We start from the raw sequence: 139,021 nt of genomic DNA, 5'->3' as shown, positions 1-139,021 counted from the left end.
GACCCTAAGGCCTGTGTTCTTTTCTCACATATCATGTTGCCTTGTTGTAGAAGGAGGACCCTGCTTTAGTCCAGCTCTTCCATTTTATAGCGAAAGGAGAAATTAAAACCCAGGAAACGGAAACCCTCGTCTATGGCCAAAATGCAAGTTGGTGGAGTAGAAGCCAAGTCTCCCTTCCCTGAGCCGACCCCCTTCCACAGGTGCACATTAGAACGCCCCCCCAGTGGTGGTGGTGGCGGGGCTTTCCCAACACAGGTGCCCGGGCCCCACCCCAGATCCAGGCAATCAGAATCCCTGGGTTGGGCCCTATGGCTCATCCCAGGACGGTGTGCAAGCTTTCTTCCTGCTGTGAACTTCCATAGCACATGGTGCCTGGACCACCATTTCTTCCTCTCTGTTTCATAATTGCAATGCATTACAAATTCCCACTGATAACTGGAAAGGCGCCAAGTGTTTGGATGGAGAACCATACGCAAAAAAACAAACACAAATCCTTATTCATAGGTCCATTAGTGGTAATAAACTAGAACTAATTTGCAAACATCCCATTGAAATTGCAGGAGAGGGAGGCCTTTGCAGGCTGCTCTCTAGTAAGGGAAGGTTAATGGACAATTATTGTTCAGTAAGCAGTTACCAATCTAAGTTTGGAAAATTGATAATCTCTTTATGAGTTTATTTTAGTAAAAATAAAGAATACTTTTTTTTTTTTTTTTTTGCTGAGGAAGATTTGCCCTGAGCTAACATCTGTGCCAGTCCTTCCTCTATTTTGTATGCGGGTCACCGCCACAGCATGGCTGACAAGTGGTGTAGGTCCGTGCCCGGGATCAGAACCTGTGAACCTGGGCTGCTGAAGTGGAGCACGCCGAACTTAACCACTATGCACCATGAGGCCAGCCCCAAAGAATACTTTTTAAACATAAAAAACTTAAAAAAATTTTTTTTAATTGTGGTAAAAACACATATAATTTATCATCTTAACCATTTTTTTTAAAAAAATTTTATTTATTTATTTTTTCACCCAAAGCCCCAGTAGATAGCTGTATGTCATAGCTGCACATCCTTCTAGTTGCTGTATGTGGGACGCAGCCTCAGCATGGCCGGAGAAGCGGTGTGTTGGTGCACGCCTGGGATCCGAACCCAGGCCACCAGTAGCAGAGCGCGCACACTTAACCGCTAAGCCACAGGGCCGGCCCATAACCATTATTAACTGTACAGTTCAGTAAGTACATTCACACTGTTGTGCAGCCAATCTCCAGAACTCTTTTCATCTTGTAAAACTGAAACTCCGTACCTATTAACAACAATCCCCCATTCTCCCTTCCCTCAGACCCCTGCAACTACCATTCTACTTTCTGTTTCTACAAATTTGACTACCTCATATAAGTGTAGTCTTACAGTATTTGTCTTTTTGTGGCTGGCTTATTTCCCTTAGCATGATATCCTTAAGGTTCATCCATGTTGCAGCAAGTGTTAGAATTTCCTTTCTTTTTCTTTTTTGAGGAAGATTGGCCCTGTGCTAACATTTGTTGCCAATCTTCCTTTTTTTTTTTTCTTTTTTCTCCCTAAAGCCCCAGTACATAGTTGTTATCGTAGTTGCAGAGTTGTAGTTCTTCTATGTGGGATGCTGCCTCAGCATGGCTTGATGTGCGGTGAGTAGGTCGGTGCCCAGGATGTGAATCCGCAAACTCCGGGCCGCCAAAGCAGAACGTGCAAATTTAACCACTATGCCACTGGGCCGGCCGCTAGAATTTCCTTTCTTTTTAAGGCTGAATAATATTCCATTGTATGTATGTACCACATTTTGTTTATTCATTCATCCATCGATGGATGCTTGGGTTGCTTCCACGTTTTGGCTATTGTGAATAATGCTGCTCTGATGATGGGTGTATAAAGATCTCTTCGAGATTCTGCTTTCAATTATTATTTTTTTTTCTTTTTCTTTTTTTTTTTTTTGTGAGGAAGATCAGCCCTGAGCTAACATCCATGCTAATCCTCCTCTTTTTGCTGAGGAAGGCCAGCTCTGAGCTAACATCTATTGCCAATCCTCCTCCTTTTTTTTCCCCCCCAAAGCCTCAGTAGATAGTTGTATGTCATAGTTGCACATACTTCTAGTTGCTGTATGTGGGACGCGGGCTCAGCATGGCCGGACAAGCGGTGTGTCGGTGTACGCCCGGGATCTGAACCCTGGGCCACCAGTAGCAGAGTGCGCACACTTAACAGCTAAGCCATGGGGCCGACCCTCTGCTTTCAATTGTTTTGGGTATATACCCGGAAGTGGAATTGCTGAATCATAAGACAGTTGTATTTTTCATTTCTTGAGGAATGACTGCATTGTCTTCCATAGTGGCTCTACCACTTTATAGTCCCACCAACAGTGCACAAGTGTTCTAATTTCTCCACATCCTCACCAACACTTGTTATTTTCTGTTTTGATAGTAGCCATTCTAATGGGTGTGAGGTGAAACATAGGTTTACTAAAGATTTTGATCTCTCCTACCCATAACTTTTTATGAAGTTCTAAGTTCCTTAATCACAATGTTTTCATTCAAGGAGATTTTTAGGAACATGATCCCCATGGGTAGAGAAGGAATACTTGATTGTCATTTTAACAGTCTTTACCAACCAGAAAGGTAAAAATTAAATTTTATTTAATTTTCTTTCATTATTAGTGAAGTTGAATTTTTCACTATACTCATTAATTAGTTATGGCTTCTCTGTTGTGAATTGTTTGTGTCTGAATTTCTCACACAGTATAACATAAAATAGAAATAGCTATTGATTGCTTTCTGTGTGAAGGTTACTGTTCTAAGGGCTTTATATGTAGTAACTCAGCTAATCCTGGCCCACCGTGAGGCAAGTGCAATTATTAGTCTTGTTTTGTGGAGGAAACAGAAGCATGGAGAGGTCAAGATAAGATCATACCCAGAAAGTCTGGATTCAGAGCCTGTGCCCTTAACTACAAAATGGCCGATATTTTCCTGATTTATTTGTGTTTTATTTTTTTGTCTACTAACTATAAAAGTTAAAAATTTTTTTTTGCGGTTAAATCTATCAGTCTACTCCTTTCTTTTGTTGGCTCATTTTTTCTTTTAGCCAGCTTAGAACATCCTTTCTTTTCAGAGATTAGGAAATATTTGGATTTTTGGGTTTTTTTTGTATATTAGATGTTTTACATGTATAAGTATTTCCCAAATAATCAGTCATTTGTCCCAAATCATTTATCAAATTATATTTTTTGTTCCACGGTTTTGTAATGGCACTTTTCTGCTGGTTTTTATTTCATAATCACTTGTTTTTTTCATGAACATTAAATCATCTCTTTGAGGATCCTGAAGTCTCTGTCTGGTTGTTCTATTCTTTTCCCTTCATCTGGCAAGAATCTATCTCTAGAGCATTGATGTTCTGGCTGTCTTTCTTGGTGTTTGTTTTTGTGTATTTTGGAACTTTAGTCTCCAGGTTCATTTCCCAGTTTTTTCCCCTTCTCTGGTTCGTCACTCCTCCCTGTCCAATGACAGAGCAGTTACCTTCCCCAGGGCCCTGTCCAGGGTAAGATATTATACAACAGCCAGGGCTTCTGCCCTGGTGTGGCCCTGGGGATGACTCAGATCCAGCCCTGTGGCAGTAAGAGGCTGGGTCAAGTCCATGTGCAGACCTGTTTTGGTATCCACGGGTATCCCCAGGCCACAGTCCCAGGCAAAGTCAGTAGCAACTTATTTCGGTCTATTTTTTTGAAGAGGGTGTGGAGAGGCCAATTGCAGCTCTCGGGTTTTTGAGTAGTGAACGTAGCTCTGGTCCCCCACCTCCTGCGGGCAATTTAATTCTTTTTCATCATTCGACAGGACTTGAATTCCCAGCTGCCCTTGACTGTATCCAGACTCAGCCCAACAGGCCACAGCTTCAGCCCTGTTCATCGTTTGCATTTATATTCCATTTCCGGGAATATTCATGGGGACGGTCTCGCCTTGTTGAACACAGATGTTTGATTTTCTCTAATATATTACCCATCATTGTTCTGCATTGGAAGCCCCTGGGCTCTCTCTTCTGTTGCACTCACATGTATGTGTCTTTTTGTTCAAGCATTCATGGTAGCTTTCTACTACAAGGTAGGGGACCACTCTAAGAAGTTTCTCCAATCATGGTCTGATAGCTTTCTCAAGGCTGGATCAGGTAGGAGTCTCTATAGAAGTTACCTGAGATGAGAATGGATGAAGTAGTACTGTCCCCCACCCAATGTGGGGACTCATGAGAGGAGCCCTAGGGTGGCAGCTCTAGGACAGGAGGAAGGTTTCTGCTTGGGAGTTCCATGCTAACATTTCATCAGAAGTCTTAAGCCAGGCGAGATCCAGCACCAGGGAGTATGTGAGAGCAAACACTAGAAGCTTAATGTAGTCCCTAGATGGGCAACCAGAAGTTTCATTTGTCATGAAATCCCCCCAGAAAATGATGGTGTATATGACAGCCAGGATGTATGTGGGGTACAGCTGACTTCTTAGGACCCAGTGAGTAAATGGTCCAATATTCCAAATCCACCCTACCTGGGTCAGCAGGGGATTCCCAGTTGCTTCCAGATGGAGGCAGGGCACACCCATGGCCCCAGCTCCTTCCCAGTCTCCTGCTGCACTAGGATATTTCTCATTGGCACAGACAAGGGGATCTAAACAGGGACCTTCATATAAAGTGGTGCCTCCTTTGCAATATAAACAGAACCAGCCCTCCTGCTCTAGTGCCCGCTTGGCTGTGAATTCAGGGGCAGTGAGAAGTCTCTGCCCCACCCAGAGGCCCTGGCTTTCCTTGCCATGGGCATGGCCTGTGATCAGGCCCAGTGGGGCTGAGGAGCAGACGTGGGCATGCTTCCCTAGCACCAGACACACTGGGCTACCCCCTTGGCCAGACTGTCTCCTGGGGCGCCTGTGCAAGTTTGTCCCAGAAGCCAGTTCTTCCTGGAACTGGGTGTCATCTCAGGACAGAGAATGCCAGGAGGCATAACTTGGCCCTGTAGCCCATGAAAGTCTTCCAGTCCTGCCTGAGATGGCAGATTGTTTTGCTTAGGCTGTTGGCCTGAGCTGGGCCTTGCAGTTCCACGGGGAAACCTCTGGTAGTCCCACCAGGGGGAGCCCTTTCCACATCTTGCGTGTATGGGTTTCCATTCAGCTTCCCAGAGTGTTTGTGTGTGCTTAGTTTTTATACGATTACTGACTTAGTTTTAATATGATTTAGTTTTTATATGATTGCAGTATTGAACCATGTCTCCATTTTCCTAATTTATGTATTCAACTTAATCTATCACCATAATTCAGGTTCTATGGTGCTTCAGTTATGGTTAGGACTGTAGATATGCGACGTTGTGGTAAAACATTACAGTTTGAGTTGGAGAGAAATAAACGTGGTGTGTCTTCATTCCCCAAATGCTGCTCTGTCTGCCTCATCTGGGAATCAAGGTCATGAGATTGTCCTGAAGCTTTAGAGACCCAAGTAGTGGGGGCAGAGGGGGATGGGAGGTGGATTCAATGTATCGGGTGTCTAGATTGGCTACACTGCTCTCCAGCAGGCACCTCCACTAGGATAGAGAGCCCTGGCTGCCAGTAAATCCTTCCTGCTCTTACCAGGTGTTCTAGAGACCAAGGTGGGGGGGCTGCAGGTGCTACACTGTTCAAAGAGTGCTCAGGGAAGACAATGCCTGGGTGAGGAGAGAGTGCGGCCACATCTGAGGAAGGGAGGTGACTCACCTGGCTTCAGGTGTGCAGGAGAGGAATTGGGGGCAGAGAGCAGGGTGGGGGCTAGCAGAGAGGCTGAGCAGGGCAAGGTAGGGTCAAGGGCACCTTTCCAGTTTGAGCTCCACAAACACTACCATACTCTGGCTCCCTGTAAAGCCCCGCCAGCTCCCTGCCTGGGTCAAAACACTGGGGGTGAAGCTGTTAGAGGCAACTGAGTAAATGTGAAGGAATTTCAGGGTCATAGGGGTTTGTTATTCTTTGGTGCAGGCTGAGAAAATGCCAAGCTCTTCTAGAAAAAGTACCCTGTTCAACATAGTGTTGCCCATGTTGTAGGTAAGAGATGGGAGGATGAAGGGATATAAGTGGAGAGAGAGGGCGGGAGGTAGGTCCTGCTAATCCTTCAATGGTTCCTAAATTTCAAACGTTAGACCCTTGAAGGAAATGAAAGGATTCACGGCATAAGCCCAGTATTTAGGAGAAGCGGAGACTAGGAGCAACCTCTCCACTCCCAAGAGAAAGGGGTTCCCTTGGACCAGAGGGGCAGAGGGGATGTGATGTGGCTGTAGATATTTGTGGGTCCTAGAGAAAGGGGTCCTTGGGCTAAGCTCTGGGAGGAGGCAGAAATGGCAGAAAGGTTTGTGGGGTCGGAGGGAGACCTCTGTCTTGCTTCTTTGAGCCCCGACGGCTGGAGCCCCTGAGAAGGAAGCGCCATGTGGTGCTGCCAGCCTGGCCAGGCCTCAGACGGCCTCACAGCCATGCCCTGTGACTTAGCGAGAGGCAAGAGGAGCAGAGCTGCTCCCGACAGAGATGCACCTAGCCCACCAGGAACATGCCGCGGCCTAAACCGGAAACCACCCAAATATTCTTCCACAGAGAATGGGAAGAGAAATGGTGGCAGATTCATGCAGTGGAATACTTCTCAGTGATGAGGATGAATCATCTTACAGCTACATGTGACAGCGCAGGTGAGTCTGTAGGTATAAGATCAAGTGAAAGAAGCACATATTGTATGATTCCATTTATATAAAGCTCAAGTCCAGGCAAAACTGTAGAAATCAGGAGAGTGGTTGCCCTTCAGGAAGGGTAGCGACTAAAAGGGACATGATTGAGGCCCCTGGCATCCTAGGAATGTTCTATTCCTTAGTCTAGGCACTGGTTGCATGGATGCGCTCAGCATGTGCAAGTTCATTGTGCTGAACTTTCGATTCATGTGCTTTTCTATATGTTATATTTATATAAAACATTTAAAAAACATTTAAGTGTGAAAAATGAGACTGCAGAATGGAGTTAGGAGGTGGGGATGGTCTTTTATCATCTCAGTGCCCACCATGCTCTGTGCCCTCCTCTTGGGATCTTTGCTCTTGTCTCGTCAAGAGGAGGGGAGGCAGGGCAGAATTTAAATCATTGAGGATTTTCGGCTCATTCATTCCTGAATCTTCCTTGAATCAATCTTCTTTTTGATCACCTTTTTATGGCTTCCTGAATTGATCTCATGCATTTTTCAGCTCCTGCAAAAACTGAAATGAATTAGATGAGTTTGTGGGGTCAAGAGAGGTGGCTCACATGCTGAGCCAGTTTCCAGGCGTAGGCAACTTCCACTTCCTGTCTCTTAAAACACTCTCTGGGAGCCCTTCACTGCCATGCAAGAAGTCCAAGGAGACTCAGGGAATCTGAGTCTGCATGCTGGAGCAGCCATGTGTAGCGCTCTGGTCAACCATCAGCAGAGCTCAGCTGTTCCCACCAAGGAGACAGAAATCTGAGGGAAGCTGTCTGGGACACTCTAGACCAGCACATCTGCCAAGTGATGGCACCGAGTCACCTTTGTCGACATCAAGAAGAGTAGAAGAATTGCCAAACTGATGGCTAAAATCATGAGATACGAGGCCATGGTTGTTGTTTTAAGCCACTAGCTTTGGAGTAATTGTTACGCAGCAATAGGTAACTGGAACAGTTGAATCTTTACCTGGACCAGAGCCTCCATCCTGTGATGAACAGCATCTTGGGGCTCTGTAAGAATCCATGTCCTTAACTCATTTTACCAAATTGTGGCTACAGTATTTGCCAGCTCTTCATTCCATTAGAATTCATCTAAGCTGCCAGGCTTATGGCAGGATAATTTATTGTGGAATTCTCTTTTGTTTGTTTTTTTTGCTCTATGTATATTTTCCTGATTGAGGAAGTTATAAAGCTTTTTGTTCTCAATTCTGAGCTTCTTTTTTGGGTATGGAGAGGGTGGGTGGGTGTTGGCATTTGGATTATGTGCAAATACCTAGGCTGAGAGAGACACAAGTGGGCTGGGGGTGTGTGCTGAGCAGAGGTTGAGATTCTCCGGATCTGGAAATTTGGTGCTTTCTTCACATGAGTGGTGGAGACCCAGGCCCCTAATTTTGCCCAGAGCACGCCCAGGCTGAGGGATTGTTGGAGAATGCCCGGAGACGCTGGGCACAGTTTCTCCCAGTAGGGGCACATAGGCCAGCGTCCCCCAGGGAGACTCTGCTGTCAGTTACATGGACTTGTGTGAGGGGCAGTGCTAGGCCTGACTCAGAGGACTCTAGGGCTCAACAGCAGCCTCTGAAAGCAGAGGGAGCAAGAGAAACAATGGCTACAGCTGTGGAGAGAATGTTCGTGTCACCCTAAAATTCCTATGTCGAATCCCTAATCCCTAGTTCAATAGTATTTGGAGGTGGGCCTTTGGGAGATAATTAGGTTTAGATGAGGTCATGAGTGTGGAGTCCCTATGATAGAAATAGTGCTCTTGTAAGAAGAGGGAGAGACCGGAGCCCCCCTCTCTCTCCACCATGTGAGGATACAGTGAGAAGATGGCTATCTGCAAACCGGGCAGAGAGCTCTCACCAGACTCTGAATCTGCTAGCACCTTGATCTTGGACTTCCAGCCTCCAGTACTGTGAGAGAAATGTTTGTTGTTTAAGCCACCTAGTCTATGATATTTTGCCATAGCAGCCCGAGATGACTAAGACAGCTACCCCTAGTTACTAAGGACCTGGCCTTGCTCTCAGGTTTCCTGGCACTGCATAAGCCCTTGATATTTTGTAATCTCACGGAGGGAGGAGGGAGAACCCCTAATGACTAGGGTTGAATTTCCTCCCAGTTTGGCAGGTTGGGGCACAGAGCAGATTCCATTTGATTGAGAAAAAATAAGGAATATGACATTTCATGAACATTTTATAACCGAAAATAATAAACACAACATGATTCTCAAGTCATGTGGAACATTTTATGGCTTTCTCTTTTTTGCATTGTGGGCGCCTCTGTCCACTGAATTCTAGGCATGTTCCTTGGCAGGATTTTCCTGAAATGTCTCCAGGTTTGGAATTGTTTTGTTTTGTTTTTTACAAAAAGAAGGGCATGGAAACAGAGGAAGGGCTTGCTCAGAAAAATAAAACCCAACTATTTTTCATGCATGTCCTTTATTTCTTGCTTACTGAATCTCTGCTCTCTGTATTTCTTTGATGTTAATAAATCATATGGATTTTTTAAAAATTCTAATCTTTTTTCCCAACAAAATTTTCCTCGATTTTTCATTTTTTTCTCTCTGTTTCTGTTCAGAAATTGCTCTGTCTTCCAGTTCACCAATTGTGTTTTCTGCTATTTCTAACCTGTTGTTAACCCATCTGTTGAGTTTTTAATAGGTTTACTTTTTTATTACAGAATTTCCATTTGATTATTTTATAGAATTCAATTTTGTGGTGAAAATCTCCATTTTAATATAGTTTCTCCATCTTTTCCTCTCATTCCATGAACCTATTAATCATAGTTCTTTTAAAGCCTTGTATACTAAAGCAATATTTGGATCACTCGTGTGTCTGTTTTTATTGTCTGTTTTTCTCTTGTTTTTTTTTTTTTTTGTGAGGAAGATCAGCCCTGAGCTAACATCCATGCCAATCCTCCTCTTTTTGCTGAGGAAGACTGGCCCTGGGCTAACATCTGTGCCCATCTTCCTCCACTTTATATGGGACGCCGCCACAGCGTGGCCTGACAAGCAGTGCCTCGATGCACGCCCGGGATCTGAACCCTGGGCCACCAGCAGCAGAGCGTGCGCAATTAACCGCTATGCCACGGGGCCAGCCCCTGTCTCTTGGTTTTCATTCTTATGGTAGTATCTCTTGCCACGCCGCCTGATTTTGATTTACTATTAAACTTTGTTTATAAAAGCTGCGGCTTATCCAGATGACGATGTCTTGCACCACAGAGTGCTCACCTTTTTTTCTGCTAGGCAGACAGTGTGGAAGCTGACTGCATTGTCCCATTGGCGACCTAATTGTGTGAAGGCTGATTTGCAGTTATTCATTTGTTTATTTATTTAGTTTTGAAGGCTGTAATCTATCTTCTATTTGTTCTTGTTCCTGGGGTACAGATCTACAAGGCTTTGAACAAAGAGCCTGGTGTATTCACTGAGAATCCTTCCCCTGGTGGGTCCCTTCACTCTAATCTGTAGTGTTCAAAGCTTTGAAAGACCCTGGAAAACATTTTTTTCAGATGTTTCTACCTCCAACCCCATGTGCCTTCAAAATTTGGCAAACGTTTTGAGGGCACACTGTGGTTTTGAGACGTCTTATCTCTCTAGTTTTGTCAGGCTAACGCCATGGCACTCTGCCTGAGTCAAGTTCAGATTCTCAGCCTTTTTTGCCTGAGCCCAGAGTCGGCAAATGCCCCCAGGAAGAAAGCAGCTTCAGATCATTAGCCCACTTTTCATAGGTTCTCCCTTCTTTAGAATTTTAACTTCCATAGGAGGAATTGCTTCCTCAGATCTCTGGTGATTATAAACATTGTTTCATTTGGCTTTTCTAGTAGTTTTTACTTTAGTTTGCCACAAACTACTCTAGCCTACCCAATTTGGAAATCTTCATAAGTTTTTTAACAATCTTTCAAAGCAGCATTTTTAAAAAATTTATTTTGTAAAAACTATTTATTTATTTTATTGAGATGTAATTGACATGTAACATTATATTAGTTTCAGGAAATCTTTTTAATAGAGATTACATTTATGTAGTTCAAAGTGAAAATGATATCCACAGGTACCTGAGAAATATCACTCCCATCCCATCGCCATCCTTTTTGTTCCCCCTCACTTTGCCCACGTAAGTAACCATTTTTATTATAATAGTGCCTTATTTATTCTTCCAATATTTCTTTACGCAAATATACTTTTATTTCCTCCTTTCTTACACAAAAAACCTTATTTTATACATTCTGCTCTTCCCTTTTAAATTTTGACTGAATATTCCTGATATCCTTCCATATCAGAGCGCATAAAGCTCTTCCTCACGTCTTTTCTTTCTTTTTGATAGCTGGATAGTATTCCATTGGTAGATATAGCTGAGTTGTGTGTTCAATCAGTCCCCTATTGCTGGACTCTTGGGCAATATTACAATATAATAAGTTGTTATTACAAATAATGCCACAACGACTAACCTTATACCTAAGCAAGTTTGCGTTTGTGTGGGCAGAGCTATAGGATGGATTCCCAGAAGGGAGATTTCTGGGTCAAAGGGTAAATGCATTTTTAATATTGGTAGATACTGCAGGTTGTGCTCCACAAGATTGTGCCATTTGCACTACTGCCAGCAATGTGTGGGACACTCTGTTTCCTCTCAGCCTCGCTCACACACTGTGATATCAAACTTTTGAATTTTTGCCAACCAATGAAAGATTTATACAAGTTTAAGATGGATGCACTTAGGCTATTTCTTCTTCCTGCATTTCCCTATGAACATCCTCAGATTTTTCTTTCATGTCACACACCTTAATTAGTTCCATCTTTTCATCCCAGACATTGGCCATTTTTATATTTCCTTCACCATCATCACAGTTATGAAAGATTTCTGCCAGAGTTGGTAGGTTAAGTAACTGTGGTCTGTGTTGGTTATTGCAATAAAACCACCAGCTACAGGTGACTTGAATTGTTTTAGATGGAATTGGCCTCAGGTTAAAAAAAAGTTGTTTTGTTACTCTTTGTATCATTATTTGCTAAGTTTATATATCTTTTATAAATATTTCTTTGTATTCATTTAATAAAATAAAAATTAAGAGAATTATTTTGTCCACAGAAAGCCCAAACCTTCCTGAATAGAACCTGAAATATTAAAAGAAAAAGAAAAGGCCTCCATCACAGCCATGTCTTTGGCAGTCGTCCCCCCCACTCCCTGGCAGGCTCTCTGTTGCACTGTTTATGATACAAATGACCCCCTATTATGCTGGAGGACCTCTTAGCCATGGCAGGGGCAGTAGAAACGCTGCTTCCTTTCTTATTTTGCTTACTCCTCCAGCTGGCCACAAGGCTTGTTCAACTCTTTCCTATGGATGGTTTTGTAGAATATATAGAAGTAAGAAATGGAGAAGAGTTTCCATAAATTCCAGCCCACCAATTATGTCTGGGACCTTTACAGGAAGGCTGCATGAAACAGAAAGCTGACAAGAAAATGGCTTAAACAAAGTAGATATTTATTTATCTCTTTTGTCCATGAGGTCTGAGATGGAAGGTCCAGGGAAGGTGTGGGGGCTCCCTGAGCATCATGGACCCAGGTTCCTATCCTTCTGCCCCATCATCTTAGTGTGCTTGCTTCCATCCTCAGGGTTGCTGTGTGGTCCAAGATGGCTTCAGGATCTCCCCGCCACTCCAGTCCATTTGGAGTCCATGATGTTCCATTGTCGAGGTCCTGAGGTCTCCTGAAGGCAAGGGTTCCTCTGTTTGCCTACAGGTTTGGGTACGGAGATTTTTGTGGTGCCAGGGCATAGCTTCCCGAGGTGCCTCAGGCAGCTATTCTCTTCTGAGGCCTGGCCAGCTCTCCAGTGCCCAGGACTGTGGAGCTGGTAAGAGTCTCAGCCCCATGAGGGATCCCCCCACCTCAGCTCTTTTCCAGGCCAGAGACACTCTTTCTCCTGGCTGTCCCCAAAGGCACTGGACTTTTCTTTTCTTTTCTTTTTTAAATTTTATTTATTTTTTCCCCCAAAGCCCCAGTAGATAGTTGTATGTCATAGCTGCACTTCCTTCTAGTTGCTGTATGCGGGACGCGGCCTCAGCATGGCCGGAGAAGCAGTGCGTCGGTGCGCGCCTGGGACCCGAACTCGGGCCAACAGCAGTGGGGCGCGCGCACCTAACCACTAAGCCATGGGGCCGGCCCACACCGGACTTTTCTAAACACACCCCACCATGCCATTAATCCTTTCAAGGATCTCTAGTTTCCAGCAAATAAAAGCCTGGTAGGAAACTTGTATACAAGGAACTTCTGAGTTCAGGCTTCCCTAGGCGAGGGGGTCCAAAGTCCTTTCTCCTGGCTTGAAAGAGGGTGGTGATGAGTGGAGGGGAGGGAGGTAGGGTTAAGTGAGGAAAAATTAGAGAAAACAAAACACAAATCAGTTTCATAGTAAATTATCCCGCCACTATCTCTCAGTCCAAGTCTTTGTGTTCTCCCCTCAAATTGACTCCCCCTGTTGGTGGGGGTGTTAAGGTGGCAGGTTCACACATCAGCTGGGTGCCAGGAGGGCCATGGGCTGAGGCCAGGAACAGCCAGGTCAAGGTGAGAAAGCCTGGGGTTGTTCCTGTTAATAAACTGAGGTTGAAAGGGAACTAGCAGGAATAAGTTGTTGGTAAGAGTTGAAACTGGGAAATCCACTGGAGACACTGAAGGGGAGGCAGAGGCAGAGTAACTGGGAGTGGGAATGAAGGATTGAGCAAAGTCACTCCTACGAAAGGGCGGCTGTGCAGCCTTTAGTCTACAGGCCTTGCAATCAAGGCCATTTGTGCCCTACGCATGTCTTCTCGAGGGACGCTGGCCATTCAGGTGGTGCCTCCTGCAAGCAGAGACTCTGCTGGAGGGCTTGCTCTGACCCAGGAGCACTGCCCATGGGTAGGGTAGCCTCAAAATGCTGGGGTATCATTGCCCTGGGGGTGGCCCTCACTACAGTGGGATTTGTTGGATAAACACCCAGCCTCCTGTGGGTGGGTGATTCTGAGGTGTGCTCTATACAGCTCTTGGGGGTTTCCTGTGGATTGAGCCCCAGTTGCCCACAGGGTATGCATTCATGTATCCCATATTGGCTTCCATCCTTTCTCTGTCTCTACTCCATTCCTCTATCGATGATTCCTGGGATCTCCTCCCAAACAACCTTCTCACTCTCAAATCTTTGTCTCCGGATCTGCTTCTGGAGGATCCCAACCAAAGACAGACCCCTTTGGTGATGTGCGAAAGCCTCTGGACTCATTGGAATAACTTTGAAATGTATAAAAAAAGATACATAGGATTACCAGGAAATCAGTTATATTGAAATGTGATTCTAAGCATGGACTACTTGGGGGGTCTTTGAACCGCAGATCATACATCACTGCTAAGGGTCTCACCCATAGGCTTAGTGGACATGTCTAGGACTCCAGAGAGGGACAAACTGGAGGCAGGAAGAGGAGACCTCAGCTTTCAGCCAGAGGCCCACTGTGCAGGGTCACAAGGAAACTCTATCCAAACCTAGCAAAACCAAAGGCGGACCCAGAGAGGGAAAGAAGAGACAGAGAGATAGGAAAGAAGATGGAAGTGGGGCGATTGGAGTGAGAAGAGAAAGCAGAGCGGGAGGAGGAGTGCTTTGAGAACATAAAAAGCTGAAGAGGGTGGTAAGACACATGGGAGAGTGTCTCTGAGCTTCAGTTTGGGGAAGGCAGGTTTTCTGGTGCCTCAGGCTGGGCCCAGGCAGGTTACCTTCCTACCTAGTTACCTTCCTAGCTGTTCTTCCAAGTGAGCTCCTTCTACTAGTCTCCTGTCTCCTTCCCCTTCTCGCTTACATGCTTGGATTGTGTGGAATGCTGCTCACCACCCCAGGGCAGCTGGGGACTGAGATAACTCCCTCCCTGGAATGTAGAAAATCTGGGGGACTGGAGAGAGAGAGGCAGAGTCAGTGTCCCTTGGAGCTGAACATCTGGGGTCTGGACAGGCTCCATCTCTGAAAGGGAGGGTTGTGGGGGGGTTGCGGGTCTTAGTGAAGGGTCCCTGAGGCACTAGCATGTCCCATATCCCTGCCCAGATTTGCAGTGACCGCTTCCCAGAAGACTCAGCTCATGGAAGAAAAGGTGCGGAAGCCACAGCCCACCAGCCATGTTGTGGAGCTGGGACCCTAGGGGCAGGACAATCAGAGGTCTGCCCAAGGGCCTCCAGAGATGCGCTCCCATTCCTCAGTCTCTCAGCTTTGGTTGGGGACATCACTTTCCTCCTTATCCTTCAATGGAGAGATTCAGGAGCAACATCGTGGAGCCCAAGGAACCCCAAGCTCACCTCCTCCTTCCACCTCCCATCTTCTACACTCCCCATCAGCAGTGTCTGGCGTGTGGGAGGTGGGAACAGTTTCCCTGGCCCAGCCTGCGGAGCCTAGCCCCTATTCCTTCTGACAAGAACTTCTTTCAAGTACCTCAATTTTTTGATCTTCCTCAGCTGTTACTCAAGCTGTTGACTTGTAAGTTGAGAACATGAATGTTGGTTATAAGAAATATTTGATGACCTTTTTTTTTTTAAAATAAAAAAGATGTTTGTCCACTTAAAGTTTAAACCATGTTTTTCACAGGAGGTTGATGGTTGATTTTACCCACCAACCTGGTGATAATTAACCAGCTGTCTATGACCTTGCTGATCTAGTTCAACCGATTATGTAAGAATGACTGTACTGATCTCTTACATAAGGATATCTGGTTAACAAAAAGGAGATATTAAATGAATTCCTCATTGTAAAAAAAAAGTTGTTTTACATATCATTTAAAGAAAAGACTTTAAGAAACTAACTTTATTTATTTATTTTTTATTTCTTTTTTTTGTGAGGAAGATCAGCCCTGAGCTAACATCCATGCTAATCCTCCTTGTTTTTTTTTTTGCTGAGGAAGACCGGCTCTGAGCTAACATCTATTGCCAATCCTCCTGCTTTTTTTTTTCCCCCAAAGCCCCAGTGGATAGTTGTATGTCACAGTTGCACATCCTTCTAGTTGCCGTATGTGGGACGCGGCCTCAGCATGGCGGGAGAAGCCGTGTGTCGGTGCGCGCTTGGGATCCGAACCCGGGCCGCCAGTAGCAGAGCGTGCGCACTTAACTGCTAAGCCACGGGGCAGGCCCCAACACTTGATTTTAATTATTGGGACTTTCCAATATATTTCAACCTCTAGTAGATCTGATACCTCTTCATTATTCTTATTTTTGAAAAACTTATTGAAAATTTATTACATTAAAAATTCTATTATTATTGTAGTTACTCTATATTCATAGATAACTTGAGGGAAAATTGGTGTATTTACAATATTGAGGATTCACATTCGAGAACCTGGGATATTTGCATTAATGTTCATGGGCCTTCAAAAACGTTTGCCCATCTTCTTTCCATGGATGTGAATGTTTCTTTTGAGTATGTTTCTAAGTATTTTATGTATTGGTATTGTGAAATTTTTAAATTATATTTTTCAACAGGCTATTGTTGATAAAGAGAAAATCTATTGCTTTTATATATTATTTTGCAATTGTCCACATTTCTGAACTTACTTGTTTTTCAATTGATACTCTTTGATTTTCTAGAAATATAATCAAGTCTGCAAATAAGAGTACTTTGATCTCTTCCTCCTGTATTTCCAGTATTTATTTAGGCTCTTTAATTTTATATTATCTTATTGTATTGGATATGGCTGTCTAGGAAATGTAAATAATAGTTAACAATAGTGGTTATAGTGGGGAATTTCCCTAATTCTTGATATCCTAGGAATATTTCAGTAAGTATTATGTTGATTTGAAATAGACATTCTTTAGCATGATAAGGAAGTATATTTCTATTCCTAGGTTCTAAGAATTTTATATATCTATCTATCTATCTAAGAATTTTATATATATATACACACACAGGATTGATTGTTCAATTTTATCAAATGTCAATAGTTAAAATGATCATATGGTTTATCTCCTTCAGCCTATAGATGTGACAAATTTAAATATATTTTAAAATAATAACCTATCTTTGCACTCTTGGTTGGTCATGGTGTATTATTTATTTATTTTTTTTGTGAGGAAGATCAGCCCTGAGCTAACATCCGTGCTAATCCTCCTCTTTTTGCTGAGGAAGACTGGCCCTGGGCTAACATCTGTGCCCATCTTCCTCCACTTTATATGGGACGCCGCCACAGCATGGCTTGACAAGCGGTGCCTTGGTGCATGCCTGGGATCCGAACCCAGGCCGCCAGCAGCGGAGCTCGAGCACTTAACCGCTACACCATGGGGCTGGCCCCCCACCCTTTTTTTGGGTGAGGAAGATTGGCCCTGGGCCAACATCCATGCCCATCCTCCTCCACCTTATATGGGACGCCGCCACAGCATGGCCTGCCAAGTGGTGCGTCGGTGCACGCCTGGGATCCGAACCGGCAAACCCTGGGCCACTGCAGCGGAGTGCGCACACCTAACCGCTTGTGCCACGGGACCGGCCAAGATGGTGTATTATTCTTTTAAAATTTTATACTAAATTTTTACTTTCTGTATTGAGACTCTGGAAATCTAAAAACTTCTTTTAGAAACTCTTCCTATATTCAGTATGCTCCTACAACTAACCTCTCAGAAGGAAGCCATTTTTTCCTTTGTTCTTTTTCCGATAGCAAAGGAAACCTCCAAGTTCTGAGTAGGTCAGGCTGCTAATACCCACAAATCAATTCTGAGGAAATCATTATACAAAAAACAACTGTTGGTTATTATGTGATTACTCTGTGCTAGACATTGGATTAAGATAAATATTATTTTATTTAAGCCTTAAAATTACCCCTAGTTTCTCATCAAAAGTATACTGTGATGATAAGTGAACAAAATGTTAAACAATATCCCTACAATAAAGACAGTAGTGATTTTTTACAGCTGCTTTGAAAAAACTCTGCTTATGATGATAATCTTCAAACTTCATAAGAGTAGTGAAAAGAGTATAGTGAATCTTCCGGTGTCCATCACAAAGATTTAACAACTGCCAAAATGTGGCCATACTCAATCTATCCATGTCACTTTTTTTTGATGGAGATCTTTTAAAACAAATTCCAGACATTACACCATTTCATCTATAAATTCTTCAGCATCATACCCAATTCTTACTGAGTCCTTGCAAGCTGAGAGCATAATGCCAAAGCACAGTTCATTATAAAAGACTCTATAAAGGTTTAAAACAATGCAATCCAAATTCACAGTGCTGTGCATGTCTGTAATTACGTAATCCACAGAACTGGAGGGACTGCATATTCTTCAAGGAATCCTACGTGAACTTGATTTCACTTAACTGAGTTTTGGATAAGAATTAGGAGGGAGGGAGCGATGTTCAAGGTCATATATTTGGCAAAAACTTAAAAGTGCAAATTATTCTCGTTGCTGATTAAGAGAGATCCATTAAGCAGAAAGTAGATTTGGCATCTTCGTAGAGAAATTATATAGCCTAACCAGAATTCATGAGACCTAATTGCTGCACAGGCAAGCAGTGTGAGCTCTTGGCAGGATCCCCTGAGCTAAATTGTCTTTCGTCGGAATGGGTCTCTGAAAAGTGGACAGCCAGAATGAAAGAAGCCAGACAAAAAAGAGTACATCCTGTGTGATTTCATTTATATAAAAGTCTAGAAAATGCAAATTAATCTACAGTGACAGTAAGCAGATCAGAGCTTGCCTGGGAATGGCGGAGGGGAGGGGCAGGAGGGAAGGAATTACAAAAGGCATGAGAAACTTTTTAGGGATCTTCACTATCTTGATTGTGATGATGGTTTCACAGGTATATACATCTGACAAGACTTACCAAAGTGCACTCTTTAAATCTATGCGGTTTATTGCATGTCAATTATACCTTCATAAATACGTTTTTAAAAAAAGACTAGCCAAAGGGCAGAGTAGTGGAAAACCTGCAGATGCCCTTCCAGAGGTGTGTGCCCAGAGGTCCAGCCCCAGGTCACAAGTATAACTCGCAATAAGAAGAGACAGGAGTTTGAGAGCTGACAACTATGAGCCCACATGTTAAGGAAACCACCCTCTGGGTGCACAAATCACTCTTTGGGTGTGGAGTCCTAACCCGCCAGTTGATTGAGTCAAAGGTGGAGACATTATTCCTGTGGGCTCAAAAGACTGCCCTGGAGATATAGTCCTTGCCTCCATGGCTTTCCTGGGTGGTCTTCAGGCAGCCTGATAAAGCTCCCAGCTTCTTAATGCAACAGGACATTTTTTGGGCACCTGGACCTTGTCATGCTCAGATGAAGCTGAGAATATGGTGTGTTTGTTTCTGGTCTTCTGTCTAAATATGGAAGCTAAAAAGAAACAAAAATGGGCATGGGAATTATTTGGTACATACATCCCCAAGAATTGTGTTGGGTGTCTAGTAGAATTTAGCCATCAGGCAGGATAAGATGCCAATCAGTCACTATGATCTAGAATTTTGCCTGTGAGCTTAGGACTCCAACCTGGACAACTGAAATTTCAGGAAGTATCAATCAATCTTTATATGACAAATTTGTCCAAGTGGTGGCTTAATGCACGTGGGTAGAGGGAAGGCTGCTCTTGCTGGTTTCTACCTGCTTACCTAACAGGCTGCTTCAGAGGAAGCACACCCCACAGATAAGGCCAGGTGTGTCCATTACCGGGGAACAGCTTTACTTATACCAGCAGAGTCTTGCCCCTTCATGCTTTGGAGTCCCATCTCAAGTCCGTTGTTTCTCCCACGGGGAAACATGGAGGTTGCTCCAGGGTTGGCATGGGAAACCATCTAAGCCCAATTATACCTTTTTTGAGCTTTTCCCTCATGCCTGAGGGTCTTTTGGCTGCCCTGAGAAATGCAGGAGACAGGTGCCTGAATCCTCCCCCTTTGGAGGATGGTTGAGGTACCAGTCTAGATTTGAACCAGTCCTGAGGGGCTGACTAGACTGGAGCATCTTACCAAGACAACTGAAGTTGGAAGAGTTGTGAGGGTGGGCCCAAGATAAGGCCTGGAGAGAGAGCTGAGCACCAAGCCACGGAGTGTGAATTCCCAGGCAAGCTAGGAGAGGAGAGGGAGCTCAGTCAGGAGCAACCAGGAATGGGAACAGGCTGGGAACAAAATGGAAGATGGGAGACAGTTGCTCTAAACAGACTCCAAGAGTCTGTGGCTCATGCCACTATCTCTACAGGGCATGGGAGCATTCTTCATGAGGGTGACAAGCTGGTGAGGTGCTACAGAGGCAGGGCAAGTACCCACTCACACTCCTGATGCAGGTTGGTGGCTCCCTTTGAGTCACCAGTGGAAGGCTCTGAAGTGTTCTGGGGCAGTTGGGGTGGGAGGCTATTTCACAAAGCAGTATTGATGGGTCATACCTTCCCATGGCCCCAGTTTGGAAATGGCCACAAGGCTTGATTCTAAAAACATCCTGGGGGCTCATGCCCGTGGCTGCCTGTTATTTCCTGGCACCTCTCAGCAGATCATATTTTTTCAGTCACTAAGAGTTGTTCTGGGCATTGTTATACTTTGCCAGGAAAAGGTCATCCTGACCACAGCAGTAATTAGACAGTGGAGCCAAAAGTGCTCCCCTTGTGGGGCTGGCTCCCCATAAGTCTTGGCAGCCTTTAAAGTCACTGTCTGGATGCTGCTCTCAGGTGCTGGGTCCCCAGCCTTACTGAGCACTACACCTCTGGCCTGAGTTCTTGATCATTCTTGCAAATGTTTTAGGCTTCTTTTTTTTTTGGTTATCTCTTCCCATATTGGTGTCACTAATCGTGGGAGATGGGTGGGCTGCTCCTGCCCACCACTATTGACTTGATGAGGTGAGCCAGAACTGCCCTCTCTTGTGTGGGGGCCCCTTTCTTTTCCACTTTCTGTGAAGAGGTTTCTAACAGCTACACATGGAGATTCTCCTTTGCATTCTAACACTTGCTATGAAATTTAAGGGCATGGTCCTGTAGCTCTCCACAATTCTAAACCCTGTGTGAGTGCCAACCCAAGCATCCTGCCTCAGAGCCCAGTCTGCACTGACGTCAGGGATATTTCTGGTACAGGACCCATAAGCTTTGTACCAGCCTCCCTTTCTTTCCCTCTTTGTGACTCTGTTACTCCTCTAGTGTCTTAGAGGAAAGTTCCAGCCAGTGTATTAAATGGCTCATTCTCTAGACCTGGCACAATACTACCAGAAATCATCTTTGGCCTAAAGGCTTTGGATTTTTGGTAACTCATTGTTATAATCATTATACTAGGTAAGCAAAAATCATGGGGCATAATGGTGGAAACTGCCCGCTACATATCAAAATCCCCTCTCTTCTTGGGGCACACAGACTACATCTCCCAGCCTCCCTTGCAAACAGGTGTGGTCACATGACCAATTCTCCCCAATGGAATGCAAGCAGAAGTGTAGTGCCAGTCTCCAGGCCTGGTCTTTAAAAACCTCCCACATTCCTCCTCCTTTCTCTTTCCGCCTTCTGGCTGACTGAGAGCTTGACACCCAAAGTGACCTTGGAAGCCATGAGTTGAAACAGCAGAGCCGTTATCAGTCCAAGTTCCTGACTGACCATGAGGAGAAGGGCTGCCCTTGGAATCCAAGCCTGCTCAGGAACGTTATATAAGAAATAAACTTGTACTATGTTAGGAACTGAAACTTTAAGGTCTTTTTGTTACCACAGCCTAGCCTACCCTAATAGAGGGTGGGATCAGGAAGCAACTTTATTTTCATTTCTCTCTGTCCCTTTAAACCCATTTTGTGGGCTGGCCCTGTGGCTTAGCGGTTGGGTGTGCGCACTCCGCTGCTGGCGGCCTGGGTTCGGATCCCGGGCACGCACTGATGCACCGCTTCTCCAGCCATGCTGAGGCTGTGTCCCACATACAGTAGCTGGAGGGATGTGCAACTATGACATACAACTATCCACTGGGGTTTTGGGGGAAAGAGGGAGGAGGATTGGCAGTGGATGTTGGCTTGGAGCTGGTCTTCCTCACACACAGACAAAAAAAAAAACAAAAACACCCCATTTTGTGGGATCCATTCAATTCCTTCTGCCCCTAGATGAAATTTAAAGCAGGTTCCATGACCTTTCTGGTCATTTGTAGGTAGTCAAAGGTCATCTGGTCTCTCGAAATCCCCAAATAGTTCAGTAATTAAAGGTTCCAGTCTCAAGTAATAGTAAAAACTTCAAACTTTATTAAATTTGAGGCTTCTTCCTTTCTTTGTGCTATTTAGAGACCAGCTGCCCTCAGTGGGAATTGAGGTGTGTGGTGATCTCTCATTTCCCACTTCGCACTTTGTGACAGAAACTGCTATCGTCCCCCAATATCCATTCTCCTCTTCTTCCATCTTAATAGGACTCTCAAATTTTTGCTGGACTTGTGGCTGCCTTGAATAAAGACTACATTTCCCATCATCCCTTGAAGCTAGGTGTGGCCACATGACTAACTTCTGGCCAATAAGATCTGTTGCAAACTGATGTGAGCAGAGGAATTAAGATGCCCAGAAGCTCTTTCAGGATGTCCTTCACATTCTCTTTCTGTTTGAACTTCCAGCCAGCCTCACACCGAAGGCCACATGCAGCAGGACTCCACCCAAGGCCACATGCAGTTCCACTGCCACTGCCACTATCCCCAACAGATCAGGGGGCTCTCATCCCAGTGGTAGTAATTAGTCTGTGGTGCAAGTAATATTCCAAGATTGAGTTTCAAAAAGGTAACTTGAGTTTCCTTGGATCTTACTAGCCTACAAGGATGTGCAAATGGGGCCACCTTGAGGTAATAACCTGAATTTCAGTGTCTCTTCCCAAACCCTGCAAAGTCCCGTCCTCTGCCCAAGTATTTCTAGGGGTCCGATTGAAGGCTCCTGTGTGCTCATAAATCCAGTCATCCAGGCATGGTCACTCTGTCTCCATTCCCTGCTGAGCATCACCTCCATTGAATTGGAGCTTTTAAGGCACCAAATCTGCCTGGGTAGGGGGGGTTTCTATGCCCAGGGGGGCAATGCCTTCCCTCTCTTTCATGTTCCACTTCATTAGAGGGTGCACAAGCCATGCCTGTGTGCTCCAGGGTCTTGTGGAGCATGGCTTCCCTGTTGACATTAGGCCTCCTTTTCGCCTGGGGTGGAGGCAGGACTGGACTAAGGGTGGTGACAAACAACATCCACTTACTCTCTTAGTCAACAAATATCTCCTGAATTCCTCTTCCATGGTAGCCACATGGTGAACATGATAACTGTGGTCTCTGCACCATGGAGTTTACAGCCTCAAAAAACAAACAAAACACACACATACAAACAAAACAAGGCACTTGAAATTTAATGTTCAAGACTTTGTTATTGGGTCAAGTTCGTTGTGCTTGGCTGCTGCTTCTGCTCGAGTGAGTTTTGTGCATGAAGCCTGTCAACTCTCAGGCAAATAGACGCTGACAGCTTGTCAAACCAGATGGAGTGCTAACCCCCCTCACCCTGCTGCTACACTGATCTACTGGGGCCTAGTGCAGGAGATTAACCCTTGCTGTGCTAAAAGTGTCTGGGTTTTTTGACACTCAGTGACAACCAAAGAAAAAGGTGAGGGGCTTTCTTCCTCCCCCATTCCACACCATGGTTTCTAAACTCTTTATTCCCTGCAGCAAAACTGGATGGTGAAGAGACTGGCCAGGTGGCTGTGATAACTTCAAAAATATAAGAGGAGGCCAGGGATTTGTTAATGCTGGGGGAATGGGGGCCAGGCCACTGCAGACACGGGGAGGTGGGAAACTTTGAGAGAAGGTAAAAGGAAGGAGGGTTTGTGGAGGGGGAAGGGGAAGGTCGAAGAAGGAGGTATGGGAGGAACAGGGGAAGTTTTGGAGGCACATTCTCTTTGGTCTAGGGAACACCATGCAGAGAGAGCTGGAAGGCCTGGGCAGCGGGAGCATGGCAGGGGGCGTCTGGTGTATCCCCAGAGACTCTGTACTATTTGCATTTTGGCATAGGAGTCCCTGAGAACCAGCCTTTTTTGGGGTTTTCTGTGGAGGTGGAAAGTCTCCCCAGCTCCCATATCGTACCTAAAGGAGATGCGTTTTTGCCTCACTTGCTACAGGTGAAGAAAGGATCTCGTGCAGAACGTCTTGGTGATCAAACAAGAATGAGCCCCCTCACCTCCCTCTCCTCCCATCTCCCCCACTGCACATCCCCCTCCAGCTCTGTAGTCCAGAGAAATCTGCTGAGGCTCCAGCTCAGTCTGACGGTCATCAAGGGTTGAACACCAGCCTGGAATTTTGGCTTCTTGTCCAGGAAAAACCAGATATATAAATTGTTTTTATTATTTTTTTTCGCATTAGAATTTCAGAGTTCCTTTTTTATTTGCTTACTTTCTAATTGATTCTGTGGCTTGGAATACAGAAACTTTCAGTCCCTCCTCTGTTAAGTGTTTATTGATCTGAAAACACACACCATGAAAATATTGACAGAAGTTGCGACTTAATGGGATCATATGATTCCTTTATCAAGCGAGATATCCTTCCATAATTTGAAAAATTTCACTTTGCAAGTGGAATGTTCCCGAACTGATGTTATAAAGTCAGTTCAATAACTTAAAAGGGCAATCCCATTATGGGGAGGATAAATCTCTGTAGAAGAGTTTCCTCCTCTACCTCCCACCTCCAATCCCCCTCTTCAGTCCAGGGTTTTCACGGAGCACATCGGTCAAGCCTCACTCAAGGTGGGAACTCTGCTAAGACTGGAGGAATGCTTCCAGAAGGTGACTAATATACTGCACCCAGCCCCTAGTTGTGGGCAGTGGCAAGCAGACAGGCAACTACTCCAGTGGAGAAATTTAAATGCTATTTTCCAGAGAGCCAGCCCTGGTGGTCTAGTGGTTAAGATTTGGTGCTCTCACCACCACAGCCTGGGTTCGTTTCCTGGTCAAGGAACCACATAACCCATCTGTTGGTTGTCATACTGTGGTGGCTGCATGTTGCTGTGATGCTAAAAGCTATGCCACTGGTATTTCAAATACCAGCAGGGTCACCCATGGTGGACAGGTTTCAGTGGAGCTTCCAGACTAGGTTGTCACTTTTAGTGCCTTGAATGGGACATGGTGGTCTATTTGGGGAGCATAGCGGCAGAATTTAGCAATTGCGTGAACCTTCTTTGATTGGAACATTATCAGCCTCCTCCCATCCTGACCTCTGAATCTTTAGGACGCCCCCCCCCACCCCAATTCAGGTAGCTCTGGATCCTAGTCAGGCACTAAGAGTCTGCTATTTGTACTTAGATTGGCTCCACCATGGCTAAACAGCTGTGAAGTTCATGGTGGAAGAAGATCTCCAAGATGGTCAATTTTTGCTGCCCCTGCGATCTAGCAGGCATGCTAGGTTATCCATCCACCTGCCAGTTCTGGTTTCTTGGGATGTATATGATTTAGAGTTAGAACTATGTAAAAAATAGCCTTATGACTGCACCCCTGCCTCTAATCTCACTTCCCCTTCACATCATCCTTTATGGTATTATGCAAATCTGATCATGCCCAGGCTCAATTTTTTAAAAGGCTTTCCAGAGCTTACTGGATAAGATCTAAACTCTTTGGCATGGCAGGCAAATTCCTTCAAGAAAGCTTGTCCAATCTCATGAAAGCCTTTTGTAGAAGGTACTTTCGGCATTCACAAAACAGCCACCCCTACTTCCTTGCTGGCAAAGCTTTTACAAATTTTGTTTCTTTATTGTTTCAGTGCTGCCCTCCCATATATTTGGAGAAGGAGGTCTCCTCACAGCCCAAGGCGATGTATTACTAGGATTGGTCTAAGCCAGCCATGCCACTGCCATTCCTCTTGCCCTGATGGATTTAGCAGGAGGGCTCTGGGCCCAGTGAGACGTGGGGGAAAGTCAGCTGGGGCACTTCTGGGGAAGGTCTCTCTGCCTCTGGACATGGTTGTTGAGGATGTGGTGTCTGCATCTGTAGCAGCCAACCAAGGGGTATTAGAATGAATCCTAGCACACTGAGGATGAGAGAGCAGAAAGAAAGAAGCTGGGTCCTTGACAACATCACCAAACCACCAAATTAACCTGGGACCTTCCAGGGTTTTTTTTTTTTTGTGAGCAAGATTAGCCCTGAGCTAACATCTGTCTCCAATCCTCCTCTTTTTGCTGAGGAAGACTGGCCCTGAGCTAACATCCGTGCCCATCTTCCTCTACTTTATATGGGACGCTGCCACAGCATGGCTTGACAAGCCCTGCGTTGGTACACGCCTGGGATCAGATCCTGGGCCGCTGTAGCGGAGCGCATGCACTTAACCACTATGTCACCGGGCTGGCCCCTCTTTCAGAGTTTTTGTTTAAGTTTCTTCTGCTACTTGCAGACACAAGCATTCTGACTGATAAATCTGCCCAAAATCATGTTTTACAATTTACCTTTTCTTTCCTTCTACTTAAAGCCTGTAGTGGTCTCTCTCACACCTCCACGCTCTTGCGCGTGACAGTTCCCTCTGTCTGGAATGTTCTCTCCCTGCTTCTCTGCCTGGAGACTCTATTCACCCTTCCTGTCTAGCTCAGGGGTGACCTCCTCTGTGAGGTCTTTGCAGCCCCCCTGGTAGACTCAGTGGAAGACATCTCTGTGTCCCACTGCGCCCATCTGTGGAATGGATAAGAACTTCCCCACCTTCTCTTACCAAAATCATTTTATGAGCAAAAATATCTCCAAACCTTCTTTTACTGAGCTATTTAATGGGCAAATTCAAGCATCTCATAGGGACCCATTATTTTAAGGGCAAATATATGTTTGTAAAACATTTAAAATTTTAAATTAAACAACCCTTTTTATTATGGAAAATCTCAAACATATTTAAAAGGAGAGACAATGCTACAATAGACTCCATTGTACCCTTGCCTGGCTGTGGTGTGACCAATCTTGGTTCATCCACTGCCAACCCCACCTGCCCGATTGTTTTGAGGCAGTCTCAAACATGATGTCATTTCACTCATTAATATTGTACCCTGATCTCTAAGAGTAATAGCCCTCTTTGTTAAAAAACAACATAACCCCAATATCATTATCACACCTCAAAATATCAACATTAATTCCTTCATAAAAGCACTAAATATCCACTCAGGATTAAAGGATTAATTTTCTCTGATTGTTCTGATTACTTTACACACACACACAGATACACAGTTTCTTGGAAAATCAGGATCCAAATAAGAACCATACGTTTCAATTTATTGATATGCGTCGTCTCTTTAAAAAATCATTTAAATTTGATTTATCCCCATGTTCTAGTTTATACCATGATTTTCTAATTTAGCCAGGTTTTTTTTTCTTCTCAGCATTCCTAATAGAACTAGAGTTTGAAGGGCAGGACCCCACACTTGCCAAACAAGGGGACAGAGGACAGGCTTTGGTGGTCAGTAATGCGTGGGTTGCAATAAGCAAAAGCCTCTCTAAGGAGAAAGCAGAAAGGAGCTTCAAAATCTCTTCTCAACACAAAAGAGGTGTTTTCTGTTGTCTTTTTGTTTTTTAATTACAGTGCCTCTAACTAGATTGCAGTTTCCTCAACTTCTTAGTTTTGCCAGTTCATTTATAGGGGCAAATGCTCTCTATCAAAAGCTATGATAAGAAGACCCTCCTACCTTTGTGGCGTGGGTGTAAACTGGTTCAATTTCTATGAAAGGCAATTGGCCAAGTCTATCAAAATCACAAATTCCCTTTACTCAGCAAGTTCACATGTATGAACTTTCCTACCAAAACACTTACTTGTGAACAACATGACTCCTGTAGGGGGTTTGCTGCAGCATTGTTTGTGCAAAAGGTTGGAAATAACTCAAATGGCCGTGAATAGGAGGCTGGTTTTAAAAAATGATGATATTTCCATATGAGGGAATGCTATGCAGCTGTAAAAAAGATATGCAAGCTTTTTGTATACTGATATCAAACAATGCCCAAGTTATACTAAGAGGAAAAAGCAGGGAACAGAATAGTATATATATATATATATATATATGGCATGCTTCCTTTGGTTTAAAAAGAGAAAAAAGATGTGTGTTTGTGTGTATATGTTGAGTTTGCTTGCATATGTATGGAAGGATATATAGAATATAAGTGGAAGGATATAAAGAGCCCATTGGGGGGCCGGCCCCGTGGCTTAGCGGTTGGGTGCGCGCGCTCCGCTGCTGGCGGCCCGGGTTCGGATCCCAGGCGCGCACCGACCCACTGCTTCTCCGGCCATGCTGGGGCGGTGTCCCGCATGCAGCAGCTGGAAGGGTGTGCAATTATGACATACAACTGTCTACTGGGGCTTTAGGGGAAAAAAGGAGGAGGATTGGCAATAGATGTTAGCTCAGAGCCGGTCTTCCTCAGCAAAAAGAGGAGGATTAGCGTGGATGTTAGCTCAGGGCTGATCTTTCTCACAAAAGAAAAAAAAAAAAAAAAAGAGCCCATTGGCATCACTGTCTCTGGGGAAGGGACCAGGAGGGCCTGGGAGTTGGGTGGGAGGAAAGCTTCAATGTATGTACTTTGAGACCTTTCAAATTTTGAACTGTGAGAACGGACTACCTATTGAAAATAAATTAAAATGATCTAAATATAAAACTAAATACTTAAAAGGCTCAACCAAGGGATCAGGAGTGACACTCTTCAGAACTCACATAGTCCCGCTGGCCACGACCTCCTTACACACTCCCTTCCCTTGGCCTCCGGGACCTTTGCTCCCCTGGCTCTCTCCTGCCTCACCGACCATTCCAGCTCACTCCTATGCTGGCAACCCTTCCTCTGCCCATCCCTAAACATGGGTGCTCCGCAGGGCTCAGCCTGAGCCCCTTCTCTTGTCACTTTAGTGGTTCTCTCGTTCCTCCCCTATGGGACCTCAGTTCACAGCACATCGACCTCATGTGTCCGTGCATGGCCCCTATTTTGTTTATTGATTTCTTCCATTTTGCTCCACTCCTAATTTCATTTCCCTCTTCATTGGGCAGTCATTCTAGCGTGTTCCATGTCTCTCCTTTTGCTTGAATGTGTTTTTGTAAACTGTGTATTGCTGTCTTGTGTGCATATACTCTTAAATAAATAGTATCGAAACAGTATCATGTTATAAATCTGATTCTATTTCTTACTTTTTCATTCAGTGCTATGTTTTTAAGGTCCGTCAGTATTGCTGTCTTAGAGAACTGAACCCAACTGTTGCATGATTTACCAGACCATTCATTAATTTATTCAATCAGCAAACTTCTATTGAGCACTTACTGTGTGCCAGGCCCTGTGCTAGGCCCTGGGGATACAGCTGGTGAGCAGAAGTGGACGAAGCTGATGGGGCAGAGAGAAAACAGTGGAGGGATCATGACAGCAGATGAGGCTGTAGGGGTGAGCAGGGGCTCCGTAGGTCATGTTGGGGAATTTTATCTTCATTCTGGGAGAACAAAGGGAATCATTAAAGAATTGTAGTCAGGGGATAACATGATCAGAGGTTCATTTTGAAAAGGTTCTTCTGACTGTAGTGTGAAGGATTGATTGGAGGAGACCAGGGTGGAGGCCAGTGGGCCAGGGAATATTCCAGGCAAGGCAGCATATGAATTAGGAGGGCTGATGAGGGGATAGAAAAACATTGCCAGATTTGAGAAATATTTAGGGAGTAAAATCCACAGGACCTGGTGATGGATTGGATGTGGGTATAAAAGACAGAAAAGAGTGTCCAGGTGGACTCTAAGAAACTGGGCTTGTTCAGTTGGACGGTGGGTGGTGGGCCATTTTCTGAAAGAAGGAACACCAGAAGAGGTCCAGTTTGAGTGGCAAGGAAAGAAGGTAGGTTTTTGATGTGCAAATTATTTTTGAAAACTTCAACCTTAACAAATTATTACTTTTGTGTGTGTGAGTGTGCGAGAGAGAAAGAATAATTGTTTACTGTTGTTTTAAGCTACTAACTTTTGGGGTAATTTGTTATACAGCAATAGATTAATACAATGGATTTTCACCAAATTTGAAGGTTTTGTTTGATAAAGTATGACTTAAAATATATACTATGTGGCATACACTGTATCTTATTTAGTGGGCCTGTGGGATCACCTCAAAGAAACTGGCAGTCACTCACCAGAGTAGATTAAACTTATGTACAAAGAGAGGCCTGGAAAGACATTCCAAGCTAAGATGCTGTGGATGAAGAAAACAAACAGTAGTTACAAGATGTATATGGATATATCACTCTATATCAGATGATATAGAAATATCATCAACTGGCCTCCATAAATCATAGGGCTTTGTGAAGGTCAAAGGAAATAATGTGGAAAAGGTTTTGGGAGCACAAAAGGACTATGCAAATGCATCAGGGATTATATATCAGTCAGGAAAGGTTATTGTGACAAAAACTGCAAACTCTTAAGGGCACACAACACCCAAGGTTTATTTTTGGCTCATGCTGTATGTCCATTACGGGTTGGCTATGGCTCTGTCCCTGTCATCTCCCACCAGGACCCTGATGGCAGAGCAGCCTTTAGCTGGAGCAGTGACAGCTGTCGTGACAGAGGAGAAAGAGTCATGGAGAACCACAGAGTGGACTTTGAAGCTACTTCTTAGAAGTAACACATGGCACTTGTACTCACATTTCATTGGCTAGAGCAGGTCACATGGCCAAACCTGACATTAAAAGATGAGAAAGTATAATCCTCCTATATTTTCGCCTGTTCCATTGTTCTTTCTTCCTTCCCGATGTTCCAAGGTTCTTTCTTTTATCATCTCCTTTCTGTTTCAATAATTTATTTTAGTCATCCTTTTGGGTAGGAATGCTGATGACAAATTCTCTTAGCTTTCCTTCTGCTAAGAATGTCTTGATTTCCCCTTCATTCCTGAAGGATATTTTCAACGGATGTAGGATTCTGGGTTGACAGAGCTTTTCCTTCAGCACTTGAAAAATGTTGTGCCACTTCCTTCTGGCTTCCATGGTTCTGTCATTTGAACTGTTTCACCCCTACTGATAATGTGTCATTTCTTGCTGCATTCAAGATTTTTTGTCTTTGGTTTTCGGGAGTTTCATTATGTGTCTTGAAGGGGATTTCTTTGAGTTTATTCTGTTTGTGGGTTGCTCAGCTTCTTGGATCTGCTTATGTCTTTTGCCAAATTTAGGAAATTTTCAGCCATTATTTTTTCAAATTCTTTTTTAGTTCCACCCTGGTTTTCCTCTCTTTCTGAGACCCCAATGACACAAATGTTAGATCTTTTGTTATAGCCACACAGGTCCTCTTCTGTTGAGCCCATTCAGTGAATTTGGGAGGGGGGGTATGGTATTTTTTCAGTTCTAAAAAAAGATCCCTGGAGTGGGGGGCTCTTTACTATTGGGCTGGGATGAAAGTTTGAGATCGTCACTTAGTCTTCTCTGATACCACCCCAGGAAGGGAGAAGAGGCACTCAAGATGCATCCTGTTACCAGGGATCAGATGAAGTTTAGGCTCCTCACTCAGCCTCTGCTGATTGGAGTGGGGATGGAGTGGGGATGGAGCTGCATTTTTTCCATGGTGTTTGGTTGGGATAGGGCCATTACTGTCTTGGTTTTCTGTCTTGCTAGGTCCAAATTATGACTTTTTAAAATATAAAATTAGTTAAGCTCATTATAAAAAATTAAAATATACAGAAAAGTACAAAGCAAAACTTCCTTTCCTCCCCTATCCATAGACTTCTGTGTTTCCTTCCAGATACCATTTTATAGCACTCCCATAGGTCTACCCGCTCATATGCATGTGCACACAATGCACATATATATACATTTATGGACGTATATACACTACTCAAGTGCCCCAGTCTCTCTGCTTCTCTGCTCTGTGGCTTTCTCTAGTGCCACGAGAGCTTGCCCAGTCATTGAAGGCAGCCTAGAAGTCCAGGAAATTAATATCTCCAAGGGCAACCCCCCACCAATGAGGAACAGGAGTAGGTGGGAGCTATGGACTGAATGTTTGTGTCTCCCCCAAATTCATATGTTGAAGCCCTAATCCCAAATGCGATGGTATTTGGAGGTGGGGCCTTTGGGAGGTGATCAGGTTTAGGATGATGTCATGAGGGTGGAGCCCCCTTGATGGGATTAGTGTCTTTATAAGAAGAAGAGAAAGAAGGAAGGAAGAGAAAGAAAAGGAAAAGGAAAGAAGACAGTTAAATGCTCATTAATAGGGGTGAATAGCCATGAAAATTATGGTTGTTTTAGTTTAGGCTTCTCCAATAGCATACCCTGAGACAAGGACTTGGATAGAAGTAGTTTATTTGGGAGGGGAGCCCAGGAGGCACAAGTGAAGGGCTGGGAGGAGTGAGACAGGGAAGGAAAAGAGCCAATAAAGGGTGGGCTAACTTGTGGGCTAACTGTTGAGGATCCTCTAAGGAACTATACAGAATGCTCCTCAGATTTGTCCTCCTATGGAATGGAGAAGTATTTATCCACTGTCTCAGTTTGGGCTGCTATAACAAAACACCACGGACATTTCCTTTTCACAGTTCATGATCAAGGTGCCGGCAGATTTGCCATCTGGTGAGAACTCTCTTTCTGATTTGCAAATGGCTGCCTCCTTGCTATATCCTCACATCGAGGAGAGAGAGAGCAGAGCTCTGGTCTCTTCCTCTTCTTATAAGGATACTAATCCATCTTCCTTCCTTCCTTCCTTCCTTCCTTCCTTCCTTCCTTCCTTCCTTCCTCCCTCCCTCCCTCCCTTCTTCCCTCCCTTCCTCCCTTCCTTCCTTCTTTCTCTCTTACAAGGTAATGGAAATGCTGTATACATCTTTGCACACCTGTACAAACATATCCATCTGTAGGATAAATTCCTAGGGGTAGAATTGCTGGGTAAAATTATTATGCACATATAACGTTTTCCTAGACACTGCCATTTCCTTCAAAAATTTGTGTATACTTATTTGGGAAAAATTCTCACCTCCGTTCTTAGTTCTGTCATGTAAATTCTCCTTGGACTTTTCCCCAGGTTCCTGCCCTATGATCTTCTCACTTTTTGAACCACTCCTCCCCTCCTGCAGTCTCAGTAGCCCAGAAGTCCCAGGTTCTAACTTGCTTGCACTGGATCTCGATGGTGGGGAGATTTTTGGCTTTTAACAGAGATTGCATCACCACAGATTTCCTTCGGAGACTCCTGCAGGCCCAGGTTTAGGTAGCCCTTCTCTGAGGGCTAGAATTTGAGTAATTTATGGATCTTTTTGGAAGAAATACAATTCTCATGGACTTGACTTAAATGTGTGCAAACCATGTGTGCAAACACAGCTAACCATGAACTCTTTATGCTTCAGTGCTTAAGCAGTTATAAAACCAAAACAAAGTAGCCATAAACACAAACAAAAAAGAAAGGCAATTTAAACTAACAGTAATTTGGTGTGATGAATAGTGTTTTTCTGAAATGAAGTTGTTGGCAACATGAACACCTACTGCCTAAATGCAGGTTCTTTCGAAATTGACACAGTATTCCACCGTGTACCTGGTGATGACTCAATTATCTCCCTACCTGTGTCTATTCAAATTGCTAAGAAATCTCTGTCAGTACATGTCCCCTGGACTCCACTTGGTACAAATGCAACCCAGACAGTTAAAAAAGAGCTAACTTGAAGAAGAAGGTAAACGTGGACGAATGCAGGCACTCACATGCAGAGCCGGGATCAATTACATATGATCAGAACACACTTATAATATTTCTAAGAAAATTCCCAATGAAACAAAAACATGGAATTTAATAAGTTTCACGGGGCATTTATGAGTCCCCAGGAGGCCAGGGACCTCAGTTTGAAAAACACTATCTTAGCACCGACCTTGACTTCCAGCGTGACCTTGAGCAAATCTTTTGCCGCTGTTGGATCTCTGTACATTCTTCGTACACAAACAAGAATGACTTGTAGTCATCTCCTAATACTGAATATTTGTATTCAGTATTAGGAGATGAAGGAAGTTAGAGGATCTTCAAGGACTATAAAGGAAGAGATAAGGATTTACTACAGACCCCTAGAGTTGGGAGAATAATGGTGGCTAAGATCCTCCAGCTAGCTTTGGCTTTGGAGTAAAAAAGACTCCGGTTTGAATTCCAGGATTTGCCAGTTGCTGTGTTTGTGTCTGTGGGCAAGTTACTTGACATCTCTGATCCTCAGTTTCTGCCTTAGGGCTGAATGAGGTGACACGGGAAAGTGCTGAGGGCAGAGCCTGGCACCTGGCAAGGCTCAGTAATCAGCAGCATTATCAGGAAGAGGCCAAAGTCTGCTGCGAATGCCACCGGCTTTGGCAAAGGACAACAGACAAGAGAAAGTGAAGGTTCTAAGATTCTGTCTATAAAGAACAATATTTCTGATCTATGGCTATCAGGATATTTCACCCTAATGAGCCCTGCATCTGCCCTAAGCTTCCATTCAGCTTTTCTCATTTCTCCCTCCCCGTCTACCCCTCCAGCGCTCTTCCCCGTCCAGCCTTGAGTCTCTTTCCCTCCAGGCTTTCATAGCTTTCCACAGTAATTAGTGTTGGTCACCTGTGCAGCGAGGGCCCTCCAGTGGCCTTCCTGTTCATTGCAGGGACCATGAGGCCCACAACAGACTGAGGGAAGGTGGGGTTTCCCAGGGGGGCGGGACTCCAGAGGCCCAGGCCAGAGTCTAGTCCAGTCCCACAGAGGCCTTCTGGATCCCGCTTGCACTTTTGGAAGAGTGAGGCAGAAGAATCTAGAAGTCCTGGGTGGGAAGTAGCAACTTGATACAGATCTAAGGCAAGTCTCAACGTCTCTGGGCCTGGTACCCTTTGTATAAAGAGCCCTGCCCCACCCACCTCAGAGGCCCTGAGGAGACAACCAAATGATAGATGAAAACACCAGGAAAATACCTGGCGTGTGCACTGCCTTCCTGCAGGATGTCACCATTTCCTCATGGCATTCCTGGCGGGGGGGCTGGCATGAAGCACCAGGCAGACGTGGACAGGATACAGGCAGAACTAACTCTTCCCTTCCCCTCAGCCGTTTGCATCCAACACACTGCTGCCAGAAACCACTTGGAAAATAACACGGATCTAATCATGCCATTTCCCAGCTCAACACCTGAAGGCCCTTCCTCCTCACCTTCAGGATAAGCCCAACTACCAATGAGATTACCTCACCTCACTCTGCCTCTCTGGGCTTACTCATGTGGGCAGACCCTGTCTTCCTGTCACAGCTGCATTTTCACATAACCATGGTCACGCCTCCTTGCTCTTCAGCTTCTTCAGCCAGGAATAGCCTTACCTCATCTCCGCAAATCTTTGTCTGACTTAAGGCCCAGTTCAAGCTCTAAGTCTTCCACACGAGGTCTTCCTGGATCTCCCTCCCGTCCCGCACCACCCCCACCGCCTCCTCCCCCGGCCCCCCTCAGGAGGACCTGGTCTACCCGTCCCCCAAATTTCCACAGCCCCTTCCAGCTCTGACTATAGCACGGGTCATGCTGTGTTCTGTGATTAGATATAGATATAGATATAGATATATAGATATAGATGTAGATATAGATAAACACATACATGTACATGCCTGGCTCCCCCTCTAGACTGTAATTGTCTGGAGGACAAGGAGTAGGTTGTGTTCCTCAATGTATCTTTCACAGCTCTTGCTGTCAGAGCTGTGCCATCCACAAACCCTTAATAACTGTGGAATGAATCAGGAGGTGGAACTCAGAGACCTGAGTGACACATGAGAAAGCCACAGAGGGAGATCATGTTGGTGGAATTTGGATGGTTACCTACATCAAAAGGGCCTGTACTTTACAGATGCCATCTCACATGATCATCCCAGCAGACTCCTGGGGCAGGTGTTATTATCTCCGTCTCACTGGTGAGGGAACTCGGATGTTGTAGGACGCAGCAAGAGAAGCTAGATGGTGAGTGGCAATGTCAATCCTCTCCTCTTAGAGGCAGAGCTTTGCTTTTTCCCCTCCCCATTTGATACTCTGCTTCCCCTCAGCGCTGTGAGAGGCATCACTATGACCTCCCTCCCTGCCCCACCCCCTCCAAGCCTAAGTGGTCACCTTTGGCTTTGGGGACCATATTTTCCAAATCAAGAATTGGAGTACCTTGTCTGACAAGGACATTTGTACTTCAGAGGTGACAGGTTGGAGTATGTTTGAAATGGGGGTTGTTCTTGAAAACTGAGGGTGCCTTCTGGCCTCAGGTACTTCCTATGGCTGCTGGTACAATTAGAGGGACTCCTTCCATATAATGCTTTGGGGGCAGCCAACTAAGAAGCTGGTATTCTGATTTTCCCTAGAGTGCAAAATCCTGAGAGAAGGAAGTGAATTGTTAGGGACCAGAAGGAGGTCTCCAAAGGACCGTCGTCAGTCAGTTCTAATCCTTCCTCACCTACCTCATGTCTGTCTGTCTCTCTTGCCTGGATTCTGCCCCCTCAGCAGGACCAAAAGCCCGCTGCCTAAGTTCTCAGCCACAGCTAGCCAAGGCTGCTTTCTCCCTACACTGCCTGCCTTCATCTCCTTTGTCTGGGGTCTCTTTGTCTGAGGTCTCCTTTTGGTTCAGTTTCACAGTCCTCTGCCTTCTCTCCCTTTCTCCCTGGCCAGGCTGCTCCCTCCCTCTCTGCGGGGGCCGGGAGGCTCGGCGAGGGGAGCGGGGCTGGGTTGCCATGGTCACGCTGAAGCCAGCCGCAGCTGGCCGGGGCAGCTGCTCCCGGCCCTGGATGAGCGGACAAAGCCAGGCAGCCTTGGCAGCCCCAGACCTGGAACCCTGAAGGCCTGAGACTGGGGGTACTGGGACCCGGGAGAACCCTGAGCTGGAGGTGAGAGGGAGGAAGCCAGAGCTGAACGAGGAGGGCAGGAGTGGGGACTGGAGCTGGGCCCTGCCCTCACAGGGAGGGACCGGGCGGTCCAGGCTGGAGGTGTGGTGGGAGGAGGGGAACACAGCGATTGCGGTGGCAGGAGGAGGGGAAGGATGGGGAATAGAGTTGCGGCAAATGGGCTGAGGGCCTAGGATGTCCCCAAGGGGAGGTCTGGGGCCTCTGTGTTCTGATGCCCAGAAACAGGTTTGATTCAGTCTTTGGCCTCTGTCTCCCCTGGTCTGTCCCTCAGTGGTCCCATTTCTCAGCCTCTTACTTTTCTCATCCCCCATGTTCCTTCCTTTCAACCCGGGGCCTCAGTCTCCCTCTTCTCCCCCTACTTTTCAGTTTCACTCCAGCCCCATCTCTCCCTTAACCCTGTTTCTTGTCCCTTTGGTGTGTCTGCTCACCTTTTAGGGCTCTTCACTTTCCTGCCCTCCCTGACTGTCCTCACCCTTTCCCCTCTGTCTCCACTCCTGTTCACTGGCTCCGTCCAGCCCATTTCTCCCCAAACCTCAATCTTCCCATCTTTTGCTGTGTGTGCCCTGGGTCTCCACCCTCTCTTTCCTCTCTCTGACCCCCAGGTCCCCTCAGCCTCGGCCTCAGTTTATCTCCAGTCTCTCTGAGTTCCATCACCATTGTCCCATCTTTCTCTACCCCCCAGACTATCCACAGCTGAGCTCAGTCTCATCTTTCTCCCAGTGCTACATCATCTCTTCCTCCTCCTTCCACGCCTGGGCCTCAGTTTCCCATTTGTACTTGGTGGTATCAAGGTCTGACTCATGCCCAGCGCCTTGTCCAGCCCCTCACCCTGCCCCCACCAGTGGATTCTCACTCCCCCCAGCTGCTGACCCAGTCTGTTTGCCCCGGAGGCAGCTGCATCTCCCGGGAAGGGGACTGCAGCTAGTGTGTGTGGGGCCCATCTGGTCCATCCTTCCTTTCACTGGTCCTGCTGGTCTTCCCTGCAGTGGCCGGGTGGTCTGCAGGCCTGAAGCTGCTCTCTCCTACGTGCCTCTCCTCACATTTTTTCAGCTGTTTTCCCTCCCCTCCTTCCTGGGCAGCAGGAGGCCATTGGCTTGAAGGGGAGGGAAGCCTGGATGGGAGGGCCTGGATGGGGGAGGGGAAGAGAGTCCTTTGGGGGCTCAGGAGGACATGGGGCCACTGGAGCTGGGAGAGATGCAGGAGATGTGGGATGCGCTCTGGGGGCCATGGATGGGTGCGTGGATGCTCTTGGTCTTTGGCACTGCTCTGGGGGCCCCATGATGGCTGGGATTTCCCTCTCTGGCCCCTGGGAATCTCTCTCGGCTCCGAGCCCCGCATTCCAGCCGGCTCCAGCCCCCTTTCTGCTGTCACTTGACTCCGCTGGGCCCCAGCCCTGCATCCCTCCCACTCCTCCAGCCCTGGGCTGGGGCGAGGTGGGCATCACCGGCTAGGAATTTCTCCTGGGGGAGACAAGGGGGCAACGGTTTCAGGATTTTATGGTTAACCCTACTCTCTGCAGTGGACCCCTCTGTCTGGCACTGCCATGCCACCTGGCCCGGATCAGCGTGGGCCTGGGGTGTGGAATGTCCCACCGGGGTGTGAAGGGCTGCAGCTCCTTTCCTGAGGCGTTGGGCTGCAGCACAGCCGGCCGCCTGCCGAGGGCTTCCCCGGAGCCTAGTCCCTGGAAGGAGGGGCCGAGAGTCCGCCCAGGTGAGGTTACTTGGGAAACCTTGGCCCCACCCCCGGCCCGGCTCCACCCCCTGCCCAGCCTCTTGGGGCCCAGATTCCCCAGCGGCCGTCTGTGAGGGGTAGGTACTTGAGGGGACCCCTGGGGGTTTGGTAGGAGGGGACGGTGGGAAGAGGCAGTTCTCCGAGCGACCACGGGACTGTCGCTTAGTGGGCCCCTGAGCAGGTGGGGCGTCCTTGGGTTTGTGTGCCGACCCGTGGGTTGGAGTTCGTGCCCATGTGTGCCTTGGCCTCTCCCAAGGGCCAGCCTCTTCCTGGTAGTGCTTTTGTGTCCTCGTCCGGTTGGGACGTCGTGTTTCTTTCTTGGGACTGCTGTCTGGAACGGCACGTAGGGTGTGAGTTTATAATCTGCTGTGAGGTGCAGAGGGGCGGAGAGTGCAATGAAGTGAGAGATCTTACTGTGCGGGTGATTGGCAGGTGTGGGGTGTGGAGAGAGGTGGTGGGGCCCAGGTAGTGCTGAGTTGGGTGGACCACCTCCCACCACAGCTCTTCTATCCGCCCACCTCACCCAACAGCTCTCTCTCTCCCACTGGGTTTGTTTGCCTAGCCTCCTTGTGCCCATCTTCTCTGGGTCTCTTGTCTGATTTTCTCTTTGCCTCTATCCTCCTCCTCCCCACCACTCACCGTGTCCCGGCCTATCCTTGCCAGTGGTCAGACCCTCCGACCCCCACCAGGGCCAGAGCTGGCTGGGCTTGAGAGAGGTCTGCCCTGAGGAGGACTCCTGGCCCTTGAGCAGGGACCCCAGGGGAACCACGGCCTGGGAGTCTGGACCCCAGGGTCCTTGAGAGGACTGGGGAGGGCCCTGGAGAGTTAGGGCAAGGTACTGGAAGGTGAAAGTAGAGAGAGGGAGGGGCTCGGAGAGAGTGGGCTGGCCTTCAGGCTCTGGGGCAATCTAGGTTGGGGTGTAGAGGATGGGAGGCCCAGACGGTGCCAGAGAGAAGCGAAGGTTGGTGGTCAAAAGAGTGGGTCTGAGGAGGCTGGTTGGACAGGTGAGCCCTGCTCCCTTCCCCCATCCCAACTCCTGCTGCTGGGCTGGGCACCAGGCCTGTGGGAACCTGCTCCTTTCGTGTGCCCTGGGGCTGGCCCCTTCACCTTCCTCTCCAGGAACTGAGCCTAGAAAGGGGGGAGTAGGGAGGGGGACCATCCCATCTGGGGGCCTGGATTTGTGGGAGGCCTTAATCCCCTGGGGCCTCAGCTTTGACGGTTCTCTTTTGTGGGGAACCTGGGGGGTGGGCTGTGGGTAGGTGGAGGGGGATGGGCACGTAGCGCCGAGCGGGCGGCGGTGACGGAGGGGACCGCGGGGTGGTTACCTGGGGGAGGCCGGGGCGCGCGGGGGAATGCGGGGTGGGCGTGGCGGGGCCTCGAGGAGCGCGGGGCCGGAGGGCGGCGCTGGGCGTGGGAGCGGCGGGCACAGCTCGGGCCAGAGGGGGAAGGGAGGGCAGCGGCCCGAGCGCCGCGAGCGGGCGGAGGGGGAGCGGAGAAAGGGAGGAGGAAGGGAGGGGGAGCCGGGCGCGGGGGAGGCGGCGCCTGGGCCCGAGCCGCCCCAGCCCTGGCTCCTCTCCCCGGAACAGGCCCCCGACAGCTGCTCTCGGGAGCCGCCTCCCGACACCCGAGCCCCGCCGGCGCCTCCCGCTCCCGGCTCCCGGCTCCCTCTGTCTCCCCCTTCCCTCGCCCAGCCGCCGCCGAGGCCCCGCTCCGGGTCCGGACTCCTGGGTCCGCCGGGAAGAGCAATGCGAGGTAGGGAGAGCGGCCGGAGGACCCCTGCGGGCGGAGGGGCGAGGGCGGCGGCCCGGGGCTCCAGGGGAGGCGCGGCGAGCGGAGGGTGAGGGCCCGGCGGCGGAGGCAGGACGTTCCGGGGCTGTACTTGCTTGTCCAGCTCCTCTAAGTCTGTCCCTGCCCGCCTCCCCAGCACTCTGGCTTACTGTCTGAAAACGGGGGGTACCTCCTGACCTCCGAGGCAGTGTGTTCCAGCCTGGACGAAGGACCCCCCCCCCAACCCCTTTACTCAGTATGGAAGACAGATGCTTCTGTGTGTCCCCACTGAAACATCTCCTCCGCCCCCTGGAGAAGTGGGCCTGCCCTCTCACCTGGCCAGTCCCTGCGGGCATCTACTGTTAAGCCTCCACCCATCCAGCTCCCAATTGGGCAGCCTGGCCACAGCCCAGCAGAGAGAGGAACTGACGCCCTAACCTACCAGTGACAGCCGCTCATCTGCGCTGGATGGTCAGTGGGTTCTGCCACAAGATAAGGAGCACCATCCTCGGTGTCCCTCTCCCCGCCCCCTCCCCCAGCCTTCACCCCACAGGTCCCCTGCTGGCTGGACATTCCTTTCCAGCACTTCCACCCCTAGCCCCAGTCAGGTGCTCAGACTCACTGCTGCTGAGAGCACACAGGTGTGCCCTCAACTCAGCAGGACTGTGGAGACAGGTGAAAGCTGAGTGTATGGGAAAGTGGAGAGATGGCTCTTTTTCTAATTGCCACTCCAGCTACTCAAGTTTCCTTCCGTTCCCCACCCCTGGACCTCCCTCTGCCTTGGTCATGGTGTATATTAGAGGTGGGCGCCAGTTCTCTTGGGGTCTTGGGCCTGAGGGCCTGAGTGTGTGTCTCACACTGTCCTCTGATCGTAGGCACAGGTGGTGTCTGTCATTCCATCTTCACAAGTGTCTGAGGATGGCTCTTCACTAAGTGATGGGATGGGAGGTGTGGATGGAGTTGTGTGTGTGCATGGCTGTGTTTGTCTTGGTTGGGAGTCTGTGTGTGTAATGGATTCATGTGGATGTCATATTCGAGTGTCTGTCTCTGAAAGTCTGTGAGACACAGAGGGGTGTGTGTGTATGCATGTGTGTGCGCGCGTGTGCATACTACAGCTAGCCTCACTGTTTACACCCAGCTCTGTAAGTTCGCCTGCCTTACCACGTGTATTTGTATGTGTGTGTGTGTGTGTGTGTATACACAGAGCTGTGTGGGTGTTGTTGTCTGGGGTCAGGGTGGGGGTTGGAGGAGGAGGGTGAAGGGCCTGGGGCAGTGTGTCCCTAGCCCCTGGCTTGTAATTGGCTGTAATGGGGTGGGGTGGGGTTGGGATAGGTCTTCTGGGCTTGTCAGACCCAGTGGAGAGAAATGGGGTGTTGGGATGTTGGAGAATGCATTTCCCCAGACGTCTGTGCATTTCTCTGTGTGGCTCTGTGCCCTGCGCTTGTGAGCTGCTCTGTTTACCTATTGCTTTGTGTTTCTCGCTTTGTCTTTCCCTGCGTCCTAGCCTCTGCCTTCTTTGTATCTCTCTGCCCGGGGCTCCTCTTGCTCCGTCTGGCTCTGATGACTCATCTGGCATAGGCATGAAGGTTACTTAGGGGAACAAGGGCCCCGCTGTTCCCGAGAGAGGTGGGGGTGGAGAGCGGCACCCAGGAATTTGAGGCCAGCCGCCTGGGACTCCGGCTGTCTGCTCCCCTGTGCAGGGCTCTGGACCCCCAAGGGACCAGGCATGATGCCTCTGGTTCCAGCTCTCTTCTGATACCTGGGTGCTCCCCACATTCAGTCATCCCCCTCAGCTGCTGCTTCGGGAGCTGTGGGGTCTCAGCTGCCTCTTACATTCCTGCCCTAGAGCATTATGGGAGCAGCTGGAGGAGGACAAAGGGATGGGGGAGTATCCCCCCACTCCTCCTACCTCCTGGGGTGACCTGGCTTCCCTGTCTTTAGACCCGCCCTCATCTCCAAGGCAACTCAGCCTTCTCCTCAGCCATGGGCTCTTCCTTCAGAGGCAGCCACCTGCAGAAAGTGGGAACTGGGGGGACACGATGTCTGGTCTTAGGAACGGAAGGCAGAGCAGGGAGAGCTAGGGACGGAATGCTTTGGACCTGATGGCAGGGGCAGGGTACGGGTGTGAGGGGTGGCGCTAGGGGTCCCTCAGTATTGCAGCGCCTGGGGAAGTCAGTGCAGAGCTCCGGGAAGACGACAGGTCAGGACAGCTTTTCCTGCCGCTGGGGCTGGGAGGGTAGATCTCTGGGTTCATAAGGAGATGCCAGTTGGAGTGGTTTAGGGGTGCCAAGCTGCCTGGGCCCCAGTAAAGAAGAGTGGAGGTTCTCAAACTTTAATGGGCACAGATCACCTGGGGATTGTGTTAAAATGCAGATTCTGATTCAGCAGGTCTAGGGTGGGGCCTGAGATTCTGCATTTCTCCCAAGCTCCCAGGTGTTGCTGAGGCTGCTGGTCCAGGGACCGGACCGGGCCTAGCAGGGCTACAGAGGACAGTGAGATTGGAAGGTGCTGGGGTCCCCCCTTCTCTTAGAATTCTGGGCTCCTGGCGGAGGGGAGGGAACCAGAGTTTAGCCAGTGTCTGGCACATGGGAAACATTCTAAAAATATAGCTGATGCTGCTAAACAGTGACCGTTGTTGTCATTTTACTGCTCTTATCCCCAGAGCAGCTCGTTCTGTCTGTCTATTGCTGTTGGCTGTGACCCATCTCCCTGATTGCCCTTTAACTTAGCCCACCACCCATTTTGTCCCCTGCAGAGATGCTGCCCCCACCCCCTTAGGCCTGAGGGATCAGGAGCTATGGGGCCAGGGGCCCTCTCATCTTTACTGCTGCTGCTGCTCTTGGTGGCAACTGGAGACGCTGACATGAAGGGACATTTCGACCCTGGTGAGGAGACTGGCTCTTGGGCCCCTGATGAAGGGGACTTGGAAGACAAAGAGGGGGACTTGACCCTCCGTATGCCTGTATTCACCCAGCCAAATGCCGCTATGCCCTGGGCATGCAGGACCGGACCATCCCAGATGGGGACATTTCTGCTTCCAGCTCCTGGTCGGACTCCACTGCTGCTCGCCACAGCAGGTACCTGGCCCACCTGGGGCTGCCCTGGAGGGAGCTCCTGGGGCCTCTCCTTGCCCTCCTAACCCCTTTGCCCAAGCTTCTGAGAGGACCAATGCCAGTGAAACCCTCACGGTCCTGGGTGGTGGGCTTAAAATACTGGAGACAGAGGCAGACCTCGGGTCAGATGTTTCCTGTGACCTCCTACCCCTTCCCAGGCTGGAGAGCAGTGACGGGGATGGGGCCTGGTGCCCCGCAGGGCCAGTGTTTCCCAAGGAGGAGGAATACCTGCAGGTGGATCTGCGGCGGCTGCACCTGGTGGCTCTGGTGGGCACCCAGGGGCGGCATGCCGGGGGCCTGGGCAAGGAGTTCTCCCCCAGCTACCGGCTGCGCTACTCCCGGGACGGCCACCGCTGGATGGACTGGAGGGACCGCTGGGGTCAGGAGGTGAGGCTGGCAGGGGTGGCGCCCAGGGAAGATTGGCGCTCCTCTCTCTTCCTGCTATGCTTTAAACACCACCCATCCACTAATACTCTCCAGTTTATGCCATTTCCAGCCTGGTCCTCCTCCCTCGGCTCTATCTAACCTGATCACCTTCCACCTGGATGTCTGATGGGCGTCTCAAACTTACCATAAGCTTCCTAGCTGAACTTGAGTCTCATTCCCACCCCAATCTGCTCCTCCTCCAGCATCCTCCAGCTCAGGAAATGGAACCATTTACCCAGGTGCTCAGGCCGTAGCTGAGGTGATATCCCTGATTCCTCTTGTGCTCGCACCTCCCACTTCCAAAGCATCAGCAAGGCCAGTCTGTTCTACCGCCATGATATTTCCTGAATCCGACCACTCTCACCACCTCCACCTCTACCAATCTAGGCCAGGCCCCCACCATCCCCAGCTTAGATGAACGCAGTAGTCTCTGAACCTTTCTCCCTGCTTCTGCCCTTTCCTGCCTGAAGACAAATTTCCACCTGGAGTCCATATGCAGGGTACCTTAGAAAATGCAAATCAGATGCATCACAACTGGCTCCCAGCCCTCCACTGGCTCTCAGCTCTGCCAGAACAAAAGCCACACTCGCGCCTGGGTGCAGGAGCTTAGCCTGCCCTGGCGCTTGCCTGCATTCCTTACTCCTCTCTCCTGTTCTCACTTCCCCGGGCCCACATTGGTTTTCTTGCTGTTCCTGGAGCAAGCTAGGGCTCGTCCCACACCTTAGGACATTTTCACTTGCTATTCTCTGGGCCTGGAAAACTCCTTCCTCAGATGGCCATACGTTCTCCCTCGCTCCATTCAATTCTCCCCCCAGATGTCACCTCCTCAGAGAGCCTTTTCTGATGGCCCAACTCCCCCTGCTCCAGCCCCACACGCCACTGCTTGTTCTTCACAGCTGTTTCTCCTACGGGAAACGTAGTCCTGCAGGAGGGACTGATGTTCACCAGCGAGAACGTGCCTGGCTGGCACAGAGTGGGCGCTCAGCCAACGCCTGCTGAACAGAGGGAATGGGGGGAAGGAAGAGGGGGAAGCCGAAGCGGGGGTACAGCGCTGTGAGGGACTGGGTAGAATCCGGGCACAATGGCATGAATGGCTTAGAGACAAAGGGATGGAGCCAGGCAAGGAGTGGGAGGGCTGACCCTGGAGGTTGAAGACAGACCACCAGGCTGAGAGGTGTTAGAAGTCTCTGCTGCAGCCCCTCGTTGCACAAACACCTGGCTGTACCCCATAGCCTGGTTTGCTCAGTGCCAACATTCATGGGTCTCTCTGTGGCCACTGTGGGGTGGGCCAGGGAGCAGCTGGTGATGGAAGTTGGATCTGACCTGGAGCCTTTCCCACCCATCCACCCCGTTTCCTGGCCCACAGGTGATCCTAGGTAACGAGGACCCTGGGGGAGTAGTGCTGAAGGACCTTGGGCCCCCCATGGTGGCCCGACTGGTTCGCTTCTACCCCCGGGCTGACCGGGTCATGAGCGTCTGTCTGCGAGTGGAGCTGTATGGCTGCCTCTGGAAGGGTGAGTCGTTCAGCCCCCTGAGAATTCGCTTCCTGGCCTGGGGCCTGGGGAGTGGGGCCTGGGAGAGGGGCATCCGGGATCCTCTTGCTCGTTTGGAAGCCCTCCCTCTGAGTGAGAGGGGGCTGGCCAACATTCCCTCCTCCACGCCAATGGGCCTGTGGAGGGATATGAGAAAGGGGCCTGAAGCCTGCCCAGGCCTGACACGGGTGGGGGACGGAGGCTTCGTGCCTCTAAAACTGTGTCTCCCACCCTGTCCCAGATGGACTCCTGTCTTACACAGCCCCTGTGGGGCAGACGATGTACCTATCTGAGGCCGTGTACCTCAATGACTCCACCTACGATGGACACACCACCCACACTGTTGGCGGGTAAAGAATCGGGCCCTACAGGACATGGAGCCTGGGATGGGAGGGAGGATGGAGTCGGGGGAGGAGGGAGGTGGGTAAGTCATCTGGGCAATGAGGTGGAATAACTGCCGAGAGGGATGGGTTAGGTGGGGCCTCAAGAGATAGGACCAGGCTTGAAGGATAGCAAGGTGACCACTAGCTCATACGACACTGTGGATTAGAAAAAGGCATCCCCTTTGCTAAGACACGTACATCTGTTGGACATTGAAACAATAAATACACACGTCGTAGATTGAATGGTGTCCCTTAGAGATGGTGCCTTTGTGCAGCATGCGACTGCAAAGTCCCCGTGATAGTCCTGGGGGTGGGGAAGAGAGAGCTGTGTGAGGATGGGGCAGGAGGTGAGGGCTGCCAGGCTGGCCAGGCCACTGGGGGCGGAGGCAGAGCACCTGGATAGGTGATACTTCCTTCTCTTCCAACCTCGTCTTCCTCGGCCCCCTTCCTCTCCAGGCTGCAGTATGGAGGTCTGGGTCAGCTGGCAGATGGCGTGGTGGGGCTGGATGACTTTAGGAAGAGCCAGGAGCTGCGGGTCTGGCCGGGCTATGACTATGTGGGATGGAGAAACCACAGCTTCCCCAGCGGTTACGTGGAGATGGAATTTGAGTTTGACCGTCTAAGGGCCTTCCAGGCCATGCAGGTGAGTGTATCCAGCCCCCAGGGAGGGCTCTGAGAGTAGGGTTCTCCTGGTCTTGACCCTGTGTCCCTCCCTTCTTCCCCCCAGGTCCACTGCAACAACATGCACACACTGGGGGCCCGCCTGCCTGGCGGGGTGGAGTGTTGCTTCAAGCGAGGCCCTGCCATGGCCTGGGAGGGGGAGCCTGTGCGCCACGCCCTCGGGGGCAGCCTGGGGGACCCCAGAGCCCGGGCTGTGTCAGTGCCCCTGGGCGGCCGGGTGGGCCGCTTTCTGCAGTGCCGCTTCCTCTTTGCTGGGCCTTGGTTACTCTTCAGTGAGATCTCCTTCATCTCTGGTAAGCCCCAGGTCTATGCCCAGTCCCCAGCCTCTGGGATTGCCAACCCTGCAGCGCCCCAAAACATCTACTCCGGGCACCACGTCTGCCCATCATCCCCAAGACTTCAAAAGCAGGGCTGCCCAAAATAATTTGAACCCCTCCCTCCCTCTTTCCCCCACCTATCTCTGTCTTTCCTTTATGAGTCCCTCACGCATGACCGATATTGAGCCAGTATGGCAGTGCTGGCTGATAAATATTAAAATACTCTGTGCTGGTTGAGAATTAGCCTCTTCTCTAAGCCTCCTGATACCCAGGAACCCCCACACTGAGCTCTCCCCAGGGGTCCTGCATCTCTCCACAATCCAGCAACTAAAACGTTAACATCCACCACACCAGGACCCTCCAGGACCCTGTTCCCGCCACCACTTCTGATTGGTTGGTGCATAAGCTGAATATCAGCCCTGCTCCTGCTCCCTCACCCCATAATTGAATTCCCTAGGTCTCATGCAGGTATGCCTCCCTTTGGGCTCCCCCTCCCTATCTGACTCCCTCCTTTCTTTTCTTCTTTCTCCCCAGATGTTGTGAATGACTCCTCTCCAGCACTGGGGGGCACCTTCCCACCAGCCCCCTGGTGGCCACCTGGCCCACCTCCCACCAACTTCAGCAGCTTGGGTGAGTAGCCCTGGGGCCTCCTCGGGGTTGGGGGTATGTTCCTGTTCCTCCCTGGGCCCCCGCCAGCTTGGGTGGGAAGGCTCCTGTGGTTCTGACCCTCCTGCCTCCCCCAGAGCTGGAGCCCCGGGGCCAGCAGCCTGTGGCCAAGGCCGAGGGGAGCCCGACTGCCATCCTCATCGGCTGCCTGGTGGCCATCATCCTGCTGCTGCTGCTCATCATCGCCCTCATGCTCTGGCGGCTGCACTGGCGCAGGCTCCTCAGCAAGGTGGGCAGAGTAGGGTGGGGGCATGGGGCAGCCTGGAGAGGGGCGGGCAAGATGTGGGTGTGGAGAGTGAGGCCAGGCCGAGGCCAACGTGTGTTGGGACTCCTGCATTAGTTAGGGTCCAGCAGGGACCACAGAGCACAGTCTAGTTAGAATAATTAGAGGAGGGCTTAGTAAAGAGACGACTTATGAAGGTGTGGGCAGGTGTGTGGAAATCACAAGAGTAGCTGTCCTCATCCCTGGGCCTGTGGGGTGAGGGCAGGCAGCAGGTACCGGAACCCAGGAGGAGTGAGTCTGTGGAGAGGATGCCCTGAGAGGGGCAGTGACTTTGATTCAGGGACACAGTAGCCTGAGTCCACCCCTCAGGGAGGGGCTGGGAGAATAATCACCTGACCTCACACTCTGCCTACCCTCCAAACTGCTCCTGGGGCTCCTCTTTGGCCAACCCAAACCAAGCCTGTTGATGCAATCCATACTGATCAACCTCTTGGGGCAGAAGCCAGGTGGAAAAAAAGTAGAGAGTGAAGCTAGAGAAGCAACCAGAAGCAGTCTGGCACACCCCACGCCTATGTCTTCTGGGCGAGAGTCCAGTGGTGGTGATGCACATTAAAGTTGATAATTCCATAATTATCTGGTCAGATTTCAGTTGGAATCCCATGGTAAGACATCAGGGAACTCACTTAAATGCTCTTGAGCCTCTGTTTCTTTACCTGTGAAATGGAGTTAATAATAGATACAACGATGGGATGATTACAGGGACTGAAGCAAGGAACACGGGTGTAGCATTTCACAAAGAGCTGGGAAGTGTGTGCTGAGTGGTAGCTGCAGTTAACCTTTCCCATTCCCCATGACAAGGCTGAGCGTCGGGTATTAGAAGAGGAGCTGACAGTTCATCTCTCTGTCCCTGGGGACACCATCCTCATCAACAACCGCCCGGGCCCTCGAGAGCCACCCCCTTATCAGGAGCCCCGGCCTCGTGGGAATCCACCCCACTCTGCTCCCAGTGTCCCAAACGGCTCTGGTAAGACCTGCCTGTTCCAGTCCCACCTCCATCCTCTCTGCCTGTTTTCTTAGTGTATCCTTTTCTTTCTTCTTTCCCGTTCCCTTTTTTTCCTGTCTTCCCCAGTTTCAACTTATTTTCTTATTTCTGTGCCCCTGGTCACCACCTTCTATATCACTCCATATCCCTACCATATAATCTCCCTCAAGAATTTCCCATGTATCACCCATGATCCCCAGTGGTCTCATCCTGTCTTTGTGTCCCATACACACCTCTCTCTCTTCTCTGTTGTGCCCTCTCATTTTGTCTTCCTGACTTCCTTTTTCCTAGACTCACCACGTTCATTCCATCCATCCATCCATCCATCCATCCATCCATCATCCATCCGTCTATCTACCCATCTGTATATATTCATACATCCATTCGTCCATCCATCATCCATCCATCCAACCACCCATCCATTCTCTATCTATCTATCCAACCGTCATTATCCATCCATCTATGTTCATATACCCATTCATCCATTCATCCATCTGTCCATCCATCCATCCACCATCCGACCATTCATCTATCATCCATCCATCCAACCATTTGTTTATCATCCATCCATCATCTATTTGTTCATCCATCATCTCTCTATCCATCTCTCCATCCATTCATTATCCATCCTGCTATCCAGCACTCTCCCGATCCTTGTTTTATCCTGTCTCTGTCTCTTAGTACATTTGTTCCCAATAGCCCTGGTCTCGCCCTATTCCGGGTCTCCCTGTCTGTCTAGCCTTGAGTCTCATCCCTTCCCCGTGTCTCCCCCCTCCTTCTCCCGACAGCGTTGCTGCTCTCCAATCCGGCCTACCGCCTCCTTCTGGCCACTTACGCCCGTCCCCCTCGAGGCCCGGGCCCCCCCACACCCGCCTGGGCCAAACCCACCAACACCCAGGGTAAGCCCCTCTGCCCCTGGGCTCTGCCAGGCTCCCCATACCTCTACTGGGGCAGGGAAAAGTCCTCACACCTTTGCACTCCCTCCTTTCCCCACTGTGGCCTCTTTTGCTCTCCTGAGCTCCCAAGGAGGAAGCTCTTGTGCCCTAAGCTCTCCTCTGCTGCTGCTTGCTCCTTTTTAAGGCCTCCCCTGGAGCTGAGGAGTAGAGAGCTCAGTGGTTCTCACCTCTGTCCCCTCCTCCTCTTCCACCCCATCTCTTCAGCTCTCCAGAGCCAGAGAGGAGGCTGCTGTGGCGGCCCCAGGTTCTCTTGTAACTCCTCTTTCATTCTCTCCTCTCTCTAGAGCTACGAGGAGGAGGGTCTCTCCCCCTGGGTGCTTGCCCTCTCCCCCCATGTGTCCCCTCTCTGCAGTCCCAGAGGTGAAGGCTCACGCCCTGCCCTTTCTGTCTGCTGCTCCTCTCCTTGCTGTTGCTCATTGTCGCCCCTTCCCCTGGGCTAAGAGGGGACAGCTCTGCTTCCTCTCCTCTGTCTGTAGACCCCTTGTTGTGTGGGCCATGACGAACTGTTCCCCTCTCCCCTCTCTGCGTGCCCCTGTCTCTGCTTGTCTTTGAGCTTGGTGTGTTGGGTCAGGGAGGGTTTGGGTAACCATGGCAGGGGGGAGCCAAGGCTGAAAGCATGGGATAGAACAGCTAAGTGAGTGGGAGGGGCTGGTGTAAGTGGGACAAGGGTTTGGAAAGTGGAGGATGGCTGGATGGCTGGGACCATCCTTCTTCTGAGGGTGGGTAGAGGAATTCCTCTTCCGGCCAAGACTTACTTCATGGTCTCTTGGGCTCTGCTGGATCCCTAGAGAATAAGACCTTATGACGTTCTTCGCTGAACCATTTCCATTGCCTTGAAAACTCGGGAACAGCTAACTTTCATCCCTTGCTAGCATATTCTCTGGTTTGAGGTTGGTGGGTGGAATACCAGGAAGATGGAGGGTAGACCTAGTCTCTCACCTGCCTGGGAGATGGGGCCCCTGGGAGGCTGGGGTGTGAGAACCGTGGCTCTTGGGCTGCTCCTGATGCCTCGTTCTGTCTTCTTTCCCCTCACCCCTCCAGCCTGCAGTGGGGACTATATGGAGCCTGAGAAGCCGGGTGCCCCGCTTTTGCCCCCACCTCCCCAGAACAGCGTCCCCCACTATGCCGAGGCTGACATTGTCACCCTGCAGGGCGTCACCGGGGGCAACACCTATGCTGTGCCCGCGCTGCCCCCGGGGGTGGCTGGGGATGGGCCCCCCAGAGTGGATTTTCCTCGGTCGCGGCTCCGCTTCAAGGAGAAGCTTGGCGAGGGCCAGTTTGGGGAGGTAAGGAGGATCCCTGCCCAGCCATCAGTAGTGTCTATCTGGGGCTCTGACGCCATGCCCACACGTCCCCCCTGGCCGGGAGCCTGTCATCTGTGACTGTGTTATCCCAATTGACCCCATGACCTCGGTGAACCTTGTGACCTCCTAGCAAATGACCTTCTTTCTCCAGGTGCACCTGTGTGAGGTAGAGAACCCTCAAGATCTGGTCAGTCTTGATTTCCCCCTTAATGTGCGCAAGGGGCATCCCTTGCTGGTAGCTGTCAAGATCCTACGGGCAGATGCCACCAAGAATGCCAGGTGAGGACCAGGGATGGTGTCTGGAAAAAGGGAGGGGAGACCATGAAGAGCAGGGAGCGATCTAGAGAGAACTGTGGTAGAGACCAGCAGGGGGGAGTGTCTGGGGAAGGAGGTTTCCATCCCAGGCCACTGCATCACTAGTGAGTCAGCAGCATGCGTGCTGGGAGGTGGGGCGCTGGTCCACGCGAGCAGGAGGGAAGGTGCAGGGCAGCCCCTCGGCATCCCTGCCACCTTCTCCCTGCTTTTCCAGGAACGATTTCCTGAAGGAAGTGAAGATCATGTCGAGGCTAAAGGACCCCAACATCATCCGGCTCCTGGGCGTGTGTGTGCAGGATGACCCCCTCTGCATGATTACTGATTACATGGAGAATGGCGACCTTAACCAGTTCCTCAGCGCCCACCAGCTAGAGGACAAGGCGGCTGAGGGGGCTCCTGGGGATGAGGAGGCTGCCCAGGGGCCCACCATCAGGTACCTGCTTGCCCAGGCCCTTCTCTGAGAGCTCCCAAGGAGGTCTCTTGGAGGGAAAGAGGGGACCATGGGGTGAGGAGGCTGGTAGAGGTTCCAGGAGGGGGCCTGGGATGAGGAACATGTGACCATATTCATCTAGGGATTTGAGGGGCAGAAAGGCCGGAGATTACTATGGTGAGGGTGGAGAAGGACTTGGCCCCTGTCAGGAATATCCCACTGCCCTCTCTTACCCCCACTACCCTTGAGTCCAGATTGGGGAGAATAATAAGAGATAGCTCCCTGGGAGCGGATGAGCCAAAGAAAGATTGAGTGGGCACCTACCTCTTGGCCTCCACGTGGGCGTTCCATCTCTGCACTGGGAGTAGGTGTAACCCGTTCTGGGGAGTGGGCTCCCCTTCCTCTCCTGGGAATCTGTGAGGTGGGGATAGTCTGAGGCTGCCCCTGGTGACCCTCTGCTGTGGGCTCCCTTACTCAGCTACCCGATGCTGTTGCACGTGGCGGCCCAGATTGCCTCGGGCATGCGCTATCTGGCCACACTCAACTTCGTGCATCGGGACCTGGCCACGAGGAACTGCCTGGTTGGGGAAAATTTCACCATCAAGATCGCCGACTTCGGCATGAGCCGGAACCTCTACGCTGGGGACTATTACCGTGTGCAAGGCCGGGCGGTGCTGCCCATCCGGTGGATGGCCTGGGAGTGCATCCTCATGGTGAGAAGCCCCAAGAGCAGGGCAGGAGAGCACTGGCTGCTCTGTGGTCTCTTCAGTCACTTCCCTTCCCTGGACTGCAGTTTCCTCATCTGTAAAGTGAGGGTTTGGACCAGTGCTCTCTAAGGTTCCCTCTGGCTCCTGGGACTAGAAAAAGTGGGGAGGTGTGGCATGATGGTAAAGGGCCCAGGAGCCAAGAGTGGGTACAACAGCTGCAGTCAGGGTGACAGAGAACAAGAGGGGAGAGATGAGGCTAGCGATAGAAGGGGAGGAGTTGGGAGAGAGTCAGGACCAGAAAATGGGGGCAGGACGGGTGGAAAAGGAAAGAGGTGAGGGACAGGCTAGAAGAGGAGAAGGAAGGCAGAGCCCAGGGAGGAGCAGGCTGAGTGGGAAAGAGGGCCAGCTAAGGAGAGTGGAGCTGAGGGGTGGGAGGGAGTCAGGCCGGGAAGTGCTGAGTGGACATGGGCTCCCCATGGGCAGGGGAGGAGGGTCTGTGTTGCCTGATGCCCTTCTCTGCCTCTGTCACCTTATCCTTGCACTAGGGGAAGTTCACGACCGCGAGTGATGTGTGGGCCTTTGGGGTGACCCTGTGGGAGGTGCTGATGCTGTGCCGGGCCCAGCCCTTTGGGCAGCTCACCGACGAGCAAGTCATCGAGAACGCAGGGGAGTTCTTCCGGGACCAGGGCCGGCAGGTCAGAGCAGAGGGGAGGGAACATGGGGCTGGGGGTCCCGGAGGGCCAGAGCCTGTCATCTTGGGGACTAAAGAATGTTTGTTCCCTGCCTTTTATCCCCCTGCCACAATGTAGGTGTACCTGTCCCGGCCCCCTGCCTGCCCGCTGGGCCTGTATGAGCTGATGCTTCGGTGCTGGAGCCGGGAGCCTGAGCAGCGACCACCCTTCTCCCAACTGCATCAGTTCCTGGCAGAAGATGCACTCAACACAGTGTGATTCACAACACCCAGCCGCCCCTCCCTCAGGACGATCCAGGGGAGGCCAGCGGCACTAAACAAGAGGAGCTCACGGCACCCCCACTCCATGCCCCCTCCCAACCGCCCTTCACCTCTGATAGAGGCAGTGTGACCGCAGGTGGGCTGGACCTGCCACGGAGCTGACGCCCTCCCTCCGCCAGACAAGCCCTCATGCCCCCTTCCTGCTCCTCTCCTAGAAGCCCACACTGCCCACCCAGCTGGCCCTGTGGATGGGATCCTCTGACCTCCTCTAGCCATCCCTTGGGGGAGGGCAGGGACAAATATAGGGCAGACACTGGACATGGCCCATTGGAGCACCTGGGCCCCACTGGACAACACTGGTTCCTGAAGAGAAGGCTTTGGCCCCCCCGGCCTCTCTTTCCGTCACACACTGGACCCCGCTGGCTGAGAATTTGGGAAGTGAGGAGGACAAGAAAGGGAGAAAGATGTGCTTACTCCTGGAGTTGTCCTCAGCTTTGGCTTCTCCCTCCTCCATCCTCTGAAACACTGGACCTGGGGTGATGATCCCTGCCCCCAACCCCAGCCGCCCCCACTTCCCACCTGCCGTGTTAGAGCTAGAACTTCTCGAAGCCTGTATGTTTCTGTGGAATAAATATTGGGATTAGGGGGAAAGAGGGAGCAGCGGCCTGTGGCCCTGGGGTTGGACATCTCTATCGTAGCTCACGTTGGTTTTTCTATAATCACTTGGGGTTTGTACATTTTTGGGGGGAGAGACACAGATTTTTACACTAATATATGGATCTAGCTCAATGCAATTTTAATCCCCTGCACTAGGCAGGTAACAATAAAGGTTGAGTTTTCCACAGCTGGGAGTGGGTTCTTGGGGTTTTGGTAAAATCTGCCTCCTGCGCCACCCCCTCCACCCTCCTACCCCCACCCCGCACCTCCCCATCGCCAACTTAGCACGTATTTTGCCCAGCAAGTGTTCTGTTTCTCCATAACCCAGGCCCTTGCCTGTGGGACTTCAGGTCTCACCTGAATGCATGAACCTTGTCAACGCAAGGGGAGCTCTGCAGGAGCCTGGAGGGAGGTAGATTAGGCCAGAGGTCTTAACCTTGTCTGATCCATGGACTCCTTTGGTAGTTGGGATAGGTCTACTGATTCCTCTTCAGAATTACATTTTAAAACCCATTAAAAAAATATGTATATATAGGATTATAGAAGAAATCAAGAGTTTACCAAAATGTTTAAAAAATTATGATATAGTAACATGCTTCTTTTAAATATGTTTTATAACAAGATCTAGTAGCAGGTATAATAACTACTGTCATTTCCAATAGTAATGAGCATAAATGATATTCTGAGATTTCTACAACAACTGTAGTGGGATGTGAAAATAGCTGTGGTGTCTATTAGTGACAAGCCACAGGTACTGCTAATATTACTGGGAGTTTGCTCATATTCATAGTTGGAGGAAATGCTAAATTTCAGTTAGAGGTTAATAAAAATAGAGGTATAATTTTTTTTTTTTGCCCAAATTCTACAACACTCTCCTCCCCAAGGATCCAGGTGGAGAATCCTTGGATCAGGCTGATTAAGCGTGCAAATGACCCAATAGGTGTGAGGTGTTTGGCTGGGAGCCAGAACCAAGAGCCTAAATTACCTCAGACTTGGAAGGATGAGCCATAGCCACCAAGAGAGCATTTAACTAAGAGTTTAAATTTGGTTGGAAAGAAAAAAAAAATCAGTTGCAAGTATTGGGAAAGGCAGACCCATCCTGATGGCAGTTCATGTGAAATAAAGACCCTTGGATCTTGGTTGATAATATTCACAAAATGAGCCAACTGGATAATGAGGATAACAATAAAGATAATTTCATTAGATTGAATTAATAGGCCTTTGGGGTCCAGGTCACAGATCTGAGTCCTGCTGAAACCTACGTAAGTCAGACCACTGTGACCTCGCTTTAAGATAGGCACTGACCTGTCGAGAGTTTAGAGGCCAGAACCCAGAATGGTGAGCAACAGAAGCCATGGCAGTGAGCCGAGAACCCCCAAATCTCTGAGCTCACAACTCTTAAGCTCTAGACCCATGCAACCACCTAGAAATCATTTAAACTTCAGTCTCGGCACATTCAAACCTGCTCCTCTTCCATGGTTTCCTGACTCAGTGAATGGCAGCAGCATCCACTCAGCTGCACAAGCCAGAAACCTGGGGACCATCCTTGACACCCCTTCTCCCTTACTCCCACCTCCCAAGTCCAGTCTATCATGAAGCTCTGTTGATTTTGCTTCCCAAATTTCCCTTACATTTGTCATTTCTCTCCATCTCCATCGCCATCCTGGCACACGCCGCCTCCAGCTTGCCTGGATCACTGCAGTAGTCTCCCAGGATCTCTTCCTGCTCCTCTCTGGTTTGTTTTCAGCCCTGCAACCAGAGTAATCTTTAAAACACATAAACCTGATTCTGCTTCTTTATTTCAGATCTTCTAATGGCTTCCCATTGACCTTAGAATAAAGAACAAAATCTTCCTGGCCAAGTTTGCCACCCCCTCCTTCCTCCAGGGTCCTTCCACACCCTCTCCTTTATGCACCACTGGCTTCTTTCAGTTCTTCCAACAGGTCACAGTCCCTCCTGTCATGTGGCCTTTGTAGCATGCTGTTCCCCCACCTGAACAGAGTTCCCTGCTGTCTTTGCCATGTTAACTCCTGCTTGTCCTTCAGCAGTCTTCCCTGACTTGCCCAACCAGGTCAAACCCCGCCTTGATGCTCTCAGCACATGACTCTCTTTGTAGTACTTACTACTGCCATGATTTTACCCATTTTTTGTTTTAAAAAGTGATGATATTTACTGGGCATCTACTATGTGCCAGGTACCACACCTACTACATATTATATCTTATTTAATACTCACAACATATGAAGTAGTTAAAATTACTGCCATTTCACAGAGAAGAAAACTCTGTTAGGTTAAGCAGCTTGTCCAAGGCAGTACAGGCAAGGAATGGAGAAGCTGGTTGGAAGCAGGCCTGTGGGCTCCTGGCTCTCTGTTCTTTCTCTCCAGGATGCTGCCTGAGGGAGGAGGCTGTGAGCTCTCCATCACCCATCACAGGAAGTTTTCAAGCGCAGGCTAGATAGCCCTACGTCAGGGAGCTCTTTCCACAATTTCAGCTCCGAGGAGCCGGGCTGATTTTCTTTCTGAAGCCCAGTTCCAGGAACTTCAGCATGTGCTCAGTTCCTGCCATCAGACACCCTGCCCTCATCCACTGCATCCCTTTGAGCAGGGCTCTCCCAGAGAACTCTGCGATGATGGAAATGGTCTATATCTACACCATCCAATAGGTAGCCACCAGCCACATGTGGCTATTGAGGGCTTGCAATGGGGCTAATGTGACTGAGAAACTGAATTTTAAATTTTATTTTAGTTAATTTAAACTCAAATAGCCAAGGGGGCTAGTGGCTCCTGTTCTGGACAGAGTAGCCTTAGAGTTTTCCCTACATTGTAGGGGACTATGACCCAGTCTGCCCAGCTCCCCCTAGCCTGTTCCTGTCAAAATAAAGCATATGACCCATTTCAGTTTTACACACACATAAAAGCTTCTTACAAAGATGGCATTGGATTAGGAACGCCATTTTGTAATCTGCTTTTCTCCCCCTATGATAGGTCGTACATAGCTCAGGCCAGTAGGCATACAGTGACCTCCTCTGTACAGTGACCTCCTCTCTAGTGCCGGTGCCGTCCAGTATTCTACCTGTTGCAATGACCCACATTTTATCTAGCCAACTCCCAATGATAGACACTGGGGCTGTTTCCTTGTTTTCATAGTACAACAAACACACTTCAGTAAACATCTTTGCATGTATATCTCTGTACGCATGTGGGTAATTTCAGTATGATACATTCCTAAAGGGGGAGTTGCTAGGTCAAAGGGTAGCCACATTAAAATTGTTGGTACAAACTGCAGAACTGCCATTAAAAAGGCGTGCCTATGTCAATCTTCAACAAAAGTTTATGAGTATGCTCACATCCTCATGTACACCAAGGCCAACACTGAGGTTGTCAATCCTTAATTTCTTTTTTTATTTTTTTGCTAATAGGATATTTTATTGTTTCTTTAATTTACTTTTCCTTAATTACTAGTGAAGTTGAGAGTTCTTTCGTTTGGTTTTAAATCATTTGCATTTCTTCTGTTTATTGCCTGTAATCTCTTTTGTCAATCTTTCTATTGTTTTGTTTCTTTTTCTTATTGCTTTGTAAGAGCTCTTTCTCTTTAGTCTATTTTATCAAATATTTCTTCCTACACTGTAATTTGTCTTTTAACCTTCCTTAACGTTTGCCATAAAGAAACTCTGTCACTTTTGTATCATTCTTTGAGGATTTTAAACACTGATCGCTAAAGAAACGGAACAAAACAAACACCCGTGAGCTACGAGACATAACAAAGTCTTACACAGTTCTTAACGTTTCGGTCCCTGGGCCCTTGCGAACGTACTTCAAATCCTAGCTGCGGCACTTTCTGCCTGATCGTCGGCAAATGTCTTAATCTCACCGAGTTTCGGTCTTCTAGTCTGCAAAGTGGGAATAAAACAACTCGCTTTACAGAAACTTGGGGGAACGTGTAGCTCCGGCCTTGGGTGAAGACATTTCCCTGCAGTAGTTTCATAAACCAGATCAGACCAAACGATTGGTTTCTTTTAAATATTGAATTTATTAGGATTTTCTAACTAAACCGGGGGGGTGGGGAGCATGGTGGACGTGGCAATTAAGATTTATTGACTACGTGCCCAGTAAGGCGCATTGATCATGTTACCTCCTAACTCGCGAAAACGCTCTGGAGAGCGCATTATTCTGATCTTACTGGGAGCAACTGAGCTCAAGGAAGCCAGTTTCGTCCATCTCTAAATGTAAGCGCCTCACCACCCAGTCGTGTCCGCGCCTCCGCCAGGAAGCCCTCGGGGCACTTCTACTCTTGCCGTCCCCCCTCCTACACTAGTTGGTTAGGAAAGCCGTTAGGATGCGTGGGTGGAGAGCAACACAGAACGAAGGAGCCCCGCCTCCGATGTTCCGGGCTCTCTCAATTAAAGCCCAGCCTCCCTCCTCGCTGCTTCCCCGCCGTGCCTTTTGGGAGTTGTAGTCAGACGCACTTCAGCCTCCTCCAGGATGGGCAAGAACAAGACTCCAATTCCCAGTATGCCCCGCGGCAGGCGAGTGCAGCGCCTATCTTTATCCTCCTTTCTTTCCCACGTCTTCCCTTCCTTCCCTTCTCTTCTGAGTCCTCTACTCTGGACTCCTGTCTGTAAAGTCCTTCGTCCCTCTCCCCATCTTTTTCTCTCATTTTTTTCACTGTCTTTCCCCCTATTCCCGAGAGCCAATGCAAGACATCGGCCCCGATTAAACGACGGCTTGAGACTCACGGTGCACGAGGGGGGATCGACACGGAGCAGTAAGGGGGCCGGGAGAGGGGGGGAGGCGGAGGTAGAAGAGAGAGTTGAGTGAGGGGCGAGGAGTGGGAGGTAAGTAGGAGAGAAGTTAGGAGATCGGGTTTGGATCAGGGTGAACGGGGTGAAGTAGTCCTGGCGGGGAGGAGGAAACAGGTGGAATTAGCTTTGGGAGACATGGAGGGGAAAGTTTGTTTATTGCCGCGCCCAGGTTGGTCAGGTTTGGGAGAAACCAGAGGAGATGAGCGACAAGCACAAGGAAACTATAGGAAAGATGGGTTATTTTGGGGAGCAGTGGATCTGGAAACACAATGAGGAAGGTGAGGGGTGACACTGGCATGGATTGTGGGGACTTGTTTCTAACATTTGCATCTCTCAGGTGATGGAGAGCACCCCCTCAAGGGGTGGACTGAACCGAGTACACCTACAATGCAGGAATCTGCAGGAATTCCTAGGGGGCCTGAGCCCTGGGGTGTTGGATCGATTGTATGGGCACCCTGCCACCTGTCTGGCTGTCTTCAGGTGAGGACGCCTTTCATGGCAGGGACCATGGTGAGGAAATGTAATGGGGCCTGCAGACTGGAATAAGTTACCATGGGCAGAAGCTTAGCCCCGGGGCGGGGAGGTGTTGGAGATTAAAGTGTGTCAGGCCCAGACAGAGTTTGTGGGGGCAGCAAGACTGGTGCAAGTGTGTGTGTGTGTGTGTGGGGGGGGAGATGAGATGTTTGCGAGGCTGTTGAGGGCAGAGATGCAGATCTAAGGCAGTTTCTGATATTAACATTTTATCTACCACCTCACAGGGAGCTCCCATCTTTGGCTAAGAACTGGGTGATGCGGATGCTCTTTCTGGAGCAGCCTTTGCCGCAAGCTGCTGTAGCCCTGTGGGTGAAGAAGGAATTCAGCAAGTGAGTCTCTACTGCATTCTCAGCCAGATACAAATTTCTTAACAGCTAGATTTCCCAAACTGCTGTTCCTTGGAACACTTCCAGGGAATATTAATGGGTACACTGCAAAACTTGTCATTAAATAAGTTTGGGAAACTCTGTATACTGTATTTTCCCTCTTGGAGAGTTGTGATATCTATAACAAGGCTCTGGTAGGTGTTGTGGTAAAGAAATTTGCCTTAAGAAGACACTGATTTCACTCTGTGAAAGTGTTCCAAGGATTACCAGTTCAGAAAAGGCAGAAACTGGGGCCTATATGGCCCTCCTTCTTTTTGCTCTCCAGACACCCTTTTCACTTCTCTGTTTCTGTTACAGAGCTCAGGAGGAAAGTACAGGGCTGCTGAGCAGCCTCCGTATCTGGCACACGCAGCTGCTCCCTGGTGGTCTCCAGGGCCTCATCCTCAATCCCATCTTCCGCCAGAACCTCCGCATTGCCCTCCTGGGTGGGTATGTCACTTCCATCTCTTCCTAAGCTAAACCAGGGGCACTAGTAATTAAACTGCTAATTAAACTGCAGTTTAATTAAACTGCAGGTGGGGGGCTCCACCTTGGGGAGCTCCTTTAGGAATGAGGTGGACCAGATGTAGCTGCATGGTGTCTCCCACTCATGGCCCGTGAGGGTAGAAAGAGGGCAGAGGGATGAGCGGGGAACACAGGCAGGCTTCCTTACTCTTGGCACATCCTGGCACAGGGGCAAGGCCTGGTCTGATGACACAAGTCAGCTGGGACCAGACAAGCATGCCCGGGATGTCCCCTCACTTGACAAGTACGCAGAAGAGCGATGGGAGGTGAGGCCTTGGGACTCTGTGTGTGTCTGCTTTGCTCCTACATCCCACGGCCCTTAGAAGCATTGGTCTCTCTGCTCTCTTCCATTCCTCAGGTGGTCCTGCACTTCATGGTGGGCTCCCCCAGTGCAGCCGTCAGCCAGGACCTGGCTCAGCTCCTCAGCCAGGCTGGGCTCATGAAGAGGTGAGGAGGCCAGAGGTACCACAGCTCCATGCTTTGCCATCTCCTTGGGTCCCTGCTAAACTGAGCGTCCGGGGCGGGTCAGGATTGGAGGGAGTTGACTGAAAAAGGAGAGCTGAGTGGAGCATGGCCAGAGATAAACCAAGAAAGAACGTGAGAGGACAAGTCGGGGTGGTGGCCTTTCTCTGCATACCTCTATCATTGTCCCTCTCTACATCTCTAGTACTGAACCTGGAGAGCCGCCCTGCATTACTTCTGCTGGCTTCCAGTTCCTGTTGCTGGACACCCCTGCCCAGCTCTGGTACTTTATGTTGCAGTATCTGCAGACAGCCCAGGTGAGGATGCCGGGGGCTACTTGCCCATATGCTCTGCTCTTCTCAGGACCCACTGAGAGACCACTGCTACAGACCCAGCTCCCCGATTTTCTCTCCTCTCATTTTCTCCCTCCCATCACTCCGCCTTTGTCTCTGCCATTCCTCCCTAGAGTCGGGGTATGGACCTAGTGGAGATTCTCTCCTTCCTCTTCCAGCTCAGCTTCTCTACTCTGGGCAAGGTAAGCGGGGGGCTGGGGCTGGAGCTGGGCGCTTGGGTGGGCGAGCTGAAGAGTAGAGAGAAGGGAAGGCGAAATGAGGTTATGGGGCAATAGAGTTAAAAATAAGAATGAACAAAGAGGACCAGCGATGGGAAAGGAGGGAGTGAGTGTACGGGGTGGGGAAAGGGAGAATGGGATGGGAAAGGGAGAATGGGATGTGTTTTGGACCCCAGCTGGCCACTTCTCTTTCCCAGGATTACTCTGTAGAAGGTATGAGTGATTCTCTGTTGAACTTCCTGCAACATCTACGTGAGTTCGGGCTTGTTTTCCAGAGGAAGGTATGAGCACCCAGATACGTGGCTTGTAGGGAGGAGGCAAGGTGGTATGTTGCCTTGCCCTTTAAAAAGGAGTGGGGTCGTGGGACGCAGTAGTAGGAAGCAGTTGCCAGGACTGAATACTTGGGCCCCTTGGGGGCGAGAAGTTGGGAGTCGAGGTTCTGGGCACTGGGAGGGATCTGATGTCTCAGGAGGATGTAGGGCGGTGACACCTGAGGCCCTCTGCCTTTCCCTTCTATCCTTTCCAGAGGAAGTCTCGGCGTTACTACCCCACGCGCCTGGCCATCAATCTCTCGTCAGGTGTTTCAGGGGCTGGGGGCACTGCGCATCAGCCGGGCTTCATTGTCGTGGAAACCAATTACCGACTGTATGCCTACACGGGTGAGGCCGGACAGGGGCCCTGGAGAGCAGGTTGGAGATGGGAGTGGGTTGGGGGACAGAAACAGGAGGGAATGCCAGTTTATGTTCACATTTACCTGGAGGTTTTAGAGAGCTCTCTGACATTTCTCGTCACGCTGAAGGAAGGGCTGGAGGGAGTCCGGGTGTGGGGGAGCCTCATCCTCTTCTCCTACCCTGGTTCAGAGTCAGAGCTGCAGATTGCCCTCATCGCCCTCTTCTCTGAGATGCTCTATCGCTTCCCCAACCTGGTGGTGGCACAGGTGACCCGGGAGAGCGTGCAGCAGGCCATTGCCAGTGGCATCACAGCCCAGCAGGTATCTCCATTTGTGGGAGGTGGGGGCAGGAAGGGACTGGCTGCACTTGGGCCGTGGGGTACAGGCTGGTCACCTTACAGAAAGCTGGCACCTGATCTGTTACAGTAGGTGGTGGTGAGTTGTCTGTGTTTGATCACCAGGCATTGAGAAGTCAAGGCTTTAGGTGTGGGAACAGGCAGACCCTCAAGGGGAAAAAACATGGAGGGAGGAGGTACAGCTCTGGATTTGTGTCTTGGCATCACCACTTCTTAGCTGCATAAACAGTCTAGTTGCTTCACTTCTCTGAGCCTCAGTTTCCTCATCTGGAAAATGGAAATAATGACAGTTCTCACCTCATAGGGTTGTTGGGAGGATTCAGTGAAAGAATAGAGGGTAAGGCATGTAGCTCAGAGGCTGCCAGGCAGTAAGTCCTCACAAAATAATAGCTGCTGCTATTTTAAAGAAAGAAAAACAAAACAAGACTACAAGAAGGGCCAGAGAAGGAGTAGCAGACATGACCAATGGGAACAGCCACTTGAGACAACAGCTGAACAGGGATGGGTTGAGTTGACTACAGGCACGTGGCTATGAGTTTTTAAACAGTAAATTGATGTTCCAATGACTTAGGTGACAGCTTGGGTAGCTTTCCTACCTTCTTCCTCAAGCCCTTGATCCCATTCTTGTCTGTTTTCCTAGATCATCCATTTCCTAAGGACAAGGGCCCACCCAGTGATGCTTAAACAGGTACAAACAGGTGCCAGGCTGCTGGAGGCTGACAGCCCCTGGCACCTGGTGATGAAGGGATGGAAACGAGAAAGGGGCATCCAAGTCTGGGGAATGAGTGGAGGGCTGGGGGTGTCTGGGGCAGTGTTCCTGAATTTTACAGGCATCTCTTGCCCCTGCAGACACCGGTGCTGCCCCCCACCATCACTGACCAGATCAGGCTGTGGGAGCTGGAAAGAGACAGACTCCGGTTCACCGAGGGTGAGTGGCTTCTGGTGGGTGATTCTTGGTCACTGGCCAGAGGAAGGACAGTTCAGTCTTGATGAGCTGAAAAAGCTATTAATGCATTTTATTTGTTTACCGCATGGGCTGGGAGAGAAAAGCTGGCAAGACACTTGTTATTTTAGGGTGAGTTGGTAGTAATAAATAGTCTCAAATCAGTGCAATGTGGATTTAGCTAGAAGAGGGAAATTGGGAGGGATAATTCACGTATCTCTGGTTTTGCTGAGCATTAAGGGGTTTTTTTATTGTATTATATCACCTTCCTGAATATGGCTGGATCACACTAGTGGTAGAAGGTCCCTGGAACAGACAAGCATAGAGGATTAGTTTTTAAATTGTGGTGGGTGGCAAGCCCGGACCCCTGCCCTGAGGCTGCCATAGGGGCTCTTCCCTCACGTTCTGGTCTTTTCTCTCTCTCTTCCCGCCACTGCCGTCCTGGGACCCAGGCGTCCTGTATAACCAGTTCCTGTCGCAAGTGGACTTCGAGCTGCTGCTGGCCCACGCGCGGGAGCTGGGCGTGCTGGTGTTCGAGAATTCGGCCAAGCGGCTCATGGTGGTGACGCCGGCCGGGCACAGCGACGTCAAGCGCTTCTGGAAGCGGCAGAAGCACAGCGCCTGAGGAAGCGGGCGGACCGGACCGGACCTGGGCTGGGCGGGGCGGGCCAAGCCGGCTGTGGCCTCAGAACTCAGGCGTTTTTTATTTACACGTGGGGACTCTTGTTTAATAAAGTTGTGGAAGTCAGCCACGCGGCCCGGGCGCCTCCCCGCTGGGCTTCCCCTTTCCGCGGTGGGGCGCCTCTCCGCGGGGCTTCCCCTCTCCGCGGTGGCGCGCTCCTCGACGTCGACGGCCATTCGACTCGGAGGGGAAGGGGGTGGGGCCGAGGCCAGCTACTGCGCATGCGCCCGGCGGAGCTCCGGCGCCCGGCGCCGAGCGGATCGTGGGTCTCGTTCCGGGGTCGGGTTCGCCGGTTCATGCAGCTCTTGTTGCCGCCGCCGCGGGCCGCCCTGGGATAGCGGCGGGCTTGCCCGGTGAGCGCGCGTGAGGCGGCTTCTGGGGAGTGGGAGGCGCTGCGGGCCCGGGGCCCACGCGGTTGGATCGGCGGGAAGGCCGGGCCGCACAGGCCTGGGGGCGGGGCGGGCGGCTCTGGGCAGGCCGAGATCGCAGTGATAATGGGGGTACTCATTGCTGGCGCTCGGGCGCGCTGATGTAGATCATCCTCCTAGATCCCTGAGACTTTTCCCCACTTGTGTGTCAGCGGTCATCTCCGCGTCGCGGATGAATACGTTGAGGGCCAGAGATTCCGATCCTGTCCCAGAAGAGCCCTGATCTCCGTGACCCTCAGGAACCTGTTACTGTCGACACCACGCACGCTAGTCCTCACGGAGGAAGGGTTGTGTGGGAAGGGATAGATACTTAGAATAACAGACCAGTGCTAGTAGGAGGCAGGGAATAAGGAATAGGGTGTGACTTTAGGGGGTATGACCTTCCGCTACCCCCATATTTTAATGTACTCTGTCTGGAACAGATCTTGGCCCCTTTCCAAGCACTCCTGATGCCTCATTTGCCTCTGGCCTCTTTTCGACCACCGCTTTGGGGGCTGAGGCCCTCACGGGGCCTCCCCAGGTCCCATCCGCTTTCTACTCAATCAGAGCCCCATGGATCCCCTATCTCCCGGAAGAACCGTGAAGCCAAACAGAAGCGCCTGCGAGAGAAGCAGGCGGCACTGGAGGCTGGGATAGCCCGGAAGAGCAAGGTTAGGGGTCAGACAGCTTGTCCTTGGTTCGATGAGAAGACTTGGGAGGGAGCTGGAGTATCCTGGAGGGTGCCTGGGGTATCCTGGGAATTGCATCTCCCCCTTCTGGTCCTTCCTCCCCCTAGTCACCAGCAGAATCCAGTAAGGCCTGGGCTCCTAAGGAGATAGTACTGTATGAAATCCCCACGGAACCCGGTGAAAAGAAAGGTAACTAGGAACTTGAAGGTCGTTTCTCTCACCATATTTGTTGCCCATTTGATCTGCTGAAATGCAGCCTGGGAACAAAGTTCAGGAGTTAGTGGAGCTCTCTTCTGCCTCCACAGATGTCTCACAGCCCCTGCCCCCTACATACAGCCCCCGATATGTTGAGGCTGCCTGGTACCCATGGTGGGTGCGAGAGGGCTTCTTCAAACCAGAATATCAGGTTAGTACATGGCAGGAGGGGGACTAAACGGTCCCCAGGATGGACTGGTGAGTGAGGTTGGTGGACACAGCTGAGCCTCAGAGCCCAGAGCTCACAGCCAGCCACATTGCAGAGCCTGTCAAAAAACAGGGAGCGCTTGCCTTCTGGCCCTGGTGTCTCCAAAGCGTTTTTAAATCATGTTTTCCCCTTCCCTGCAGTTCTTTCTGCCTTGGAGACACCAGAGGGTGCTATCCTCTCAGGTAACATCCAGTCCTCTCTTGCCATTTGACTTTTCTCCTTCCTTCTAGACCCAGCTGCCCCAGACCACAGGGGAGACCTTTTCCATGTGTATCCCACCTCCCAACGTCACTGGCTCCCTACACATTGGTCATGCGCTGACAGTGGCTATACAGGATGCCCTTGTGCGCTGGTGAGAGGGGAATGGGGCTGCTTGAGTTCTTGGAGGGGAAGTAGAAAGCGTGGGAAGGAGTGAGGATAAACACGTAAGCCCAGGGATTCACATGAGCATATTTCTTTTGCAGGCACCGGATGCGTGGGGATCAGGTGCTGTGGGTCCCTGGCTCAGATCATGCAGGAATTGCTACCCAAGTATGTCTTCTGCCACTTTTTCCTTTTCTTGAGTGAAAGAGATTTCTTCCCCTAAAGCAACCTGATTCTCTGTTCATTTGCCCTCTAATCTTATTGTAGGCTGTGGTGGAAAAACAACTATGGAAGGAGCGAGGAGTGAGGAGACACGAGCTGAGCCGAGAAGAATTCCTTAGGGAGGTGTGGAAGTGGAAGGATGAGTGAGTATGATGGGCAGGGGTGGAGGGGCCAAGAGAGCAGGTGGAGATGCTTGCTTCCCAGCCACTCTGTCCTAACTTGTAATCGTGGCTCTTCCCATCCAGCCCTAACCTCCTTTGGAGACATAAGCTCTGGAGCCCCTTAGCATTTGATGGGGTCTCCTAGCTGTGTGTGTGATATACATTAAATTGTATATATTTATGTGTATATGTGCATATGTATATATATGTTTTTTTCCTCCACTTATCCCATTTTCCTTTGCCTACATTTCACCACCTCTTGTCACCCATTTCCATTTTCCGTGTGCGTGAAATTACCTTCATTCTTCCAGATCTGTTATCACATGCCGTCTTCTCTGTAAAGCTTCTTTGGGTTTCCCACAAATCAGCTGTCCCCTCCTCTGTTATGCTTCTTTTAAACTCCTGGGTTTGTGAGTCTGTCTCCATTAGCTTCCAGAGGGCAGATCAATGGCACACTCACTGTAGTACTCAGCATTGCTGGGGCCATCACTGGGCCTGGTTCATAGTTGGCGGTCAGGACATGTTTGCTGATGGAAATCTCTCTGGGCACAGGAAAGGTGGAGAGATCTGTGAGCAGCTCCGAGCTCTGGGGGCCTCCCTGGACTGGGACCGAGAGTGTTTCACTATGGATGCTGTGAGTGTTCCATGTCTTGGTCCCTGTGGGTGTCAGGGGGTGTTTAGAGACCTGTGCAGGGAGGCAGGTTGTTGTGTGTGTTGGATGTAGGAGGGTGGGAATGCCTGGGCCCCTGAGTGGGGCGATGGGCTGGGAAGGGGCTGTTGGATGTGGACACTCAGGTCATTCTAGGGCTCCTCAGTGGCTGTGACCGAAGCTTTCGTGCGACTCCACAAGGCGGGGCTGTTGTACCGGAGCCAGCAGCTTGTCAACTGGTCATGTGCTTTAAGATCAGCCATCTCGGATATTGAGGTGAGGCGGAGAAAGAGAAGCAGGTTTGAGAGAGTGCTGAGGCAGGGTGAAAGCTCAGACTCTGGAGCCAGTCAGCCTGGATTCACATCCGGGTCCTGCCATCTACCAGCTGTGTGAGTTCTGGCAGGCCATTAGCCTCTTTCAGCCTCAGTTTCCTCAGTCTGTAAATTAGGGATGATGGAAATGCTTGCATCATGGGGGTGTTGTGAGAATTAAATGAGAACTCATGGAAGGTGCTTAGCATGATACCTGTGCGTGGTTTAAGTGCTCACTGAAAATTTTCTATAACTGACTGCACAAGAGTTAGGTGAGGGGAGAGGGAGGTGGCTTCTGAATCCTCTGAATGGCTTTCAGATGGGTTGCAGGGAGGCTGGCATGGATGGATGAGTGGAGGTGGGAAGGCTGGGTGTGAGCTTTGCAGAAATGCTGCTCTCCAGCCCTCCTTCGCTGCCCCCAGGTGGAGAACCGGCCCCTGCCTGGCCGCACGGAGCTTCGACTGCCTGGCTGCCCCACCCCAGTGTCTTTTGGCCTTCTCGTTTCTGTGGCCTTCCCCGTGGATGGAGAGCCTGGTGAGGGTAGTCTTTGGAAGGGTTGCCCACTTACCTCTGCTTCCTCTGTTTTCTTGAGCCATGTTGGGCTAATGGGGGAGAACCACCAGCCTGTTTCCCATGTGACCTGGTGGGAGGGGCATGAGGAACCTTGAAAGTGTTTGCGTTCTTGTGGGCACTTACCATGGGTATTCTGGGCCATGTAAGAAAAGTTCATGTGGTCACCGCCCTTTGGGAATTTAGCATAATTCTGCAGGAGGCTGCTACCTCCAAAAGAGACAAAAGTTCTAAAGTGTGGTTTGGACAGTAAGTGTTCCAAAGACTTCAGAGAAGGGGAAGATAGATGAGCTGGAATAGTCAGAGGAGGTTTCTTGTCGGAAGGGCTGGTGCTAGCCCCAAGAAATGCACAGCATTTGTGACTGGGGCTCTGCGAACCCCCAGTGTCTTATGGGTACAAAGCAAGGACTCTGGTTGCTTTTATGAACACTATATCTATTTCTTCTATGCAAGTTATTGAGGAATTCCTTAGCACCAGACACCCTCTCAGGCCTCTGGTCATTAGCTTACACGGAAACCCCAGGCTCCTATAGGCCCTGGCTCTAATTTTCTCTAGTTACCCCTGGGGGCTCCTCGGGGCCTGCTCAATGTTGACTGCTCTCTGCCCTGTCCCTTTGCCAGTTCTCCTGGCTTTAGCTGTGTCGAGAGTGAGGGGGCAGGGTGATGATCAGCTATACGTGCTTGAATTTTGTTTGCAGACGCAGAGGTTGTGGTGGGAACCACGAGGCCAGAGACGTTGCCTGGAGACGTGGCTGTGGCTGTTCATCCCCACGACTCCCGATACACAGTAATACCCAGTGCGCTCCCTGTCCCCGGCCTTCGGCCTTTGTACACCCACAGCTTTCTCTTCCCTTCCTTTGGGATGGTAGCTCCTTCTCTCCTCCTCCTACTTCCTTTTCCTAAGACTTCTCTCCTCTCAGCTCTCCAATGGCCCTGAGTCAACTCCCTTTTCTCCTTGACGTTACACTTTTTCTCTAGCTTAGGGGTTGACAAACTATGGCCTGTGGGCCAAATCCACTCTGCTGCCTGTTTTTGTCTGAGCCACACTCCTTCGCTTGTGTATTATTTACGGCTGGCTGTATTATGTATCATCTAGCTCTGCTACGGTGGCAGAGGGCAGTTTTCGTGCAGAGACTGAATTTGCCTCTTGGCCCACAAAGCCTAAAATATATACACTCTGGCCCCTTAAGAAAAAGTTTGCTGACCCCTCTCTAGGTCTTTACCTTCTGGTTCTCACTCTTTCATTCCTAGGGTTCTCATGCCCAGCCCAGACTTTTCCACCCCCTACATATGCCTGTCCTTGATCCCTCTCCCCTTTCTTCAGCATCTACATGGGCGACAACTTCGTCACCCCTTGACAGGGCAGCTTCTCCCCCTCATCACAGACTCCGCTATTCAGCCACATGTGGGCACAGGTGAGTGGAGATCAGGGGAAGGAGAGAAAGTTGGGAGTTCTGGGGGAGAGGAGAGGGAACCAGGAAGAGGAAGAAAGTGTAGGGGAGATCCTCACATAGGGTAGTCTGAATGGGTAGTAGGGAACGAAAGGGAGGCACAGACAGACAAGAGAGGGAGGGATAGGGAAGTGTGGGCGATGATGACACCTCTGGAAAAGCAAAAGCCAAAGTCAGGATTCAGTGTTCACGGTGGTTCTGCTCCCCAAGGGGCAGTGAAGGTGACTCCAGCTCACAGCCCTGCTGATGCTGAGCTGGGGGCCCGACATGGCTTGGGCCCCCTGAGTGTCATTGCGGAGGATGGGACCATGACCCCCCTCTGCGGGGACTGGCTGCAGGTGGGACTGACCTCCATGTTACCCCATCCTTTGCGGGGACCCTCCGCCCCTCCTCCCCTTCCCACTTTCTTGTTTTTCTAGAGACCTTTAACCTTTCTTTTGGCCACTTTTCCCCCAGGGTCTTCACCGATTTGTGGCCCGGGAAAAGATTATGTCTGCACTGAGGGAGCGGGGCCTGTTCCGGGGCCTCCAGAACCACCCTATGGTGCTGCCCATTTGCAGGTAACCCCATTGTAACTCCTTTACTTAGGGCCACCCCCAGAAAGGAATGGGTGAAGCTTAAGAGTGACAGTAGGATGGGTTGTGTACCCCTTCCGCTAGAACACAAGCTCTGTGTCAGTTTATTTGCTGCTGTATCTTCAGTACGGAGGGCCTGGCACAGTAGGGACCCCTGTCACTGGGGGAAAGGTGCAGGGCCAGAGGAGCAGTGGACTTACCCTGTCTCCTTTTCAGCCGTTCTGGGGACGTGGTAGAATACCTGCTGAAGAGCCAATGGTTTGTCCGCTGCCGGGAAATGGGGGACCGAGCTCTCCAGGTGAGGCTGCAGTGCTAGGAAGGACTGGGACCTGGTGGGGGGTAGCTCCCTGAGGATTAGAATGAAGAGACGGAGGCTGGAGCCCTCCTGCCCCGGAGACCTCTCTAGCTGTGGAAACTGAGAGGAGAGCTGTGGGGATGGAGTGGCCCAGAACGGGCTGGCTCGTGTCCTCACTCAAGCCCAGAATCTTCTCACGAGCCTTGGGAGATCCTTTCTGGGTTTTAGAACCACCTCAGAGGCACCTGTCCCATCCCGGGAGGGGCGCAGGTGCAGGAGGGGAAGCACGGTCTAACGGTCTAGTGGCCCTTTTCCTCCAGGCTGTGGAGTCGGGGGCCCTGGAGCTCAGTCCGTCCTTCCACCAGAAGAACTGGCAGCACTGGTTTTCCCACATTGGGTAAGGAGAGGGGAGCTCTCATGGGGATGGGGAGGGATGACCCACTGGTTATGCTGAGAAATCACTCATGTCTTCTTGGCAGGGACTGGTGTGTCTCCCGGCAGCTGTGGTGGGGCCATCGGATTCCGGCCTACCTGGTTGTAGAGGAGCATGCAGAGGTTGGTAGGAGGAAGGGACGGGAGGGCGGCCATGGCGGAAGGAGCCTTAGCGCAGGAGGCAGAGCACTTCCAGTGCCAGGCCCAGCTGCCTGCCTGTTCTGCACTTCGTGGTGGTCTTAGTCATGTAACCTGCAGCGATCAGAGCCCCTGAGCCGGCATTTCTTCATCTCACCGCCAGAGGGGGCCGGCCATTCTCAGACCACAGGAGACAACATGGAACTCGGTTTCACACCTGTCAGGTGTTATTCTTCCTCACGCTCCCCCACCCCTTACTTCTCCAGGACGACAGGGAGGACTGTTGGGTGGTTGGGCGGACAGAGGCCGAGGCCAGAGAAGTAGCTGCAGAACTGACAGGGAGACCAGGGGCGGAGCTGACCCTGAAGAGGGGTGAGTGCCTGAGCTGTGGAGGGACAGGGGGTGGGGGCCAGATACTAAGGTGAAGAAGGTGGTGTCGGGAAAGCTGGGAATGGGGCAAAGGCCGGACCCCTGATCTTTGGGGGTGGGTGGGGGTTGGGCTGGAAGGGTGGGCAGCAGCGAGCTGAGGTCCTAGAAGCTGAGTTTCCAATTGTCTCCATTCCCTATTCTGTTTCCCAGACCCCGATGTCCTGGACACATGGTTCTCTTCGGCCCTTTTCCCCTTTTCTGCCCTGGGCTGGCCCCGAGAGGTGAGGCGGGTTAAGAGGGAGAGCATGAAGGTGGGGATGATGAAGATACCTGGGCCCCCCAAGTCTTGAGAAGAGCTAGAGGCCCAGGGCTTGGGCCTCTTACTGCTTCTCTCTTTCCTCCTAGACCCCAGACCTTGCTCGTTTCTACCCCCTGTCACTTTTGGAAACGGGCAGTGACCTCCTGCTGTTCTGGGTGGGCCGCATGGTCATGTTGGGGACGCAGCTCACAGGGAAGCTCCCCTTCAGCAAGGTAATAGCCCCTCAGGGCCCTGCCCTCTCTGTGAACCCCCAGTGTTCCCCAAACCATGTCTTCCATTCTAACCCCTAATCTGGTGTTGTTCATGTTCCTGATCCCTTTTTCTGACTCACTTCCCACCCCAACCCCAAAAGCATGGAGGCCAGAGATCCCAAGAGACACTCCAGGGAAAGACTCTCTAGGCCTGCCTCTGATCCTTCTGTGCCCCCAGGTGCTTCTTCACTCCATGGTTCGGGACAGGCAGGGCCGGAAGATGAGCAAGTCCCTGGGGAATGTGCTGGACCCACGGGACATCACCAGTGGAGTGGAGCTGCAGGTCAGGATGCAGAGCCCGGCGCGAGGTGTAGGGTTTACGGGAGAGCGGAAGGGAGCCTGAGCAGAGGGGCCAGCTGGGAGGACTGGAGTTGTGAGGGACAGTGGGTGGGACCCTTGTAGGAGCAGGGACTTTGGCCAAGGCTAGTGCATTACCCATCGCAGGTGCTGCAGGAAAAGCTGAGGGATGGGAACTTGGACCCTGCAGAGCTGGCGATGGCGGCCGCTGCACAGGTGAGTCCCCAGTGTCTGCCCTGTCCCAGCCTCTAGCTCGTGGCCACTGATTTCCTCTGCCACCCAGGCTTCTGGCCCTGCAGCCTCATAGGCCTCTGGCACCTCTCTTCTCCATCTGGTTGCAGAGAAAGGACTTCCCTCATGGGATCCCCGAGTGTGGGACAGATGCCCTGAGATTCGCCCTGTGCTCCCATGGGGCCCTGGGTAAGCCCGGGCGAGGGAGGTGTTGGGGTAGTGGGGACCTGTGCAGAGGGGCAGGCAGGGCCAAGGACTTCCTGTGTGCCGCCGCTTATGTGCACACTCCCTCCTCCCTCTCCCTCCCAGGGGGCGACTTGCACCTGTCTGTCTCTGAGGTCCTGAGCTCCCGACATTTCTGCAACAAGATCTGGAACGCCCTGCGCTTTATCCTCAATGCCCTAGGGGAGAAATTTGTACCCCAGCTTTTAGAGGAGGTAAGAGAAAGAAGAGATGCTTTCTTCTTACCTCTGGGGTGGGGAGTCAACTGTCTGAGGGTTGAAGTTGGCATCTGGAAGGAAAGGAGGCAAGGGAGTGGGAGTCGAGCCATCCCAGTCCTGAGCCAGCTTCTGCCCACAGCTGTCTCCCTCTTCCCCCGTGGACGCCTGGATCCTGAGCTGCCTTGCCCGCACTGCCCGGGAGTGTGAGCGAGGCTTCCTCACCCGAGAGCTCTCGCTTGTGACTCATGCCCTGCACCACTTCTGGCTCCACAACCTCTGTGATGTCTACTTGGTGAGTGAGGCCGGGGGCCAGGCGTGGCATTCCACTCCTGCAGCCCGCTTCTCATTCCCCTGAAATTAAGTTCCCTGGCAGAGAGCTCTGAACTAGGTTCTTGATTGTCCCCTCAGTTAGGACAGGAAGGGAGACGAGACAGGGATGTCCCAATTCCCTTCTTCCCCGGGACTGGTCTCTGCAGCGCAGCCAGGGCACTGTTCCCTGCCTCTCATCTGGGGAGAGAGGAGAAGGAGGGGAGACTTCTAGAAAACACTCTGACAAAGCAGGGTCAGAAGGCAGATGGAGATCCTTTTTGAGCCCCAGTAATTGCTGAGTTGGGGCCCTGGGCAGGCCAGGAGCTGTGAGCAGATGGGGAGGAAGAGTAGTGGTCTTTAGCTCAGGGTTCTCCCACGTGATCCTGGGTGAGGATCTTCCGGAGGGCTGTTCACCAGGAGTGCGAACCCCACCCGGAGTGGTTCATTCAGCAAGCTGGGGGTGGGATGGCGAGAATTTTCTTGTCCCAGGTGATGCTGCTGGCTCAGGACCTCTGTGCTAGATCACTTTTTCTCAACCTTTTTAAAAACCTCTGTTCCTTTTTGATAAGCAGAAAACTCAAGGCTTTTCTTTAAACTACACAAACCTCCCTGACAGTTTTATTCCCCACCCACCTCTGAGAATCCCTGCCCTGGATTTCCACTTTTCACGTGCTCCATAGTGTGTCCTGGGGCAGCCGATGGTGCTTCCGCCCACAGATTCCCCGCTGGTAGGGCAGTGAGTGAATGGAGGAAGGACGTGGCCATGGACTGTCCCCTGACCAGTTGGCTTCCTCCCTAGGAGGCTGTGAAGCCAGTGCTGTCACACTCGCCCCGCCCCCCAGGGCCTCCTCAGGTCCTGTTCTCCTGCGCTGATGTCGGTCTCCGCCTCCTTGCCCCGCTGATGCCCTTCCTGGCTGAAGAGCTCTGGCAGAGGCTGCCCCCCAGGCCTGGCAGCCCCCCTGCCGCTAGCATCTCTGTTGCCCCCTACCCCAGTGCCCGCAGCTTGGTGAGTCACACGCCCATGGTGTCTCCGAGTGGGACTGCTGGTGAAGGGCTGGGGAGCAGTCTTCTAAAAGGGTTTGCTGCTTGGGGTCATTGACAGTAGTGGTTTGTACTTTACTGTAGAGTCTTTGGGAAGATGGATTGTTCCTGCAGGGCTGTCTTAGGGACAGTATTAGCACAGTGGGCAAGAGCAGGATTCTGTCACGAGACTGACACCTACTAGCTGTGTGACTGTGCCTCAGTTTCCCCATCTTAAACTGGGGATAGTAATAGTACGTGTCATGGTTGTGATGAAGATTAGATGTTAGTAATAGGATAGCCCAAAAATCTCAGTGCAGTTTTAAGCTTTAATAACTTCAGAGGAGTGAATGCTACAAAGTCACCCAAAAAATCATTTTAAAGTTTATTTAAATTTCTTTTATACTTGTTTGGTTTTTTAATTCTAATTTGTTTTTAGTTGTTTGCCATCTTCAATCAGAGTAACTAAACTGACATCAACCACTGATCATCTAAGACCTTCTTAGATGACGCCCCAGTTTTTTCTGTGTTTTGTTCCTTGAGGTGGTGAATTTTGTTTGTGGTGGAGAGGACAGATTTGTTGCTCTAAGGAGAATGGGCTGGGCAGGTGGAGGATAGAGCCAGGAGAGTTGATACCGACTCTCCCAGAAGCCGGCTTGTTAACTCTGGGCCCCATCTCCAGGAGCACTGGCACCAGCCTGAGCTGGAACGGCGCTTCTCCCGGGTCCAGGAGGCTGTGCAGGTGCTGAGGGCTCTCCGAGCCACGTACCAGCTCACCAAGGCCCGGCCCCGAGGTGAGGTGGTCCTGGGCTCCCAAGTCCCTGCAGAAAGGAGGGGCTGCTGGGAAAGAGGGGAGAGAGGCCAGAGCCCAGAGTTAGAAGGTGCAGGATGGGAAAGGAGGCAGGATCTGATGCCTTGACCCTGACAGATTCCTTCTCCTCCCCAGTGCTGCTGCAGAGCTCAGAGCCTGGAGAGCAGGGCCTCTTCGAGACCTTCCTGGAGCCCCTGGGCACCCTGGGCCACTGTGGAGCCGTGGGCCTCTTACCCCCAGGTGTAGCAGCTCCCTCTGGCTGGGCCCAGGCCTCACTCAGTGACACCATTCAGGTCTACATGGAGCTGCAGGTGACCAGAGGAGAGTGGAGGCGGGGTGAAGGGGTTGAAAAGAATGTTGGGAGGAGGGGAAGGGGTGGGTTCTATGAAAGTGAGGAGGGGCTCATTAGAATGGGGATGAGAGAGGTGCTGGGCAGGCTGCAGATGTCTGAGCCTTTTCTTTCTCTTCTTCTGCAGGGCCTAGTGGACCCCCAAACCCATCTACCTCTGCTCGCTGCCCGAAGACACAAGTTGCAGAAGCAGCTTGATGGCCTCAGGGCCCGCAGCTCATCAGAGGGAGAGGCAGAGACTCAGGGGCAGCAGAGGGTGAGGCTGGGGGAGGCCACCCAGGAAGCGCGCCTCCTTGAGGGAAGGTGGGCTGGAGGGGGTGGCCTCATACCAGCTCCTCACCTTCTTCTCTCCTCGTCCAGCTTTCTTCCCTCCAATTGGAACTGTCAAAACTGGACGAGGCGGCCTCTCACCTCCGGCAACTGATGGATGCATCTCCCAGCCCCAGGGAGCCCTGAGCTCTAACTCACCATCTTTGGCGGTTTTCTTCCCTCCTGGACCTGCCCTTGAGGACAAACAGATCCAGGAGCTGTCACGGCGCGATGGTGCCTCAGAGACCATGTGGTCCACCTCCCTCATTTTGTAAATGAGGAAACAGACTAGCTCGGGCAGCGTGACTGTGGGTGTCCTCGAGATGCTCATGGTCCTACCCCAGTCTCCCTCCTATGCAGTCCCACCTGGAAGCTTGGGAATGAGGAAATTCAGATAAACTTTTAAAATCCCAAACGTGTCTGCCTGTGGTCCTTTTATCCCTCTTTTCCCTAGTGGTCACTCTTGTGCCTCCTGAGACTTTGGTCTGGGAAAAGAGGAGGGCTGCCTCTTAGCCTCAGGCTCTGGGCCACAGTGGGAGTATGGGTGCCGGGTGGTACCTGCCTTGTTGGAGGTAAGAAGAACTTTCCAGTAGGGCCTGGTTGTAGTGAGCTGGGTTCCACCTACTTCCCAGAATTACTGACAGTGCCCTGACTTTTGCAGGCCCTTCCTCCTTCTCACCAGTGGAAGCTTCCCTGCTTCTTGGCCCTTCCCCAGGGGTGCTGAGAGGAGCAGGGACTTCCTCCAGGCCTGAGGGGCTGCAGGGTGTGCTGGGGGTTGAGTTCCCCTCTTCGTGTTCACCTGAGACCAGAATGCGGGTCTCAGCCCCTGACAGAGGTCCACACTCAGAGATGCGCAGACGCCCACCTACCCACCCCAAACGCCTTGTCTCATCTCAGTGGGATTCAGGGGCCTGGCCCTTCCACACCCGAGTTACACTCTGTCCAGCAGCTCTGAGTAGCTACTATGCATGGTGGGCCTATCGAGGGCTGGGTCCTCCGTGGTGCCATTTAATCCTCCTGAGAACCTCATGAGGTGGATGTTCACCCCGTTTTAGAGATGAAGAAAGCTGCTTAGAGGATAAAAGTACCTTGGCCAAAGTATCAGCTGAGATTCAACCCAATAAATTAGGTACAGGTTCTTTCTGGCTGCTGTAACCAAGCTTCAAATATAATGGTGGCTTAGACGAGATGGTCGTTTCTATTGCTGCGTAGAAGAGGGCAGGGCTCTGCAGTAATGGGAGCCCATGCCTGTTTTAATCCTATTTTCCTGCCATTCTGTTACACTCTTTCCAACTCTGGGTCTAAGATCTGCTCCAGCTCCCACTGCCATATCCACATTCCCACCCAAAGAGAACAAGAAAAGGAGAGGGTGGGTGGTTTCTTTTTTCTCCTCCCCCAGTTCAGCAAGTAGTTCTTGAGCACCCACTATGTGCTGGGCCCTGTTCTGGACACTTGGCTTCATCAATGAGGGAAACAAAGGTCTCTGCCCTTGTAGCACTTTCCTTCCAGCAGGGAGAGTCCAAAGTAACACATGTAAATAAGTAAAATGATGTCATAAATGCCATGTAGGGGGACCTAGGCGCATGTGTGTTGGGGGGCAGGTGGTAGATGAATAGTGGGGCAGAGCTCCTTGTAAAGGTGAGATTTAAGCAAAGACTTGCAGGAGTTGCAGGAGTTACTAAGTGGATATCTGGGAGAAGTTTCCAGGTAGAGGGAAGAGCCAGAGCAAAGCCAAGATGGGAGCAGGCCTGGAGTGCTCAAAGAATAGCAAGGAGGCCAGTGTTGGGGCAGAGAGCTGTCGCCTGCCTGCTGGTGCCTGCTAGGGGCAAGCCATGAATTACTGGGGCCCTTTGGGCCCCTCACTACCTCTCCTCTAGGCTAATTGTCTCAAGATGGTTGTAAAGGAAACTAGAGGATTTTTGTAAGTTTTTCTTTTCACCCTCCCATCCCTCATCTTCAGGGATGCTCCATGCTGACCTGTTGTCTTCACCTCCCTCCAAAGGAGTCTGTCTCCAATTTCACATGGTGGTGATGGTGGGTGGGTGGGGGTATGGCAGGCAGGGGCAAGTACTGTGCAGAACAGGAAGCAATCATGTCAATACCTCCAAATGGGCACATCTGGGCTGCACGCTGGCCTTTTGAGAGAGGTGGTAAGAAGTCAAGACAATCTTGAGTGGGGAGCCAGATGAGCACCCGCCTCAAGAAAATCAGGACCAGGAGGACCCTGGACCCCTGAGGGGACTAGGACTTATGTTTTGGGACCGGGTTTCCACCTTAATAACAATCTCAGGCCCACTTATCTGACAGGCACTGTGGCATGTGCCCTAGAAGCTTATCTATGTCATCCTCACAACAATCCTATGAGCTGGCACTATTGTTACCCCCATTTTGCAGGTGAAGAAATGGAGGCTCCGAGAGGATAAGGAACTTACCTAGGACTCGAGCGTGACCTGTGTAACTACACGTTCCTCTGGCTAGCAGGACAAGATCTGCAGCACCCTCCTCTCCTCCCCACCAGTGACGCCAGGCCAGCCAACTGCTCACAAGCTGAACACCTCATCTCTCACCTGAGCTGCCTCCCACCCCACCTCCCACCCTGACCCACCTGTGTAGATCCCTGGGTCAGGGGCCCATGTCCTGGGGTGTTCTGTCCACATCCCTGCCATATCCCTGGTTTCCTGAGCCCCCAGCCCCAAAGCTTAAGCAAAAAGAGACGAAATTAAAATCTCGCTTAAGCCAAGGCATTTGTCTGGTGTCGACCTCTCCACTGCTAATGGACTCAGGTGAGGGACTTACCCTCTCGAGGCCTCAATTTCCTCATCTGTAAAATCGGATACTGATACCTATCATGCTACATTCAAGATTGCCGCAAACATCAAAATGAGAAGGCATCATGTCTGGAACTAAGTAGGAATTCAGTGTGTGTTTCCTTTTTTCCCAGGGGTTCTGAAGATCTCACTTGAAGTGTGTGTTCACGTACATGCATATGTGTGTGTTGGTACATGTGTCCCCAAACAGTTAATTCCCCAGATTCTTTCTAGGTCTTTAGGCACTGGTGTTGAGGGAGAGAGGGTCCATCCCAGAATCCCTCTGCTTAACAAGAGGGAGAGTCAGAGACTTGGGCGTCCAGTTCCGGCCCTATGCTCATGAGCCCACAAAGTCAAATCATTGAATTTTGCGTATTTAATGCCACTTGGCAGGGTGAGGGCCTGCTGGAAGACAGGATCAGGGCAGCCCCCCTACACCCTCGGGGGCCAAATGCCCAGGCCAAGTGGGGCACAGGCTTCGATTGCTCTCAGACTTTGCAGATGACGTGCTGTGGGGATCCTGCATGATGGAGGGTGACGTTGGTCCCGGATGGGAGATGGAGGAGGAGGCAGAGCTAGGGGAGAGAAGGGGTTGGAGGGCAAGGTGTAAGATGGCTGTCACTCACACCCCGGAGACAGCCAGACCCACCAGAGAGGCCCAAACCGACTCAGAAACACACTCCAAGTGCATGCAGCCCCTGCCAAAGAACTACCTTTTCAAGCAATTCCAGGAAGCTGGAATCATAGGAGACATTTGACAGAAAGGAGTCCTTCAGCTTCAGTTGCAAAGTCATTCCTGGCCCTAAGGATCCAAAGGTACAGCTTAGAACCCAGCCATCAGGGCCAGATTCCCTCAGAGATGCAGGCACCCTCTCCTGCCCCCTTGTCCCCCAGTTCCTCTTCACCAGCAATGCTGTTTCAGACCCACTTAATGAGAAGGTTCAGCTCTGAACCCTTGGGGGCTCAGGACTGGGGTGCCTCCATCTCTCTCATTCCCCTTCTGGGCCTCTTCTTGCCGTGAGGACCCAGGTGTCCAACCCTCCAGCCCTCACCTGCTCCGTGTGAGCTGCCAAGGAGGGTCAGGAGGAGGAAAAGGGGCAGCCTGGCCCCCATCATGGCCACCTCGCTTCTTGATGGACAGAAGAGATGTCTGAAGCCCCGGCCGGCCACTCCTGACCAGGCCTGCCTTTCTATACCCCCTTCAATCCTTAGCGGAGGTGTTTGGGGGGAATGGGGAGGGGGAAGCTGGGTAACTGGATTTTCCAGTTCTCCCAACGTGGTTTCAAGGACCCAGGAGAGGGCCATTCACTGGGCTATTGGGGAGAATAGAGGGTGGTCCCCTTTCCTCAATCCTGTGCCCTTCCCCTCCCCCATGTTTCAAGGCTTGAGGGGTGGGTGCCTGGTCCCACAGAGACGGAGATTGAGAGGGGAGTGGGGACCAGGAAAGTGTCCCTCCTGCAGGTGTCTGGGCCCCACTCGGGCCCCACTCGGGCCCCACCTAGGCCCCAGCCTCTCATTGCTCTTTAGGGATTAATTATTAACTGCAATTAATTTTCATCATTCATGCCACCAAAGGGCTCAGGAGTGTGGGCCCAAAAGGGAGGGGTGGATTTTGCCAAGTTTCTTCCCAGACCCAGATGTCCTGGTCCCCATGCCAGAGCGGCTTTCTGGGTGAGAAATCTGGGCAGCGGGGAACTTTCATCTTTGAATGTTTTGTTTTAGGTGCTCTAAAATATCCTAGATTCTCAGGTGGAGACATGAGTTCCATCAAACATCCTCCCACCTCCTACCTGGTGCACTCATGCAAAAGGGATCCCTCATACTCTGAGCAACACCCTCACCCACAGACACTCAGAATGGCAAACCCAAGGACAGAGGTGTAGAGCGAGGGAGTCTGGAGCCCGTCTAGTTACCATCTTTCTTTACGCACTAGGAAACTAAGGCCTAGAGGGGCTAAATGACTTACTAAGGTCACACAGCAAGTCAGCAGCAGAGAGATTAGAACCCATCCCACATAATGCCGGACACAGCAGTCAACTCAACAGACACACAAGTCATGTAACCCCCTGGAACACACAAAGGCACGTGCCCTTTGTCTTCCTATCCGCCTCCCTTTGCATCATCTCCCCCCGTCCTCGAAAACCAGTGGGCCCAGCACAGAGGGATGGAGGCAGACAGAGCACTTGGCAGAGGCAGGGAGAGAAGCCAGAAGCAAGACGAGCGGCATGGAGAGATGGAGGGAGACACGGTCTACACCACAAACGTAAATAAAATGAGACATCAAGGGACTCCCAGACTTGCCCTGGAGAGCAGCAAGACCAGGGTGGGAAGAATAAGTGGCCAAAACGATCAGCAGACACAGGAGGTATGAGCAGGGGGTAGAAGGTGGAAACACAAAGAGATGCTTTGGAGCATCCGAGTCTTGAGAGTGGGAGCACCCCTGTGTCTTTCCCAGCCAATGCCCCCAACTCTTTCCATTTAATCATAGCTGACACCACTATGTGCTGGGTGCATTAGAAACATTGTTTGCTTTACTGCTTATGACGACTAGGCTACCCGGTTTTAGGGGTGAAGAAACTAAGACTTAGGTAGGTCATGTGACTTGTCTGAGTCTGCACAGCTTGGAAGTGGTGGATTCCAGCACGGTGGATTTGGGGCAGTCTGCTCCTGAGCTGGGTCCTGAACTTTCGCATTGCACTGTCCCTGAACATGGTGCGTGTCTTCCCTGGTGCCCCTCTTCTCCCCTCGCCCCTTCTCTACCAAAGGAACAGAAAACTTTGTGGGCTGCTGCTGGTCTAGAGGAGAGATGGCTCAGGTGTTCACCCGCTTACCCTGCCCTGGGGTCTCCTAAGGGTCAGATGCAGTCCCCAGGCCATGATGCTCTCCACCCCCACCCAGCTCCCAAATCCTGCTTCCCCCAGGCACCCATATATCCTCACCCACAATGGGTGTACTTCTAGGAGCAAGAGGAGGCCTTTGGAAGAGGACACCTTGGTCCCCTCTCTCCCAGGAGCGTCCGCGCTGGGGCCTGCCTCGGGCCTGGGGGACAGGTCCTAGTCTGGGAAGTGCCCAGGGGCCAGGTAGGGGAGTCCTCAGGCTCTTACTCTCCCCATCACCCAGTGCTTTCTGGGATCAGGCTGGGACAGGTTAATCCTCTGGGGACAGCTTGGTGACCTCTCCCTGGGGATGGAGATCCTGGTGTTGATGGAGGCCCCGGCACACCTGGCTCTCCCGAGACTTGTGATAGGCCTGGAAGACTTTAAAGAGCCAGGGAGAAGGGCCTGGAAAGACACATCAGCTGGCACCGTGGATGCCACGCAGCTGCTGCTCCTGGGCCTGCAGGCCTTGGCGGGACATGGTGAGCACCGGGGCTCTGACATGGGGCGTTGGGGTGACACGTGGACCCTGGGCCCAGGATAGTGAACTCTTCTAACTCCATCATATAATTTTTCTTCTTTTTCCAACAGCTCAGCTGAGCCCATTGGGGATCTCTACTACAGTATCTGGAGGTCTCCACACCGTCTCTATAGGTCTCCCCACCATCTCAGGGAGTCTCCCCACTGTCTCTACAGGTCTTCCCACTGTCTCAGAGAGTCTCCCCACTGCCTCTGCTAGTCTCCTCACCATCTCAGAGAGTCTCCCCACTGTCTCTGCAGGTCTCCCCACCATCTCAGAGAGTCTCCCCATCATCTCAGAGAGTCTCCCCACTGTCTCTGCAGGTCTCCCCACCATCTCTGCAGGTCTCCCCACCATCTCTGCGAGTTTCTCAACAGTTTCTTCAACCTCTGAGGGTTTTCTGAGTAGCCCTCAGACTTTAGCTCCGACCATTTCTGGGAGCACTTCAGGAACAGTCTCAACGTCGCCAGGTAATATTTCTGCTGCTTAGTCCATCTCTGAAGAGCTCTTTAGCTAGGTCTGTAGCTCTGGGCGGGGGCTTCCTGTGCTCCACCACGGTTGGCAGTTCCCCAGAACCTCACTGGAGCAGGGCCCTGGCCTTGGTGGCTATACAAGGACTCCCCTTTTTGCTTTCAATTTATCAACTTTTTCTCTTATGGTTAGCACCTTTTGTATTCTACCTCAGACATTTTTTTTTTGCCTACTTCAAGGCTGTGAAAATATTCTCCTACATGTCCTTTCAGAAGCTTTATTATTTTAGCTTGCAAATTTAAGCCTATGCTCTATCTCAGATTATTTTCTGTGTATGGAGTGCGGTACAGGTCAAGGTTAATTTTTTTTCCTTTATGGATAACCAATTGCCCCAGAACCAATTATTTCAAGGACCCTCCCTCTCTCCCCACCACTGAGTTGTGTGCGTACCTTTATCAAAAGTCGTGACCATATGTGTGGGTCTATTTCTGGACTCTGTTCTGTTTTTCTATTTGTCTGTTCTTGCTCCAGCGCCACAGTGTTTAATGAGTGCAGCTTTGCAGCACGTCTCAAGATATGGTAGTGGAGGTTTTTCACTTTTGTTTTTCTTTAAGAATGTCTTGGCTGTTCTCAGTTCTTTCATTTTCAAAGAATCAGTTTGTTAATTTCAAGCAAAAACTTGCTAGGGTTTTGATCGAGGGTGCATTGGATGTAATTTCTGCTTCTGCTCTCGCTTGGATCTCTTCTAGCCATTTTTACCCTATGCCCTTCCAGGATTTCTCTCCCCGACAACAGCCCCGGGAACTGCTCCAGCTGTGCCTAGGACTTCCACATCAAGTGGGGCTGTCTTGGGGGGTTCCACTCCCATAAAGGCTGGAGCGGCTACCACTTCCCCTGGGCTCAGCGTCCCGAGCAGTATGGCGCTCTTATTCGCATTGGGTCATTTACCAACAAAATGTTAGTTGGGTCCATTCTTTCTTATTCCCCTGAAGCCACCCTGGCTCTGGGAGAGGAATGTGGGGACAACCTTTAGTGCCTGCTTCCAACTGTGTTTTGAGTATGTCTGAAGATGTCTCCAATTCTTAAGGGGTTTCAGTGCCCCCTCAAGCCTCTGGTCAGACCATAGCCAGATGTCTGTTACCTGATTGCTTCCTCAAAAGGTTTTCACCTTCCTTCCTCATGGCCAAATCTATCTTTCCAGGGCAAGAAGCATCCCTCCCAGAGAGCCTGTCCTCCTTCCTCCTTCTGTCTCCTTTCTCCCCTCCCCTTCATCCCTAGCCTGCCCTCCGGCAGTCTGAGGGCAGGAGATGAGTGGAGGAAAGACAGGACAAGGCCTCTGGCTCCCCTTAGTGACCAGAGTCAGCGTCCGTCAGGGGTGGTGGGGAGGACTGGGGTTCAGAAGGAGAGAGGCCCCCCCTGGGGACCCTCACAGTGCAGAGACATCACAGATCCAGAGACATGGACAATGGATCCTGAGATACGGAGGAGGGTTCAGAAAGATGGAGAGATGTGGATGTCACTGAAGAGTTTAGAGACTGACCGACACGTCCACAGTTGTTGAGGAAGAGGTGACTGGGGCTTGGATTGAAGCCCTTTAAAACCCCCTCCGTTGAGATTCTCATCCCAAGATGATAGGAGAGAATTCCAGAGAGAAACGCAGTCTTAGAGTCACATAGACATCAGAGTCACAGAAGGAAAGATGGAAAGTCATGGAGGGCAGTGAGGAGTGGGGGGTGGGAGGCCCTACCTGCCTCAGTCACTGTCCCTCTCTGCTCCTCAGGCCCGAAGCCTCAGGAGAAGGGATCTGTGCTGGACTGGGCCATCATGTTGATCCCTCTCACTGTAGTGGCAGTGACTGTGGGCCTACTGTATGGTATCAAGGAGGTGAGTGAAGCTGTGGTCCAAATGCATGGCTCCCCAAGGCCAGTGGCACTGGGACCTGGTGCCCCAGGACTCTGAGAAGAACAGAGGCTTCAGGGAGATGGATGACAGCTTGCCACACTTAGGGAGAGGCGAGGGAAAAAAGGAACCCCAGTCTGGGTGGCTGAGAGGATACATTAACCAGACAGGGATGGTGGCTTGGGGCCACTAAAAGAGAGGCTGGGGAGCACTGAAGGCTGCCCAGCCAGCCCATGGAGGCACTAAATTCAGCCCTAGGCAATGAAGAACCAGCTTTGTGGAGCCACATTCAGCTGGGTTTTGAATCCTGGCTCCTCCATTATTGTGCAGTTACTTACCCTCTCTGTGCTCCAGATTCCTTATTAATAATAATAATAATTAATACTTAAATAGCACTTACTACGTGCCAGGTGCTGTACATACCTTAGTTCACAGCAACTCTGTGATGTAGTAATATTATTACCCATCACTCTACAGATGAGGTAATTGAGTTCTGGATAAATGAGAATGACAGTATCCATCTCAGAGGGCTGTTGGAGGAGGACACTAGCTGATGCACGTAAAGCACTTATGTAGTAAGTGCTCAGTAAATTAGTCTGATTCATTATCATTCTTGGTTTTGCTGGAAGAGGAGCGCTGAGAAATGAGTTGTTGAGGGGAGGCAGCAGGTCACGGAGAGAGCTGAGGGCTGGGCAGCAGGTTCCTTGGACGTCAGTTAGCCCATCCTATCCATCCCTCATCTCATAGGCCTGCCAGTTCCAGAAGGAGATGAGTGTCGGGTGTGGCTGTGGGTCTGTGACCCCTTACCGCTGCCACCTTGAGGTCCCTGGCCAGCGCTACTCCATCAAGTGAAGGGGCGGGGCCGGGATCGCCTAATGCCCCTCCTTTGGCCTGCCTTCTTCCCCTCCTAAATAGACTCATTCAAGACAGCCTTCCCATTCACAACAGCTGCAGCTATTTCCTGCGGGTGGATTCGTAGGGCCACCGGCCCCCCATGTCTCCACCACCAACAGTGTAAAAGGAAGTCCGCTGTCAGTCACCAAGCGGGAGGCTGTGATTCCAGTTCCAGTTCTGCTGCCAGCCTGCCATAGGCACCTAACCTCTCTGGTGCCATTTTCTCATCTGTAGAAAGAAGGACCAGGGCTGGATGGTCTCCAGAGATCTCCCAACCCTCATAGAGGCTGGGCCTGGGCACTTGGAACCTTCACCCCTCACCCTGTCTTCCCATCCTCTTCCCCAACTATCAGAGAAGCTCCTCAGCTGTGGACACATTGCTCAGGCCTCCCAGCACAGGAGCAGGAGTGCCCCCTTCACATCTCCTTCCATATGGAGCCTCCTTGAGCTGGCCCCTGACCCTCCCAAGACCCCCGATTCTCTCACTTCAGGACAGGTGAGGAACCCTGCTCTGTGATGCCCTCTGGGTGGTGGTGGACACAATTCTTGCTAAATAAAACAGCTCTCCCTCCACTGGTCTCCAGCCGCTGTGTATTTGCTCACATACTAGCCAAGTCTGGTTGTTTATTCTCATCTATCAAATGAGGCTGACATTGCCAACCTCATAGGTTATAACAACGTGAGGTGCATAGCACATTCTTCGGCACATAGAAATGCTCGAACATCAGTAGCTCATAGGGTTGTTTTGTGACTGGCCTCTCAACCTCTAGGTCAGACACAACCCCCTCTGCTTACACTAAGAGGTCAACCTGAGCCTCCACCTACCTCCAGGTTCCTTCACCGCAGATGCCTGTGTCCTCTGGGGGAAGCTGTGCATGTTTAGCAGCATCTCTGGCCTCTATCCACTAGATGCTAGTCTCATCCCCCTCCAAGTCATGACAAGAATGTCTCCAGACATTGCCAGATGTCCCCTGGGGGGCAAAATTGCCCCTCCTCATTGAGAACTTCTCTCCCCGGGTTCCTGGGTGATGGGGTAGGGTAGCTGACTAGTGGAAAGGGGGTCTGTCAGTCACTTCTGAGTTCAATGGAGTTGCAGGGGAAGTCCTGCTTCTGCCTCAGTTTCCCCATCCTGCAGGATACATTGCCTGGGAGGCAGGCTGCCCAGTTCTGAGCAGCCAGTCCTTGGCCTGACTCCATGGAACCTCATTAATCTCCTATTAGTCACATTGATGAGTAGTTGGGCTTTTCTCTTCCCACCCATTTCAGCCCTGCCTAGGGCTTAGAGACAAGTCACACCAAGTAATGAGAGGAATTCACATGTTTGGCCCTCTAGTCCTCCCATGAGCCCCACCGCCCAAGGCCCTGGCGTCTTGCCCTCTAGTCCCGGCCCTCTCCACTCCCTCTGCCTGCTCCACGTCACCCAGAAAGGCAGTAGCCAGCCCTGGCTTCCATTCCATTCAGCTGAGTAAACACTTACTGATTGTCTACTGTGTGCCAGGCCCTGTCCCACGTGCTGGGGATGCAGCAGTCATCAAGGCAGAGATGTTGCCTGCAGGGACATACTTTCCATTAGAGACTCACGGTGAACAAATTGATTGATGGGGTGGTAACTTAGACACCCGGACCCACAGCTTTCTCTCTCCTTAGAGCCCCTGGCAGTCCATCCTCCCCACACTCCAGCCCAGGCACTGTCCCTTGGGGGCTCAGTATATGAATTTTGACAGCTTCTGAGCTAATGCTTGCTTCAGGCAAAGAACCAGGAAGGAAGAGGGAGGCTCCCAGGAGATCCTAGAAGGGGGATATCTGCATTTCTGTATAGGGGTGAATGGGGGCTTGGAGACAAACAGTCGCCACTGGGCTGCAGTGGGACGGGAGGGGCAGGGGAGTGAAGGCAGAGCCCCAGTATGCCGAGCATCTCTACCAAAGATCTCAGCCTCAGTCCCTCTGGGTGGCCAGGACCTGTCTGTGTCCCTGGTGAGGCGTGTGATATCAGTTCCTGGTGTTCTGTATCTGCCTTGTCTCTTGTCTCTGTCACTCTCCCCCACTGTCTCCAGATCTTGTCGTGTCATCTCTGGAACCACCTGTCCCTGCAGCAGCGGGCCATGTGAGGGCTTTCTCCTTTCTTTGCTCTTTCACCTGATACTCATGGACAGCTCCACCCAGAGCAAAAAGAGTGACCATGTGTGAGTAAGGGGTGTGGAGAGCTGGGCTGACGTGAGAGAGGCCGGAGGGCGAATGTGAAACTGGAGAAGAATCAGAATTCAAATCTCCTCCCAGAACCCAGGCCTCCAAACGCCCCCCTCCTTGTCCTGCCCCCAGCCAGAACTCAGGCCTTCTAGAACCTGGCCATCTGCTCCCCACCTCCCCAGAACCCTGAGGGCCGCCCTTCCCAGTCCCCTCTCCCTCTGCTGGAGCTAGGTCAGGAGTCTGCCCCCTCCCGGTTCCTTTTCCCTGCCCCTGGATCCCACCACTTGGGCAGGCATCGTACCTGGCTCCATGACGCAGCAGCTGCGGTCTCCTCTTATCAGGGCACCCCTGTGGGGTGGGGCGCCTGCATTTGTTTAAGGTTTAGTCTTGAGGGGCCCCAGCCCACGTGACGTCAAACCTAGCCTCATATAAGGTGAGGGGACCCCAGCCCACGGCCCCAAGCAGCAGCCCAGCTCCGACATGGCCCTGCTGGACCACTGCATCCGCTCCATCCTTGGCCTCCAGTGCTGCCTCCTCTTCCTTCTAGCTTCTCGGGAGGCAGGTAAGATGCCCTCAGAGGTGAAGGGGTCACCATTACACAGGGGGATAGAAGACACAGAGGGGTTGTGTCTTAGAATTTATAGGGGAATGACCAATCACAGAAATGAACAGCAGATGAGTGTGTGGTAGGAAAGAGAGTGGGGATGGGGCTGCTGCATACAGTTGTCTAGGGTGTACACTGCTCAAGTTTGCTGGCAGGGGGGCATGTAGGAGATGAAATCTAGCCTATGCTCTGCTCCTCAAGACATGGCCCCCAAGGCTGCGCCCACCCAGAAGGTGGCTGCTTCTAGTTTTCATAAAGACACTGTAGGGGCTGGAGGTCCTGGGTGGGCAGCGAGGGGGACCTGACATTCCCTGAGCACCTGCAAGGGACTCACACATGCTCATGGACTTCATCTCATTTCATCCCCTCCAATCCCCTGAGGTGGTTAATAATATCTCATTTTATAGTGAGGAGAGTGACACTCAGAGAGGTAGAAGGCTTGCCTGAAGTCGTGGAGGAAAGCAGGGATCCCACCACCCCACAGCGCCCACTGCCCTCAGGCGGCACAGGGTGCATTTCTCTCCGGAGAGCCCTGTCCTATGCCGCTCCGGGCTCCAGTCCTGACTCTGACCCTTTAATTAGTCTGGACTTCCACAGATCTATAAAGTGGGAAGCCTGGCCGATACCAGTAGCTGATGCTTAGTGAGCATTTACTATGAGCCGGGCATTGTTCTAGACACTTCGTCCACATTTACTTATTTACTCCTCAATGCAGCTCGATAAGGTGCGTGCGCTTTTGTCCCCATTCTACAGTTGGAGAACATCCCAGGGCTTTGATGAGAAAATGAACATGGAAAAGTTTGACGAGCTAAACAGACCCTACAAGATAAAATGAAATCGCCAAGTTAGTTCACTTAGTTAAGAAACAGTTCTGTGACTGAACCTAGAGGGGAGATGCCACACACAGGGACAGTGTGGAGGGGGCCTGGGTGATTGGGAGGAGGGTTTTCATAAGGCAGACACGCAAACATAGATCCATAGAGACTCTCTACATACTGGATAGGGTCATCCATGGTACTGGCCTTGATGATCCCACGCGAGGTCCAGGAAAGTCATGAGTCTGGAGTATTTGGGGCAGAGCAGACAGCAGCTTCTCCTTCCAACAGTGTTTGACTGAGGCTGGTATTAGAGAAAGTTTCTCCTTCCCTGAGCTCAGGGTCATGCTGGGGCCAGAGGGGATGGGGGTGGGAGGACCAGGCAGATGGTAGACAGCAGGGGCAGGGGCTGAGGGATCTTTAAGTTGCCTCTGCTAGGTCTCAGCAGTGCCTTCTGCCTGAGCCCTGACTTGATGCCCTTTCCCCACCTTGAGCATCTGGGGACAGAGGCACTGGAGCCACCCTCAGATGCCCAACCTCCATTCTCACCCACCTTCTCTTCCCCTTCCTGTCAGCCTGATTCTCCCACCTGCTGCTCCCCACCACCTTCTGTCTGTGCTGCTGCCCAGGAAGAGGAACCTGTAGGGGGCAGAAGAGAATGAGTCATGAACCAACTCCACACACATTGACTTTTTGTTGTTTTTTTTCCCCACACATTCACTTTTGAAGGAGATTTACTCTACGGCACAGGACAAGTGCAGGGCAGACTCAAAATCCGAATTCTGGAACAGGACACTCTGGGCTCTGTGGGTGTGGTCTGGGAGGTGAGCTTGACTGGGCAGGATGGAGGGGAGGGGAGGGGAAGGCAAGAGCATCCGCTCAGATCCTGCGGAGAAGATAAGTGGGTGACAGGTGGGGAGGGCTTGAGGCTGGGGTGGGGTTGGGATGGGGTCGGGGTGGAACTGGGGTGTGGGTCAGGGCTGGCACATAACTGTGTCCAGCAGAGAGTGAGGCTGGGGTAGGGAGGGAAGAGTGACAACTGGGGTGGGTGAAGACCTTTAACCCACAGTTCTGGGGTACCCCTGTCACTTATCCACAGGACCAGTCAATACTCAGATTCAGATAACTAGATCTTAGAACCCCAGGGTCTGCATTAGGCAGCCATGGAACCATAGGTGCAGAATCTGGATTAAATCACCTCTGAAGGAAGCACAGAGAATCTAAAAAGGACATTTCCTACAATAAGTGTTATTTGATTTAATTTCTATGATAAAAATAATATATGTTCATTACAGAAACTGGAAAATAGAGAAAATTTGAAAGAAAAGAAAAATCTTTCCTAATATTCCCTAGTCACCCAGGCAACCATCTGAGTTTATTTCTCTTTAGTCTTTTTACCGTGTCTGTGTTTTAGGTCACATATTGAGCTTATACTATATAGACATTTTAACAAGCATTTACCCATGTTATTGCAAATGGAATAAGCCATTTTTGAGGGGCAGGACACCAAGAAACACCAGAAATGCTCTTTTGTGGGAGGCTGCTCTGATGGAGACCTCATGGCACAAGTCACTTAGCAGGAGGTTCACCTTCTTCTCAAACAAGTGAATGAAGCAGATTGAACAGGCCTTTGGAATTGTACGCGGTTTTGATGTCGTGGGACGTGTTTTCATTCTTTTATCCAGGCTGAGAACCTACCTCCAGTGTCTTGTGCTAAAGCCAGATTTTCCTTTCTGCCTCTACCTGAATGACCAAAAAAGTTCTTTTCAGGCCATTATTGTAGTCAGTGCAATGAATGTCTCATGGTGAAAATTTCCTAGAGAAATAAAGTTGCTACCAATGATAGATCTACTGGGGAGAAGAGATGATAATCTCATCCTGGGGTTTAGTCACTGATTTGCCTCATGACTAGGCTCAGGACCAAGGAATCCCTTGAGCGTCAACTCCAGATTTTACAATTGATGGTTCCACAACTGTGTGATGTAGATCTGGAATTCTAAGATCTATTTATCTACGCCTAGCTATTGACTGTGTGGCTCCTGCAGTTAAATGACAACAGGTATCCCAGAACTGGTGGGCTAGAGCCCTTCTTTTAATATCTTTTCATCTCAGGGGCTCAATTACTTGACATAGTAGAAGTTATCCCTTGGTCTTCAAATCATGGGAGGTCACAATATGTTTGTTTTTACTTAATGTGCATAACAAAAGGTTGTTGGCGTGGCTTCTGAAGAGTTTTCACCAGTCTTAAAGTATTCTCTCATTCATCTATTCCACAAATATCTATGAAGTGCCTCCTATGGGTGAGACATTGGTGTAGACTGGAGACACGGCGATGAATAAAACAATAAAAATCCCCACTATGGGAAATTAAACTGTATTTATCATATATTAGAAAGTGATGCGCACTTGGTGGATAAAACACAGCAGGAGAAGCTGCCCAGGAATGTGGAGGGGCTGCTATTTTGAAGAGGAGGTCAAAGTAGGCCTCAGAGGTGTATAGAGCAGGGGGGTCAGGCGAGACACCTGAGGCTGCAGATGGCAGGAGACAGGGCCACAGGCTCAGGCTCTCCTTATTACCAGGGCAAGAACAGAGCAAAGTATGACATTATTTCAAAGACTAAAATTCGGATCCAACTCTTTAAAGAGTCCTCTATGCTCCATACGTCCTTTAATGTTCACACTAATCTGGTGCAGTCAACATCATTGTTCTTTACAGTTGAGGACATGGGGCCTCAGAGCATTTAAGTGACCTGAGCAAGAAACTGGTGAGGGACAGAGCCTGGATTCTAATCCTGTCCTCTGATTCTTTAAAGCCAGTGGAATTTGCCACTCTGCACTGCTGCCTGATGGTTGATTCACTCCATGGATATCTATTCATCCCTTATCATGTTTACAAGCATCCGGGGTGTAGTGGGAAGGCTGACTTTGCCAATTACTTAACCTCTTTGAACTTCCTTTCCTCACCTGTAAAATAGCAAGACCATACACTTGCCTCACAGGTTCATGGTGAAGATTAAATGAACAAATATTATGAACAGCATCCTTCAGGGGTTCCACAAATGCCAGTGTTCTTCCTTCCCCAAGAGACCGGGCTGACCTATAGGCTGTATAGCATGGTCTTAACCAGTAAGAGCCTGGGCCCGGGAGCCCAGAATGTGTTTTCAAATTCTGGCTCAACCTCTTATTTGTGGGTGTCCCTAGGGAGATTACTTAACCTCTCTGAACCTTGTTTCCTCATCTATATAAAGGGGAGAATAACAAATAGTTCTCAACCTCAAAGGATTGTTGTAGAAAGTAAATGAGTTAACACGAAGTCCTCATTAGTAGGACCTGCTTGTCTCACAGTAAGTGTTCGAGAATGGTTGGCTCTTGTCATTGCTGTGGAATTCTGCGCAAGTCACCATTCTTCCATGACAACTCAAGTTTCTTGGCTATAAAATAGGGAGTTGACAGCTTCTTAGGTGCCTTGTGGGGAGCTGGGAGATCAATCACTGTAGAAGAGAATCCAGAAGGAGAATATCTGTGAGGCCACCAGCTGGATGCCTGGCCCAGAGAAGGTGCCCAATGAATGATAGTTATTACTAGTATTGCTGCCAAGGGCATCAGAGAATGGAACTGGCATAGCGAAGCGAGGGCCTGACAGTTCAGCTCCCGTCTCTCTCCCCTGCCTCAAATCCCTTCAGGGACTTGGGCATCTCTACTACCCTCACCACTCTTCTCCTCCCACCCATGTTTCTTTCAAGGGCTGAGTTCCCCAGTCCCCGACTCTCCTCATCAGCAGGGAGGTGGGTGGACTGTAGTTTCCCGTGATTGGGAATGAGTCCAGGTTCTGGACACCACCTTGAGCTAACAGAGGAGACTGGAAAGCTCAGTTATGTAAGAACACTCTCTCTCTCACGCTTTGGCGATCTCCCGGCTCTCACGCTCCTGGCTCAATATCAGAGACATCTCCTCTGTCCTCACTGCGTGTTTTCCCTGAAATTAAGGCCCATATCTGTTCATTGATAAGGGTGTTTTCCCTCACACCCTGTCCTTGAACATAGTCAGTCCCTCCCAGAATCTAGCTGTCTCATTCAGTCCCCTCCAGACCCCCAAGCAGATATCTTTTTCTTTCAAGAGGGCCACCTTCATCTATCCCAGATGGCTTTAGGTGAGTGAAGAGGGGGATCCAATGAGGAACCATAGGGTTGAGTCATCTCATTGACTTCCCTGCATCCAGACCAAATTTCATCATCAAAATGAAAGTTTTCCATCTCCCTCCTCTACCCATCCTCTATTCCTTTTCTTACCTGTCTCTCACTCATCACCTGTGTCTACTTACTAATCCCTATGGGAAGTTCTGCCAGAGGTCTTACCTCAGTCGCTCACACAGTTACATTTGGGATGGAGCTGGAATGTTATGGGAAGATGGAGATTCTGATATTTATTCCCATTCCTTTCAGCTCTGCCATGGAAAGAGAACTCCATTCCATAAGTATATAACCCTAAAGGAGCACTTGTGGAGCAAAATGCCAGTCAATATCTGCTCTTGAAATCTTACAATTTCATAGGCAAGGCAGCAGGTAGAGATTGACAGGCACCCAAGCAACTGTAATTGTCAAGTTGAAAGTAGAAGGAAAGAGTAGTTAACAGAGAACATTTTGAGCACTGAGATAAAGCTAGATCTTATCTGCTGGGAAGATCAGGAAAGATGCCAGAAAGCTAGAAAGATCTGAAATTGGGAACTGAAGAGTAAAGGTGGAGAAGGGGTGAGGTGGCATTCTTGCTGAAGGTTAAGCTTGAAGCAAGATCCAGAGACTGGAGGTGAGAATGTGGATTAGATATTATAGTATTCTGAGGAGACTGGATGGGGAGATATATCTAGGGTAATAAGGTACCCCTAGAGATGGAGGTGGGCAGAGAAGAACATGGAGGAAGTTTCTTACTTGCCTCTCTCCCTTCACAGGTGCTACCATAGTTCAAGAACTTCAGAAGACTGGTGAATCCCCAACATCTGATCATTTGCTCCCTCCCACTCCACACCCTATTAATACTACTCCCTCTGACCACACTGCACTTCATTCAGGATACAGCCCTTCAGACCTCCCTAAATCTACAGAAACCCAGAAACCAAAACACCGTTGCAATACCACACACCGTTCCAAGCCGACTAACAAACCTATAGATAACTCTGGAAGCTCTACAACTCCTCATGAAGCTCCTACCACTTCTGAACAAAAACCCAGCAATCAAGGAAAAGACCAAATCGTCCGGAACGAACGCTCTGCCGATTCTACTAACTCCCCTAACACACATACAGGATCGTTAAAATATTCAACCCCAGCACCCAAGAGCAAAACAACTTGTCATAAATCCAAAACAAGCCAACCAACAGTAACAAGAAACTCAGCTAAAACCATAACAACCAACATCATTACTTTAGTCAGTGAAAGCACCACCTCACACAAGACCACAAATCCTTCCCACAACTCACTCAGTTCAGAGACCAAGAAAACACCCACATCTACCTCAGAAAAAAGCACGACAGCCAGAAGCACACCATACCAGGCTACAGGTATCCCAAAAAGGTCAGAAAGAGATGAAGATCATACAACAGCTGCTGATTACAGAACTACAGTTGAGTCAGACAAGAAACCGATAAAGACTACAGAGAACATAAAAGAGACCACGTCAGCCACTGAAAAAACACAGACCCCAGCAAAGCCTACAGAACAGGGACAAGAGACCACAGCGGCCCACGAGAACACAAGAGCCCCAGCAAAGCCTATGGAACAGCAACAAGAGACCACAGGGGCCCATGAGAAGACCACAAGAGCCCCAGAAAAGCCCACAGAACAGAGACAAGAGACCACAGTGGCCCACGAGAAGAACACAAGAGGCCCAGCAAAGCCCACGGAACCGGGACAAGAGACCACAGCAGCCCACGAGAAGACCACAAGAGCCCCAGCAAAGCCCACGGAACAGAGACAAGAGACCACAGCAGCCCACACGAAGACCACAAGAGCCCCAACAAAGCCCACAGAACAGGGACAAGACACCACAGCAACCCCCGGGAAGACCATGAGAGCCCCAGCAAAGCCCACAGAACAGCGACAAGACACCACATCAACCCATGAGAAGACCAAAAGAGACCCAGCAAAGCCTACAAAGCATGTAGAAAAGACTACATCGGCCACTGAGACCATAAAGCCCACAGAAAACCCAGCAAAAAACACAGCAGCCACAGAGACTATAAGACCTCCAGTCAAGGTCACAGGAGACAAATCTATCACTAATACCTCTCCTCGTCCGAATAAAACTGAGGTTACCTATCAGGTGCCGATTGGTTCTTTTACAGCTACCACATCCAGCATGGAACTGAGTTCCATCATTTCGGAAGCCCCAGGCAACCAGAGCCATCCAAATCAGAACAAAGATGACTCAGAGGGAGGTCTCAACACTGGAGAGAGTGGGGAGGATTCATTCCCTTCATGGGCCATAGTTATTGTGATCCTATTGGCTGTAATTCTCCTCCTGGTGTTCTTTGGCCTGATCTTCTTGGTAAGGGACAGGGATGCCCCAGGAGAGTTAACCCATGGGATAGGGAGTCGGGGAGAGGTTGTTATGGATCAGAACTAGAGGGAATAATGAGTCTAGGAAAAGAGGCATGGTGGGAGAGATGGTAATAGACGGGTAGTGGTGGTGAAAACTATGGGGAAAGACAATAGATTTATGGGACATGAAAAGTGGAATTGGAGAGGAGGCTGTGACCGAGAAAAAACAGTGTCAAGTAGGGAAAATTTGGGTGTTGGAGTAGAGTCTGGGATATGAGAATACGGAATATTAGGATAAGGAAAATAGGACAGAGGAGGGAATTAGAGATGAAGTCTGGGACTCAGTGTATTGGATGTGGGGCTGGAATAAGGATCAAAGTTGGATGGAATCTTGGGAAAGGAGCAAACTAAATGTCCAGGGTTAGGGAGAATAGAATCAAAGGGACTGAAATATGGGTGTTGAGGAAAGCAAATGGCATGGCAGATGGTACTCATTCCTCCTTTCTCCTCCCAATCACAGGTCTCCTATATGATGCGAACACGCCGTGCACTGATCCGGAACCCTGAGGACAATGACCCAGAGAATGATGTGGGCCCCAATTCCTACCCAGTCTACCTGATGGAGCAGCAGACTCTTGGCACGAGCCAGATCCCTTCCCCACGATGATCTTTCAGAAAGCGCCAACTCTCAGCTCTTCCATGCCTTACCTCTCTCCTGGATAAGGAATTAGACTCACAACTCCTATTTCCTGAACTCCAGGAAGGGCAAAGTACCAATAGTTAACAGCATTAACCCTTCATCTGCTGTGTTCTTAATGAAACTGGTCAAGGGATCAGGTGATAAGCAAGAAGGATGTGAGTTTGGGGAATAGAAAAGAAAGAATGAGTAATACAAACAAGTGTTCTCTCTAGAAGATGATGGTCTGAGAACGAAAAGGTGTTTCATGGACATACGGGGTGGGGACCAATACAGGACCTGAGTCCTGAGAGGGGCAGCATGGCTGACGGAAGTTCTGGGTTAGAAGGCAATGCCCCAGATCTGACTGTGAGTTGGGGTTATGGGAAGAGGGAGACTGAGGACAGAACGTCTGGGTTTCAGAACCAATGTATATTATTTTCGTCTACTATTACTTAGAGTTTGTGTGTAAACAGGCTTGTCTTTGAGTTCCCAGGGCCCTCGCCCCCACCTTTTTTTAATGAAAAAATAGGATCTGAGAAAAAAAGAGGATTTATTTCCTTCTCCACCCTCTCCATTCCCAGGAGAAATGAAAATTCCAGAAAATATCATAAATATCTCTCGACCAGATGGTTCTTCCCTCTTCCTCCCAAATCCCTTAGTTTTTCTAAATGTCTACAGTGGGCACCCTGTTGCTGTGGCTTGCTGGGTTGTGGGTGGGTGCACAGGGAGGGATTTTTGTTTGGTCTGCAGTCTCATCCATTGATCCCCATCCCAGAGCTTCCCTGATGGTGTTCTCTACTCTGTATTTATTTTCCTGTCTCTTCCACCAAAAGCCAGTCCTGGCTTTTTCCTGTAGGAGTCACCCATCTTCTCTACCACCCCATCCTGTCTCCTCACACCTTCCCCTCGGATTCTGATTTTCCTCCATGTAAGCATTTCATCTGTGTATGTTTTCTGGATTTTCTTTCCGATTTATTAAAGCCCTTTCCCTTATTACTGATTGGGCACGGGGGAAAGGGAGTCGACAGATGACAGCTTCCTTCTATCTATTGGTCTTATTATAATAAAATGTAAAATATTTATAAAGTAAGGACATCATAATTATTGGACAATAAGTTGGGACAAAATCCTGATTGGTATCCCTGGCTCTGGCTGTGACCTTACAGATGATCTTGAGCAGGAGTGGCTGCAGGACAGGAATTCTTTGGAGGGTCGAGGAAGAGGAGGCTGAATTTCTATTGCTCCTAAAATGGCTCACTTCTGGATTTAGATAAGATCCAGCTTGGGTTCATGCTGGGCTCATTTGCATGGTGACAAAATGAGAAAATCTGTTAATTAATAAGCAAGTATTCCTAAGCACCTATTATACATTCTGTTGAGGATTATAAAGAAGTATAAGACATAGTTCCCACCTGAGACACAAATACAGGAAAATTAAAATTAAATAATTCAATAAGAGTTATCACAAGGCAGTACTACACAGAATAAAACAAGACTCCAATGAAATAAACCCAATATTTATGGGCATCTATCATGTCTTACACTTATATTAGGACACCTGCCCTGCTCCCAAACCGTTCCGTGCCCAAAGATCTGTGCCAACAGAAGCACCGCCCATCTCCATGTCGCCTTCCCTGTCACTCTTACCAGAGGAGGCTGGCATCAGCATCTTCGCTGACCCGAGATGCACTCTACTTTGCCACAGGCTTTCCAACCTTAACTCCATCCAGAATCAAACAGCAAGGCCACGGGCCGGCCTCGTGGCTTAGTGGTTAAGTGCGTGCGCTCCGCTACCGGCGGCCCGGGTTCGGATCCCGAGCGCACACCAACGCACCGCTTGTCTGGCCATGCTGAGGCCGCATCCCACATACAGCAACTAGAAAGATGTGCAACTATGACATACAACTATCTACTGGGGCTTTGGGGAAAAAAAAGGAGGAGGATTGGCAATAGATGTTAGCTCAGAGCTGGTCTTCCTCAGCAAAAAGAGGAGGATTAGCATGGGTGTTAGCTCAGGGCTGATCTTCCTCACACACACACACAAAAATAGCAAGGCCATAAGTTGCTATTTACTACTTTTGGCATCCCCATTTGCTGGAAGCTGGAAGCCAGTTACGGACAGTAATCCTAATCTGGATGCGCATGTCACTGAATTATCTGCAGAGGCCCAGCTCTGGGAAGGCCCTCAGGCTTGAGAATCTCCCAACAGAGACCCACTCTGCTAAAAGCAGGATTGTGTAGCTTAGGTCCCAGAAAGGAGGCCTGCCAGGTGCCAGAGGGATTCCAGATTTAGGTCCCTGGAGAGATCCTTGAGCCAGCGAGGGACACCTTCTGGAAGAGGGCTGGGGTGCCTGAGAAGAAAGGTAGAGGATGCTCGGTTTTTAGTCGCCTGCGCAGATGGTGACTCAGCATGTGGCAGCTGCCAGGACAGGAGAGTCACTTGCCCTGGGAGGAACGCAGACACCCCCTAACCCCAGCCTCTAACCAGTGAATTTCCCCAGCCTAGACCATAATTAAAAACCAAAACAAAATAAAGCAAAAACACCTCTGCCCCTAGAATGCCAAACATCCAAACCAACCTACCCCTCCCCTGCCAAGGCACCAGCACAGTGGGGCAAAGGGTGTGTGTTTGGGGGAGTGGTGGGAGGTTCTTCATCTCGCAAAAGCAACCGGAGACTAGGGCCCCGGGGCACATCGCGTGCTTGCCTCCCTTCCCGCCTCTCTCCCTCTCTCTCGCCTGCTAATGATCACTTTGAAATCCAGTGGGGAATCCTTTAACTAGCTCCCGGACTGCGCCCTCATTGGGGAAAATTACTTAATGAGTGGCAAGGGAGGGAATAGGCTCCCTCCTCACACGTTTATCGCCCCCGTCCACCAGGAGAGATCACCTCTTGGGGAGCGAGCGCCTAAGAGCCCTCGGTGCGAGAGCAGAGGGGCGAGCCTGGGGCAGCGCGGGCGGGACCTGGGGTCGGGGCGCCGAAGGCTGCCATCCCTGGCGGACAGGGGACCCGAGCAACGGGGGAGTCCACCGCCCTCCCTCCTTCCCTCGAGGCTCCACTGGGCCGCGGCTCCCGGATCTCGCTCGCCAACAGGGTGGATTAGTGGCTCGCGGCCGCCGGCACCGAGGAGTCAGCCCGAATCGGGCTCCGCGGGGAGGAGCCGCCGCCGCAGCCAGCGTGCCCGCGGATCCCGCCTAACTCCCTCCTCCCGCCCCCACAGCCCCTGCGGGGAGGGGTCTCGGGCCGCATCCCCTCCTCCCGCCCGGCTCTCCTGGGTTGCAGAGCCCGGCCCCAGCTTCCCGCCCTCAGCTCCAGACGGCCAGGCCTGGGCTTTGCTCCTCCTGGCAGCCATCGGTAACGAAGCAGTAACGAAAGTTTGTGCTGCGCTTTCCCGTACGTCACATCCTGTCCTCCTCCAGTAACGCTGCGAGTTCTTTCTTATTAAACTTGTTTTTCAGATGAGAAAACCGAGGTCAGAGAAGTGCCTTGTTCAAATCCCCACAGCTCCCACGGAACAGAGTTTATTTATTTTCTCTAAACCTCAATTTTACCTTGTTTCTTAGTGGAGACGGTGTCCATGTAACAGCAGCAGCATGACTCGAACCCGGGTGGGATGCTATAGGGACCACCTAAGGAACAGAGTGTAATTGAGGGTTGTGCAAGAGTGTCCAGCTCCTTCTTCCAGAGGCCAGGTCTCCCCTTGCAGTCTCCTTGGACTTCCAGAGTCTTGTTCTTTTCTGGCCCCACAGTCAGGGCCCAGAGCCAGGGTCTTTTCCTGCCAGCCTGTCGCCTTCTGAGACTCATGAACTGGCCGCATGGTCACAGATTCTCCACCCTCCCCTCACACTGCACGGTCCCCCCTGCAGCTGCCCCTAGACGTGCGTGCAGCACAGGAAGGAGAAGACCCAATGATGTGGGATCCAGTCACCTTCATTTTTCTCCTCTCTGTCTCCTACAAAGGCCTCTGTCTCAGATAATGAGACATCCCCAGAGAAAATAGGTTTTTACTGACCTCTGTCCCCAAGGTTGGGTATCCTCTCCTCTGACAGGTTTGATCCCTTTGTTCTTTCCCCTTCCCTGTTCCTCGCTCCATAAATTGCCAGAGATGCCCCTCCTTGGAGAGGGAGGGCCTTGAAGTTATGGCCTCCCCTGCCCAGTAGCAGGTATAAATGCCACAGCTACCGACAAGTGAAAAAAGAAATTAAACAAGACATATTGTGGGAGCAGCTCTCAGAACCCAGGAGTCCATCTGTCCCAGTGCCCAGCTCCCTATGACCATGGAACTCACACCAATTGATCTTACTTCTCCCAGAACCCTGGCCCTGGCAAACTTTTAATTCTTCCTGAAACTTCGTGTTCCATTGAGACACCAGGCATCAGCTCCCCCTCTGCAGCCCATCTCTCCTCTAGAACCCCGGCATTCTAGATAACAACTTCCCATGTGGATTATTTCAAGACGAGGAGAGGGAAATTATCTGCTGCCTCCTGCATTCTGGTGCTGCTTCTCTTTGGAATACTGGGACCTGGTGAGTGAATTATCCACCCATCACAGAGGACATGGAGGCCACAAAAAGTCAGGAGACAAGGGTCCCTGTCCCAGGCACTCTGCTTGCATATTCTCATTCTTTTTCTGGAAGCAAAGATGGTGAACTTCTTTTTGCCCATTTCTGTGAAAGTCAGTACTGACTCTAGCCCCCAGTGACCGTGATTCTGACCCCCACCTTCACCTTGCAGCAGATCCACCTTTATCCTCTCCCTCTAACCCTCAGCTATAAGCATGAACACAAATAGCAGCTGTGTTTTGATTTCCCTTAGAATCCTGGAGAGTAATAGCTGCTTGATAAGTGTTTTGTATCTAACTTGAAAATCCCAGTTTCATTATCATACTTAATTCCATATTAGAGCTAGCCTCCAAGTCTAAATAAGGCCAAGTCAAATAAAAATATCCCTTCCAGAAAATAGAAAAAAGAATACCAAAACTCACATGGGGCAACAAAAGACCCCAAATAGCTAAAGCAATTCCAAGAAAAAAGAACAAAGCAGGAGGCATCACAATCCCTGACTTCAAAACATACTACAAAGCAATAGTAATCAAAACAGCATGGTACTGGTACAAAAACAGACACACAGATCAATGGAACAGAATTGAAAGCCCAGAAATAAAACCACACATATACGGACAGCTAATTTTCAACAAAGGAGCTAAGAACATACAATGGAGAAAGGAAAGTCTCTTCAATATTGGGAAAACTGGACAGCCACATGCAAAATAATGAAACTGGACCTTCTGCTATCGCCATTCACAAAAATTAACTCAAAATGGATCAAAGACCTGAAAGTGAGACCTGAAACTATAAAATTCATAGAAGAAAATATAGGCAATACACTATTTGACATTGGTCATGAAGGAATCTTTTCGGATGACATACCTACCCAGACTAGGGAAACTAAAGAAAAAATAAACAAGTGGGAGTTTATCAGATTAAAGAGCTTCTACAAGACAAACGAAACCAGAATCAAGATGAACAGACAACCCACCAGCTGGGAGAGAATATTTGCAAAACATATATCTGACAAGGGGTTGATCTCCATAATATATAAAGAACTCACACAACTGAACAACAAAAAAACAAACAACCCGATCAAAAAATGGGCAGAGGAAATGAACAGACACTTCTCCAAAGAAGATATACAGATGGCCAATAGGCACATGAAAAGATGCTCAACATCACTAATCATCAGGGAAATGCAAATCAAAACCACACTAAGATATCACCTCACGCCCATTAGAATGGCTATAATCACCAAGACAAAAAACAACAAATGTTGGAGAGGATGTGGAGAAACAGGAACCCTCATACACAGTTGGTGGGAATGCAAACTGGTGCAGCCTCTATGGAAAACGGTATGGAGATTCCTCAAAAAATTAAACATAGAGATGCCCTATGATCCAGCTATCCCACTACTGGGAATCTATCTAACGAACCTGAAATCAACAATCCAAAGAGGCTTATGCACCCCTATGTTCATTGCAGCATTATTCACTATAGCCAAGAAGTGGAAGCAACCTAAGTGTCCCTCGACAGACAATTGGATCAAGAAAATGTGGTATATATATACAATGGAATACTACTCAGCCAAAAAAAAAAGGCAAAATTGTCCCATTTACAACAACATGGATGGGCCTGGAGGGTATTATGTTAAGTGAGGTAAGCCAGAAAGAGAAAGACAAACACTGTATGATCTCACTCATATGTGGAATATAAACCAACATATGGACAGAGAAAACTGTATTGTGGTTGCCAGGGGCAATGGGGGTGGGAGGTGGGCACAAGGGGTGAAGGGGGACATATATATGGTGATGGACAAACAAAAATGTACAACCCAAAATTTCACAATGTTAAAAACTATTAAAACATGAATTAAAAAAAAAATCCTTCCAGAAATGCTGCCTAAATTTAGATACTTGGTCAGCTATCATAATCCTTGGACAGAAACACACGTGGAGGGATCACAGAGACCCCTGGGGTATGGGAGTTGTGAGTGAAATTAGCCCAAGGAGAAGCAAAGTCTGGGCTCCTATGTTCCTAGCCATTTCACCTGATTTCTTTCCTAGACTCCTTCAGAATTTCAAGGCTCTCTTCTTAATTATTAAAAGCCAATGTCAAAAAACTTAGAAAGTCCCTTCACTTCCCCTGTGGGGTGAAGGCCTAAAAAGGGAGTGGCCTAAAAAGGTAGGTGTGGAATCAACAGAAACAGGTTGAATAAACAGGAGGATTTTTGTGGTGTTTTTCTTGCGTCCTCCCTCTGCTCTTTCCCAATGACTATCTCCTGGAGACCACTGTCTTGCACATCCTGTTCTCTTTCTCCTCCCAGCCTCTCTGTGAGCCTGTTCTTTTTGAACTATTATTGCTGCAGATGACTTCCAGACTAATCTCTAGCCTGTCTGTGTGCTGAAATCCGGTCCTCTATTTCCAGGATTTTTTTTCCTATAACATCTTCACTTGGATGTCATGTCATATTGAACATGACACTCACATGTTCATTCAGCTCCATTTTTGGAGCATCTGCTCTGGTCTGAAGATACATCAGTGAACAAAGCAGTGACAAGTCCTGTCTTCGGAGAGCACACAGTCTAAAGGGAAAGGCAGACATCACACAAAGTAGGACGCACAATAAAAGAGTTACAAGTGTGCAAAAATGCTGGCAGGCACCGCCTCATCTTCCCACCATCAGGTCTATACAGTTATCCTCATCTGCATCCCTTCTCTCCTTCCCTTCTCCCCCCTTACATGGGAGGAGTGTCCTTCCACCTGGGCTTGGTTCCCCTCCCCCGCTACCTGCCTTCTTAGTGGGTTTCTCCTCCCCCTCCCACACTTTATCCTTCTCCCTCCCCAGGGTTCTTCCCATCAACATCTAAACAAACTCTAGAACAGTGTGCACAAGAATCACTTGGAGGAGATTATTTTTATTTGTTTATTTTTATTTTTTATTTTTATTGAGACATGGTTGACATATACCAGTTTCAGGTGTACAACATAAGGATTAGATATCTGTATGAATTGCAAAACGATCACCACAGTAGGTCTAGTTAACATCCATCACCACACACAGTTACAAAAGTTTTCCCTTATGATGAGAACTTTTAAGGTCTATTCTCTTGGCAACTTTCAAATATACAATACAGTATTATTAACTACAGTCACCATGCTGTACGTTACATCCTCTGACTTACTTATTTTATAACTGCAAGTTTATACCTTTTGACCCCCTTCATCCATTTTGCCTACCTCCCACATCCCACCTCTGGCAACCACCAAGCTGTTCTCTGTGTCTATGAGTTCTTTTTTTTTAAAAAAAGTTTCATGTATGAGTGAGAACATAGGGTACTTGTCTTTGTTTGACTTATTTCACTAAGCATAATGCCCTCAAGGTCCATGTTGTAGTAAATGGCAAGATTTCCTTCTTTTTTATGGCCGAATAATATTCCATTGTATATTCATGAGATTATTTTTTGAATGCAGATTTTGCTCCCTGTCTCTTGGGGTTCCCGAGTCAATAAGATTGAGGTGGGGGGTCTCCAGGCAATCCTGATGCCGGTGGTCCAGGGGCCCCATTTTGAAAAGCTCTGCTCTTTCAGCATCCATCTTAACAGCTCATATCTTTCCCAGCTCTGCTCTCTCTTATCGCCAAGTTTCTTGAAATAGTTCTGTAGAAACGCTATCTCCATTTCCCCATCTCCTACTCACTGTGTGTATGTTTCCTTTGCAAATTTTACCAGAGTAATTCATGCAAGTAGTTTTAAAAGTCTAATAGTCCTACAGGCCCCTTATAAAAACAAGCCACCTCTGATGCACCCACTCCATTTCATGTCTGATTCCTGCTCTCCAGAAGCAACAACTTCCAACTTTCAGCTTTTTCTCCTGGTATTTGCACCTGCAGATTTAAATATCATGCCCATAGTATAATTGCTATTTATAGGTTTTTAACAAAGACCTAAATGCATCTTTTATTGGGCTAAATACTATTGTAAGGCTCAAAATAGCTTCCTGTCCCAATTTTGCCTCTGAAAATATTCAATAATTTAGATGTATCCAATATCACAGGGGATAAATATCCTTTTCAGAACAAAGCAAAACAAATTTTTAAAATTCTAATTAACTTTCTTATCAGTAAGCTTCAGTTTTAGCACCAATTATTAAATAAAAAGAAAAGAAAATTCTTGAATAGTAAATGACAAGAGCCCATGAGAGAATATCCACGCCTATTGCCCTATTTGTTCGGAATGTAATTTATCCAGAATTTGGCTCGTAAATTTAAAAATCAACTGTATTAAAACATGACAGTACATCTCCTGTTAATTCCTGCTTATATCTTAGGAAAACTCTTAGAGAAAGAAAAAAAACATTTCACAGATAGCGGACGCAGATGGGTGATTTAGGGACTTGGTAACTAAAAATTACAGTCTTTATTAGCATTTAAAACCATGGCTGCAATGAAGTATGGAATGCTCTTAGATAAGCTCCAAGTCCATGAAATGGCATGGCAGATTTTTTTCTTTTCTTTTTTGCAAAGCAAAATACTAGCACAGTCCTCCTGAATATTCATCTTCTTCATCAGCTCTGTGGTGAGGACACAGGCTTATTTCCTCCTCTTACTCCTCCTCGTCTTGCTCTCTTTGTAATTCTCCTTCTAATTCTCCTCCTCCTCCTTCTTTTTCTTAATATTTTTTATTGTGGTAAAATATGCGTAACATAAAATTTACCATTTTAACCATTTTTAAGCGCACAGTTCAGTGGCATTAGGTACATTCACATGGTTGTGCAACCGTTGCTGGTGATTTCTTCTTGATCCCCCTCCTGGAACAACCACACTCAGGCCCAGTTTAGCATAATTGCCGTCCATGTACTTGAAACGTGGAGACGCGCAGACGTTGGACACTGCAGCTTGGTCTTGCCGCTCGTACCCTTCCAGAAGCTGTTCTAGGGCAGCACAGCTGTCACTTCCATAGACCCTGGTGTGCTAGAGCTCTCCCTGACACAGCTTTCTGTGGCCATATAGTCATTTCTGTGTAGGTGAACCAAGACTTGAGCAACTGTTTCCTTATAACCAGTTGGATAATTCTCAATTTCCTTATAAATATTTTTTTCTTTCTGAATAGAGTGCTGCCTGATCAATGCTGCATCCTTGCACTAGCAGTCTTGAGGCTTTTCCTAAGCATTCAACTGCCTGTCCAAGTGTTCCTCATTTTCAGGCATGTTGGCTGTCTGTTGATACAATTGTACTGACTTTTCTGGATCTATGTTTCCTACGAGATTTCCAGCTTGTTCCAATGCCTGCTGTGTTCCAATGCCTCCAGAGCTGCTATAGAGGGAGTGCCGTTTTCTAGAAACATCATGCTGGCTTTCTCAATCAGTTGGTAGCTTCTGCATCTCCTTCAACATCATGCTAGTTTGCTCAGAATCTCTGCTTTTCCATATTCGGAAGTAGCACTGTCATAATCGGGCTTCCATTTGAAAACAACTATTTCTCTGCTTTGGCAAGGTGTTCAGCCCCTCATTTCTCTTTGGGCCACCATCTCCACAGTCCATCCCTAACAGAGCCTCTTCCTTTCAGGCCCTGAAAAAGCTCCCGTCAGCTATTCTCATCAGGTATAGATTTTTCATTTCAGACATTATCTGTTTACTTATTCATTGTCTCTCTCTCTCACTTGAATATAAGCTCCATATGTACTTTTTTGCCACTGCATTCCATGCCTGGCACTCCACGTGACTCATAGAAGATTCTTAAGGAACACACATGTATATATATATTTTGGTGAGGAAGATTAGCCCTGAGCTAACATCCATTGCCAATCCTCCTCTTTTTGCTGAGGAAGATTGGCCCTGGGCTAACATCCGTTCCCATCTTCCTATACTTTATGTGGGACGCCTGCCACAGTGTGCTTGATAAGCAGTGCGTAAGTCCATGCCTGGGATCTGAACCTCCGAACCCAGGGCTGCCAGAAGCGGAGCACGCCAACTTAACCACTATGCCACCAGGTCGACCACATTAAGGAATACTTTTGAATGAATGAATGAGAAGTACTGGATGCAGAGTGCCTAGCAGAGAGAAACTTAGACTAACCTCCCAGATTCTTCTCTAATCCATTCGCACTGCTACTACTTGGTCTAGACTTTGTACTAAAAAAATAAGCAAAAGAAAGAAATCAAGTAATCTTCCCAAGGATCTTCCCCTCTGGCATTTCCTTGTGTCTCTTCACTGAGAGAACTTTTACGAACTGCCTAACACATCAGTTCTGACCTTGACTGCCTACAGAGCCCTGCAAAATCTGGTCTCACCTCAACTTGACCACCCGACTGCCCTCAGTTGGCGCATGAGAACCTGCAGGCTTTCCTCAGGCAAGGACAGCATGCTGAAAGCCCCAAAGAGTGGAGGGGGGATTTAGATTTGAGGGTGTCTGCTGAAGCAGCCCTCCCATCTTGGTGTGAGCTTCTCATTACTTCGACCTAGCCAAGGGAATACTCCTGGGAAGATCAGTCCAGATGACTTTGATGAGGCATTCAAACAACACATTTTCTCCTTCCTCTGAGCTCCAACCCTCCTTAGTGTTGAATCACACAAAGAGAGATGACGTGCAGTTTCTGTTTGGTTGCCTCCTTAACATGTGTTACACTTAAAGATTCACCTAGGCTAGTATAGTGCCAAAAAGATAGCTGACAACTCTGATTAGCAACGTTCTGGAAGGAAGGAAAAAGTGCAAAGGAGATTGATCAAATGATTCATTCATTCAATACAGAAGCACAGCTGAATCAGCAATCAGGCCCATAATATTCACATTAAAAAAAAAAAAAGGAAGAGGAGGAGAAAACTACAAATGCTGCCTCTAAGGTACGTTTTCAAATAAAAGGTTAACTAGATACCAGTGGTTATGCTGACTTAAAGGAAACAGGAAAGAGAGATATGCACAATGCTCCTAATTAGATATGAAAAATGCAAAAATGAGTGCCATACCTGAATATAAATTGATGTATTTCAGGGAGGACTACAATCCTTGGGTCCACCTCAGCCTCTGAGCCCTCCACATCCCTGACCATAGCTTCTAGGCATACTACCAAGGCATACAGCTTCTAGGCATACAGCTTCTAGGCATAGTACCAAGGCAACCACAGCCCAAGGGACCACTGCAGAGTCTGTGTCCACAATGGGCTCCATCACAGGTTCTCAGAGCAACTCAACCTCTCAGACCATCACAGCCTCCACCACAGCTTCTGAGACCACTATGAGCCCTGAAACAACCACAACCATCACCACAGCCTCTCAGAGCAATACATCTTCCAGAATAGCCTCCAAGATCATGTTCTCAATCACAATGTCTGTGCCAACCACAGCCTCCAGCACAGGCTGTAAGACCACCATAGGCTCTGAAATGACCACAACCATCACCGTAGTTTCTGAGGTCACCACACCCTCCGCCACAGCATCTGTGCCCACCGTGATCTCTACCACAGCCTCTGAGAGCACCAGCGCCTCCATGATAACGTCTGTGCCCACCAGTCTTCACCATAGCCTCTGAAACCACCACAGGCTCTGAGACCACCTCAGTCTCCTCCACAATTTCTGAAATCATCAGGTCCTCCACTACAGCATCTGTGCCAATGACAGCCTTTATCTCACCCTCTGAGACCACCACGGCCTCCACCACCACCTCAGAGACCACAATGGCTGCTAACACAGCATTGATACCACTATAGTACTATAGTTTCCACTGAAGCCCTCATGACAACTGCAGAGTCTATGCCCTCCACAGCCACCCCAACATCTACTGAGACCACCACAGCATCTGTGCCCACCAAAATGCCCATCACAGCCTCTGAGAGCACCACTTCCACCACGACAACATCTATGCCTACCACAGTCTTCATCACGGCCTCTGAAATCACCATAGGCTCTAGGATCACCATAGCTTCCACCACAGCCTCAGGGACCACTGTAGAGTCTATGTCCACCACAGGTTCTGAGACCACCATGCCCTCAACATTAACATCTATGTCTACAATGGCCTCTTCTTTAGCCTGAAACCACTATAAGCTCTGACACCATCATAACTTCTTCCACAGCCCCTGAGACCGTCACAGCGTCTGTGTCCAACATAGCCTCTGATAGCACCACATCCTCCATGATAACATCTGTGCCCATCACAGTCTTCACCAATGAAACCACCACAGTCCCTGTGACTACCATAGCTTCTACCTCAGACTCAGGGACCACTGCATAGTCTGTGCCTACATTGGCCTCCACTAAAGCTTCTGAGATCACTACAGCCTTGATGATAACTTCTGTGCCCATCAAGGCCTCCACCTCAGCCTCTGGAACTACTGTGGCTTTCTCCACAGCCTCTGAAAGTACCACATCCTCTATCAACACTTCGCTCTCCACCACATCCTCTGTAACCACCACAGCCTCCACTATGGCCTCTGAGGCCACTGGCAGCTTTGTAAACTCCATGGCTTCCACCACAGGTTCTGAGACCCCCCATTGCCTCTACCACAGCCTCTGAGAGCATGGCAGGGTCTTTGTCCACCACATGATCTGTGACCGCCATACTCTCTGAGACCACCATGACATCCACAATAATGTCTCTGTCCAAAACAGTCTTCACCATGGCCTCTAAGACCACCTCAGCTTTTACCACAGACTCCAGGACCACTGCAGAGTCTGTGTCCACAATGGGTTCCACCACAGTCTCAGAGACCACTATAGAGTCTGTGCCCACCAAGCCTTCTACCTCAGCCTCTGAAACTACCGTGGCCTTCTCTGTGGCCTCTGAAAACACCACATCTTCTATCAAAACATCCATGTCCACCACGTACTTGGAAACCACCACAGCCTACACTATGGTTTCTGAGACCACTGTAGGCTTTGACACCTCCATGGCTTCCACCACAGCCTCTGAGACCCCCACTGCCTCTGCAACAGTGTCTGTGCCCAAAACAGCCTCAACCGTAACCTCTGAGAGCATGGCAGTGTCTTTGTCCACCACACACTCTGAGACCACCAAGCCTCCGCTACAAGGTCTGAGACCAGCATGGCCTACAATACAGCCTCTGAGGTCACTTCAGAGTCTGTTAGCAGCATGGCCTCTACCATAGTCTCTGAGTCCACCATGCCATCCACAACAGCATCTGTGAGCACCACAACCTCCAGGATAGGCTCTGAAACCATAAAGTCCACCACAGCTTCCTCATCAGCCTCTCAGCTCACCACAGATTTGTCTACTTTTTCTGTGCCCGCTGCAAACAGCACCACAGTTTCTGAGACCCTGACTGTCTCAACCACAGCCTCTAAGAGCACCACAGGCTCCTTCTCATCATCTGTGCCCACCATATTCTCCTCCACATCTTCTGGGGACACCAAAGCTTCCACCTTACCTTCTGGACCCACCACAGCCTCAGAGGTCACCACAGCCTTCACTTTGGCCTCGCTGCCCCTCTTCGCCTAGACCTCCGCCTCTGGGGCCACTTCACTCTCCACCAGTGTCTCTAGACCTTTCACAACGTCTTCTGCCACCTTGCTGTCCACCAGGGCCACTGACTTTTCTGCTCAACCCATCACCAGCACAGCTGTATCAGGTACTAACTACCACATCTACTCTAAGCGCACACATTTAACTCCAGTGACAACCACCACATTTTCATCTGTTTCTATCATTTCTGCTGTGGACTCTAGTCAAGCCATCACACCTGTTAGATATAATTCTGTTTCCTCTTCTTCAATCCTACTTATCTCTACTCTGGCCTCACCTCCTTTTGTCTAGTGTCCATCATTTCCATCCCAATCAGAAATACTTCTTTGCAAATTATCCGCCCCCCACCAGTTAATTATACTCCATCACTTCTGCTGACAGCAAACTCACCTCAACTCTGTGACAACCATCCCCACTTGTCAGATGCTCTCACTTCTATGTCAAGGACAATCAGCTCTACTCCATCCACCACCTGTGGCACCACCACCTCACCTTCAATATATTGACCCCTCATCCAGGGGTTGCAAACTACACTTCATGGGCCAAGTCTTGCCTGTTTTCTGTTTTTCCAAATAAAGTGTTGTTGGAACACAGCCATACCTATTCAGTTACATCTATAGTTGCTTTCCAGATGCTTTGCATAGTTATGACAGAGACTATGTGACCCAAATAGCTTAAAAATTTATCATCTGACCCTTTACAGAGAAAGTTTGTCAATCTTTGCTCTAGTCTAAGACCAGAATGATGTTTTTTGTACTCTGGCAGTGCTCTGAATAAGATCACCTCCGCACTTGCCATCAGCACTCATATCGGATCTGATTCTACCCTTTTTGTTCTGAGCCACCCACTGCTAGTCCAGAGAGTGACACTGTTCTTGTATCAGTGTAGCCCCTTCTGATCTAAGCACTGCCATAGCTGCTGAAGCCTCCACCTCCACTCTGTCTTCTGTATTAGGTCCTCCCACCTGTTCTGAGTCCACCCCGTCCTGTCCCTGGGGCCAGCTTCCTCCATATGGGTCAGGTTCTTCCACATCTGTTCCGAGCGCACTCACTGCGACTTTGTTGACCACCATGATTGTGTTAGATCGTGTCTCCTCTGCTGCTAGCCATGGCCACTGCCTCACCTGTGAGTAAACCTGGTTCTATCGTCTCTTCCTCCAGCACTGTCCTTACACCCAGTGACTACATCACAAGAGTGGCAGACCCTATCCCTTCTATCCCAGCCCATTCTCCTCTATTTGGGTGGCCACTTTTGAAATTGAATAAATCTTCCACTTCTGTATCAATCACTATCACATTTCCTCAATCTTCTGCCTCCACCAGCACCATCAGTGGACATATTGTACCTTCTCTTCTCTAAGACACTCACTTCTATTCTAAGGACCATGGCCTCAGATAAATCACCTTCTACTATCTCTCCTACCACCACAACACCTCTCCTCAAACCACCACTACCATAGGTATGTTGGATTCAACCCCTCTGCTCTAAGTACACCTGCCTCCCCTTTGATTATCTCCACTACAAATGCATCATATTGTGTGACCTGTTTCCTAGGCACCAGAACCACTGGAACCAGACCAACTACCCCCATCTCTGTCACCATGGCCCTTGGAATGGACTCCATGACCCCTGCTACCAGCAACACCATCCCTAGACAGCCTCTAATACCTCTGGCCTGGCCACATCCACTATTGGAGCATTATCTACCACTTCAGTCCCAGGTACCAGGACCTTCAGGACAGGATCCACCCATGGGCCAGCCACCCCTCTTGGAACCAGCACCACCTCCCAGAAAACAGGCCCCGTCACCACAGGCACAAACACAATTAGCGTGAGCCACACGCCAACAAATATGACTAAGCCAAGTGGATATTTACAGCCCTGGGCCATCATCCTCATCTCTCTGGCTGCAGTTGTGGTTGGTGTTGGGCTGCTGGTAGGACTGAGTTTTTGCCTGGTGAATTACTGTGCATGGAGATGGGGGAACCCACCTAGAAGATAGATCATGAGTGGGAGTAGAATAATAGGACTAGGACCACTAGGATATTCAGAATGAGAGAGCAGTGTGTGGAGAGTCACACATATCCTAGCTCAGCACATAAGAGAGCAGGAGCAAACCTGTAGTCTGATTTATCAGCTGGTTGCAACAAGGGAGACTGTACACCAGAGGGACTAAGGAGCTTCTTACCAAACTATAGAAAAGGGTCATGATAGTATTGGGGGAAGTGTGGAATTTTGGTGAGAATTAAATGAAGCAGAGTTTTAGTAAGCTCAAGATAAAACAGGGCTGGGTGAACAAGGTCAACAGCAGCTCTGGACCATGAAGTGGACCGTTTCCTTGGAAACAACGTTACAATAGACGTGGGATGCTGTATTCAGAAACTCCTTATCTGCCCCTGGGTTGGAAATCGAGGCTGCGTCTCTGTGTCAGAGTAACTTAGATTCTCCAGACAAGAACGGGATATTTCCTTCTTACTGACATAATTTCAAACAGCAAATTTGGATAGTTTACGATTTTAGAGAACTATATTTATCATTGACTAAATCACTGAAAGTGAATAAGTCACTCAGAGAAGGGGGCTGTTATGATGCTTTACTGCTGCAGCGTGTCCTTGGGGAAAACATTTTTTCCAGTGAACTTTGGAGCTGGCTTTATCTGTGTTGTTATCCCAGCCTGATGAATGGTGGGGTAGATGGTTACTGTCTCAGTTTGATTTCTACTTTCTCACATAGCGTATTATAAAGACCACAAGAGGGAGAAAGACGGAAAATATAAACGATAGATGTAGTGAGAAGTAGAAAAAAAGAGAAGAAAGGTGAAGTGGAGACCCGAGAGAGAGGCAAGTGTATGGGTGTATGTGGTACGAATAGAGAAGAGTCAAGAGGATAAGGGAAGTGTGCCTTTTATAAAACAGTGTATCTTTTATAAAATACCACTTGGAAAATGATCTCTAGAAAGTGATGACTGTTTGGGACCCCAACAGGTTTTTCACTTCCATTATAGGTATTACCACATGCTACTTCTGGGGGTGAGGGGGTAAGAGTAGGGACTCTTTTTCCGTTCTTTCATGATTTTACCCAAGTGAAAAGAAATTCACTTTTCTAGGTACTCCTTAGCACAGCTCAAATAGGCTGTAAATTTCAAAATACTTCACTAAATACTAAGGGCAGATAACAAAGAAATACTCTTAGCAAGAACAGAAGCCACAGAAATGCTCGTGTAGGACAGGCTTCTGATGCTCTGAGAGACGACACGTTTCGAGGCCCGGAGCCCTCTGCCTGTCTGTGGCAGATGTGAAAGCCACATGCCAGCAGACTGCATTTCTGCATTCTATTCTCCATCTTAGTCTTAATCTTCTATTCTAAAATATTTTTCTTTTCCTATTTTAAAAACCATATTTATATTTTTCTATTTTGGCTGGATGTATTCCTGGAAATGAACTTCAACATTTGTAGGATGAGCCAGAGTAAATATACCATAAATAAATAAAAACTTCATGCGCTAGCCACAAATGGTTGGCATAATTTGCATTCAACTTACTTGAGTTGCTTATTTCAGATTGTCCGATGTTTCCTTATGGTGAGAACAAAATGAGGCTCACCAGCCATAAGCAATCTTCTAAATTTTTAAGATAGAGATGTAATAATAACAACTAGCATTTTATTAACTGTTTGCTAAGTGTGAGGTCCAGAGCCAAGAGTGCAAGAGGGCATTGTCTCTCCTTTAGTCCGCTTTACCACCTTCCAGGCACGTACTCTTAATATCCCATTTTACAGAGTAGGACACTGGAGTCAGAGACTGGAGTAACTTGCTGAAGATCACAGGGTGAGGCAGTGGCAGAGCAGGGGCTTTAAACCAAGTCCACTCGACAAGAGAGCCTGTGCTCTTAGCCGCAGTATGTGAAGCCGGTTCTCCAAGCTTTAGCTCTTTATGGCCCTTCCCTTATCTTTTTTTAAAAAAATTGATGTATAACTTATGAGAAGTGTGCAAATCTCAAGTGTACAGCTTGATTAATTTTAGGTGTGTACACACTCATATAACCACCACTCAGCTCAAAATATTAAACATTTCTATCATCTGAATAGTTTCCTTTATGTCCCCTCCCAGTCAATACCCACCCAACCAAAGGGAACTACTATTCTGACTTCTATTTTATGAACTCATTTATTTTCACCTGTCCTCATGGACATGCAACTCTCTTGGTTGATTAACATAACAAAAGACTCCCTATTTCTGAGAGTCTCTACTCCCTAGGTACAGGACATGGATTTGCCCCTGTCTTGAAAGTTTAGCAGCGTGTAACCTTACCGAGGCATAGAGCAATGATCACAGTATTCACATAGAGAATATGCAAGTGCAATAGTTAGAAAGGCTGTTTTCTCAGAGATGTGAATAAATAAATAAATGAGAGGAAGAGAGCCAGCAGTATCAGACACACGCAAAAAGAATGAATGAGAAGAGAGAAAACAGACAGTACTGAAAAGTGGAAATTTATGATTTTTGACAATCTTGGGACAGTTTAATGATATGGAAGGAAAAGATTTAACTCATATTTTTTTCTCTTTTAGAAGGACTTTTCTTTTCCTATGATAGATAGAGGCATTTATAACTTTCATGACCACAGAATTGGCCTTTGTCTGGACCTGGACTCAGGACTGGGCTCTGGAATGTTCCACAGCCTGGGAAATGAACTGGTTCATGGAGGAGCCCATGGCTGTGGACACGAAGTGGGCTCTGGTGTGGGCCATGAATTGAGCCTCAGCCATAGTGTGTTTATGGCATGAATTCTGGTGAGACTCACGGACATGGTGGAGGCCATTACAATAACCATGAAATGGATCACAGAAGAGGCTGCCGAGGAAGCCATGGAGGAAAAGGGGAGTATGGACATAGACTGGATAATGGGAGATGACATGGAAAAGAAAATACTGGGGAAGAGGGGTGTAATGGAGGAGAAGGCAGTGACCATAAAATGGGTTGGGATGGGCTTCCAAAAGGTCTTCAGGGAATTGGCCATAGAGATGGTTATGAGCAAAGTCAAGAAAAAAAACAGAAAAGATCACAGTGAATTTGACCAACAGGGCAGACAGAAAAATAGAGAGTGGTTCTGGAGGAGACTTGCAGCCTCATCAGATTTGCATGTGAGCTCAGGTAAAAATATCCCCTGAGCTTAACCATAGTTCAGAACCTCTTAGGAGGTCACCATGACTCATTACAGAACACTTTCTCTTTGATCTCTCAACATGCAAGTGATAACTGTGCCCTTTTCGCTTCAGAGTTTTACTTTTTTGTTTCCTCAAGATGCAATGTGACAAGTAAGAAGAAGAACGATATTATTACAGCTTAATAATAATAAAAAAAAAACATAGTATATGTGGTAGCAAGGTGACTTGCTTACTTGTTTATCTGTTTGGGCATTATTTTCTCTCTGATTTCCTTTGTTTATGAATGCTTACTATGTGCTAAGCATTGTATGAGGTGACTTTAAATGCACTATCATTGAATGACTTTGAAATTTATAACCTCAAAACAATCTTTTGAGAACTTCCACTTTTCTGGCAATATAGTGGAGAAGGTACATTACTCCTCTTAATGAAAGCAACAAAAATTGCTGGATAATATTGAAAAAAATCTTTATAATTGTATCAATTAGCTGGGTAGATAGTAGGTAATATTTAGATCAACAACCAGGAGAAGGTAGAGACTCAGAGAGGTTTAGGAGAGCTTGAACCAGCCTTTACACATTGAGGGCATTTGCCAAATTTGGTGAATTTAAGCTTACCTTCTCATAGCCTTTTAGCACTTAGAGTACAGGAGACAAAGTCCAGGACATGCATAGGAGGTAGAGTCTAATAGGAGACCCTAAATAAAGCTGAGACCTAAGAGGGTGAAAGCTTCAGTGTATGGTTAAATTAGAATAAAACAGCATTGCTCCTCATGCACTTTGGGGACTAAGGAAAATGTCTGTCTGTAAACTTGACACTGAGTGGAAGGTGGTGATAAATCTCCCTGGAGAATTTTTATTTGCATGACATTGTTCCTTTTTAAAAAAAAAAAAAAAATCAGAGTAAGGCAAATTTATGGAATCATTTTGTAATGAAAGCAAAAACAAAACAAAACAAAACAAAAAACACTCATAGAGACCAATAAGATGTTTCTTAAATAGAGGACAATGTCAATCCTTTCATAGTCTTTTCTTAAATCAGCAGCCTAAGAGGACAAAAACAACCAGAAGGTTAAAAACACTGTTGAGTTAAATTCTAAGACTTCCACAGAGAAACAGATGTAACAACTATCTTACTGGATTCTGAAAAGAAGACTTTCACACTCTAGACATCTTCATTGAAAGATGGTATCCCATCAAGGATTATCTTGGCAAAATTATGTCAGTTGATATTTCAGGGACCCCCAACTGTGGAAATGGTTTTTGCCGCTAGTTGAAGGGGCAGATTCCCAAGGCAGTGGGAAGTCACGGTCTAATTATATCAGGCTTGAATCCTGACCATGGAAAGGCACACAGTAGTGTTACCTGGCCCACTGAACCCACAAGGCATTAACTACAATCATGCTCAGAACAAGCCTAACATGCTCTCTTTAGCTTACAGGAAACCACAAAGAGAGGAAGGAGAAGGTGGCTGAGACATAGGTCAAATCCAGTTAAAACCACTTGAAGGCAATATGGCAGTCCGACTTGACCTGACAGACCCCACAGCTCATTGTACCCTCATTGTAATACATTACCATGTTATAGAACACACCCATCAATGCCATGACAGTTTACAACTGCCATGGCAATGACAGGACATAACCAAATAAGGAAAGAAAAGAGGTGGCACACTTGCTCCCCAGAAAAGCTTGCCCATTTCCCTGAATAACTATGAATATTCCTCCCCTTCTTTACCTAGATCCCTTATAACAGCTGCTTAATCACCGCAGAAGCTGAGAAGTTGATTTGTGAACTTTGTTCCCCCGTCTCCATTCTTTGGTCATTGAATAAAGCTTGTGCTATTGAATGCTCAGCTTTGGTCACGTTTCAAAGTTGCAACACCGAACAGAGGAAGAACCCCAAGAGGAAGAGCAAGAGACCCTTCCTTGGGTGTCTCCCCAGCTGGGGAGAGAGTTCAATTGGTAACAGTGGGAATTCTGTAAGCACTCATTGGCAGCCTGATCTTCACTAATCTGATGTCTATTCTTTCTTTCTTTTTTTTAATTGAGACATAACATTGTATTAATTTCGAGTGTACAACATAATGTTTCAATGTTTGTATACATCCTGAAATGATCACTACAATATGTCTAGTTAATATCCATTTAGGTTTGTAGCTTCAAATCATACAAACTGTGTAGACAGAAAACCATCTTATACCCACTCATTGTCCTCCAGGTCTTCTCCTTTGGGAAGATTCTTCCTCCCTACTTCTTTTTCTCTTCTAAATGCTGTGTGACAAGTAAGGAAAAAATCACTGGGACGTGTTACAAATTAGAATCTCAAAATACACCTGGCGTCTGTATATTTATGTTTTGATGTGTTTCTTTTTGTTTTTCCTTTGTCCTTTATTATTACATGCTTATTATGTACCAAACACTGTGCTAGTGCCTTTAAATATACCATCATTTTCTTCTCAAAACAATCCAATGAGAACTTAAATTTCTAGCTCTGTAATGGGCTAGGTGCCTTGACTTAAAATATCCTGAAAAACTTAAAATGATGGACCAAAAATTCTTCTTAAGTGAATCAGTGAACCAGCAGGCAAGTAAGGAATCCTAAAATTAAAGACTCAGTTAAGGTAGGAACCCAGGGAGGTAAGGAAAGTACTGAAGCCAACGTTTGCCAGACCCAGTGAACTTCAGCTTCTTGTTGCACAGCCTCCGTCAGACCAGCCCAGGTGGGGCCTCTCACGGTAGACCCTCATGTAAATCTGAAACCTTCAGGGAGAGTGTAAACTAAAAATAACCCCACGCATCCTCTAAGGAAATGCAAGCAAAATCGACTGTCTCTAAACTTGATGCAGGAAAAAGGAGGAGAGGAGGAAGTATCTCTGGAGAAATAACTTGTAATCACAACAATACTTCACCTGGTTTGCAGCCTCAAATCATGCAATCTAAGTAATTCAAAAGACTTCAAGCCTACCATTTAATTTAAAAAAATCTTTTAATGGTAATGCCTCCATAGGCTTGGCCAAAACATGCAAGTTCTCTGTGCAAGATCATACCTTCATCTCAGGCTTCAAAGAACTTCTACAGATAACATTCCAAGAAAAATAAATTCGTAATCATAAATCTCAAGTCACAAATGAAAACAGACACCATAAGTGAAAGCCAGCAAGAAACAAAACAAACCAAAAGAGATAGCAGGATCAGATCCAAAAAATCTGTCGCTATTGGAATTATTAAACACAGAGTATAAAGCAAGTAGGTTTAAATGTGTGTCATAGCTTTATGGCCCACTAATATTCACTCTCCATCTTTAACAATAGAATTCTTAAGATTTATTGCGCACATGTACACTCAGCTAGAGAGTATATTTCCCAGTCTCTTTTGCAGCTTACTGTAGCCGTGTGACTATGTTCTGGCTTATGATGTGGCAGACGACAATAATCTCTCATGAAGTTAAAAACAAGATAGAATTAAAATACTTGACAACATTATGGTATGACTTAGGAGATGGGTAATAAGAATTAAAGTGCTACAACGTCTTTGTATTGTTTTGAAGGAGAGTAAAGATGTTAATTACATTTAAACTCTGATAAGTTAAATATGCATTTAAAAAAATTGTAGGATAACATCTAAAATGTGGAATTTGGACTTGAATTCAGGACCTCTGCTTCTGAATAATTCTAAAGGGAAAAAAAAAAAAGTTTCTTTCTTAGAGTGCTGTCAGCTTTTCAGCCACAGAATAGGATCGCTGGGAGTCCAGGACCCATCCTGTCACTGACTGGCCCCTCACATTTAAGGCTCAGAAAATGCCCATCACAGCTACTAGGCAGACCCATGTCTGAGCCTTTCCCAGCACACTGCATCCTTTCCTGACTCTCAGACTTACTCAATCCAAGCTCCTTCATGTCTCCAGCCACGTCTTGCCTGCCAGCTTCTTTCTAACAGGTCTTACATGTTGGAGATGTTCGTTCATCTACAAATAAACTATCTGACTTGTCGCCTCTCTCATGAAGCTTCTCCTCATTGACAGGAGAATTGAGACAGCTGACTTCAGTCATACAGACTGTGTGCTGGAACTCCCATCAATCCCACCCCCCTCACTCTGGCCACAAGATGCTCTCCTCATGAACTCCCCAAACTTCTGCTTATTTGGATCTGTTCAGTCATGCTTATTTAGCTGACTGTGTGTCCTTTCGGCTGCTACATCCATGTCCGGACCCAACTTGAAGCTCCTAGAGGACTCGGACTTTATATCTCCCTCCCTCAACAGACTTGACATCTTCTAATGTGGTGCTTATGGTACACCCTACCGAGAGACGCTTCCTTAAGGCAGATGAGGAGGAACATTGAAGGATCCCAGAGTGGAAAAGCTCCTATGAATTCCTCTGAAAACAGACAAGAGGGGAACTCCTATGGTTGAGGGTCAGGAGGGGGCCCTATATGACCCCTTCACCTGTTCTGAGTCTGACTGGTGGCTTGTTCCTGCACATTCAACCTTTTCCCCATACAGTCAGCCTCCATGCTCCAGAGACCCCACAGATGGCTTCCTTAACCCCTGGATCTCTCTTCCTCTATTCACTCAGTGTGCATTGTTGAGGGCCTACTGCATACACAGGAATGCTCCATCTGTCTTCTGCGCATAGCCCAGGAGCCAAGATCCCTAGTTATTGTTCTCTTTTGGGTCTCATATTTCTGTTTGCTTGAGAGATGTGGGGTCCTGCCCACTTAGCTCAGTCCATTAGGGCTTCTTCCATGCTAAAGCAGGCACACAGGACTTCCTGACCAGAAACAAAAGTCTTGAAGTAGAACAGGTTTCTGGCCCCATCCCCTCCTCAGAGGGTGGGTCCCTTCCACTCTGACAACCTTGATCTTCTTATCCCTTTCTACTTCTTGCTCCACCCCAGCCCAGTGCCCTGCCTGGTGTAATCATGTCATTCTCCTTTCTGACCTTCCTTTTCACCCCCAGTCTATTCCTTCTCAGGCTCAGTATTGTTTTGCTACTTGCTCACAGTTGGCAGAAGAACAAGTCAACTTCCCAACCCCTCCCCAACCCATTGAAGCTATAAAGGCCCCTGCAGCTCTTCCATGATAAAGAAAGCGACAGCATCACATGGAGGAAGCCTAAGGAACCCAGGTGTCCAGCCTCCTACCTCCCCAGGCTAAAGGTTCTTCCCAAGAACACGTATAGGAAACCCAAGCTCCCAGAAACTCCAGCTTTTATCTCTTCCCCTTGAACTCTCTTTTCTTAAGAATCCTGTTCTTTGCCTTCTAGGTCTTGGCCACATCTTGGATCCAGGCATCTTGCTTGCCAGCCACAAAGACACCAGCCACAAAGACGCACATTGAGATGCAGAAGGGAAACATTCTCCTTAAGTACTGGTTACTGCTACATCTCCTACTTTTAGAAGATGGTGAGTGATTTTCTTTAAAAGTGGGTGGTTGAGAACCTTAGAAGGATTTGGGGAGATGATGACCACTACTAGGACTAGCTCTAGTTCTCCTCCATAGAGTGAGGATCATCGCTTTACTCCAATCGCTCAGTCAAATAATGTATCACCTGGGAGACAGTCAGAGCACAGTGGTTTAGACTGTGGACTCTGGTCTCAGATTGCTGACGTATGAATCATGGCTCCATCTGTTGTCTGTGTACTTTGGGTGAGTTGTTTAATTTCTCTGTGCCTCAGTTTCTGCATCTATAAAATGGTAATAACCTGTGTGATATGGCTGGGGGTTAAATATTAAGAACAAGAAGAGTTGACTGTTTTTAAAGATATCACTCTTCTATGCTCTACAAACTTAATTTCTCTCCTGTTCCTACCTCTGATTCAATATCAGCCTAAGTCAGCCTCAGACCAAGGAGAATAGGATTCAAGAGTCTATTTCCATACCCCATCTCCTATTGCAAAACTAGAAAACATGACTTCTTAAAGAATTAATCATTTTGAATCAAAATTAACCTTCCTATAATTTTGATTTATCTATTCTGTTCTCTAAAACTTCCCAGATCAAATCCACTCCCTCTTTCACATGTCACCCCTATTCTTGGTCATCTCATTTTTTATTTAGTTTTACTCATGTTTCTGACCTTCACCTCAATTTATACCCTATTGTAGATTTTTGGGGTGGCTTTGCAAAATAGAGCTAAACTCAAATCCTATGTTAGTTCAAATAAGACTAAGGAAAAAATATACATGTGCAGGGTGAAGTGATAGGCACCTATGTCCCAATTAGTAGTAAAATGAGCCAAAAAGGAGATAAATATAGACTCTGAAGAGGCTGAGTGCCTTGTTCTTCAGGGTAGTGAGGGGGAAAAAGTAGGCATAACCTTGACTCCAGCTGTACCTCCACGAAGGTTGAAAAGCTTCTCCATATCTGTAAATCTTGATTTGTAGCCCCCAATCCTGGGAGATCTTACACATTTAAACTACATATAGTTTGTTTTTCTCCAGCCTCTGCCATAGTGATCAGGAGCCCCTGGAACTTTCATGCGTATAGAATCACCTGGCCCCCTTGTTGAAGAGGCAGATACTTGTGCCCCACCTCAAACTCTGATTTGTTTAGTTTGGAATGGTTTGGCTAGGAATCTTTATGTTCAACAAGCTCCCCAGGTGATTCTAATGTAGGTGTTTTCTGAATAACATTCTGAGAAATATTTTCCAAGAAGTGAGCAATACTACTTTAAGAATCAATCAATCAATACATACTAGTTTCACCTGGGTCCTACAGTTCTTTTGTGATACTTTCTATCTGTATTAGATCTTGTACAGCAGAATATGGAATAAGCTTATCTACCAGCGAAACTAGGTCATGTAACCCTGGTTTTGGGGTGGGTGGGGATGGTGACTTAGCATCGTCACTAAATGTGCAGGTTCAGTAGCCTGGGTTCAAATTCCTGTTCTACTACTTACTAGCTGTATAAACTTGGGCAGGTGTCAACATTTCTAAGCCTCAATTTCTTCGTCTTAGCTGGTGATAATAATAGTATCTGTTTCATAGGGCTGTAGTGAGCATTAAATAAAATTATTCATGTAATGAATTTAACCAAGCATTGAGCAGAAAGTATATATGCTCAATATATATTTGTCATCATTTATGATTATCATCAGGCATAACCTTCAGTAATAGTAGCACAACTGTCATCACTGGATTCAGTGCAGCCTCCAGTGGGACTAGTACAGCCTCCAACAATGGATACAGTGTGACTGCCAATGGGACCAGCACAGCCTCCAATACTGGATCCAGCATGACCTCTGGAGGAACCAGCACACCTGTCAACACCGGATCCGGCACAACCTCCAATGGGACCAGTACAACCTCCAACACTGGATCCAGTGTGACCTCCAGTGGGGCCAGTACAGCCTCCAACACTGGATCTAGTGTGAACCCCAGTGGGAACAGCACAGCCTCCAATACTGGATCCAGCACAACCTCCAGAGGAACCAGCACACCTGTCAACACTGGATCCAGCACAACCTCTGATGGGATCAGTACAGCCTCCAACAATGGATCCAGTGTGACCTCCAGTGGGACTAGCACAGCCTCCAATGCTGGATCCAGCATGACCTCTGGAGGAACGAGCACACCTGTCAACACTGGATCCAGCATGACCTCCAGTGGGTCCAGCACAGCCTCTGATATTGGATCCAGCACAACCTCTGCAGGGACCAGCACACCTGTCAACACTGGATCCAGTGTGACCTCCAGTGTGACCAGCACAGCCACCAACACTGGATCCAGTGCAACCACAGGAGGCTCTAACATACCTCCAACTGGAACGCACCCAACTTCCAATAGAATTAGCACAAGTGCTACTACTCCTGTGAATGAAGTGAAGCCCAGTGGGTCTCTGAAGCCGTGGGAAATCTTCCTCATCACTCTGGTCTCAGTTGTAGTGGCCGTAGGATTCTTTGCTGGGCTCTTCTTCTGTGTAGTAAGTGCCTAATATGTGGGAAAGTGCCCGGGGGAGGGAGTAGGAGGAACGTAAGGAAATGGGATATGAATAGTACAGGCACCAAGTTGGGGGTGGGTAGGGAGGAAAGAAAGATCAGGAGACAGTTACTAAAGAGAAATAGCAAGGTAGAAATGGAGAAGCCAATCAATGTGCAGAGAAAACTATTAACTTGTGGAAAAAGGGGGCCACAAGAGGGAATAAAGCCTGGAGGAAGGAGCACGAGGTGATGGAGATGGTATGAAGGGGGAGAAGATTCCAGAAGGAGTCCACGGAGAAGGCTTGGGAGAGGGGAATACAATTCTGAAATGATTTACCCTTCTTTTTCTAGAGAAACTCCCTGTCCCTGAGAAATGTCCTTGACACAGCTGTCTACCGCACCCACGGCCCCAACCTTGGCCTGGGCTCTGGAGGTAATCGTGGAGTCCACCACAGGCCTAGGTGGAGCCGTAACTGGTTCTGGAGGAGACCAGTATCTTCAACAGCCATGGAGATGACAGGGAGTCACGACGGGCCCTGAGCAGCCCCTGCAGCCAGAGTGCCACATTCTTCATGGAGGAAGCTGACCTGGGGAACCAGAAACCTGAGTGTCCTTTCATTTGTCCCCAGGAGTCCCCTCTCAGCTTTGTCTGGGTCTCTGACAGCCCTTAGGAAGACACTTCCCCCCTCTCGCTTTTACCAGACACTGGAAAGAGGAGACTCTATTGGTCATTTTACTAAGAAATAAACGCATCCAAAATATGACAAAGAGAAGCTATGTGTGCACATGAGTGTTTGTCTACAGTGCTGAGCTGAATTTTCCAGTTGTATGAGAGAACCCCCATACTGTAATCCACTTGGCATTCAAATTCAGAGACCTCATTCCTATCTGTCCCCTTTTTCTAATCCTTCTTGCCCCAAGGACCACTGTGTTTCAGAGACTCACACAGATTGACAGGAGAATTGAATTGGGAGAGATGAGAAGCGAGGGCAGGTCCCAGGATTCTATGGGCTCATTGGTTAGACCTGTGGTCCATAGAGATTACACTGTGGCACATGGAGAACCCAGGGCATGACGAGGTGGAGAGGTGCAAGTACATGCGCCGTGGGGTGGGGCATGTTCACTCCAAGTCACAGTTTCCAGGGCATTTACGTTTGCTCCAGACCTGGGCTAGTTGTCAGAATGAAGGTGCGGGTTGACACTTGACTCTCTCAGAGTGCTTCCTGCGGAAGCAGAGAGAAAGTACTTCCTGTTTTACCAAGGGAAAGACTTTCTGGCCCTAACATTTCTGGCTAAGGTCTAACCTTTCGAGAGGTTCACAGCAGAGACATCTGGGGTAAAACATTTTAAAGAGATTGTTATGAATTCCCCTCCCAGAGGGGCTGCACATTTCCCTTTCATGGGTCCAGGAGAGAAGGCTACCTGATCCCACAGGTCTTGGAGGATAGAGGGGAGCTACTTTTGGAGGGTTGAGTTGCTCTGAATCCATGAGGCAGTGAGAGGGCTCTCACATGGGACATAGCCCTCAGGAAAGAATTAGCAGTTTGTTGGGGGGTTCACTTCAACTCACAGTGGTGGAAACTGCCCTGCCTTCGAACACTCATTGGGTTTCTCAAATGTCAGCAAACCAAACAGTTGATCTGAATCAATGAGGCCATGCTAAGCCCTATGCGGGATCATCATCATCATCGTCGTCATCATCATCGTCATCGTCATCATCATCATCATCTTACTTAAAGGGATCCAGCAACCAGAAGGAGAAGCTGAATTGAACACCCTGAAAAGGTGCCTCCCACCTCTGTGGACTGTGGAAATCATAGTGCGAAAAACATGAAAATAAATAAGATCAGGCCAAGGAATCCATTTAGATAATTAAAAATGTTAAAACATGCATTTTCAAGTTTAAAATCGTAATAGACAAATTGGAAGAGGCTGGCCACTGTTGAGAATAAAATTAGTAACCTGGAAGAGCAAGTGGGAAAAATAACTCAAGTAGACACAACAGTACAGAGATGAAAATCACCCAGAAAATAGAAGACACTTGGAGGATAGATTAAGACCACTAACATGTGAATGATAAGGCTCAAAACTGAGAAAAAGGAAGAGATGAATGAGAGGAAGTCAAAGAACAGTAGAGAAGAAAGATTTGAGCCTGTAGATTGCAAGTGTTCACTAACTACAACTCTATAAATATACTAAAAACCATTGACTTCTTTATTTTACCTTTTTTTTTTTAAATCCACTTTAATTTTTAGAGCAGTTTTTGGTTCACAGTAAAATTGAGGGCAAGGTACAGAGATTTCCCATAGACTCCCTGCCCCAACACATGTATAGTCTCCCCCATTATCAACATCCCCTAGTAGAGTGGTGCATTTGTTATAAATGATGAACTTATATTGACACATCATTGTCACCCAGAGTCCATAGTTTACATTAGGGTTTCTCTTGGTGTTGTCCATTCTATGGGTTTGGACAAATGTATAATGACATGTATCCATTATTACAGTATCATACAGAGTACTTTCACTGTCCTAAAAATCCTCTGTCCTCTGCCTATTTATCTCTCCTTCCTCCTAATGAGACTTCACCTTTTTTTTTGTGCCATGGACTCCTTTGTCAGTCTGGTGAAGTCTTTCGACATCTTTCCCAAATAAGATTTTTAATGCATAAAATACAATAACTTAAATACAAAAGGATGACTTCTTTATTTTAAACAGGTGAACTTTATGGTATGTAAATTATATCTCAATAAATCTATTAAAATATTATTACCAGGCATATCATGTAAGTAAAAATTTTGATTTCCAAAAATAAACACAAATGACTCAAAGCAATGGGCACTGTGAGATAGAGGATGATGAAAAGGGAGGAAACTGTGGTGAGCAATTTAGCCTGTGGTTAATTCACACGGTTATGCTGTGAATATCTTGCTACTCCCAGCAACTGGAGCATGTATGTAGAGTTAGGAAGCATAATTACTCAACTTTTGTCATGGAGTACATTTACATGGGCGACACATGTTTCAAGTGGACAAAGCCCCAGCTCACAAGCATGTTTGACCCAAGTGGAAGTCCAGGAGGTGGACAGGGTTAAGCGCTGCCCCTTCTAGACCTTGTGTTTTTGCACTGCTGGTCTAGCGCAATGATCTTCAAATGGGGTCTGTTCCATACTCTCAAAGGGCCATGAAGACTTTCTAAAGAGTATTATGCAGGTGTAGGACGTTTTATGGGAATCACTTTCCAGGTCTTCCACTTCCATATGTATTGTTTTTGCCTAAAACTGATGTGTCTAAGAAGATCTCTGTGGTCAGAGCATCAGGCTAGTTACACTTTTCTAACTCCTTTTTTATGGGCACCTACATTTTTCTTTCTAGCGCCTATATTATTATGGTGCAAATAAAGGGACAACTCAAAATATCTTCTAATTTAGGCATCACATACCCAAGGTAGGGCTTCATGTTTTCCCTTGCTTCACATAAACTCCTGTTAGGGACTAAATGGAGTGTAACAAACTGGTAATTTTGATACATGTTAATATCTTATTTATTCAGATATATTATAGAGTGAGGTAGCAGAAGTAATTAAAATTTCTGTTCAACAATCTCTTCTCTTCCACCTCCTGTCAAAGAATGCCTCCCTCCTGAGGGAGTATCTCATGAAAGTAGAGCAAAGACAGCATCAGTAAGAAATAATAAAGATGGCAGTGCTTTATTTAACCCAGGCGAAAGCCCTACGGCAGGACAACCCAGCTTCTCTGTCTGCCTATTTTAAAATATTCAAGATTTGTAAATATTTACTGGGAAATAGCAACTTACTATGAAACACACTTCCCTGGGTGGTACACCATTCTCTGGAAGGAGAAAGAGTGTCTCATTCACCAGTTTCTTGGTCTAGGTCATGGTTGTATATTTTGAATGATTTCAAGGAGAAAGATGTTATCAGTTCCACATTTACTTCCAACTGATTAATGTTACACATTAAGATGAAAGGAATATAGAGGGGCCGTACGACACGTCAACTAAGAGCACAGATTAAGGAACTAGGATTCCTGGTTTCAAATCTAAGCTAAGGGTGACCTTGCACAAATTTCTTTCTTTCTTTTTTTTTGTGAGGAAGATCAGCCCTGAGCTAACATCCATGATAATCCTCCTCTTTTTGCTGAGGAAGACCGGCTCTGAGCTAACATCTATTGCCAATCCTCCTCCTTTCCCACCCCCCCAAAGCCCCAGTAGATAGTCGTATGTCATAGTTGCACATCCTTCTAGTTGCTGTATGTGGGACACGGCCTCAGCACGCCCAGAGAAGCAGTGCGTCGGTGCGCGCCCGGGATCCGAACCCGGGCCACCAGCAGCAGAGCGCGAGCACTTAACTGCTAAGCCACGGGGCCAGCCCTTGCACAAATTTCTTAACTCTCCTGGGTCACAGTTTGCTCATCTGTAGAAATGAAGGCGATAACAGTACCCCCTCCATGAGGTTGCTGTGAAGCCCTTAGAATAGTTCTGCATTTGGCAGCACTTCATAAATTTTATTATTTTTTATATTGGGTAGATTAATGTTTCATATTTTCTTAAAAATATGGAACAACATTGCATAGGAAAAGCATTTTCTTTTCAACAAAAGCGTATTGAGGACTGTAAAATTTAACACAGAGTCTTACAAGTCAGGAAATTTTTAAAAAGTTTATCAACATATCTTTTGGTACAGAGAAGCACGACATGGTGATCACTAAAAATCTTTCAAGCAAAAAATAGTATAGCAGAATAATGTGGGGAAAGCAAAATGTTCACAGAGGAGAAGGAACTATGTAAAACTCTGGACTGTTGAGGAAGAACTTGCTTAGATGCTATTAGAAAGAATAATGGTGGATATCGAGATGCTACAGTGTTTAGAGTCTATCTGAAACATTTTAAAGTGTAGTAAAACTGTTTTACTATTTCAATGTCTATATTTACAATATGGTAGAAATTACATGCTTTGCAATTATTAAGTTTATGATTTAAGTGTTAGATTAAATGTAAACAGATGAGGGGATACATAGTTTTTCACAATTCTTTTTGAGTATTTGAGCAGAAAAATTGAAGGTTGCAGCTCAAGCATATAAGGACATTTCTACACAAATGGTGTTTCAAGATATTTGATGAAGGCTAAGCAACCTCATGAGAGATCTTGACCTCCAAACTCTAAGGACGACTATCACCATCGGGGGGCCAGTTTGTAGGAAGATGGGTCATTGGCATTGATCATATATGTCTGTATTTCACAGAAAATCTTGTTTCTTTTTGTTTTATTTATTTTCTGATAAACCATATGTCACATGGGACGGCAGCTTTGAGACTCCTTGTAACGACAAGAACCCTGCTTGAATTGAGGATAAAATAAAATCAGAAAGAGAAAGAAGACCTCTTGTCCAGCCAATTTGGAGAAGATCTGAGTCAGGACATGGTGAGGTTGAGGGACATGGCAGTGAGAAGCTGGAACTCTAGTGTTTCCTAAATAAAACATTCAGCACAAGAGGTACAAGGATGAATTTCAAATCAATGCTATGTGTTTACAAGCTGTCTAGTTTACATAAGTGCTTGGTCCCTGAAATTCCTTACACTGTGATCAACTAATCTCTTACTCTGTGAACCAAACAAAAGCTCTAAGCCCTCAGCCCCTGTGCTCTCTACCCTCAGAATCATCAGAACTGACTCTCCAAACGGACACTCCAAAAATTATCTCTGACCAATCAGCTTCAATCATATCACCTGCTTCTAACTCATTAATTCTCCTGACCTGTGCCTTCTGATGACTTCATCTGTTTTTTGTACTTCACATGGCTGGGCCTCTGCAGCTTCTGTGGGCTTATATTTTAGGTACTTTCCAACAATGACAGCTCCAGAATTTCTATATAGGATGAGGCTGGGAACAGACAATCTGGTTGGAAGAAGATAGGTGGGAGCCAGCCCTGATGGCCTAGTGGTTAAAGTTCGGCACTATTACTACTTCGGTGGCCTGGGGTTCGTTTCCCGGTTGCGGAACCACACCACTCATCTGTCAGTAGCCAGGTTGTGGTGGCGGCTCACATAGAAGAACTAGAAGGACGTACAACTATGATATACAACCATGCACTGGGACTTTGGGGAAAAAAAAGAAGAAAAAAAAGAGGAAGATTGGCAACAGATGTTAGCTCAGAGTGAGCCTTTCCCTGCAAAAAAAAAAAAAAAAAAAAAGAAGATAGGAAGGGGGCCAGCCACACTTGAAGCGCTGTTTGCACGTGACACACTCTTTACAATGGCTAAGAGCACAGGCTCTGAAGCTGGCCTGTTAGCTCAGTTCCTGACTCTGCCACTTATCAGCTTTGTGAGTTTGGCCAAGTTACTTGACTTCTCTGTGACTTAGTTTCCTCATTTATATAATGGAGACAACAGTAGTACTGTGTCTTACAGTTGTTGAACACCAACACAGGCTCCCAATGACCAGAAGGGATGAGAGGAAGCTCAAGAGAGACCATAAGGACCTGAGTGCTTTTCTCAAACCACCATTAGGAGGTATAAATTCCCCTCAGAGGACATACAGGAAAGAAAAAGTGGAGGGGAGACTCCTACAAAGGGGAAAAACAGCCTTGAGAGGGGGCATTGAACTTCATATGGGCTGAATATTTACCTAAAAGAGACATTTAAAAGTTTTTCTTTTTCGTTGCTTTTAATTTTTAGATTGAGGCTTAAAATATATGTAGTAAAATGTGCAAAGTGGACACATCATAAGTGTTCAAGTCATTGAATTTTATCATGCATACACTTATGTACCCACCATCCAGAACCTGCTGTACAGCATTCCTCTCGCCCCGGAAGGCTCTCTGCTGCCCTTTCCTCATCAATGCCACCCTACAGATAGCCACTATTTTGACTTCCTCATCATCAATTGACTTTTCTGTGTATTCGACTTTCCTATAAATGGAACCATACAGTATACACTCCAAAAGAGACTCTTTTAAAAGGGAATGAAATTGAATCGTCAACATTTGGTAAGCTGAATCCATATCCTCATCCCTTAGCACAGCCCTCCTTGCCATTGGTGGGAACAAGAGCTCAAGCACTAAGTCGGATCAGTTACAGCAAATCAGGTTACATTTTTTCCTTGCACATCTGAGTTACAAGGTGTAAATTTCAACCCCACTGCTAGTTGTGAGCCTAGAAATAAGGACCCTAGTGAGTTAGGACCCCGGGTCCATGCGCAAAGAGATTGCCCAAGATAGGCCTGGGAAACTGGTGGTGCTGGCCCCACTTACCCCCATTTGACACTAGAAGTGAGAGATTCACTCAGTGTCCACCTTCCTCACTCTTGGAGAGTCCAGCAAAAGTACTGCAGATCCACATGCTGCCCTGCATCTAGGAAAGAACACTCTAGAGAAGACCTCAAGTGTGTCTAATGGTCTTCATACTTTCCAAATCCCCAGCTTCCCCCCAAAATACACCTATTGGCCTTTAAGATCCGTTTGCTCCCTTTTTTCTCTTCCTTGTTCCTTCTTCTACAAAAGCCTGCTTTGGAAACGAGGCATACTCAAAGAAAACAGGTTTCAGATCATCTCTGGTTCAAAGGGTGGGTCCCTTCCACCTGACAAGTTTGATTCCCTCATTTGGCCTCAGTCTGTGCTTCTCCTCATGCCTGCATCCTCTGATCAGCCGACTTGACCCTCTCTTCCGCCTTGATTCCTACAGGGTACCTCTCTCAAACCAGTCCTGAACTGCAGAAAGCGTAGGGCAGAGTTGCCCCTCCCTGGGAAGGGAGGGCCGGAAGCTCTGGCCTCCTCTACCTAGGAGCAGGTATAAATGCCTTATATATGCTCACAAGAAAAAAGAAGAAAACTAGGAAGTCAAACCGTGGAGCAATTTGTGGAGCTCCCCACTCCCCCACAGCCCCATGAGGCTTACCCTGGCACTGGCCGAACTTCGGTGCTCTTCTTGTAACTTCATTTTCCATCAAGGCCCTAGGGGGGTATACCCTTTGACTCTCCATCTCTGCAACCCACTTTTCCTCTGGAACCCAGCCATTCAGATGATAACTTCCCATGTGAATCATTTCAAGATGCGGAGAGGAAAAATCTCTCCTGCTTTCCGGTTCCTGTTGCTGCTACTCTCTGGACTTCTGGGACAGGGTAAGTGACTTATCAGTTAACGAAGGAGGGGGTATGGAGGCCACAGATCTGAAGGAGATAGGGGTGCCCAGCCCAGGCATGACTCTTCTTCCAGAAGCAAAGATGGTTCACTCTTTTTTCTCGTTTCTGCAAAAGCTAGTACTGACCCAGCTCTATTGACCATGCCTCTGACGCTGCCTTTGTGTGAACCCATAGTCTTCTCCTCCAGCTGTGAGTATGAGCACAAGTGGAGTGTCTCACATCCCATTGTATCTTGCATAAATGTTTGGTTTTTAACTGGAACATCCTAGTTCCAACAGCATCCTTAATTTCAGTATAGATCCAGGTTCTAAGTCTAAAGTTAAGTAAAAATATTCCTTCCTCAAATGCTACCTGATTTCAAATCCATGCTTCATCCCTCAGAATTCCCCTGAGAGAAACAAACTGGAGGTTGACCACAGGGAAACCAGGGCTCTGGGGAGTCAGTGGTGGTTATGAAAGAAAACAGCTTGAGGGAGAAGTGAATCAGGGTTTCTGTTTGATTCCAACTGACTGCCTGAGCTGGTTCCGTTGACGCCTGTCTTTGATTTCTTACAATATCAAATTTTCTTCCTTAATTATTAGAGACAAGGTTAATCAGCTTGTCTCTTTCCTTTGCCATTACTGTAGGATGACACATCCAGAAGAGGGAGGTGCAGAGTTGAAAGAAAAGATCTAAGTTGCATGATGTAGAGGATTTGGAGTGTTTCACCCCTTCCCCAATATATCTGTTTCTTGCATCCTTTTTTGGATTTGCTTCCTCACTCTGCTCCAACACTCCTTTCTTCGAGGTTCTTTCTTTATCTTCTCCCTTCTTGTGAGCCCCTTTATCTTGAACGCTTCAACTAATCTCTACCTACAAATGACTTCCAAATCCTCCTCTCACCTGTCTTGATCCCTAACTCCAGTCTTATCCTTCAGATTTTAAACAGTGAACTCATTACCTCAGACTGAACAGGTCATTCAACAAACACTTATGGAGCTCCTACCCTGGGCCAGGCACGGCTACATGCTGAGCCATGGTGAAGAATGGTGCATGAAAAGCCACAGTCCCTGCCCTCATGGAACTCCCAGTCTATGGTGAAAGATAGACACAAACAATATTTCAGTACAAAAAAGAACAAGAGCTGGGCGGGCCCCATGGCTTAGCGGTTAAGTGCGCTTCGCTTCTCCGGCCATGCTGAGGCCTCCTCCCACATACAGCAACTAGAAGGATGTGCAACTGTGACATACAGCTATCTACTGGCGCTTTGGGGGGAAAAAAGGAGGAGGATTGGCAATAGATGTTAGCTCAGAGCCGGTCTTCCTCAGCAAAAAGAGGAGGATTAGCATGGATGTTAGCTCAGGGCTGATCTTCCTCACAAAAAAAAAAAAAAAAAGAACAAGAGCTGACAGGCACCTCTTCATTTTCCCACTACTGGATCTATAAAGTAACCCATCGTTTCCCACTACTCCATTACAATGAATTAGCAAGGATTAACCCCTCCATCTGAATTCTGGATCCCTTCTCACCCTCCTGCTATCTCAGGGAACTTCTCAGCGGATTTCTCCTTCTCCTGTTCTTTCTGCCTCCACCTTTCTTGGATCCTTCCCATCAGCATCCAAACAAGTTCTGGTCTAGTGTGCATATGTATCACTCGGGGAAATTATTAAAAACCTAGGTTCTGGGGCTCTGGCCCCCAGAGATCCTGATTCAGTAAGCTTGGGAGGGAAGTGCTGAGAGCTGTTTGTTAGCAAGCTCCGCAGGAGATTGAATCACAGAGGTCCCTGGACTAAACATTGTTTTAATAATATCCGTCCTAGCATCTTCCTCACCCACATCACTCCCCAGCCACTGCCTTGCCCTCTATTCTCCTTCGTCACTCACCTTCTTGAGTGAGTTCCCTACATTTGCTGTTTCCACTTCTCACCTCCCACTGACTTGTTTATTTTATTTTTTTTAGGTAATGCATGTAAATAGTTCTGAAAAAGAAAGAATGCTACAAGGCTTATAATAAATCTTCAGACCCTGACCACTTTCTCCTGCTTTTCACTCGCAAGTCCTACTCTCCAGAGTTTCTTTTGTCATTTACCTTCATATTTCTAAATAACACTCTATAGTACTATTCCTTGTTTGTCGGTTGGGTTTTTTTCCTGCTTTAGGCATAATTTATTGACTTCCTTCTGAAAGATGAAAAGAGAATTTAACTCTTAGACATCTCCTCCTGCACGTACACATCTCATATTCTATCCCACAATTCTTCCAAAACATTGATATTAAACTTTTTGTATTAAATTAGTATTTAGTATTTACATTATGATAGCTATACAAGTAACACTTATAGCTGGGTCATATATTACATTATGATTACTCCCCTTTCTTGTACATTTTTGTTTTTCTAGGTATTAATAATAGCCTGACTCTTTTTATTTGCTTAGTTTTCTTCATATATATTAATTCACCCTCAAACCTCCACCAGAAGTGAAAATTTCTTCTTAATTGCTCATGAGGCAATCTATCAGCTTCACTTTTTCCCTTAAGAAATCCCATCTGGAAGCATCTGTCTGCCTGCAATCAATACTTGTTGCTCGTTAGGTCTGCTGCCCAGCTCTGGTCCTACAATTTTCCTTTACCAGCATTCTGGAGATTCCCTTTTCCCTCTTGTAGATCCCTATCTTCTTCTTTCTTAATTTTATTTTCTCATTTTGGTGCAGCACTTTCCCTAGAAGCTTCCTGACAGAGGATTCATAGTAGGAAATTGTTTTAAAGCCCTATACACTGTTAGGGAAATTCTAAGCTGCTGTAACAAAAACACCCCAGAAGTGACTTTGAAAAATAAACAAGTTAAAAAATAAAATAAACTTTATTACAAACTTAAATAAAATAGACTTCATGATAGGATGGTGGGAGCTCTGCCCCTAGCAGTCGCTCAGGGACCCAGGGTGAAGGTGGTCCTGTCATCTTCAGCACATGGTTTCCAATGTCATCATCATTTTAGCCAAAGGGAAGGGTGGAAGAGCAGAAATGAAGAAACAGGAATTTTCTTTTAAGCAAATGAAATGGAAGTTATATATATATATTCCTTCCCTTTACAGTCCTCTGGCCAGAGCTTAGACATGTAGCCATCCCCAGCTACAGGAGCTGTTGGGAAATGTAATCTAGCCATGTGCCAGGAAGAAGAGAAGAATGAATCTAGCAGTCTGTAGACCTTACATGTCCAAAAATATCTCTGTTCTATCCTCATATTTGATTCATAGTTTAGCTGGCTATGGAATTCTAGGCTGGATACCATTTTCCCTCAGAATTTTGAAGGCATTGACCCACCGTTTTTAGATTCTAGATCGTGAAGTCTGATATTTTTGATCACTGATTGCTAGCAAAAGACTCATTTTCTTTCTCTGGAAGATTTAGGATTTTTAAAAACTAGCTTTCTAAAATATCATTGTGTGGTGCTATAGTGTGGATTCGTTTTTCATTGTGTTAGGAACTTATAGAGTAGAAAGTCGTGTTCATCAGTTCTGGGAAATTTTCTTGCATTTTTTTCTTTGATAATTGCCTCCCATCAATTTCTCTGTTCTATCTTTCCGGAAATGTTGCTATTTGGATGTTTGACCTCCTGGACCGAGACTCTAATTTTCTTTTATTTATTCTTCTGTCTTCCAACTCTGTCATTTTATTTTTCTTCTGGGAAGTTTTCCTCAGCTTCCAGGGTCTTCGAATCCTTCTAATGAATTTTAATTTTTTTTTATTTCAAAGAGATCTCTTTTGTTCTCTGTATGTTCCTTTAAAAAATGACATCCTTCTATTTGTTTTTTTAATGGGTGCTATATTTTTAGTTATCTTGCTGAGAAAATTTGAAGTTGTGTCTGCTGTCTGCATTTTCTCAGTTGTCTCTGAGTTTTCTTCATAGGGATGTTTGTTTTGGTCTTTGTATTTCAAGTTAGAGAATTTCCTCAAATATCTGATGATCCAAGAATGTCTTTTACATTTGAGAGTGGCACTAAAATTATGGCCAGAAGCTCTGTGTTCACGGGTGATGCCTGTTGACTGGTAGACTTAGCTCTAGGGTAAGTTGACAGAGATGTGGCAGCTTTGATTGGGAAGACTCTCAAAATGTCGATGTCTGCAGGTCTTTTCTATTGCAGACTAATTTATTTCCACAAAAGGAATTCTCCAGATTCCTGCCTAGAGAATATAAGCATAACTACTGGAAGCTGAGTAGAGGAAGAGGCAATGAGGGCTTTACAGGTCAATGTGTAAGCATTCACTTAATTGCATACTTTCAGTACAACTCCTCAGTCCTGACCTCAGCAGTGCCTGGGATCCATGAACCAGAATTTCTTTGGTTTCAATATCTCCAAGGAAAAATCCCCAGGCTCATGTGAGGGAGAGAGGTGTATTCACCTAACCACTTGAGTGGAAGAAGGGATCTGGGGCTGAGAGATGGTATCTAGCTGCCTTGTATTGCAGCCATCTCTCCTGTATTTAGTCACATACCACACCCATATCTTCAGAGGACCCTCACTACAATTCCTAAACCTTTCCAGGATTCCACAAAATGAATAACTTGCCAGTGGTTGACTCTCACCCCCAGTGTAGGCCTGTGTGTTGAAGCATTCTCTATTCTTTTGGAGAGATACCACTCATCCACCTGCTGCCCATTATCTAAAAATAATTTTATATCTGTTCTGCTGTTGTCATCTCTTAGTTCTTTGTCCTTATGGAGTTATGCATTTTGCTATTTCTCTACTTTTGATTCTTTTGTGAAATCCTTAAACCTCCCTGCATACTCATTCATTCTTCTGTTTGCTCCAATTGTGGTCTGCCCCATCATGAAAATCTGCTCTCAATAAAGTAAACACCTCCGTCTTATTCCTCAACTCAATGGACACTCCTCAGGCCCCATCTTACTTGATCTCTTTGCCACGATCAACTCAGATAACCACCATATTTTTCTAGAGCCCCTCTATTCTCTTAGCTTCTTTGATATCACCATTTGGAGTCTTCTTTCTACCTTATTGACTATCCCTTCTCAGTCTCATTTACTAGCTTCTCCTCCTCTACCTGACATCTGAGTGATGGAGTACCCAGAACTTGGCCCAGGCCCCTTTTCTCCAGCTATACTCTCTACCGCAGATGATCTCAGTCAGCCTCATGGTTTTAAATACGATCTATATTTACATGACTCCCAATTTTATATCTACTGTCTGACCTCTCTCCTGAAATCTAAGCTCAGGCATCTAACTGACTACCAGACACAGTCTCTTGGATATCTAATAGGCATATACAACTGAAAATGTCTAATATTTCCCATCTTGACCTTCTTCCTTATCAACCTGAGTAAATAGAACCAATATCCAACTCTTTGCTCAAGCCCCAAAGCTAGGAGTTGTCCTTGATTTCTCTCTTTTCCTGTCATCCACCACATGCAGTCTTTCAACGCATCCTGTTGATTCTTCTTTTCCAATTTCAAGACATGAGTGTGATCTTCTAAAACACAAATCATTTTTTCTTCCTCTTCTCTTTCTCTTGCCTTCCTGAACAATTAAGACCTAAAGTTATTAGGTGGGACAGAGCAAAGCAGATATCAACGATGGAGAGGAGGGGAGACAGCAGCAGCCCAGAGCAGGATATAAGAAACTAAATTGGGTAAGGAAGGTGTCCCTATGGAATGGCAGCCTGGCAAGTGGTGTCAGAGCCTTATGAGGGTGAGAAGAGTTTTCACACAGTGGGTTGGAGGGAGCATAGCCCAGCATGGGGAGCTAAAAATAAATGAACAGAATATCATGGGAATATCTTTGGGACAACACCAAGAAGACTACCATACGTGTAATTGGAGTTCCAGAAAAGGCGAGAACAGAACAAATGTTTGAAGAAATAATGGCTGAAAAATTTAAAAGTTTGATGAAAACTGTAAACCCACAGATCCCAAGAACTCAATGAATCTCAAGCAAAATGAACATTTAAAAATCATACCAAGGCATAACATAATCAAGTTGCTAAAAATCAGTACAAAACAGGAAATTTTAAAAGCAGCTGGAGCAGAAAAGACAGGTTATATAGACAGGAACAAGACAAGAATGATAGCAGGCTTCTAAGGAGAAATCATGCAAACCAGAAGATAATGAAGCAATATCATTAAGATACTGAAAGAAAAAAAGCTGTCAATCTAGAATTATACACAGTAAAAAATCTCGCAAAATGAAGGTGAAATAAAGGACTTTTTTTAGACAAATAAAAGCTGGAAGACTTTATCTCCTGCAGCCCTGCACTACAAGACATGTAAAAGAAAGTCCTTCAGGAAAAAGAAATTTGGATCTATGCAAAGGAATGGAGAGTGCTGGAATTGGTAAATATGTGGGTAAAAATAAAAAGACTTTTTCTGATTTGAAATCTCTTTAAAAGATAATATGCTGTTAGAAAAAAATAACAGTGAATTGCAGGACTTATACATATGCAGGCATAAAATATATAACTACAGTGGCACAAAGGGCAGAAGGGGGAAATGGAAGTATACTGTTGTAAGATTCTCTACGTGAAGAGGTAGAACATTACTGGGAGGTAAATTGTGATATATTAAAGATATATATTGTTGGGCCGGCCCCGTGGCTTAACGGTTAAGTGCGTGCGCTCTGCTGCTGGTGGCCTGGGTTTGGATCCTGGGCACGCACCGACACACCGCTTCTTCGGCCATGCTGAGGCCGCATCCCACATACAGCAACTAGAAGGATGTGCAGCTATGACATACAACTATCTACTGGGGCTTTGGGGAAAAAAAAGGAGGAAGATTGGCAATAGATGTTAGCTCAGAGCCGGTCTTCCTCAGCAAAAAGAGGAGGATTAGCACGGATGTTAGCTCAGGGCTGACCTTCCTCACACACACACAAAAAAAGATATATATTGTAAACTCTAGAGCAATGACACACATACGAAAATAAGAGGGATATCAAATAAGCCAATAGTGGAAATAGAATGGAATCATAAAAAATACTCAGTTAATCCAGAAGAAAGCAGGAAAAGAGGGGGAAAAAGAATAAAGAACAAATGGGATAAATAGGAAACAAATATCAAGATGATAGATTTGGACCCAACTATATTGATAATTATATTAAATATAAATGATCCCAACACTCCAATTAAAAGGTGGAGATTGGCTTCTAATTGTATAAAAAAGAAAGCCCCAATTAAATGTTGTCCACAAGAAATGCTTTTTAACTATAACTACACAAATAGGTGAAAAATAAAAGGATAAAAAATATGGTCATACTATATATTAGCCATGCTAACACCAATAAAAAAATATTGAATGACTATTTTAATATCAGACAAAATAGATTTAAGACAAAGGAATATTATTAGGAATAAAGAGGGATAGTTCATAATTATAAAGTGGTCAATGCCAACAAAACACTTATTAACTACAAAGGAGGAAAAACAAGCCTGGCTACACACCTTAATTAAGTGACCCAAGTGAGCATCATCAATGATGGGACACATTGATATTATCTGTCATCTGATAGTATGCAAAGAGAAGAATACTGCAACACTTTAGTGGTATTCCTGCCAAAGATTAATAATATAAACCCAATCATGAGGAAACATCACACAAACCCAACCTGAGGAACATTCTATAAAATAACTGGCCTGTAATTTTCAAAAATGTGAAGGTCACAAAAGTCAAAGGAAGACCGAAGAACTGCACTAGACTGAAGAAGACTGAAAAAACACAAAAACTAAAAGCAACATGTGATTCTGATTTGGATTAATTTGCTATAAAAGACATTGTTGGGACAACCGACAAAATTTTAAAGGGGTCTGAGGATTAGGTGGCAGTAATATATCAGTGTGAATTTCCTGATTTTGATTATTGTACTATGGTTGTGTATGAGACTATATAAAGTATTAAAGGACGCTGGGATATAAGATTACCAAATAAATCCCAAATCGTTCAGGGGAAAAAATTCTTTGCTCTGTACTCACTATGAAAGAATTTGTGACTTTTTTCCAAAATAAAAACAAATTAAGATAAATTAATCATACTATGTTATTGCAACGATTCCTCACTGTATTTGGAATGAAACTTAACCTTTTTGTCATGGTCTACAAGCCCCCTCTAACCTCGTTTCTTACAATTTTCTCCTTCAGTAACTACATTCCAGCCACCTTGGTCTCCTGTTTATTCTTTGATAACGTCAACTACTTGGAGTATTTCACTTGTGCCATCGGTCTGTGACAAACTTCTCCTGACTTTTCACGTGGCTGCCTTCTTACCCTTCAGATCTCAGTTCATATGTCAACTCCTCAGAGAGAACTTTCCTGGCTATAATATCTAAAGCAGGACCCCCTGCTTTCCTTAACAGCACATAACCTAGTGTGTATTTATGTTCCTTGCATGTTTTATCTCTCTTCTTTACTAGAACTTCTAAGTCTACAGCTAATTTTTTGACAGTGGTTTGCCCAGAGCTTGGCAAAATACCAGGCACATTTTAAGAACTCAACATTTCTGAATAGAAGAATGAGTAAATAGTATTGATTATATATTAAAGTAACACAATTCTAAACTT

At 48.2% G+C, this 139,021-nt stretch overlaps 6 protein-coding genes and 1 pseudogene across 18 annotated transcripts; 5 read left to right on the top strand and 2 right to left on the bottom strand.

Moving 5' to 3' along the window:
* The first annotated feature begins 36,281 nt into the window (after positions 1-36,281).
* DDR1 (discoidin domain receptor tyrosine kinase 1) lies at positions 36,282-53,390 on the top strand. 6 transcript variants are annotated; one of them, XM_058554861.1, is made up of 19 exons: positions 39,055-39,119; positions 39,702-39,867; positions 42,638-42,767; positions 42,857-42,959; positions 43,154-43,382; positions 44,788-44,935; positions 45,195-45,303; positions 45,793-45,979; positions 46,064-46,310; positions 46,869-46,964; positions 47,078-47,229; positions 48,082-48,247; positions 49,054-49,164; positions 50,263-50,507; positions 50,677-50,804; positions 51,055-51,273; positions 51,749-51,983; positions 52,523-52,672; positions 52,787-53,390. In XM_058554861.1, exons 3-19 carry the CDS (start codon positions 42,680-42,682, stop codon positions 52,925-52,927), a joined length of 2,754 nt encoding a protein of 917 aa, XP_058410844.1. In that variant the 5' UTR covers positions 39,055-39,119; positions 39,702-39,867; positions 42,638-42,679; the 3' UTR covers positions 52,928-53,390. The 6 variants fall into 6 exon arrangements, with proteins under 6 accessions (XP_058410846.1, XP_058410841.1, XP_058410842.1 ...); XM_058554862.1 differs by lacking the exon at positions 39,055-39,119 and adding an exon at positions 42,309-42,387 and having other exon boundaries at positions 39,669-39,867; XM_058554863.1 differs by lacking the exons at positions 39,055-39,119; positions 39,702-39,867 and adding an exon at positions 36,282-36,366.
* Positions 53,391-58,123: 4,733 nt separating this feature from the next.
* Positions 58,124-63,562, top strand: GTF2H4 (general transcription factor IIH subunit 4). Of its 2 annotated transcripts, none has more exons than XM_058554855.1 (14): positions 58,124-58,323; positions 58,726-58,868; positions 59,147-59,251; positions 59,606-59,737; positions 59,982-60,078; positions 60,171-60,259; positions 60,480-60,591; positions 60,741-60,809; positions 61,043-61,126; positions 61,372-61,504; positions 61,706-61,836; positions 62,512-62,559; positions 62,721-62,799; positions 63,267-63,562. In XM_058554855.1, exons 2-14 carry the CDS (start codon positions 58,729-58,731, stop codon positions 63,437-63,439), a joined length of 1,392 nt encoding a protein of 463 aa, XP_058410838.1. In that variant the 5' UTR covers positions 58,124-58,323; positions 58,726-58,728; the 3' UTR covers positions 63,440-63,562. The 2 variants fall into 2 exon arrangements, with proteins under 2 accessions (XP_058410838.1, XP_058410839.1); XM_058554856.1 differs by having other exon boundaries at positions 58,125-58,351.
* Positions 63,563-63,731: 169 nt separating this feature from the next.
* On the top strand, positions 63,732-75,376 carry VARS2 (valyl-tRNA synthetase 2, mitochondrial). Of its 7 annotated transcripts, none has more exons than XM_058554854.1 (30): positions 63,733-63,849; positions 64,471-64,574; positions 64,700-64,781; positions 64,898-64,998; positions 65,286-65,407; positions 65,520-65,586; positions 65,686-65,783; positions 66,354-66,435; positions 66,607-66,726; positions 67,184-67,295; positions 68,030-68,118; positions 68,656-68,746; positions 68,993-69,120; positions 69,239-69,342; positions 69,574-69,655; positions 69,973-70,049; positions 70,132-70,207; positions 70,489-70,594; positions 70,802-70,872; positions 70,997-71,122; positions 71,340-71,444; positions 71,606-71,674; positions 71,800-71,878; positions 71,999-72,126; positions 72,269-72,421; positions 73,238-73,444; positions 74,141-74,252; positions 74,405-74,580; positions 74,746-74,874; positions 74,979-75,376. In XM_058554854.1, exons 5-30 carry the CDS (start codon positions 65,322-65,324, stop codon positions 75,072-75,074), a joined length of 2,769 nt encoding a protein of 922 aa, XP_058410837.1. In that variant the 5' UTR covers positions 63,733-63,849; positions 64,471-64,574; positions 64,700-64,781; positions 64,898-64,998; positions 65,286-65,321; the 3' UTR covers positions 75,075-75,376. The 7 variants fall into 7 exon arrangements, 5 of the variants coding, with proteins under 5 accessions (XP_058410836.1, XP_058410837.1, XP_058410833.1 ...); XM_058554850.1 differs by having other exon boundaries at positions 64,347-64,574; XM_058554849.1 differs by having other exon boundaries at positions 64,045-64,574.
* Positions 75,377-77,537: 2,161 nt separating this feature from the next.
* SFTA2 (surfactant associated 2) lies at positions 77,538-78,902 on the bottom strand. The gene is made up of 3 exons (XM_058554857.1): positions 78,787-78,902; positions 78,448-78,536; positions 77,538-78,309 (listed from the first exon to the last, which is right to left on the bottom strand). Exons 1-3 carry the CDS (start codon positions 78,848-78,850, stop codon positions 78,223-78,225), a joined length of 240 nt encoding a protein of 79 aa, XP_058410840.1. The 5' UTR covers positions 78,851-78,902; the 3' UTR covers positions 77,538-78,222.
* An 8,142-nt stretch (positions 78,903-87,044) lies between these two features.
* On the top strand, positions 87,045-95,297 carry LOC131413453 (mucin-like protein 3). Its single transcript, XM_058553985.1, has 4 exons — positions 87,045-87,143; positions 92,946-93,856; positions 94,163-94,540; positions 95,054-95,297. The coding sequence occupies exons 1-4, from the start codon at positions 87,062-87,064 to the stop codon at positions 95,198-95,200; spliced, it is 1,518 nt and encodes a 505-aa protein (XP_058409968.1). The 5' UTR covers positions 87,045-87,061; the 3' UTR covers positions 95,201-95,297.
* A 9,215-nt stretch (positions 95,298-104,512) lies between these two features.
* LOC131413299 (gamma-soluble NSF attachment protein-like) lies at positions 104,513-107,741 on the bottom strand (annotated as a pseudogene).
* An 867-nt stretch (positions 107,742-108,608) lies between these two features.
* On the top strand, positions 108,609-122,925 carry MUC21 (mucin 21, cell surface associated). Its single transcript, XM_058553875.1, has 4 exons — positions 108,609-108,716; positions 119,668-119,810; positions 121,515-122,325; positions 122,675-122,925. Exons 1-4 carry the CDS (start codon positions 108,609-108,611, stop codon positions 122,861-122,863), a joined length of 1,251 nt encoding a protein of 416 aa, XP_058409858.1. The 3' UTR covers positions 122,864-122,925.
* Positions 122,926-139,021: the final 16,096 nt, after the last annotated feature.

The sequence above is a fragment of the Diceros bicornis genome, chromosome 14, assembly GCF_020826845.1.
Source record: "Diceros bicornis minor isolate mBicDic1 chromosome 14, mDicBic1.mat.cur, whole genome shotgun sequence".
Lineage (NCBI taxonomy): Eukaryota > Metazoa > Chordata > Mammalia > Perissodactyla > Rhinocerotidae > Diceros > Diceros bicornis.
Note: the sequence above shows the minus strand (reverse complement) of the source record. Positions and strands in the feature narration are given on the sequence as shown.

What these genes read in the sequence shown, in the direction of transcription:
- GTF2H4 (XM_058554855.1), top strand. Translation starts at nt 58,729, where the DNA reads ATGGAGAGCACCCCCTCAAGGGGTGGACTGAACCGAGTACACCTACAA. An exon ending in GGCTTGTTTTCCAGAGGAAG is followed by an intron (nt 61,127 to 61,371) that starts GTATGAGCACCC and finishes TATCCTTTCCAG; the next exon opens with AGGAAGTCTCGGCGTTACTA. An exon ending in ACCCAGTGATGCTTAAACAG is followed by an intron (nt 62,560 to 62,720) that starts GTACAAACAGGT and finishes TTGCCCCTGCAG; the next exon opens with ACACCGGTGCTGCCCCCCAC.
- DDR1 (XM_058554858.1), top strand. Translation starts at nt 39,042, where the DNA reads ATGGGAGGCCCAGACGGTGCCAGAGAGAAGCGAAGGTTGGTGGTCAAA. An exon ending in ACTGCTGCTCGCCACAGCAG is followed by an intron (nt 42,960 to 43,153) that starts GTACCTGGCCCA and finishes ACCCCTTCCCAG; the next exon opens with GCTGGAGAGCAGTGACGGGG. An exon ending in CCTGGGAGTGCATCCTCATG is followed by an intron (nt 51,984 to 52,522) that starts GTGAGAAGCCCC and finishes TCCTTGCACTAG; the next exon opens with GGGAAGTTCACGACCGCGAG.
- VARS2 (XM_058554850.1), top strand. Translation starts at nt 64,374, where the DNA reads ATGCCTCATTTGCCTCTGGCCTCTTTTCGACCACCGCTTTGGGGGCTG. An exon ending in CAGGATGCCCTTGTGCGCTG is followed by an intron (nt 65,408 to 65,519) that starts GTGAGAGGGGAA and finishes TTTCTTTTGCAG; the next exon opens with GCACCGGATGCGTGGGGATC. An exon ending in TCTGCGGGGACTGGCTGCAG is followed by an intron (nt 69,121 to 69,238) that starts GTGGGACTGACC and finishes CTTTTCCCCCAG; the next exon opens with GGTCTTCACCGATTTGTGGC.
- MUC21 (XM_058553875.1), top strand. Translation starts at nt 108,609, where the DNA reads ATGGTTTCTGAGACCACTGTAGGCTTTGACACCTCCATGGCTTCCACC. An exon ending in TGCCCAAAACAGCCTCAACC is followed by an intron (nt 108,717 to 119,667) that starts GTAACCTCTGAG and finishes TTTGCCTTCTAG; the next exon opens with GTCTTGGCCACATCTTGGAT. An exon ending in CTGGGCTCTTCTTCTGTGTA is followed by an intron (nt 122,326 to 122,674) that starts GTAAGTGCCTAA and finishes TTCTTTTTCTAG; the next exon opens with AGAAACTCCCTGTCCCTGAG.
- SFTA2 (XM_058554857.1), bottom strand. Translation starts at nt 78,850, where the DNA reads ATGATGGGGGCCAGGCTGCCCCTTTTCCTCCTCCTGACCCTCCTTGGC. An exon ending in TGGCAGCTCACACGGAGCAG is followed by an intron (nt 78,537 to 78,786) that starts GTGAGGGCTGGA and finishes TTGGATCCTTAG; the next exon opens with GGCCAGGAATGACTTTGCAA. An exon ending in TCCTGGAATTGCTTGAAAAG is followed by an intron (nt 78,310 to 78,447) that starts GTAGTTCTTTGG and finishes TCTCTCCCCTAG; the next exon opens with CTCTGCCTCCTCCTCCATCT.
- LOC131413453 (XM_058553985.1), top strand. Translation starts at nt 87,062, where the DNA reads ATGGCCCTGCTGGACCACTGCATCCGCTCCATCCTTGGCCTCCAGTGC. An exon ending in TCTAGCTTCTCGGGAGGCAG is followed by an intron (nt 87,144 to 92,945) that starts GTAAGATGCCCT and finishes CTCCCTTCACAG; the next exon opens with GTGCTACCATAGTTCAAGAA. An exon ending in TCTTTGGCCTGATCTTCTTG is followed by an intron (nt 94,541 to 95,053) that starts GTAAGGGACAGG and finishes TCCCAATCACAG; the next exon opens with GTCTCCTATATGATGCGAAC.